Below are 144,179 nucleotides of genomic sequence, written 5' to 3' on the forward strand. Positions count from 1 at the left end.
TCTATAGAACGAGGTATTAATTCAAATTTCCAATTCTCAATTACTCCTTGACGTCACCATTTAAGCTTCATCCTAACCACTTGATCAAAGTTATGTCTTCCAAGAGTGTGCTACCAACTTGTCCACTTTCTCAAATTTGTAGCTTTATTGACCTCAAAGTAATCAAAGATTCCTTGAAATAAAGAAAACTGGCTGCTAAAGTTATAATCCTTTAAAGATCCTTTCTTGATCACGCTTAGAAACATTCGGTGATCCTACCAAACACCAATACAACGGCGTGATCTTGTGATCCCGAAATGTCCTAAAATTTCCAAGTACATTGTTGTACTGCAATCATTTATTTTCTCAATAATTCCTCTGATTATAGGGAACATAATTTCTCAACTCTTTGCAGACCAATGGCAGCCCAAGAATAGTTTCTAGGACTCTACTAGTCGTTCCTCAATTAACAACAAAATTGGGGAGATACCAAACTCAAGCAGTACTCAATTTAATATTTGTGTTGCCATTATAAGTTTCCCCATCAGTCCACTACTTGGGAAACACTTGAGAGGTGTCTACCATACTATAAAGTTGCATCTTCTTTCCGTAGAGCGTCAATGGGGAACTACTGCAGTCGGGCCATCACTCGTGAGTAAGGAGGGGAAATCAAGTGAAACTATGAACACCACTCGTCCAAATGACTATATAGGGCTCATTCACTCTAATTTTCACCTTGATCCGTCAAATACTTTATATTTTTCCATACGTGCAACAATATATGTAGTACAATAGCAACCTCAATCCATCAATAAAATTTATTCTATAACACTAGCATGCTAGTATATAACCCTTCTTCTACTTTTGTCTCTAGCTTACCTTTTTCATGTACCAATTCATCCAAACAACTTTACTAACTCCTTAGTGCTCAAACACCAATTCTCCACCCAATACCTATCCAATTTTCTTACTTACTATCTTTAGAGCATTTGTGGTCGGGTGGCATCATGACGGCATTGGCAAATTAAATTTTGAACAACACTTTAAAGCACCACAAAGAGACAAACTAAATAATTTTGCAAGGAATCTCAAAGGTATCTTTACCCTTCAAATCCAATGATAATTCTTTGAACAACTCGAAAGTAGCCTCAATGAAAAATATTTTCAAATGAAATGAGGCAAGAAGGTGTCATCCAAAAAAGAGTAAAATAAAATAGAAAGACCGAAAACATATTTTTGCCAAAACAGTTTTAAATGTTCAAGATAACCGAGCGTTTTGCTTTACCAACTTCGACACTTGAAACATTTGAAAAGGGTTGCTAGTTTGTAAAAACAATTTCAAAAGTACTTCAGAACCTAGAGCTCTGATACCAAGTTTTCTACAGCATCCCATGGGTGGAATCCCACCAGCGTTGCAATCCCGAGCCAATGAGAAACCAACATGTCAAGAATGACATCCCGATAACCCATTAACCTGAAACCGCAAGGCTTGTTGTGTTTAGGTTGTTCGTTTACAAAACATTTTCCCTTGAGCAAATCACTATAGCAACCCAACAACATATTTTCAAAAGCAGAACTTAAAATGGGCTATGAACTTTGGGCTTACAATCGGAGCCCAACTTTGGAAAACAGTTCACTAAGTAACTTTAAGTTTGAGAGACGTGCCCATAGGGTTACAGGCCTCTCGAATTTTTGATAAGCGAGTAGGAAATAAATAAATATAATAAATAAAATAAATGAATAAGTGACTTCAAAGTCCGATAAAGGTCTAAAACCTTAATTTGATAAAGTCAAAGAGAAATATGCTAAGCCGGACCATGTGCCTCCTCTACACGCTCCCCGACCACATACTCGAAACCTGCACACTGTTGTAGGAGCTTTCATCCCCGCTTGCCCAATAAGGGTCGACCCTACCGTGCTAGGTTTGAAAATAATAATAATGAAACATATTTACTACATAATACTGTGCACGTTTATCGAAGATACTTTAAAAGGCGGCAACCACAAACATTTATTTTCTTTTATAAAACATATGCAGTATGCTAAATCGACATGAGCTCAGAGATACTTGCCTGCAGAATTTCCAACTCATCTGTGACCGAAACCCTGGATTCCTGTACCCAGAAAACTAGGTCAACTGTCGATTACAGCCAAATCCTTCAATATATTCCAGTCACTCTCCTAACATGCTATGGGCAGCGGGAGTATCCATACTAGCCCAATGCCATATGACATCACTATCGATTCCCTATGTACACTACTAAGGTGGCATGAGTTCGACACAACATATGGTCATATCGCCCCTTCAGAGGTTCACGGTTTCGACACAATAGGAAGCATCGCTCCTCTCACTCTTAGGTCACAATAATCATATCATATCTCATCATAACAAGCAATGTCTAGCCTCGAATTTCATTTGATTTCAATAATAAATAGTTTAATGAAATAAAAATCATTGAGGCAGCGACTATGGCATCCATAAACACTTTTTCAAGCAACAAAATATATATATAAGTATATACACACACACAAAACCACTAACAAGATAGGGGCGGCTCACCCTACCTGGAATTGGAGTGCTCGTTAACATTTGGATTCGTTCCCGACTTTCAATCTTTTGTCCAAATCCAAGCGCACAAGCTCGAGTCCTTTAGCAAAAACTAAATCCGATAAACTACCAATTCATAAATCACTTGCTTAGTTTCGTTACATATCACTGACTCAACCTTAACCAGTGGGCAACTTTGCCTCACTTTTATTCTCCATTACTGTTTGATGCATTGTTTGGATTAATGTATGATATATGGTGTTTTCTCACTTTGATAAAAAAGTCAAGTCCTTTTCACTTAAGTATTTCAAGATAGTAAATTGTTAGCAACATATTCCGCGGGAAAGTGTGAGAACCATTGCTACGTGTGCTATTAATGGTGTAAGATACAAAGAAATGAACGACATTATTAAGCGTCACATTCTGCATGAGCACACCATGTGTAATGTGCGTACCTGCATGCATCTCCACCTTTAACCACTTGCTGGTCTTCTTGGCACTTGACCCCTTAAGACTTAAGCATTAAGCATATACTTTGATTCAGAAGTTGGGTAGAAAATGGCAATAAATCAGTCATTTTTGACAGAATACAATAGGCTAGAAACAACAATTAACCATTCCCAAATAGCACAATTGACATACTATGTGCTGATTTGGGATACGGTGACCATACTTATCCACAAGTTTATTATGTGTAGATCAGGTTGACTTATTTAACCCACTTTATTTCGCATTTTTAGGTTAAGAAGCAAATGAGAATTACCATTCCCGATGATTTCGTTTTCAAATGTCATTCTGGGATATGGTAACCTCAAAGTACTCCACTTGTGATTTACTTGATTCATCGCAATCAAACATTTTAATTTCACTTTATGACATAAAGGTCACCAATTACACTACCAATTTCCACTCTCAAATTCATTAGTTTCATTATTACCAACTTCTTTAAAGAGCTCACCTAATTTGCTAATCATTGTCCACCTTGCAATACAACATATCCAAATTGATAACAGATATGCCTCTTTAGTTAAACAAAAACCAATTTCTCTATTTGAAATAAGTCATTTCACGCCTGTTCATTCTTGCCAAGTTCCAACATAATCACAGAGCATCCAAGCGGTACAACCAAACTTTTATTTCATAAGTTCAAATAAACCACAATTTCATATCAGTATGTACAGTCCATGGCAAAACAGATTCAATGTCCAATTCTTCTTTTGTAGACTGAGATTCGATTCGCCATAGCTGCATTCCACCACGAACAAACTTTTGAATTCCCAACAGATTTCAAATTAAGCAATCAGGTTAGGGTTCCAATCCAAATCAAAGCAGAGGCCTCAACCAAGAAAAAGGGTGATGAAATCCATCTTACCAGACGAAACAATAGGTCGGTGGCGCTCGTGACGGCGCTAAGTAGCTCACGCGCCAGCGGCGGTGCGTGCGGTGGTTCTGATCAGAGACAGAGGTCAGGAGTTTGGGGTTTTAGTAGACCATGAAGCGCTGATTCCATCCTTTGAGGCAGTGTAGCTCGATTTAACGCAGAAAAGAGGACTCGATCTCAGCAGAAGCTGAGACACCAGCGAAGATATGTACGACGTTCTCCGACGTCTGCATGCTACAGGGATTCAAGGTCTGGATGTTCGGTGAGTTCTAAGTCAAGAGGTGATGGCAGCATGGCAGAGATGGGTTTGATTAGTGGGGGTGACAAGGTGCAGTGGCCGGAGATGGGGTTTTCCCGGCACTCGTAGAGGGAAGAGAGAAAGGGAGAGTTCAGGGAGAGAGGAGTGCGAGAGGTCGGGGAGGAGGAGAGAGTTCAGGGAGAGAGAGAGTTCGGCTAAGGTTTTCTAGTTGCCAATTTTTCTGTTTATACGTATGAGTGTGGGATGACGATTTCACCCTTACAACAAATTACGCAATTCTCCAAGCTGATTACTTTCGGGTTTCAAGCTTGTAACCTTTGATCGTTTTTCGTTGACAACACCCTTTTTAAATTCTCGACTTCGCCTTAAGTTCAAAACTCGATTTGCTTAAAAATCCAATTCGTCTTCCTTCAGATAAATTTCTAGGCCCAAAAGAAAATTTTAATGCCCAAATTGTGATCTTGACGTCAAGATAATTTCCGAAAACAAATCCTTCACTTAAATCACCTTTCGAAAAGTCTTATTGGTGAAAAATTATCTCCAAAAATTAAAAAAAAAAAAAAAAATTCGGGGCCTCACACTTCAAAGAAATCTTCTTGGGTATGATCCAAATACATGTCATTGCCGTATGGTTTTAGTATACACTAATCCCCTCCCCTGTACTTGGCTCACTTTAAGATTGGGTTAATTAGCTTCCTAATGTCTTATATATGCTCTTGCTTCTGCAGGTAGCTGAGAGCTTGGAGCCAGTGAGAATAAAATTAATTGTAGTTCAATAAATAGGGAAAGCATTTCTCGCCTGATAATTTCTCTGGATCTATGATGCTTTGCAATTTTGAATATAAGTAGCAACTAAACAATTTCGATAACTTATATTTCTCTGTCTGATTCAGTGTGTCTTTCACTCTTTCTGGGTTTTCCCATTTGTTTTTATTCACTGATGTCGTGATTTTGGGAATATACTTGAGACCTTCAATATCTATGTATGTTTGTTTCGAAAGAAACCTAGAAATTGAAATGCACAATTGACCAGGAAACGGATTTAACAATTTTGCGTTTAATGTAAATGTTGGCATGCGACTACCTCTGATTGTGAACATAGCAGCCTGCCTATTAGTTTTTCTTACCAATACCTTTCTTTTTTGTCAACCATACAAGTACAAGATTTATTGACAAAGGAGGAAAAAAAAAAAGTTAACTATTCCACTTATTGGCTGCTGCCAAATCTAAGGTGTTTGATTTTTTTTTTTTTTTTTTTTTTCTTTTTGTTCTTTCATTTTCTGCAACCACAATGTGTTTTTCTTATTCAATTTCTGTGGAATTACAGGAATTTCTTGGTTTATGGCAAGGGTGAGCCGAGTTTCCGCTTTTTTGGCTCTATTATGTGCATTAGTCCAACTGCTGCAACGACATTTAAATCTGTTTTTCAGGGTCTCCTACTTTCTTCTGACAGGTAAAACTCCAGCAACAAGTTTAGCTAGGCTAACCATTTTTTTAATAGACTTCAACTGATCAAATATCACTTCCACCAGCCTAGGCCAATCATTTTGAACACTCTAATGTGATAAAAAAAAAATGTATGAAAAGCCTTCTCCTCTACTTTATGCTGTACATCTTCCATGAATTGAACTTGATGCATTATAATTTTGGAAGTGGGCAACTTTGCCTCACTTTTATTCTCCATTACTGTTTGATGCATTGTTTGGATTAATGTATGATATATGGTGTTTTCTCACTTTGATAAAAAAAATCAAGTCCTTTTCACTTAAGTATTTTTCAAGATAGTAAATTGTTAGCAACATATTCCGCGAGAAAGTGTGAGAACCATTGCTACTGTGTGCTATTAATGGTGTAAGATACAAAGAAATGAACGACATTATTAAGCGTCACATTCTGCATGAGCACACCATGTGTAATGTGCGTACCTGCATGCATTTCCACCTTTAACCACTTGCTGGTCTTCTTGGCACTTGACCCCTTAAGACTTAAGCATTAAGCATATACTTTGATTCAGAAGTTGGGTAGAAAATGGCAATAAATCAGTCATTTTTGACAGAATACAATAGGCTAGAAACAGCAATTCCACCATTAAAAATTACGTGCAAGGTGAAAAAACGAGTCCATTGAAATCAAGCAGTAAGAATCTGCAAATGTAGATAGGAAACAAACTCTGCTGTTATTAAATTAACTCAACTGAAGGTTGATTCATAAAGATTACAATTTTCATTGAAAATTCAACCGGACCTGAAAGTTGCAACAAGTAAAAAGGGATTCAAATACAAAGAGACATTATGATATCTTAAAATTCATAAGCAAAAAGATAGAGGCATCAAGCTTCTGCAGAACTACGTCTTAGGCGATAGAAGGAAAACCTCCAAAACCATCGAGAGGCATATCAGTTCAGAAATCCAACCATTTTTTTAAGTATTCACAGGTGGTTGGGGAAATAATGCCATCTGGGGTACATTGATTAATACGCGGACAGACTCCGCATGGAATGGAAGCCATGGATGCTAAGTTTGGTTCCCCTCTCTTGCAGCACTTATAACAATCTTTCCTAGCTTTAGCACCGACAAAGTCCCCCGTATCAGTGCTCTCCACCTTCTGGACCTCATTGTCCAAAACCAAAGCCCCAAGAACCTGTTTCAATTCCTGTGCGGATAAGTTAACAGTTAGTAACTTCTTCATCGTAATTGCGTGTGAAATTTCCTCCAAGGTAGCAATCTTCTGATCATGAATGACCTTCACAACCCCACGTTTTACAACCTTTATAAACTCAGTATCAAACTGTCCATTATCATACCAAGCACCACCAGTTATCTCCTTCGAGGGCTCAAACTCTGTAGCCATGTAATGTTTCCTCGTCTTGTTTTCAAAATTTTTAACCTCTTTTATCAGTTGTTTGGCTTGAAGTGTTTTGATGGCCTTGGTAAATAAATTGTTCTGGAGTCCTGTTTCTCGCCTCAAGTCTTGTACAGACATGCCCATATCTGCCTTGCTGCGGATGGCATCATAGAGTTTGCTTTCATGCTCTGTCAAAGACCCGGATTGCAAGTCCGAGCGCTTCCGTTTAAGGGCTGAAGGCTCTTGTGATCTGCTCATTCCTATCAAGAGGAATAGAAACAACAAGGACTTTTATTAACAACGATTCAAATAATTGAATGTTGAAGATAAATACAGGAAATATGTATCGTAAGAATATTAACAATAGTAGAATATAACATTAAGCAAAATTAGAATGGAAGCATAAATGCTTGCACAAAGCACAGAATGACAATTTCATCATATATCAATATAAGAATAAAGTTACCAAAAGGCCATGTAAAAGCAGCATTGGCATCACTTGTTACAAGTGCAATTCCAAGAGGCAACCACTGAATTTTTAAAAGACTATATACGTGTCTTGATTGAATGGGAATGTTCCAACTGTATTATACTATGCAAGTTAAAATTTCCAAGTAACCCTAAGAGAAATACAAAATATCGGATAGTATGACGCGTCCTTCTACTTCACATTTCTAAGTCCAGCTCCTCACATTTCTGAAGCTATTGAAAAACATCCAAAGAATTGATAAGATGACTATATCAGACTGAGCTAGCTAAATTCCTAAGCTGAAGCATGCCTTAGCATCAATGCAGATTTCAACGAGGAAACTCAACTTGCCCTGTACAGAATTACTACAAAGATTGCATAAAACAGAGTAACTGCAGCATATTCATTCAGACCAGATAAATAAGTCTAAAGGCTTCTTGACATTTATTTAAAGATTAACAACAAATATAGCGAAAGAGTGATTAAAACTTTGCCTTCAGATGGATGTTCGAATCCAGAACCCACAATGGCTCGAAGCAGCTCCGGTTTCAACAGGAAGTCTCTGAAACCCGAACTATGGATGCCGACATAGGCCCCATATCAATTCGTACAACATATTGGAAAGTAACATTTATGATCTCAATAAGAGGGGAAAAGAAAATACATGGAATCAGAACATTGAAGTAAATAGATTTATGCACTCGGCATCAAAAGTACAAGTACATGAAATCCCTCTAGGCAGTTAACAGGCACAAACAAATTTCTAATCTAAACACTTTCCCAATGGTGGAACAAAGATAGGGGCCAGGGCAGGTGACCAAAAAAGCACGGTCGCCTGATGCACTCTTTCTCCAAAACCCTTAACAAGAATTGAACTCCCCATCTGCTTGATTTAGTGTACCGAATCTAAAAAATCAGGTCTTAAGATGACATTAATGTGGAGACGAAAGGGGGAAAGAAAAACTTATCTTCTTAGGATTCAGAGTACTAGCCTTCTTGCACGCGCTTACGCGCGTGTGGAAGGGCGATGCTCGCTTGTGCAATCAATTTATCATGATTATTTTATATCGTCCATCTTTGCTTCTGCGATTGCTTTGAAACAATATATCAACAGCCAATACTAATCAGTTTGCCCCGAAATGAATGCACAAAACCATAGCAAAGTCAACCAATTTGTAATTGAATGCTGATTCTCATCAACAAGAAGAAAATAACAGCATTTCGCCATAGCATTTAATCTCAAGTTACCTCAATTTCTTAATTAGCAACCAAAACAGAATGCATAAAACTTTTTGCTGCAAATATATACATACGTGCTGCCCTACACATTCATTGAGTCCTACTATCAATTCAAAGGCTTAACATTTCGCCTCATTATCTATACTCACTTGAATATCACTTTCTATACTCCTTACTACTATACATACGAAGGCCTGTTGCCAATGCAAAATCTCAACATTCAACCTCACACTATCTCTCAATTTCTTAGCTAACAAAACAGAAAGCCTTAAACTTTTCGACTGTGGCTTAAGAACACTCAAGCTCGTGTAATGCAGGTCATCTACCAAAGAATTTCAAAAATCATCTTTGGAAAAAGGCAGACTTAAGAACATAAACATAACTCGGAAAGCTTGATATTTCAGAGAGGTGCATCTCTCTGCAATGGCTATGACCCCCACATCAGTGGCACTTAAACACCTATTAGAAAGTAGAGATTGGTTTTGAAAATATCAACTGATGCACTTCCTTTGCTTCATATACAAACATCCAAACCCACATCAAGGCAGATACAATAAATACCAGAAAAGAAAACAATCACCACAACCCAATTAACACCACCAATTGAAAACATCAAATTGGCTCAAATGCAGCAAAGGCTTCAACTTTAAGCAATTAAATGCAAGAAAACGATCTGGGTATGAGCCAAAAAAGTGAGAGAGCCATTCCATTCACCTTCGTGGGCTAGCTCAATTTCCAGAGGCTGAGATACAAAATTTCCAAACCCTCAAACTCCAACTTGTTAAACTGAAAGATCTAAGCACACAGCTTTTGGGCCGGCGGTGACGGTATCGACAGAGCCAATTGCGGCGGATAAGGAGAGATTGTGAGGCGGCGAACGGTTTGAGAGAGACGAGGGAAGAAGGCGGACGAGAGAGGGTTGGTTTGGGAAGATGTAAAGTCTGATGCCAAACCTTGCTTTCTGCATTTACGTTTCTAACCCTTCTTGCTGTATTCCACCTCAGCCGAACCATGGGCAATACCGGAACTTCAAAAAATTTGACCAAATAAACAGTAATCAGCCCCTCGCTTTAGTAATTAAGGGCGCGTTTGTTTGCCCAGATAAGTGGCTTGATAGGATTAAAAATTAGGGGCCGTGACCACTTACCCAATTTCAACTTAAAAATTGTCCACTTATTCCACTAAGAGTCAACTTAAAAATTGTCCACTTATTCCACTAAGAGTTTTTTTACCTCATTTACCCAATCTAACATCTATTGACAGTATTTCCCTCATTTTAATTAATGAATTACAATTATCTATCTCTCTCTCAGACTCTCTCTCTCTCCCCCCACCGATTTCTCTCCTCCATCCCCCGAATCCGGCAACGCCGTCATTCCGCCATCCTCGTCGTGCCAAATAAAAGTGTCGCCTCCTCCAAGCAAATCGATCCCCAACTTGGATCTGTGAACCCAGTCCAGATCGGATCAGTCCGATCCGATGCGATCCAGGCCGCCACAGATTCGACGTCGCCCGACAAAACTCGAACCTGCACCTTCAAGCCATTCCGCCGATGAGTACAGCGAGGCATCTGTGAAACCGAGTCCAGATCGGATCAGTCCGATCCGATTCAATCAAGGCCTACGACGTCGCCCGGCCACCCTCGATCCTGCACCTCCGATGCGCTTCGGCTCCGCCTCGTTCCAATCGAACTAGGTGAGCGGCAGTTCTTGTTGCGTTCAGGACCGACTTGAGCTCCACGGAGGAGGAGTTTTCAGTGACCCAATTGAGAAAAGCGTTGTTTGGTAAATAACCAAATAGGGATTTTGATTGTTTTCAACGAATTCAAAGGTTTTGAGGCTAATTGGGTACTGGGTAGAAGATGATGTGGATGGAATTGAACTGAAGTTGACCAAAGTAGAAGATGATGATGAACGATGGAGATGGTCAGTGGAGATGGTATCTGTAATGTATTCATTTTGGTTCACTTGAGGGCAAATAATATGATTATTGGAGGGTAATAATATGATTATTGGGGCAATAATATGATTATTAGGAGGCAATAATATGATTATTGGGAGTCAATAATATGATTATAAATTGATCAATTGTGCCTGTAGTGTATTCATTTTGGTTTTGGGAGTTCATACAATTCACTGGACGGCAATAATATGATTTTTGGGAGGCAATAATATGATTTTTGGGAGGCAATAATATGGTTATTGGGTATTATTAGGGACCGATCGCCGGATTCCGGTCACCGGTCGCGGGATTCCGATCACCGGTCGCCGGATTCCGGTCACCGATCGCCGGATTCCGGTCACCGGAGTCCGCGGCCAGCCACTAGTCACCGGAGTCCGGCAAGGTATCCAACGACTTCTCTCTCTAAGTGAGAAAGAAGGAGAGGGCAAAAAAGTCCCAAAAATAAATAAAAACAATTAATTGGGTAATAGGGAAATAATCTCTTAGAGTGTTTTGGGTAAATGGGGTTAAAAAACTCTTAGTGGAGCAAGTGGGCAATTTTTAAGCTGAAATTGGGTAAATGATCATTTCCCCTAAAAATTATCTGTCTAGCTGTTTGGCATTGTTTGGCAATCTGGATTTCTATGGATTGGAAATTTCAATTCCTATCAGAGTAGGACATATAATCCTGTTGAATAGGTGGGATAAGAAGTGGATAAAAATTTTGAGAGACATTGACCCTATCGCGAAACAGATACGCGCCAAGCCGCCGACAACAACCACCGGCCTTCCATCTTCATCCCATCCTCGGCGGCCAATACCATTCAATTCTGGTCATATCCGGCAAAACCCAGCCATCTCCGTCCAAGTTCGCCGACATCTTCCTCTTCAGCTAAGTTCCGCCAATCTCCGGGCAATTTTCGGTCCTCTCTTACCTCCATTACATCTGTATTCTTCGTCTCCTGCCATCTCCGGTCCCTGATACGAAGCTTAAGCTCATACTGCAATTCATATCTACGTCGTCAATGGAAAATTTAGGGGAATTCTCTCTCTCTCTCTCTCGTCTCTGAGCTCTCAACGTTCTTTCTATATTTTTTTTGTTTTCAATTTTTTTTTCTTTCTGAAAAGGAGAGAGTTCCAATCCAATTCAAAATCTGATGAAACAAACAAAGTATAAGGTTAAGAATTTATTCACCAATCCAATCTTATTCCAATCCAATCCAATTATCTATCCTAGTCCATTCCTATCTTGGTTGCCAAACGTGGCCTAAGAATTATCTATCCTAGTCCATTCCTATCTTCCTATCTATCCTAGCTCCGCCGCCACTGGCTTCAGCAATCGTCTTTTAACCTTCAGACCTAATCTCATTGGTTACCTAGTAACCACAGTGATGCCAATAGAAGGTTACCACTCACTGTATCAAAATAATCCTATAGAGCATGTCTTTAGAAAGCATTGTAAAAGCACGTGAGGCAAATCACCTCATAAACATTTCTGGATTCTTAGGTTTGAACACAATATAAATGAAGAAAACAAGTCAACCAAACCATAAGGGTACCAAATATTACATACTAAAAAAAAAATACTAACTTCAATAAAAACACATACCAAATAAGGCAAGACGATGCAGAGAATATTATAGAAACTAACTTTTTGGTGGATTCACCATTGGGCTCGGCAGAGCGGAGTTGGGGTGTTTTGTTCTTCCTCATCGTAGTCACCGAACTCTTCTTCGTACCATCATTGTCTCTGATTTTACCCATCCTATACATAACAACCTAATTTGAGTTTCCACCCTTAAAAGTTGTCTGATAATTATGAACCAACATAGGATAATAAAAAAGATTCTAAGGTCTCTTCCCATGAGATTTCACTCCAAGAAGACTGCCATTGAGGAATCAAAAGATCTAAATACGTACAAGCTTCAAGTGTTGATTGGTAATTTGAACACATACTAAATGGAGATTCCTGGTGAGATGAAAATAAAGAGCATGGCCCTTAAAGATGTGAACAACGTTGAAGATGATGTCTTGAAAGATGAGGGTAATGCAAATGAAATAGCCCTTTTGATAAGGCAATTCAGAAAATTCCTTAAGAGCAAGAAAGTTAGAGGAAATGAGTACAAGAGTGATTCACAAAGAACATATCAAAATTTTTCAAGTGATAAATCGACAAAGTTTCAAAGATCAATTAAGAAAAGGATGAAAAATAGTCCAAAGTGCTTTGCTTGTGATGGAAATGGTCATATTGCTTCTAAGTGTGCAAATACTCTTAAAAACGTGAAGACAGGTCAAAACAAGGCCATGAATGCTTCCTGGAGTGATAGTGAATCAGAAGATGACCTTACATTGGACAACGAATCTAGACCTATTGCACTTATTGGGTTGGTGAATACAATAGATGAGTCGGATGATGAACTAGATATAGAAGAAGTATTGCATCAATATATTGTACTGCCTGAGGCCTCAAAAGAATTGAAGCAAAGGAATCATGTTCTGGTAAAGCAATTAGAAGGGTTGAAGCTGGAAATGAGTAGGACTGAAACTGATTTTCAATCAGAACTTGAAGCTGGTTACAAAATCCGAAAATCTCTTGTTGAACAGGTTCAGTCTATCCAACTAAGCTATCAAGCAAAATCTGATAAAATTGTTGAACTCCAAGATGATAAAGATTGTTTGACTCTTTTACTTGAGCAACTTGAACCTAAGTCACTGAATGTTAACATGAGTGAAGAAAAACTTAATGACATTTTGTCTATGGGAAAGAAATTTGGTGACAAAAGTGGTCTGGGATACAGTGTTGCAAGTTCATCAAAGACTAATCACAACTAAGTTTGTAAAAGCTACTGCTCGTCGTAGTATTGAAATTCCTCATCATGTGCTCGCTAATTCCAAACCAAGTTTGAAGAGATTTCTTCCTCGGTGTCATTTTTGTGGCATTTTAGGACGTATCAGACCTAGATGCAATAAACTTCGTATGAGAAGAGCTCATTTCGGAAGGAGTTCCACAAGCACATATAGCAAATCTCTCAAGGAGAAACTTCATGAATAGATAAAAGAGGTTGACAAAATCTCAAAGTTGATTTCAAGACTAGTCTCAAGACCTATCACCAAGCAGATTTGGCAAAGGAAAGAAAATCTTATGTGTCTTTTTGCTCGCTGTCAGTTTAGTGTTGATTCTAACGAGGACACAGATCCAAAGTGTCTAGTTTCCTTGACAGCTCTATATGCAAAAAATTTCAACACGTGGTATCTTGATAGTGGTTGCTCAAGACATATGACTGGGGACAGGAGTTGGTTTATCTCATTTTCAGATGAAACATCTAGTGGTATTGTCACATTTGGTGATGGTAAAAAGGTCAAAATTATAGGAAGAGGGACTGTATCTGCTCCAGGAATATCCTGTCTGAAAAATGTCACGTTGGTTGAGGATTTGAAGGTGAATCTTATAAGTATTAGTCAATTATGTGACGACATTGGTAATGTCTGGTTTGACAAATCCGAGTGCAATGTGAAAGACTTGCTTGGGAAAGAAGCCTTTTGTGGTAAATGGTCTAAGGACAACTGCTACTGTATTCAAGCAGATATTCCAACTCTGCTGTTTGCAACAAGGCAACAGATGATACTCTAGCTTTCATTGTGGCATAAGAGACTGGGTCATATTAATTTTCATGGTCTTGTCAAAGTCTCTAAGCATGAAGCAGTAAGCGGTCTCCCTAAGTTGAGTGGAAAAATTGAAGTAGCATGTGAGGGATGTCAACTTGGAAAGCAGACAAGGTGTCCTCATAAACCAAGAAACTCATTTCAACCTCTCGGCCTCTTGAGCTATTGCACATGGATTTAGTAGGGCCTATTTAGACTGAAAGCTTGGGTGGTAGAAAGTATGTGTTAGTTGTTGTTGATGACTTTTCAAGATTTACATGGGTGGCCTTTCTTCATGAAAAAAGACTGAAACTTTTGTGCAATTCAGAAACTTATGTGTTAGGATTGAAACTGAGAACTCTTCCTATGTTAGGACTGAAAAATAGGGTCAATCCTTCGTTGCAAAAATTGGAAGATTGAGAACTGATCATGGAACTGAGTTTGAGAAGAAAAGTTTGCTGAGTTCTGCAATGAGAGAGGCATAAGGCACGAGTTTTCAGCTCCAATCACAATTAAGCAAAATAGTGTTGTTGAAAGAAAGAACAGAGTTTTCCTATATATGGAAAGAGTAATGCTGAAAAATGCAAGGATTGCAAGATATTTTTAGGTAGAGAAGCTGTGAGTACAACATGTTATACCAACAATAGGACTTACTTCAGATCAGGCACTGATACCACTTCATATGAGTTGTGGAAATGTAAGAAGCCTAATGTTCACCATCTGAGAGTGTTTGGAATTCCATGCTATATCTGCAAGGATAGAGAAAAACTTGCTAAGTTTGACTCAAGAAGTGATTTGGGAGTCTTTCTGGGCTATTCCACCACCATCAAGGCATATCGTGTCTTCAACAAAAGAACTGAAACAGTGATGGAATCTATCAATGTAGTTGTTGATAATTCTAATATTGTGAGTACTATTCAACTTGTTTATGATGAAGAAGCTTCCAGTTCATCTCAGGCTTCACAAATTGAGCCTAAGACAGACTTTCTAGATGATGAATTTTGTGTTCTCTCGTCATCGCCTCCTCGGAGAACAGTTTTAAGGCAAGTTCAAAAAGACCACATGCTCTTTGATGTTATTGGAGATGTTAATGCACCAAGGAAAACCAGAAATCAAATTGTTTCTGAAGTCTCTTACTTGTGCTATGTCTCGCAGATTGAACCTAAGAATGCAAAAGAAGCTCTAGTGGTTGATGATTGGATTGTTACAATGCAGGAAGAGCTTAGTCAGTTTGAAAGAAATGATGTTTTGTATCTGGTTCCTCGTCCGAATAATGCAAATGTTATTGGAACAAAGTGGGTGTTCAATAACAAAGCTGATGAGACTGGACTCATAACCAGAAATAAGGCAAGACTTGTGGCTCAGGGCTACTCACAAGTGGAAGGGTTTGATTTTGGAGAAACTTTTGCTCCAGTGGCTAGATTGGAATGAGTGAGGCTTTACTTGCTGTGGCATTTCATCGCAAGTTCAAACTCTATCAAATGGATGTTAAGAGTGCGTTTCTCAATGGTGTTTTACAAGAAGAAGTTTATGTGGAACAACCTGTAGGATTCAAAGACCCTCACAATCTTGATCATGTGTATCGTCTACAAAAAGCTCTCTATGGGCTGAAGCAAGCTCCTCGATCTTGGTATGATAGACTTTCATCTTGCAAAAAGATATACAAGAGGTACTGCAGACAAGACCATGTTTGTTAAGAAAATTAGCAAGGATGTGGTGATTGCTTAGGTCTATGTTGATATTGTCTTTGGCTCAACTTCAGAGAAACTTGTAGAGAGTTCAATGATGTAATGAAGCAAGAGTTTGAGATGAGCTTATGCAGTGAACAAACCTTCTTCCTTGGGCCACAAGTGAAACAAATGTCAGATGGCATTTTTGTGTCTCAAGCAAAGTATGCAAAGTTTTGTGTTGGAAACTTCTAGCTCAGCAATCACTCCAACGGCTTCACGTGAAAAACTGAAAGAGTGTGGATCTCTATTTTTCAAACAATTGCTAGACCCTTACTGTTATTTCTAGCTACTGGAATATCAGAACCCTTGTCCTTGAGTTCTTGTGCATCTGCAGTTCTGCACTGTGTAAAGTTTGTGAAGATGTTTCTGCAGTGATGTATGGACCTTTAAATTTGCAGATATTGAGGTGGATAGGAGAGGGTCTGGAGAGCAGTCACTTCCCTTCGAAAAATGAGGAAGAAGTTGTTTGTGCAGTTAGTCTGATCTTTAGTTCTATTAATAACAAAGAATTACAGAACAACTTATTGGCTATATTGCTTTCTTCTAGCTTTGAAACTATTGAGAAATTTGTTGATAAAGATAGTAGCCATTGCCTGAGACAAAATTATGCTACCTATACCAAAGTGATCAATGATGAACTTGCTAAACATTTTTCTCATACTAAGTCTGCATCAACTCCTTTGAGGTATTGTTCTTCTTCAGCTATCTCAATTGTTGCTACTCTTCTTCCTTTTGTGGCATTAGTTATGTGTGTCACTGCTTGTGGTGTGATGGAGACTATAAAAAAAGCACACATTGATGGAATTGTTGAGAAAGCTAAGAAGAAGCAACTTGATGCTATTTTGGGATTAGTTGCTGATGCTTTGGAATTCTTAGGCAGGGACACAAAATTGATCAAGGCAAATTTTACATATGAGTGTGTGATAGTAGCAAGGGGTTTTCAAAAAAGAACAATGTGTTGTCTTCAAGTGGTCTATAGCTCTTCAAGTTTCAAAGGATATGTGGTACTGACATCAGCCATCTTGCATGGCAGATTTGCAAAGAATGGAGCAGCTGCAACAATGTTTTTAAATTTGTACTGGAACTGGTTCCACTTCTTTGCTGGAGTGCCTGTTGATATAGATGTAAACCATGACTGGAAAGAGAGCTTCCTTAATGATCCAACTGGGAGATTTGATCAGTTCAAAGCATTGGTCAGAGGTGTCCAGATTTTGACTCAGAATGTAAAACTTGAGGACAAGTTTATGTTAAGGGGGCTGCATTGTTATGAAAATAGGCTTAAATAAGCATTCCTATTCCGACTAGGAGAACTCATTATGTGTCATGTGCTGTACACGTGTGCAGTGGGTTAATTAGTCGTTAATTAGGTTAATTTGGGTTAAGTCGTTAATTAGCTGGGTTGTTATTGTAGCCAATACATGGGAGCCACATGTCCGTGGTAGGTAGCTCATCCTTGGGTTATATAAACCAGAACTCTGTACTTCTTTCATCATCAATCAATATATTGAGTTATTTCCTTTCTTCTTCTTTAATTCTCTTAGTTTTCTCTGTGCAATCATACCATGGTTAGGGCTCCTCCCCTAACAGATTTGAAGTGTGGAGCACGAATCGAAGGTTTGAATTTCTGGGTACTATTTGGAAATCGGGTTTTACTGTTTGAGCTTAGTTTCGGGTATTTTCATGTGTTTTCTGACCTTGTGGCAGTTGAGAAAGATGTTTGAATGGCTGAGACGAAGCTGCTACCAAAATTTGGTGGCCGGCGCATGAACAGTGAATGCCGCGTGTAAACAGTGATTTCCGATGCGTGAACAGTGATTTAATTTCTGTTTTTAGCTAGATTAATTTCTTGTGAGCTTTAGATTTTATAAATGTGATTTTGGTGAAGATTGGAGGTGTTTTGATTCGATTATGAATTTCTGAAAATTTAGAGTTTTGGTTATTGATTTTCGAGAATCTTACCGTCGGATTTTTTCTCGAATTTGCTTTAGAATTTGTAAATCGAAGAATAGAAATTATTGATGAAGTTTGGATGGGATCCAAAATGGGTTGAAGGAGTGAAGGTTAAAGGAAACGTGCAGAGATTTAATTTCTAATTACCGTAAAGTTTATTTTCCGTCATATAATTATTTGTTTACGAGCGATATTTTTGTACAGGACGTGAGGAACCTCCGTGAGAGGAAAATAACAACCGACGGTAGGATTAGCCGTATACTGTGAGTGGACTTTTGTTTTAAATAATGATGCATGCAATTATTTTCCCGAAATGATGATTCTTTGATTTATTTATTTATCATTTTATTTATCGAGCATAATATTTTGCTTTGGATTATAATTTTGGCATTGTTTTCCATATGAATTTTGGATACGAATTTATTATGCTCGGATTTGGAGTTATGATTTATTTTCGGGAATATGATTTAATTTTCGGAGATTAATTATGACTTATTTTAATTATGTTTCGGAAACGGATTTTGAGCCTTCGATAGTTTATCTCCGATATATGATTTTAATTGAAATCATGATTTATGTGATTCTCGACGAATTATTTTCCGAAGTGATTTCCAGAATTTAATATTATATTTTTATTCGTTGATTTTGAGATTTTGAAATATTATCGGAGATGGGATTTTCAATGGAATTATAGTTATCGATTATCTCTCGGCTATTTGTTATGAATTTGAGAATATTTTGGCGTATGGGGCCACGTCATTGGATTATACTTGTTTTTCTTGTGAGATATTGGGGAAGCTTTATGGATTTACTGGTTTTCGATTATTTTCTTCACCATTCTGGGGTCGTTCTATAGTGTCTCCTCCTCACTTACTTTGTGTTTGTGAGTGGCAGTCGAGGTGATTTATTCTCCTCCTCACGTGAGTGGTAGTCGAGGTTATTAGTTCTCCTCCTCACACAATCTATGTGTGAGTGGCAGTCGAGGGTAGAGCCTAAGGGGCTCCTTTACCCGTATGGTGATATTTCTTTCCCATATTCTATTATTACTTGACTAGCGGGGCTAGTCCGATTTCTCTTAACCAGCGGGGCTGGGTATGTTTTCACGAGATTTTGAGTTTAAAGAAATATGTTTTTTAAACGTTGCATGCATCGAGGTTTTATAAGTTTAAATATGTGGGAAAGTATTCAAATTTGCTTCATTTAAATTATCTTGATTATTTATTTTTGTCCACTCACACTAACGTGTTTTTCAATACTTTTCCCCTGGGCCCTTCGGTTTCAAATGTCCAGTTTGCAGGCTAGATTAGTTGAGGTCGGGCGTACATGGAGTTGAGGCATAGCTGTCATTGCTTCCGCATTGTAGGATTTAACAATCCTTTACCCTCTTTACTTTTTTTTATTCTATTACATCTTTTGTTTTAGAATTGCTCTGATAACCATGGAATTAATGTTATTAAGTTGAGAGTTGTGTAATGTGAATTGGAAGATGTTGTGATTTGGGGAGCAGGGTGGCTCCAGGAGTATAAGGATGGATGGTTTAGAAGTGTAAATGTCTTTCTACAAGTTTTGGGTAGTCCATTTTTAGGGGAAGTTCCGTCAAATTTTTGATAGAATTTCTTCTAAGGTGGGTCCCGCAGGGCCACTTCGGATTTCAGGGTGAAATCCGGATCGGGTCCTGTTATATTGGCTACTATGGACTGTTAGCTTGCCAAATGTAAGGTGTTTGATTTTTTATTTTTTCCTTTTGTTCTCTCATCTTCTGCAAACGCAATGTGTTTTTCTTTTTCAATTTCAGTGGAATTATAGGAATTTCTTGGTTCATGGCAGGGTGAGCCGAGTTTCGGCCTTTTTGGCTATGTTATGTGCATTAGTATAACTGCTGCAACGACATTTAAATCTGTCTTTCAAGGTCTCCTACTTTCTTCTAACGGGTAAAACTCCCGCAATAGGTTTAGCTAAGCTAACCATTTTTTTAATAGACCTCAATTGATCAAATATCACTTCCACCAACCTAGGCCAACCATTTTGAACACCCTAATGTGATAAAAAAAAAATGTATGAAAAGCCTTCTTCTCCACTTTATGTTGTACATCTTCCATAGTTCTTCCATAGTTTGAACTTGATGCATTATAATTTTGGAAGCAGGCAACTTTGCCCCTCTTTTATTCTCCATTACTGTTTGATTCACAGTTTGGATTAATGTATAATATATGGTGCTTTCTCACTTTGATAAAAAAAATCAAGTCCTTTTCACTTTATTAATAGCGTCACATTCTGCATGAGCACACCATGTGTAACGTGCATACCTGCATGCATTTCCACCTTTCACCACTTGCTGGTCTTCTTGGCACTTGACACCTTAAGACTTAAGCATTAAGCATATACTTTGATTCAGAAGTTGGGTAGAAAATGGCAATTAATCAGTCATTTTTGACAGAATACAATAGGTTAGAAACAGCAATTCGACCTTTAAAAATTTGGTGGAAGGTGAAAAAACGAGTCCGTTGAAATCAAGCAGTAAGAATCTGCAAATGTAGATAGGAAACAAACTCTGCTATTATTAAATTAACTTAACAGAGCGATGCTGGTGGTGGGGAGGTAGTTTGGGTAACGGAGCGGAGCAGCTGCTGATTTGGGCTGAAAGGATTGGATGCCTCTTGGGTTTGGTCAATTGGGCTTGGGAGCTACCTGTGGGCCCAATCTGGGCAGTAGATTGGGTCAGGGCTCACTTTGTGGGCTCTGCCCTGACTGTTTTTTTCCTCATTGTTTTTACTATTTTTTTGTTTTTTAGTTGTTTTGCGCTTTTTGCCAGCAATAAGTCCCTATTTGTGTTGCATAGGGCTAGTCGGGTTGTTTGTCTGTTTGTGAACTCAAAGTGCCTTGTCTGCTCTAGGTCAGCAGCGAGCTCTTTGCTTTGCCAAATGATCGCTACCTCCTAGTGGCAGGGTGAAGCTAAGTGTTGCCGGCTTTACCCTCCGGCGGCAACATAATAGGAAAGCTGTGCAATTGGTAATTATGCTATGTTGTAATCGGGTTACATATCGAGTTATCTTCCCGTTATGTCACTGCTATGTTAAAGCAAATAGAATAGCCAGTAGAGCACTCTCTGCTAGTTGGTGCTTGTTAGAATACAAGTATTATGTAGAGATTCCTGATATTATTTTGGGACTTACTCTAGGTACTTATTGTAATCAGGGGTTTGGCTTAATGTCCCCCCTTGTATTCAGCAGTTTCATTAATCAAGGCTTGAGGGCAGCTGACAGGACCCGCCCCGGATTTCACCTTGAAATCCGAAGTGGCCATGCGGGGCCCACCTTAGAAGAAATTCTACCAAAAATTTGGCGGAACTCCCTCTAAAAGTGGACTACCCAAAAACCTGTAGAAGACATTTACACTTCTAAAATAATCCACCACAAACTTCTGGAACCACCATGCTCCCTAAATCATAACACCTCCCAATTTCACAAACAATTCTGAACTTAAAAATAGTAATCTCAAGGGTTATCAGAGCAATCTATTTCTTAGGCGTACAAGAAGGTAGAATACAAGATAAAGGACCGATACTTTTATAATGCGGAAGCTATGACAGCTATGCCTCAACCCCATGTACGCTCGACCTCAAGCTAAACTGGCCTGCAAACTGGGCATTTGAAACCGAAGGGCCCAGGGGAAAACATTTAAAAAAAACCGTTAGAGTGAGTGGACGAAAAATAAGTAATTTCGAATGAATAAGTAAAACGTAATGCTTTCCCAAGTTATTCTCTAAAATCTCGCATGCAGTAACAATCTTGAAAAATACTTTTAATCATCATCTTTACTGCAATCTTAATCGCGTAGAAATAAAACATCTTGAAATCTCTTAAAATCTCATCCTCAATCCTTATAAAAACATCCTTTTCAAGAGGCTTGCTTGATGACTAGAAAGGACTGATGTCTAGTCATCTCATACCATCTGGGAGGGACTGCCACCCAGATGACGCATCGGAAGGGACTGCCAACCGGAATAGGAGGCGGTGGTAGAAGGGACTGCCAACTAACCACAGGTAGTAGACGGGACTGCCGACTAACTACCTCATGTCATCTGGAAGGGACTGCCACCCAGATGACGCATCGGAAGGGACTACCAATCGGAATAGGAGGCGGTGGATAGAAGGGACTGCCAACTAACCATCTCATGCCATCTGGGAGGGACTGCCACCCAGATGACGCATCGGAAGGGACTGCCAACCGGAATATAGTCTGGAAGGGACTGCCAACCAAATTATTACCTAGAAGGGACTGCCAACTAGGTAATATGCGCATGCGCCGTAAATAGCCTCCTCAATAAACTGAATAGCCTCCTCAATAAACTGGAAACAACCTCTTTCAGTTACTTGCTTTCGGAAAGAAACTCGCTGTTACTTCAATAAAACATTAATAATTCACCAAAAGCATAACTCGGGATTATCTCGCTAACTCAAATCTCAATATCTCAATAAATCCTCAAAAGCATAAGTCAAATACTCTGTAAATCAATAAATGCTTTCGGAAAGAAATCTCAATCTAACTTCAAGGCTGATAAGTGCGGAGCTCAAAACTCAATAAATCTCGATAATTCAACCATGCTCAAATATTTGCTGAATCCTTCGTACTCGTATATCATCATATAAACTGATATTCGAAATCAATAATTCTCATAATATTTTCTTAATCAATCACTTCCCGAAAATCGTTTCCCAACTCAATAACCCATAAATAAATAGCTTGAAAAATCTATTAAAAGCCCTCGGGAAGGAAAAATCACTAAAAATCCCGTAACTCATAGAGCATAATAAATCTCAAGAAAACAAGCTCATAAAATCATAATACTCAATCATTCAAATGATAAATTAAACCTCCATTGGAAAATAATAATATACTGCATGCACATTTAATTTAAAATAAATGTCCACTCACAGTACTATTTAGGCGATCACGTATACGAATTCCTTCATCCAGCAATAGCTCGATATATCGCCCTGTACACAATTATAATTCGTGAATAACGATTCGGCAATTAAAATACGATTCCAATGTCCTATTCTCATAAATTAACATTTCCATTTCTTCTCCAATTTAACCCAAACTTCACCATTAACACCAAAACTTTATCATTTGCACCAATTCTTTAATTGAAGGTTTCTAGGGCAAAATTGAGAGAAATCCGATAGTGGAATTCTCATAAATCAATAACCAAACTATTGAACTTCGGAAATTCCGATTAATATCCAAACCTCCTCCAATTTCCACCAAACACCTATCCATAAATTCGTAACAATATAAACTACTCAATAGACCAAAACAACTCACCAGGAACGACCGGACGCGCCCTCACGTGCCGCCACAGACGACTGCACGTGGGCCCCACGCGCCGCCGGTCAACCACCATATCTGGCTACCAAATTTTACCAGCATAATCAACTCAACATTCTAAGCGTCTTTCATAACTGCTACAAATCCAAAAAACGACTAGAAGTACCTCAACAATTAAGGAGAAGTTTGAACCCGAATTGTGAATAGTAACCCAGAATTTCAAACCTTCGATTCGACCTCCACACTGCAAATCGTGGCTCAAGGCTAGGGGCAAAATGATCTATGGCAAAAACCGAACCTTCGACGCCGGTATGGTGACCGGAGATGGCCGGAAATCGACGAAAATCCCAAACTGCTACAGTAAACTTCACGGCACAAAATCGAGCTCCTCCGGCCAAATCTCTACAAAACACCACCACATATGCAACAAGGGGGAGGAGGCGAGCCTGGGGATGCCCAGATTTCGTCGTGGATCGGCCGGAGATGGGAGAAATCGGAGGAAGAAGAAACCGGACCGAAGAGGAAGAAAGGGTCGGGGGAGAGGAGAGAGAAAAGCCGGTAGGTTTCCAAAAATGGAAACTTACCACAGTAACTCGGCTATTTATAGAAAATTACCATGAACAGTAACTTTACATTTTCGCTTATAACTTTCGAATACGAACTCCGATTTTTACGTACCACATATGCACGCGCTCGGTTTAACGTCCTCTACAACTTTCATGAAGAATATTTTCTCAAATTTTTGACCCGAACAAAAATTCAACTTTTAGGGCCCCCTAAAATGTCGAAACGGAGCTAAAAAGTAAATGTAAATGTCGTTTACCCATCGAAAGACTCGTAAACTGGTAAATTTACGTCCCGAACCTTACAGCAGCTGCACCAGCCCTTTATTCAAAAAAAAAAAATTAACTTAACTGAAGGTTGATTCATAAAGATTACAATTTTCATTGAAAATTCAATTGGACCTGAAAGTTGCAACAAGTAAAAAGAGATTCATATACAAAGAGACATTATGATATCTTAAAATTCATAAGCAAAAAGATAGAGGCATCAAGCTTCTGCAGAACTACGTCTTAGGCGATAGAAGGAAAACCTCCCAAACCATTGAGAGGCATATCAGTTCAGAAATCCAACCATTATTTGAAGTATTTACAGGTGGTTGGGGAAATAATGCCATCTGGGGTACATTGATTAATATGCGGACAGGCTCCGCATGGAATGGAAGCCATGGATGCTAAGTTTGGTTCCCCTCTTGCAGCACTTATAACAATCTTTCCTAGCTTTAGCACCGACAAAGTCCCCCGTAACAGTGCTCTCCACCTTCAGGACCTCATTGTCCAAAACCAAAGCCTCAAGAAATTGCTTCAATTCCTGTGCGGCTAAGTTAACAGTTTGAAACTTCTTCATCCTAATTGCGTGTGAAATTTCCTCCAAGGTAGCAATCTTCTGATCATGAATGACCTTCACCAACTCACTTTTTACCGGAAATTCTAGTGTTCCTCATACCCACATTTACAAAAGTGACAACAAATTTGTTGTCAGAGTGGTAATGTTGAGTCCTATTTTGTGTAATCTTAGTTCTAATAATAGTAATTACACCTCTTACGACATTGTTACAAACTTTTGAACAAATTCGTTGTCAATATTGTAATTTTTGTTTAACTATATGTAAATAGTGTAAATGAATATGGTAACTTTTGTTCTCAATGTTGTGATTTTGGTTCAAATAATTGTAATTTTTTGTTCAAATAGTTGTAAATGAGTGTATGAGATACCCACAAGTACCATAGCTTGTCTCACTTTTTACAACCTTTATAAACTCGGTATCAAACTGTCCATTATCATACCAAGCACCACCAGTTATCTCCTTCGAGGGCTCAAACTCTGTAGCCATGTAATGTTTCCTCGTCTTGTTTTCAAAATTTTTAGCCTCTTTTATCAGTTGTTTGCAAGGCCGGCCCTGAGGGCTGCCACCTGAGGCAGCCGCCTCAGGCCACCGGCTCCCGGGGGCCTCCTGAGCTTCTGTACATATGTTAGACATAGTATATATATAAACAGTTTCCTCCTACTAATAGCAAATTGTGCGTTGCTCCAGCGGTGGTGTAGTCAGTCCGTGTCTTTCCCCACCAAGGTTCGAATCTCCTTTTTGTTTCACTTCTATTTTTGACCTTTTCAGGTTTCTTATTGTTTGTTTTTTTTGTCCCCAATTACTTGAGCTATTTTTTCTTGGACCCGCTGGCCCAGCCATAAAAAAGAAATTATATTTAACTAGTTTTGTAATTCAGAAATTTATGTAGAGAAATAAATTCATATACTTTGGTTTTGCTATTAAAATTTAATTTACTCTTTCAAAAATACATGATTTTATATTGTTATTTGGCATATGTATATATATATATATATATATATATATATATATATATATATATATATATATATATATATATATATATATATATAGACACACACACGGAGGCCACATTTTAATTCTTCGCCTCAGGCCGTTAGAATCTCAGGACCGGCCCTGGTTGTTTGGCTTGAAGTGATTTGATGGCCTTGGTAAATAAATTGTTCTGGAGTCCTGTTTCTCACCTCAAGTCTTGTACAGACATGCCCATATCTGTCATGCTGCGGATGGCATCATAGAGTCTGCTTTCATGCTCTGTCAAAGACCCGGATTGCGAGTCCGAGCGCTTCCGTTTAAGGGCTGAAGGCTCTTGTGATCTGCTCATTCCTATCGAGAGGAATAGAAACAACAAGGACTTTATTAACAATGATTCAAATAATTGCACAAAGCACAGAATGACAATTTCATCATATATCATTATGAGAATAAAGTTACCAAAAGGCCATGTAAAAGCAGCATTGACATCACTTGTTACAAGTGCAATTGCAAGAGGCAACCACTGAATTTTTAAAAGACTATATACGTGTCTTGATTCAATGGGAATGTTCCATCTGTATTATACGATGCAAGTTAAAACTTCCAGGTAATCCTAAGAGAAATACAAAATATCGGATAAAGTATGACGCGTCCTTCGACTTTTCACATTTCTAACTCCAGCTCTTCACATTTCTGAAGCTATCGAAAAACATCCAAAGAATTGATAAGATGACTATATCAGACTGAGCTAGCTAAATTCCTAAATTGAAGCATGCCTTAGCATCAATGCAGATTTCAATGAGGAAACTCAACTTGCCCTGTACAGAATTACTACAAAGATTGCATAAAACAGAGTAACTGCAGCATATTCATTCACACCAGATAAATAAGTCTAAATGTGAAATTGCTTAAGTAATATTCTTTCTGATGTGCTCTATAATGATGGAAAATTATATATAACTTTTAGCATTATTCACCTTTTCGATAAAGAAGAAGAAAGAAAATAACCAATTCGCTGAAGTAGAGAAAAGAAATATATTCGATAGTGTAGGCTAGAATTTCTGTACTTTTAATTAGTAAAATTTCAGGATGTTCTCTAGTTGCCTATTGTAATCAGAGGTTTTGGCTCAATGTCCCCCCCTTGTATTCGACAGTTTCATTAATCAAGGCTTGAGGGCAGCAGCACCGCCCTTTCTTCAAAAAAAAAAAAAAAAATTAGTAGCTAGCTAATGTAAAAGGTTGACTTATTTTTACTAGAGGGACGGGCATATATGTTTGACCCACCTGTTCATAAAATTTATTTACTCTACACGATTTGCTTATGCGCAGTTTTGGACTGAGCTTTAATTTAAAGCTTAATTTGGTCGGAGAGCGTGTGGGAGGGTCTAATGTCGAATGTTTGAAGTGGTTGGTCTATTCTAACCTTTGACACGACAAGATCATACTACTTTGACACAAGCAAATTCAATTCAATTTATTTTTGTGAGCTACGTATCTTATGGTGATGACTGATGACTGAAATTTATAAGATCAACAAAATAGATGACTGAAGTTTAGAGTCTCAATGGTCTGGACAAACTTATCTGCAAACTAAACTATTTGTAATAATCGTTGGTAGATACTTTTACGATTCGAGAAATGGTTACATGCAATTTCCTTATGTACCTAGTTAGCATGTCTCAAAGTAGCTTTTTTTAAAAGAGGATCAAATTAAGGGTTTCACTCCTGCCCCCATGGTGACTCGAACCCATCACTTCGTACATAGGTAGTGGGTGCTCTAACCACTGAGCTAACACCACTTCGTCTATTAGACACTGTATTTCACTAACACATATAAAAGTCAATATTAAATGCATTGAAAGACTAATAACATTCTTTCCATGTCTCCCCTTCTAATTTTCCATCAACCAAAGCCTTAGCATAATTTCAAATATTTAATTAACTTCCTTAAGAGTTAAGGCTTATTAATTTGCTTAATATATATATGATTTGCAGGTGGGTCGTATTGGCTATAGTTTAAGATCTTGTAGTTGTCGATTTATACTGGAAGGCAGTCAGGCAACTATAGTCGAGTCATACATAAACCCGAACTATTTGCTTAATCAAAAGACCAATAACGAGTCTTTTTAGACCAAATTAGCATAACACAAAGGGCCAAGGTCCCTCTTCTAGAAATCTATTGGTCAAACTATATTTAGGTCAAATTGACAGCAACTACCTCTCTAGTTTTTGATATTTTGAAATTCAATAACAAAAATCTGAGTATCATCTGATGTAGCATGAGTTGCAAAGAGCTAGGCATGCTATGACTTTTTCCAAATTTCTTACACATTAACATTACCGAGAAATTAACCCATAAAATGGTACGTAGTAAATAGCGTTTGAATTTTTGTGTGCCCCAAAATGCATTCCATTGCATGAAAAAACAAAACAAAAACAAAAACAAAAAAATGGAACAAGCTCTACTACTTTAGACTGCATTATTATTCTTGTATATATGAGAATTGTTATTAACACTTTCCTGGAAGTGTTTAATAGTAGTTTTTCCTTCACTTGTAAACCCTAAACGTACGTTTTGCACGACCCCTTAAGCTTAATATATACTTTCTCCAATAGTTGAATGCTACTTGGACCACGTTTAACGTATGAAACAAGGTTGAAAGCCATGCATTGATGCATATATGTTGGTGAGTATAAATGCCCATATGTGTAAGTGATCTAACTCACCTCATCTTCACATATCCTTCAATCGTCCTTTTACATCTTAATCTTTGCTAGCTAGCTCTTTTAAGTTTTATAGTACAATTTCATCATCATGGGTGTTCTTAATGTTATTGGAGTTACAGCAGTTCTACTGCTATTTTTCCTAAGCATGCACTTGTCCGAGGCTGGCAGGATGTTGCATGACGAGGAAGAAACTCGACGACGAACAAACTTTTCGTTTTAACGGAGTCGAAGCAGAAGGGTATTCCCCCTCCCGATGGTCCTAATGGGCACACCGGCAAGCCTGGTCCTACGACTTCTACTAGTGGTCATGCTGCTTCAACCATTAACCAAAGAAACTTTGCAGGCCACACTACTATAGAAAACTCGACGACGAACAAACTTTTCGTTTTAACGGAGTCGAAGCAGAAGGGTATTCCCCCTCCCGATGGTCCTAATGGGCACACCGGCAAGCCTGGTCCTACGACTTCTACTAGTGGTCATGCTGCTTCAACCATTAACCAAAGAAACTTTGCAGGCCACACTACTATAGAAAACTCGACGACGAACAAACTTTTCGTTTTAACGGAGTCGAAGCAGAAGGGTATTCCCCCTCCCGATGGTTCTAATGGGCACACCAACAAGCCTGGTCCTACGACTCCTACTAGTGGTCATGCTGCTTAACCATTAACCAAAGAAACTTTGCAGGCCTCCTCCATATGCGTACCCTAACTTCAGTCCAGTGCTAACCGGCATGGTCATGAATCATAAATAAGTCAATTGGCAAATGGTAATAAACTAGTACCTCAGCAGATACTAGCTAGTATAGTAATTTATTGTCATATATCTACTATAACAATAATGTTATAGTATAACGTCAAATAATGTTATATTATCAATTCATTGTTGTAATTATAATCTAGCTACACAATGTACATGAATAAAATGAATACGTGAATTATTTTGAGCAGCATACTTTATTAATTAGTCTGTTTTATGTTTTGCATTATGCACTTTGATGAAGTTATCACATAGGATTAATTACGGCTCTTGCAATCAAATCTATATATCTTTAACAACGTATGTTGCTAACTGGATCATAAAGAGGGATGGAAATCCCTACAAAGGATTGCCTTATCAATTTTGGAAAGGGTCTAGTAGCACGTTTAGTAATCCAAGACTTATATATATATATATATATATATATATGGTGCGACAATTGTCACCCTACCATTTACTTATCTCACCCAACATATGTTTGGATTAATAGCCGGTGAGTTGTGACATATTGATGAGTTATAATTCCAACATTGTAAAGGTTATGAGTTTGATTCTCACTAGCATATGTAAGGGTGGAGTGGGCTAATGGTTTAAAAAAAAATGTTTGCATTAATAAATGACTATATATATTGCTCTAATGGAAAATGACAAACAAGGACAAGAGCTAATTAAACACAACGGTCAATATTTACACATTAAAAAAGAAAAATAAATTCTATCCAGAAAAGAAAGAAAAAATAAATAAATCAGATAAATACTTAATTAATAGAAAATGAGAGAGTTTCATCTTCTCAACAAACCCTAGAAAAAAAACCAAATCTAAATTTTGCCCAATTTCTTCCGTCTCTTTGTTTGTTTCCCACACAGATCTTTAATGCTAGACAAAATCAATTCAAATTGAAGCAAATTACTATACTTAATATTATTGATTAATTGATAAATAAACATTATGATAGATGTAAACTAGTGGATTTTGAGACATTCAAAGAGGTAGAAATTAGGTCCAAATATCTCATCACTTTGGGTGTGGTATTGAGACATTAGATTCAACTTTGGAGCTGATAATGCTATAAAACTAAATCGTACGTCCTTTTTGTAACACCCACATATATATTATAAGAACAAAAATCTGCACCGTCATCCTCTTCTTCATTGCACTCAGTTTGCCCTATAAATCATTTGTTTAAGTTAAATATCGATGGACAATGAAATTGCCAGAGATAAGGGAAAAATCGAAAAAATGGTTAAGATTTTATTTATTTTTCCTTTTTATTGGATGAATGAGGGTATATTGGAAAATGAAAATGTGTGAGATAAGCAAACTCAATATTGAAAAGAAAATGTTGGGTGAACTGAGCAAATTGTAGGGCGGTACTAGCACTTTGACCACCTTGATCTGTTACCACTACAACAACGTACTCTTAGGGTAATTGTTACGTCTCGTACCTTAATTTACCTGTTTACTGGTCATTTGGACGGTAAACAATAGTTCGATTCACTTTTAAACTTCGTTTCAGTCATTTAGTGGGACCAAAAGTTGACTTTTTTTTTTGCTCAATTTTTTAGGAAACTTCTTTCACGAAAGTTGTAGAGAACATTAAAAAGATTTCGTGGACACGTGGTGCGCTTAAATAGGAGTCCCTATGAAGAAGTTATGGTCAACAAATGAAAGATACTATTTTGAGAAAGGGGGTATAAAAGTGAACTTACTGGATTGGGTAAGTCAGTTTCACCCTCGGCCCAAAGTAGAAACCCTAGAATTCTCTCCAGCTGACCCGAAAACCCGATTGACCCGAAACCTTGACCCGCAAACGAAAGTTACTATTTTGAGAAAGGGTAGCACCACCGGTGCAGTTCAAACCGCGTCGTCGTTCTCTTAAAGTCTATTGCGGAGATCGGAGGCGATTTGGCCTGAAAAAGGGGAATCAAAGCAAAAAGCAATCAGGGGTTACCGTGCGGGTCGACTTGGCCGAAACTCTGTTCTTCGGCCACCTCCGGCGACCATACCAGTTGTGTTTTGAAGCTCTTGAGACTAACATCAATCCCTCCATGTGGCTTGAACCGATCGATTTGAAGTGAGGAGGGAGAATCGAGCTTCGGAAGTTTTTGGGGGAAAAATCGGACCATTTTCTTTCGAGGTAAATTTCGACCAATTTACTTTGTGGTAGTTATGGAAGTTGTTGGGTTTGTTGTTGTGAATATTTTGGCATAGGTATTGTGACTCAATTCGAGGAGCTTCTGGTGGCGCATGCCCCTCTTCTATCTAGACCTCTATTTTACCCCATTAGGTAGAGGATAATGTTACGAGCATTTGGATGCAATTTAGTAGGAATTCGTCGAACTTGAGGGTCGATAGGAATTTCTGAAGTTTCAAATATTCGGGTATGAATTCGTGATAGTCCGACTGTTGGATCATCATGATTTTTCATTAGACTGTTAGAATTAGCGAGTTGACGAGATTCTGGAAGTTTGAGCTGAATCCGATGTGATTTTGATTTTTTAGGAATTAAGATGAAATATTAAATTAGAGTTTTGTTTGATTTCTTAATTAGCAAATTATTATTATATTTTGATGAGGGTGGCGGATGTGAATGATGATTAATATGTTGGAATTGTGTTAAATTATAGTTTATGTCTTTCATTGAATATTTGGATTGTACGTATGCTATTCGCAAATTATGTTTCCCTTGCTTATATTTATAATCATTTATGGTTGTTATGATTATTGGTGGTAGTAGATGTAGTTGCGGCTCTAGGAGAGAGGAGATGTACTGGAGGCCTAAATTTGATTGTAATGATTTGAGATTTGTATACTATGATTGTGTGTTATGATATATATAGATATATATATATATATAGATATATATATATATATATATATATATATATATATATAGATATAATATTTCAGTCAAATTGATGATCTTTAAGGTATCTAACTCTCTTAAACTAATGGACGAACTAAATCTGTCCAACCTGAACCGTACTAGCTTTAAGACAGTTATCAATGCCTTAACGACCATCAATTTGGCTGAAATTTTGCAGAGATGAGTTATACATTAGTACCTAAAAACTGAACGGTCGAGATGTGATGCGACCGAAAAGTGACCCTAAAATCTAAAAGCGCACTTTAATTTCAGAGCGAGACCTCGCTTTGGATAGGATCTGTGTGTGTGTGTGTGTGTGTGTGTGTGCGCGCGTGTGTGTGTATTATGATTGATCTCTGAGGGGTTGTGATGTGTATTATGTTATTAGATACACTAGGAGAGAGAGAGGATGGACTAGTGGTCTCGATTACTGGCACCAGAAGAGAGGGGATGAACTGGTGACAAAGATTGTTTTTGTGACACCAAAAGAGAGGGGATGTACTGGTGGTCATGATTGTTATTGTGACACCAGGAGAGAGGGGATGAACTGGTGGCCGTGATGATTATTGATCTGAGGCACATATGTTCGAGTATGATTTACGATTTGAGATATGTATATTAATTGTGATCTGAGAGGCTGTGACCCCTGTTGTATTTGAGTGGGTGGGTGGGTGGTTGCAGTTGTGGAGAGAAGGTAGGCTACAGGGGTTGAAAAATGATTTGTGTGATTAGAAGTGTTCAGTTGTTTCTACAGGGTTGGGTAGTCTATTTTAAGGGAAGTTCTACTGAATTACAGTATAATTTCTTCTAAGGTGGGCCCCGCAGGACTATTTCGAATTTTGTGGTGAAATTTGGGGTCGGTTCTGTCAGTAATTTAGGAAAGATCTTCGCTAAGGTAATTCACATAAGTAAAATAGGTCATGTTCGAGTAATTGAGTTCTTAATTAGTGTATTAATTTCATGCATGACATATGTGTACGTACAGAAAGATTATCTATATTTTATTAGGTTTCACCAATCAAGATTTCCATGAAGACACTCGTTAGCAAACACCTTTGGTTTTGAATCTGAATAATGTGATATATGGCTAGTCATGTCAACCCAATATATATAAAGGAAATAGCTTTCAAATTCACCACAAAAGTTGACAAAACTATGCTGGATTAATAACTCTATTATTTTGTCATATATATCTTACAAGTGATGCATGCATGTACATTATACAAAACATGGATCATGCCCTAAAAGAAACAACGAATTTCTCTGTACTTGTGAATCAGGTGCTCATAAACAGTTTTTACAACTTATGGAAAAAAATGACCGAAACTTGCTGGAACCATGTTGAGGAAGGAACCGGGATCTCCAGGGAACGTTAATTAGTGCCCGGATTACTGCCATCAGAGGGTACAGTCCCCTTCTGCAATCTCTGTCGGATAATTGAAGGAATGTAGATGCCCCGGTTAGAAACGTAGTGCGCTCCTTGATCGGTAGTACCCTCGTAGTTTAGTCCCCTCTGCACCATTTGTTTCATAATCGAAGGGATCGGGGGAGGATTGACAGTACCCTTTTGCAGAACATCTGTGTTTAAGACCCTGCAGGCCTCATTTGAGTCCATGTTCATAAGAACAACCACCACTGCGGCCACCACGACCATTCTCATGAAGAGCTTCATTTCATCTACTAATGGGGAAAAAATCAGTCTGGGGAACAAAATCAGTTTGCTTTTCTTTTCTTTTTTCTGCTTTGGTGTTGTGTTTCTGTAGTTCTGTGTGTATGCAAGAAAATATGAAAAATTGAAGGAATGGAGTGAATGACAGACCCCATCTCTCTCTGCCTATCTTTCTCTCATATCAATCTGGTCTTTGATTCTCATCTGGTTATAAAACAACTACCAGCAACTTCCATTCTCCATCACGAAGTTGTTATATCCGTTTTGGAGCTTCAAGAATCCTCTTGAGTAGTCCTTTAAACACTTGCAGAATCCTACATCTACAAAGAATCATCATAATCTCATATGAGATTTGTTATTGTCGAATACTTTCTATTTTCTGGGTTTTTGTTCTTATAAATTGAATTCAAATGAGTTTTGTTCTTACCGTGAGATCTTTCATGAATTTGAGGGTATTTTATGTTTAAAGAAAGAATGGCTATTTTGTGTTTAAAGAAAGATGGTTGCAACTCTTTTCATTGAGAAAGTTGTCAGTTTTAGTTACAGAGAAGGGGAGAGAGAAGAAGGGAAGGGAAGAAGAAGAAGAGGACACGATATGGTGCTTTAAGTCCACCAATGTCATTTTGTAAACTCTTTATTATTAACCGTTGGATTGGTTGATCCTGATGTGGCAGCCTAATAACAAATTATAGCAGATCATAGCAAAAAGCAATTATAGTAGAGAAGCCAAGTCCTTTAAGAAAATGGGCATTCAAAGTACCTCCATGATCAAATTTAATTTTGATCAAGAATTAAAAGACATTTGATGGCTACAAGAATTAAAATATCCGTAGTCACAAAATCAGATAAATAACGTTGCCTATTAAATTCCCAAGTCCTTAACATGCGAAGATTCGTTACCTAAATATATATGGCTTGATATTATCTTGCCTATATTTATGAACTTGAGGCTGATTCAGACAGACTCAAAAATAGGCCTCATCAACGGGCCAGGCTGGGCTTTATTGTAAATCGAAGGATCCAAGCCCGTCCATATAAAGCGGGCTTTTTCGGGCCGAGCCTTGCGGGCTTTATTTACAAATAAAATTTTAAAGATACTACGTTTCAAAAAAATAAATAATAATAATAATCTTTAAAGATACTAATTTTTTTATAAACCTATATTTATATATCATACACTCCAAAGAGCAACATCTATCAATTCAAAGAAAATGGAAAAACCGACAATTTGATGTGATTATTACAATAAATTATGAATGTGGTAAAAAATTTAGCCAATTTCACCATATTTTTGAATCCGTTCGAATTGGTCAACCGTTGTCATTTGTATGTCTTCTTGGTTGAACAACGGTGTGACGACTGTGAAACGTGCTTATTTTTTTACATCACGTCTGTAAATATCCCATTGATGGATGTGCGTGTACATAAGATACAAAGACATTGGCCTATACCAATTTGCCTCCTAAAGTTGTATGACTTATACATTGTATTTAAATTGTTGAGGTTCATTCTAAAGCAACCATGAAGTGAAAAATGAATTTAGAGAAACCAACCGCTCGATGGAGAGATTCTAATGTTTTATAGTGGTTGTAAAAAATCCAGCCAATTTGGTTCTTGTTTCGAATTCGATCAACTAGGTCAAACTTAGTTACTCTTATAAACCTATATTTATATATCATACACTCCAAAGAGCAACCCCTATCAATTCAAAGAAAATGGAAAAACCGACCGTTGGATGAAATTATTATAATAAATTATGAATGTGGTAAAAAATTTAGTCAATTTCACCATATTTTCGAATCCGATCGAATTGGTTAACCGTCGTCAATATATGTGCACATATTCTATATAGAAGTATGAGAACTTCCACACACATATATAAACACACACACACACACACACACACACACACACATATATATATATATATATGTAAGAATATGTATGTGTGTGTGTGATTGAAGAACAAATACAAAACCAGAATCAATCAAACCATGCAAGAAAATATTAATTTTTGGAGATGAAGTCCATGTCTCCAGTACGTCATTTGGTTATTATATAGTTTAGGGAGATTGGAAGAATGGTAGTCGAGATCAAGAGAGGGAGATACACACACACACACACACACACACACACACACACACACACACACATACATACATACATACATACTAGGGCTAGCATTTTGTGCCAAGAAAAACCGTACCAACCGCATCCGTGCCGAACCAAAGAAATTGGTGGCCAACATTGCGGTAACCGAACTCTTGGTATGGTACAACCGTACCGACTCCACATACACGGTACGGTAATGGTTTGAATTTTCATATATACACGGTATACCGTACTGTACCGAACTCATGTATAATACAACAATACTCATTTTTTTAGTTTTTATTCTTCTCTCTTCTTCTTTCTGACTCTCTTCTCTTTTTTCTTTCTTCTTTCTTGAGTTCTTCTTTCAGGACTCTCTTTTTTTAGGTTTTGTTTTTTTCTGCTCTCTTCTTATCTTCTTCTTCTCTCTGACTCTCTTCTCTTTCTTCTTTCTTCTTTCTGGACTCTTTTTTTAGTTTTTTTTTTTCTGCTCTCTTCTTGTCTTCTTCTTCTTTTTAGTTTCTTCTTCTTTCTGACTCTCTTCTCTTTCTTTTCCCGGCCCGTCTCTTCTCTTTCTTCTTTCCTCTTTCTTCTTTCTGGACTCTCTTTTTTCAGTTTTTTTTTTTTATCTGCTCTCTTCTTCTTCTTCTCCCCCATTCATCTGCTTCGGGATGGTGCCGAACCGTATCGAACTGACCGATTAAATCGGTATACCGACTTCTTGGTATACCGGATTTTGTGGCCGGTAGTGGTATAGTTTTTTGCATACCAATATAAGTTGGTACAGTACATGGTATTGACCCATAAGCTCCGGTACCGAACCGAAGCCAGCCCTACATACAGGGCCCTTCTAGTGAGAGATCCTTTTTTTTGGTCTTTTCTAGGAATAGAGCATTAGACCAACTTTCCGATCATATTTTTGCATCTCAACCGTTCAGTTTTTAGGTCCTAATGTGTAGATCACTTCTGTAAATTTTCAACCAAATTGATTATCGTTAAGGCATTCAAAATGGCGATTTAAGATTATAAGTATGAATGGTTCAAGTTTGACAGATTTATAGAAGTGATTTACACATTAGGACCTAAAAACTGAACGATTGAGATGCCGAAATGTGATCGAAAAGTTGGTCTAATGCCCTATCCCTAGAAAAACAAAAAAATGGATTATATATATATATATATGATACACACATATATAATAGTTTACGGGCTTTTACCAGCCGGGCCTAGAGGGCTTTTGGCGGGCCAGGTTGGGTTTTTGCGGGCTTTTTGACGGGTCATCCCTCTACTCACCGAGGTGGGCTTTTGCGGGCTTTTTGACGGGTCGGGCTTTTGGCCCTGCCGGCCGGTGGGCCTCCATCGGCCCACTTGATCCGCAGACTTTTTGATGAGGCCTAATCCGAAGGCCCCTCAAACCTGCTGGCCACAAATTGGTGGGAGTTGAAATTCGAACTCTAAACATGGGGGTTCCATACTAGGCAGCTCGACCAACCTTACCACACCAAGTGGTTATTTTAATATAAATTTTAATCACAAAAACTTAAATAAAATAAATTTTAAAAACTGAATAACAATTTAAGGATGTTTACCGATTGTTTATTAATTACACGAGTACAAGGCTAAGGCTAGTATTAATAACTAGCGTGAGAAAAATTCTTGCGTACGGCAGCCGCACCACGTGGCCGTGCGGCTGCCCAATCATAACCCACAAAATTTTTACTTCATTCCGAAAATGTCCCTGATTTTTAAAGGTGAAATATCCAAAATACCCCCCTGTTAAGGGTTTGATAAGTCACCTCCATGGAGGACGTTGCCGGGACGTTGCCGGGTTAAAGACCCGAAAACCCATATAGCCCTGGTAGCATTAGTTTTGGAAAATGGGTGATGGAAAATTGGAAACGAGTGGGGGGGTCTGCTGTGGTTCCAAATCAAACACATTGCTCCTAGTCATGACACTCCATTCAAACTATCCAATCATCCATCCTTAGCTTTCAGCCTTTCACCACCAGAAAAAAACAGAAAAACAAGTCAAGAAAGCGCCTTATTCCTTGAGCTTGCAACAATGGAGGTCTGCAGAGCCACTGCTTTCTCATGGACCCATACCATCTCCACCTCCCTTCACGTTTCTCTGCCCCCCTCTGTAAGTAACCCACTTCTCCTTTTTCCTACTTTCTCACTTGTTTGCTCACACATTGCTCCCTTTGTTTTTCCCCTTGATTTTAACTTTTACTTTGATTCTTTTTTGGGTGTTTAGAAGTGGGAGACCAAGAGACTCACTGTTTGGTGTGCCTCTGACCAAACCCAGAAGGTGTGCTCTTCATCTCTTTTCACAAGTGGTACATTTTCTGATGATTCTGTCACACTATTTGCAATGCATGGTTGATTCATTTTGGGAATTCAGCTGTACTAGACTACATGTAATTGGTTTGCATCAGCTTACATTTTGCAATATCATTTTGCCCTTTCCATTTGGATAAATTTAGTGGTGCAATTTATAGGCAATTGGGTATGTGTCGAACGAGTTCATAATAATAATAATGGGGTTTCTAGGATGGCTTTTGTTTGTTGGAGATTTCATTGACTCTTTGCAGGTTGTCATAGGCAAATCAGATGACTGTATCAGTAACAGGAGCTACGGGTTTTATCGGTAGAAGATTGGTGCAAAGGCTGCATGCAGGTCATACCTAACACCTATTGTCTTTGAAACTAAAACTTATATTACATGTATTTGGTTGTTGCACTAACTTGAACTTTATTCTGTTCCAAAACTGGAATGCAGATAATCATAGTGTGCACGTCTTGACACGGTCTAGATCAAAGGCTGAGTTAATTTTTCCGGGTAAGAAGGTATGCCTATTTATATTTATTTGAATCCAATTTTGCAAACTCTTGGAATAACTACTCATTAGAGATAGATTAATAGTTTGGAAGTATGCTGAATTGGTCTTGCCCCTCCCAAGAAACCACAAAAAGCCATGGAAGAATACCTTTTTTCCCCCTCTAAAATTGTTATAAACAGTTACAGATGTTCTAAATGTTCTAGTCCAACCCTCATATAGTGTTGTAAATACTACTTAATTAAGTTGAAGATTCCTGATTAATTTGCATCATATATGATGGTTTTTGAATTTTCGGATCACTGACCGAAGGCTATGGCAACTTATAGAAGTTACGATTATGTTTTCCTTCCAGTACTCATTGAGCCTACTATTAATATGTTTCCTTCCAAACAGATAAGTGTTGTTGCTTCATGCTTGACAGGACATCTTTGGTCCTTTTTCCCATTAGTGTGAGTATAGAGCTTGGTTGTTCCTTAAGTTACTGGTTCTGGTAATTTCTGATAAGTCCTCGTTAGGTTCATTTTTGTGGGTGCACATGTTAGGGTCAGTGCTCAGAGTCGAAATGCGCTTGATATGAGGAGTTGCTTACTAATAGCTTGAGGGTTTAGGCTTGGAAGGATCATAGACAAGTAACACAAACAATTTTCAATTGCAATTGGAATGTTGCTAAATCTACCACACTATTATATAAGTACACGAATTAAAATTAACCCCAAAGTTAACTTCCAGAAAACTCTTGGTTTCTTTGTTAAATGTCACTGCTTTTATTTTTCTGGTAATATGAATCTAGTCTTGTCTGTAGCTTCATTTTAGATTATTTGGTTTCATACATGAATGTTTCCTTGCTATTTGTAGTCAAGGACTTTCCAGGAATCGTAATTGCAGAGGAGCCAGAGTGGAAAGATAGCATTCAAGGTTCAACTGGTGTTGTAAATTTGGCTGGAATGCCCATTAGTACAAGATGGACTTCTGAGGTCTACTACCTTTACCTTTCTTTTGGTTATCCTACCTGTCTTTTTACAGTAAGCAGTGATAATATGAAAAGAAGTTCTAGATGACTCTTGCTTTGTTACATTACATACCCTTTGTGTGGCTGTTACTGTTATGTTCTGCATAGAAATTTTGAATCTAAAGCACTCCTAAATCATCTGAAATATGATTAAAGCCAATGAAACTAATAAGTAAACCTTTTATCTTTAATAACTAAGATGTGTATATCTATACATATGACAGCTGTATATTTAGTTTGATGAATTGATGGAATCTTACTAGCTAATGGCTTAAGGTTGCAGGGGTGTGATTCAAACAATCTTTTAATAGCAGAACTAAACATGATAAATATGCTTTCCTAGAAGCCAGTTAAAGTGACTAACTTCTTATTGGACTGTAGATAAAGAAAGAGATCAAGCAGAGCAGGGTTAGAGTCACCTCTAAGGTAAGCAGTTATCTAATGATCTCTTCATAGTGCTATTAAACCAGTATTTCTTATATACACATATTCCTTTTTAAAATATTATTACTGATGCAAAAAATTGATGTGGCCTTTCAATTAATTGTGAAGGTCATAGATTTAATAAATGATTTACCAGATGCGGTCCGACCTTCAGTCTTGGTTAGCGCAACAGCCGTCGGTTACTATGGTCCGTTTTCTGATTTTTTAAGCTATTAAAGAATCGTTTTCCATGTAGTACTAATGATATTGTTGCTGTGATAGTATTCACTTGCAAAAAAATTCAGATTTATATAAAATTTATTTTCTGCTTTGGATTATAGATTCTAATGGAGTTGGAGCATCCTTAATTGTTTAGGATCATCATCTCTCACTACATCTTTGATAAGGTTTTAGTACGAGTACTGCACTTGTCACAAATTTTTGTGAGAAATTATAACTAAGTTCTTTTTAAGCTGTTTTTACTAAAAAATATATTTTTTAGTGATACCTGCTGATCTCACACCCAGTTAAAGCTTGATTAGCAAGTATTAATAGCTAGTGAGTTGAGGTGATACCCAGTCTCTCCCTCTCACTGGCATATGATTTTCCAGTGCATAAAATGGTCAATCCAGATTTCAAGAACCTCTTTATAGTTTGCATTCAAAACCCCAATATCTTTCTTCATTATTTTTTATTTTTTATGCTCAGGTACTAGTGAGACACGCGTATTTGATGAACAGAGTCCATCAGGAAATGATTACTTGGCTGAGGTAAGCAACTGAGTAGTTTGTAGAATGTATATTTTATACATAATCAGGGTTCTGAAAAGCATTTTGGAAGTAAATATGACATTGTGACTTCTAAGACATGATTAAGACTATTAGTAAGTATAATGCTTAAGTACTAGTTTTCTGATAATGCTGTATGTATAATCCGCTTGGTCAACAGCACAGCCAATGTAGACAAGTTAAAGTTAGTTGTTATTATGGCTCGTGGTCCACTTTGGGATTGTCCTGCTACAAGTGATCAATTCTACCATGGAATACGGATAATTATTATCTCTAGGTTTTCACCTTAGGTCATGACTAATGCCCTCACTAGAGTTAGATTTCCAAATCAGGATTCACTAGCTTCATGGCCTGTGCTTTTCATGTAAAAACAGTGCTTCATAGATCTGATGGAATTATGGAGAAGCCACCTTCGATGAGAAAGGGATTTTACTCTTAGTTAGTTGAGAAGGAGAGAACACAGCGGAGTCAAGTTGTTTTGATACTGTAGGAGCAGTAATTCTCATTGAACATGTGTGCAAGTTATATTCAAGCTGGAAAATTCTTTAGGATCAGTAAGTCAAAAGCAATTTCACCCTGCATTCTGACTGTGTTGTTCTAAATGTTGTAGGCCAGCTCTCATCAAGTGTGGTATATACTACCTAATTAAGTTGAAGATTCCTGATTAATTTGCATCATAGATGATGATTTTTGAATTTTAGAGAAGGCTATTGCAACTTAGAGAAGTTTCGATTATGTTTCCCTTCCAGAACTCAGTCATTGAGCCTACTATTGATGTGTTTCCCTTCACCCAACTCTTGTTAGAGTAGTAGAATCAACTTTCAAACAGTGAATATATATACAGTATAATAACATGCTGCTATATCATATACTAACAAGCAAGATTTTCAGGTTTGCAGAGAATGGGAAGGAACTGCTCTCAAAGTAAATAAGGATGTTCGGTTAGCGCTCATTCGTATTGGTGTTGTTCTTGGTAAAGATGGAGGAGCTTTAGGTATGGCTAGTACGGTTGTATTCTCATGAACTAAACTAGTTCACTTTAACTATATATCCAATTTGGTTTAGGCTTGCATTACCTGTAAATAACCTTATAAAATTAATGCATAACGATCTCTAACATTCATTTTTTTTTTCCGGCACCTTGGTATCACTGTAAATCTTGTGAGAGTAACTGTACATATCTAGAATTTAATGTAATAATACTTCAGCTGCCTTACGCATACTTACACCTTTGAGTTTCTGCAGCTAAAATGATCCCTCTCTTCATGGTTTTTGCTGGGGGACCCTTGGGCTCTGGAAAACAATGGTATGGTACTCTAGGGTAATGTGTCACAGTTTTTTGCTACTAACACCTTTGAATTGGCAATTTGAAAGTAAATTATTCCCTTGGTCAGCTTTTAAAAGAATACAAAAACAAGAGAGCATTTAATGATGCTAATCTGACAATAGGACATGGAAAATTTCTTTTTTGCCACTAATACCTTCGGATTGGCATTTTGAAAGTGAAAGATTTTCTCTATTTTAGCTTTAAAATAAAAAATATAAGCATTTAAATATCCTATCAGACAATAAAGTAGATAAAGTATACTCCAGATATTTATTATCTATTGAGGGTATCTGTATTTGGTTGAAGGTACTTTGTATGCTTAAGAGAAGATCAATTGATGGGCATTTCCATGAAAACTGATCTTGTTTGTTTGGTAGGTTTTCCTGGATTCATCTGGATGATATAGTGAACCTGATATATGAAGCTCTCTCTAATCCATCTTATAAAGGTAATGACTTCACTATGTATTATTGATTTATTAGTATATCACCTATTGGTGTTGAAGATGGTTTTTCTGGCTAATGCTCCCTTCTGATTTGATATAACATTTGCTAGCACATGGAGATGAATACACTAGTAATAGCTCTTGATCTAGTGATTTTAATGTTTCTTTCACAATACTATATTCACTTCTCAAAGCTACTATCATTATCTGAACATGTTTTTTGAGGTAGACGTTACATTGTTTTCTTCACTAGGATATCAACTGCAATGATGATCACCTCTCAACAATGTGATGAGATTGGTTTCATAAACTTTACAACATACTGAACTAGGTTTCTTAAATGTTAACACCAGGAGTTATCAATGGAACTGCACCCAACCCTGTTCGATTCACAGAAATGTGTCAACATTTGGGAAATGTCTTGGGTAGGCCTTCATGGCTGCCTGTGCCTGATTTCGCCTTGAAAGCAGTCCTTGGAGAAGGCGCTTCAGTGGTGAGCATTTGTTGAATTTTTTTTTCAACTTTTTTCTGATTACATATTGCTAAGAAACTTAAGGTCGTTTCAGGTGCTGGATGGGCAAAGGGTACTACCACTTAAAGCGAAAGAGTTGGGTTTTTCTTTCAAATATTCTTATATCAAAGATGCATTAAAAGCGATTATGACATGAAGTCATAAACAGTAAAAGTGTGGCAGAGGAAACAAATTGCTTGTTCATTTTTTTTTTAGGATAAAGGCATCCCTACACTTTCAAAATCACATGTTGAGGATGAATTCCGAGTCATTCATATCATTACAGACAATTGTTATAATATTTTTTTGGTGAGAAAACAACTGATATTGTGTCACAGAAGAACTATATGATTCTTTGCTCTTTAGATTGTGGGAGAGATTTGGCAAACCATCTTTAGTATGACCTCAGAACATACTTGCAAGAATACTACCGGACTGTCTGATAACTAGTCTAATAGATCACCACCTTCTGCCAAGCATGTGCACTTGAAAAGCTTGAGCATCAAGTTTCAACCAACAATTAAAGCAGACTTGCTAGAGATTTCAAATTAGCTTCCGCCTGCCTGTTATCAAAGTGCAAGATTTGCATTTGGAGTTTGTAATACTTATGCAAGGATGCAAACAAAATTGGTGCGATTGCAAAAGTACACGATGAGTAAGTCTGAGAAATCATAAGAAGCAGTGTACTTCCAGTACCAAGACCATTCATTTCAACTATCCTGATGGTGAAAGCAAATACCATTCCCCTGAAATGGTGCTCATTTAAGTTATCAACCCTAGAAGCGCCATTTTTCAAACCTATACTGCTGAGGGTCATTAACCATCTGCCTTCACAGGGTTTTTGCCTTTCCGTGATCTCTTCCGCTTCTTTCTACTCCTCATACTGGTATCTTCATCATTCTTTTCCTGCATGAAATTTGAGGATCTCAAAGATATGTCAAGCAATAGAAACATATTATACTATTATTTTTTCTCCACAAGATCTAAAAATTGTCGAGACATATATCAGTTTCTCAAGACAATTGAATGCATCAAACCTCCTTTGAACTTAATACATATATCACTCCAAAGATAAACATAAACATCAAATAATTGCCCTCATGTTATTTGCAAGCTTACCTTCCTTGAATCTGGTCTTTTCAAAGTCTTTTTCGGCTTACATGAAAGGGGGTTTGGACCCTGCAAATTTGCAAGAAAAAGAATACATAAGCATCGGAATATTGATCTTAAGCAACCGTTTTCAAACAGCAGTAGCATGCCACATGAGTCTTCTTCTTTCTTTTTTTCTTAGCACGAAAACTAATGTCGATCAAAATTTGGAAAGAGTACATGAATATATGCCTTAAAAGTGAGAGACATAGAAATCGACAAATTACTTCTATGTAATCAGACTCGTGAGAATCTGCTAACAGACTTTTTAAAGACCAGTTATCTTCTAGGATACAGTTATCTTACTTCAAGTACAAAAATACTAGAAGAGTTTTCAAAATCCATATAAGCACATACAATGCCTTTTCTTCAAACATCTTGCCTCATATTAAGTGCAGTTAATCAAGTTGATCTGAGGTAGGAACTGTAAAATCGTACATGGGACTAGATATGAGCAGACATGTTGAGGAACACACAAGATATTATAAGTAAGCAAAAAGAAATGGGCCTGGGATACCTACCTTCGCCCTCTTTCTCTTAAACTGAACTTTATCTTTCACACCCAATTCTTTCCTAGTAGTGCGCTTCTTTTCAAGAACCTGCACTTCCAAGTTCTGATCTCCACAACCAACATCTTCATCAGAGGAATCCTTTTCCAACAGATTCTTTGCCCTCTTTTCCAACATCTTATATTCCAAGTCAGTCATATGCAAACGTTGTTCTTCAGAAGTTTTGACGAACTGGCGCTGGGCAGCAGATGGCGCCTCAAGCAAAAGAGCAGTTCTCAGAGCGTATACAACAGGGACACCTGGAATCTGCACGGAATCAAAAGTCCATCAAGACACGGTTGCATGAAGAAAAGGCAACTTACGAGGGTAAACAAGAGGTCAATGCTTGTATGCAGTGGGAAAAGTAGACAACAGCAACAATAGCAATATACATAAACAACAGAAAGAGACTATACCTTGAGAATGCTCTTACGAAGATCAGCCTGCTGAGTAGCAACAAAGAAGTGCTCGGAATTATCTTTGCCAATAACATCCATGATGCAATCATCAGCACTCATGGCTTCCTCATGATCACACCTAAAAAAGAGTACAAATCCCAACTAAGAAATAATGAAATAATCTCTATTACAATAAAAGATACAGGATAGTTATATATATATATACCTTGCAGTAATGAGGCTGTTAGCAGCTTCAAGAGACTCGGAATGGGAGGGACCGAGGCTCGAACCGTGCATCTTCAACTCAGCAACAGCACATTTGGTAGTGAATAGCGTGACAGGGGCACCAACGATATGAGAAAGGGCCTTGTCAGCAGGGGTGATGCGATGGGTGACAAGGTGATGCACAAAAGTGACATCACAGAGCACCTTATACGGCTGTCTGAACCCATAACAAGCTGTGTAGAACCGCACAATCTTCCTGTGACGCTTCTGCTTCTTCACTCTCATTTTGTGTCCTCCTACTCCAGAAATAATAGTCCTTTCAGTATAAGTAACAAACCATAACTAAGACAGTAGCCAACTGAGGGATGGCAACTGCACTACAAGGGTTACTAGAAGGGAACCAACATCACTCATGTTGCTGGAAAACACAGTTGTTCACTTAACTAATTCAATTTGCGATTATACCCAATACACCCAACCCAGAAATCACATATACCCAATTGGAATTTGAAATAAGAAACTGAAAAGTCAAAGATTGAACGATGGAAACCTACCTCAACTTGAACAACAGTCTCTTCTCTTCTCTTGCGCGAACTGATTTCTATCTCAAGTGTGTGATCCCTCTGTTTGGGCGAGTAGGAAGACAAGGAGAAAAACAGCGGGACTTTAGGTTCGATGAAATTAGGTTATATCTTCTAAAAAAAAAAAAAAATTCTGTTTGTTAGAAAGTCTAATATACCCCGTTGTATCCAATTTATTTACAAGATACGATACGTATCCAAACTTGGGTATCAGATCGATTCACAGACACGCGTACTGGTTACGATGCGATACGAAACGATACGATACGATGCGATGCGATACGAAACGATGCGATACGATACGTGGGATACGTTTTTTTTTTACTCAATTTGAAGGGAGAAGACGGTCCTATCAATTTGAAGGGATCCAACATCAGAGAAGCCCTGACGTTTTGCTTCTGCTGCAAAAAGCAAGGTCATTCTATGCACTAACTTGCCCTGGAATCTAGGCCTCCAACCCTCTTCAGTGTATGTATTGTGTGTTGGTACTTCAACTTATTCATCATTCTTTTTCTAATTTTCTTCTTTTTATTGTAAAAAACTTAATTAAGGCAGCAAATGTGGCTTCTTACGGTCTCAGTCTCAATCTCAGTCTCAGTAAGTCGACGGACTACCCCATGTGTTCTTAATTTCCTTGTTTGGTTACATTAGAAAATGCAAGTTAATGGATCATGCTCCATTCCAAATGCATTTTCTGCCATGTGAAGTTTAATCGACTCGTGTAGAATTTCAATATTGGGGTCTGTCTGTCACACTTTCCCTTGTTTTTGTGTTTTTGATATATGGATGTGCATTGGTCTATGACTTTTGTGACAATGAAGAAACTGCGCGCTTTCAGTGCTCATGCATGGAAGCTCCAAACTCTTATATTTGAATGGCCCCATGCCATCCAGCCATCCAGAGGAAAAAGATGAGCTCGATCAGTGTTGAGCATCAAAACTTGATCATGTTCGAGTCAGCAGAGATTGACAACATTCAGGCATCAGATGTTGTCTTGCAATTGAGTCATCATCAGTTGGAGCCTTGGAGCCTCATTCTAGCTTTCAATTGCTTCTTCTACTTTTGGTAATCCTCTTCTTCATTCCCCTGCCTCTTATTACGTTAATCCAATGATATTTATTGTAAATTAATTCACTTTATTGACCAAAAAAAGACTAGTAAATCTCACTATCTCAGTAAAGCTGATCCTCCGGATGAACAAACTTGGGCAAACAGAGTACATAGTTTACCCATATATTCATCCTTTTGTTGAACCAATTGTTCATGTGCCTGCTCACGTGTACGGCAGAGATTTTTATGCCTGCTCACGTGTACGGCAGAGATTTTTATGTCATCCCACTTTTTTCCACAAACATAATGCTTTTCCTATTTGTGCTGGGTTGTAATATTATTCTTTCCTAGTTTCTTTAGCAAACACACTTGTCTCAGCTTGACTAGCTAGGAATCCGTTTGGATCTGGGAAAAAAATAATCTATATAACGAGGTCTTGGCCTATGTGGTCTTCACAATTTATTCTCAAAGCACTTTGTGTGTGAAACTTTTGTTGTTACTTGGCTAATTGAGATTAATCAAGACGTACGAGATTTTCAAATATGTCGCAAGAAGGCAACAAGTGGACGATGGCTGGAGATAAGAAGAAAGACAATTCGTATGAAGATCGTTCCTCTGAAGGCCGTTCGTGTCCACCAGCTCCAAAAAAGAGCCAACCTTCTCCGAGATACAATGACTCTTTTGGCGGACAAAATTTGAACACAAATTTCAACCAAGAAGATCAAAGGAGTAGTTAGAGGATATGGTACTAGCTAGGAAATAACAATTTTGATTTGTTGTGCTTTGATTTTTGATCACTTTATTTTTACATGTTTCTCTAGCTATATATCTTATATATATGTAATGACTTATATAAGTGTTAAAATTTATATTTGAAGAGCAATTAATCAAGTTCAACAACGGATTTTTCATCAAGCCTTACTAATTAAGAACTCTGTACGGTTGTTTGAACAACGAATTACATGCATTTGCGTGTTTAGTGATTGAAGAATTCATTGTATCTTAACAAACAAATTTTCTGTTAGAATGCATAAGTTAGTTTTAACAATGCTGATTTTAGTTTTGAGAAACCTATGTTACAATTTGCACTTGTCAATCATGCATAGAAGAGCGCTAAAGCTAAGAAAAGAATATTCAGAAGCTTATTTCTTTCCCATTTTCTTTGGATCATGGGGGGATTAATTTCTTTCCTATTTTCAGTTGGCTTCTGGAGCAGCTCCTTTGAGCATGAAAATCACTTGTCAATCATGCCAGTACTTATGGTAAAAGAGAGCATGAATTCCATCAAGTCCAGGAGCTTTTAACGCACCAATTTGGAAAATAGCAGTAGAAACTTCTTCTGTAATCAGAGCCATGAGCATTACATTATCTTGATGAGAAATCGTAGGCTTTAAATTATTAAGAAAATAAGTAACTACTAAAGAAGTAGGATGAGTAGTAGGAGTAAAACGCTTTATGAAACTAGGTCTAAAAAGGAAATTGATCTTAGTAGAATCAGTAATGATCAGACCATTGTCATCTTTAAGAAAAATGACTCCTTTCTTCTTTTTTCTAGTACTGGAAGTAAGAGTTATTTTTGTCACCAAAGTTAATCCAGTTAGTTCTTACTCTTTGAAGCCAGAACAGCTCTTCAGCGGAAGCTAAATCATTTAGTTGTTTCGTAATATTGGATTCTTGAAACAAATGTTCTATATTATAATCAGAAGAGTAAGGCAGTTGCTCAGCTTGTAAATTACCTAGAATTCTTTTTTATGGAAGATATTGCCAAAATTAGTTCTATTCCATTGCTTCAACAGAAATTGAAAGCAATTGGTAAAGAAACAAACTGTTGAAAGGCAGTACCGGTATGGATCCGGCTCCTCTAAAGTGAGGAGTGCGTGAATTTACTTCAATTTCATAAAATCTGAACGCTCTACATAATCTAACGGTCATAAGATTTGACACATCACAGATTGAGATTTTAGTCTAAACAATGTCTAACTTGCCGTTAACTAAAAAAAAAAAAAAAAACCAAGGGCTTTGACGTGATGGTTTCTCCCGTGCATCACTGCTGCGTTTGCTATTTCTCTATGTCTCTGTGCTTCCATGGAAACTCATCCATAAATAGTTGAAGAATAAATTTCTGGAAACCATTGATGTGCAGGTTTTGGTAATGTACACAATTATAGAATCATAATGATAAACACGATCTAGGTATTGATAACTTTGAGTCTCTCCTTAATCAAGAAGAATAGTACTATTTGTTATTGCATCCAATTGTACCCCAAAGTTAAATTCATAAGTACTTTCCGTCTCTTTGCGGCGTTTGCCGACTTCTTCAATTTGCCATTGAAAGTTAATTGAGAAGCAGGTATTATACCGATCTCATTTGGTATTGCTTGAAACACTTCTGTTTGTTTCAAACTTTCGATGAATTGGCAAGCAGCAAATTCAACTATGAAGCAATAAGAAAGAGAAAATGCAGCAGGAGAAAACTTCTCTTTTCATGGAAACTCAATCTGGAACCTTACAAGCCATAGAAGTGGTGCTTTAAAGCGTAGCAGAGTTTCCATGGAAGAAAGAGAAAACGCAGCAGGAGAAACATCACGTCAAATCCCCAAACTTTTTTTTTTTTTCCATAGGGTTAACGGCAAGTTAGACATTGTTTAGACTAAAATCTCAATCTGTGATGTGTCAAATCTTATTACCGTTAGATTATGTGGAGCGTTCAGATTTTATGAAATTGAAGTAAATTCACGCACTCCTCACTTTAGAGGAGCCGGATCCTACCGGTATAGTGATTAGATAAAGCATTTTGAACAACATTAGAAAAGTCAAGGTGTTGTAACCACATTGCTTCCAATTTAAAAAGTCTGGAACAAGAATTAATAGAAACATGAAAAGAAAGAACTATGGGAGCATGATTAGAATGGAAAATAGGCATATTAGTGACAATTAATGAAGTAACTACTCTATCCAACTTTTCGTAAATTCAAGTAGGATGATCTTGATAATTGCACCAAGTGTATTTACCACAAGCAGCAGCAATTTTAGGCCAACTAATAGTCAGCACGTGGTGGGGGCCATTGTCTTGACTTTGCATGTGAGAGATTCTTTTCCCGAATCATCTCTGATTTCACCAAAATATTGGAAAAATCTCGATATTTCACGAAATTTTGGGAAATTCCGCAAATATCGACCGAAATGTAGCTGGTATATCACGATAATTTTGGACCCTCCCAAAAACAAAAATATTGGCGATATTTTGCCAATATTTTCAAAATTTTAGTCCTGATTTATGGTTGATCTCAAAACAAAAAAAAATCAAAATGTCCAAATTCTTAGACAATCCCGTCATGTTAATCTTGTACCTAGGCCTCCTCTTCATCTTTATCCATTTCTCAATCTGCAATTTTCTCATATATCAAGTCTTAAATGGTATGAATTGTTCTGGATGCCCTACAGTACGATTGTAATCGTATGAATCATTAATACAATTTCATCTTTACTTCAAAAAAAAAAAAAATGGTATGAATTACTTTTGTATTAGACCAAAAGAAAAAAAGAGTTAATTTGATTTAAGTCCAAAACTCACACCCCATATTGGATGTAGTCCGGATGAATTTTTTTATTAATCGCGGTCTTATGACTCACCTGCCACGTTGGATTTGTTTCATTTTCTATCTTGCTGATTCAACACCTAAATTTTCGATTCCTAACATACCCTTATTTAATATATTCTACAATAAACAGTAAAAATCAATAAATTAATTATAATTTTAAATTATTGCAATCTTGTTAATGTAAAATTAGCAAATTTAATATGTTGACTTTAATTAACATTATTAGATCCTTGATTGAATTCAAAAGAGGAATCTTTATATATTAAGACATTATTTTTCCTTGCTATTGCCTATTACATATTGTTTCCTTCTCCTTCTCCTTCTTCTTCTTCTTCTTCTTCTTTTCTACCGAATCATCTATTTTTTCCTCTCCTTCTTCCATACATTTCTTCTTTCCAACACATACTTCTGATTTTTTTTTGTTTATTTCTTTTTCTCTCATATATGTAGTTTTTGTATGGTTTCTCCATTCTTAATTCGTTTTTAGGTCTTACTAACGTGATTTCTTCAATTCGCAGCTACCTTTATCATAAACTTGGTATGAAGTTTTTGTTTATGTTTGATATAGAATCGATTATGGTGTTATAGGTAATATTTGCCACAGAATTTGATCAGACATTTTTATTCCACATTTACATGCCTCATTTATAGGTAAGATTTCACAAGTTTAAAAAATTTACAAGTTTTTCTATATCTCTATATCTAAGGATCTCTCATTATCTCTCACTTTCTCTTTCATACCTTTTATCTTTTAATTAGGTATAGGTTTTTATGTACATATTTGTACCTTTTGATTAGATTAGTAATATATTCTATGTTTCTTTTTCCTGCTTCGTATGTTTAGGTAGGTCAAATCTCTACTATACAACTTTAAATACCTAGAGGATCCTCTCCTAACCTCCTAATCTGCCTAACCTACCTAAGCTTTTAACTAGGTAGTGACACGTGGATATAACGAATCCAACGGTCCACACAAGCTTTCTTTTTCTATCTTTCTTGTCTCTCTGTTCGTCTCTTCCTTCACAGGCCTTTCTTCCCCCTCGATCTGTTCTTCTTATTTTGGGTTTTGTTTGATTTCGGTGATTTCTTGAATATGTAGAGTAGGGAATTTGACCACGTTGATTTCTGATATGGGTCTTGCAGATACTGGCAGTCAAAAAATAGAGAACCAGCAGAATCTATCAACCTGAATATAAAAGAGACAGAGTTCTTGCAGCAATAGAAGTGAAAACAACTCTGCAGAAATCAAGTTGGATATTTCAAGAACTCCTCCATTTATTAATAGTCCTCTATCATCGCATCAAACCCAATAATTATAAGCAGATCCTTCTTTCCTACATCTACTACTACAATGATAAGGCCTTCTGCAACTTTTTCATCAAAACCCATCATCAAGTCCAATGCTCTCAGAGGATTGACCAGATGGCCAAAGAAAAAAGCTTGAGCAACATGTCCTGTGGCATTGATGATCAGTCTGGGTATTGGCCATGGTTTGAACAACAACAATTCAATTGATGATCAACATTCAACCCCAATTCTGTGCCAACCAATTCCATCCCATCAATTGAATCCCAACCAATCCCAGAAAGAAATTTATTAACCACGAAAACGGCCCATAAAGATGAGTCAAGAACTTAATAAAGACCAACAAAAAAAAAAATTGAACCGAAGTGGAACTGGAGTTGAAGTAAAATGGATACTAAGTCCCTTTCAATCCTCCTCCAGATTGATGGAGTCCTTGAACTTTCCCTATAAAATTTGCTTCAATTCGGTCATCTGTGCAAGAACAGGAGAGAGAAAAAAACTTAATACAAATCAATCATAAGTCCCTTTCAATCCTCCTCCAGATTGATGGAGTCCTTGAACTTTCCCTATAAAATTTGCTTCAATTCGGTCATCTGTGCAAGAACAGATTTCTTCTCTTCATGGAGTTTCCCTAAAATTTTGCTAGTTACCTCTTTCATTTCTTGTATCTGTTCTCCACTTCTTCTTTCTGAACATGGGCAAAGACTTCGCCAATCTGGAACAGCACCACTTCCTCATCTGTGAGAATCAATTCATTCCATGCATCCTCCAAGTGATCATTTGATTCCTTTGCAACTTTGATCTCGTCCTCTAGCTCGTGAAGCCGGTTATTCAATCTCCCAAATTTGTTGATGTTCTGCTGGTCCTCCCATGTCACCTCCGTTTCGGATCCTCCACTTTGTTGGGTCTTCGATTCAATTCAAGAGGTTGAAGAAACACACAGGCTTGTGGAGGACTGTAGTTGATTAAGGTGAAGAAGGAGGGAGGGAGAGAGAGAGAGAGCAGGCAAAGTGGATGAGAAATTTCAGCCGTCAGATTAAGCTGCAAAAGATAGAAGGGGAAATGATCATTTACCCAATTTTAGCTTAAAAATTGCCCACTTACCCAAACACTCTAAGAGATTGCCCACTTACCCAAACACTCTAAGAGATTATTTCCCTAATACCCAATTAAGTATTTTTTAATTCATTTTTATTTATTTTTGGGACAATTTTGCCTCTCCTTTTTTGTCACTTAGAGAAATAAGTCATTGAAGACCTTGCTTAACTCCGGTGACTGGTGACCGGACTCCAGCGACCGATAACCGGAATCCGGCGACCGGTCACCGGAATCCGGAATCCGGCTACCGGACTGGCGACCGGTAACCATATTATTGCCCCCCAGTAACCATATTATTACACCCTAGTAATCATATTATTGCCCCCTAATACTCATATTATTGCCTCCAATAATCATATTATTGCCCTCCAGTGAATTGCATAAACTCCCAAAACCAAAATGAATCACTACATGAACAATTGATCAATTTATATGCATATTATTGCCCCCCAATACTCATATTATTGCCTCCCAATAATCATATTATTGCCCCCCAATAATCTTATTATTATCTTCCAATAATCGTTTTAGTGCCCACTAATGATCTTATTATTGCCCAACCAAATCATAATAAACAAAACAATAACTTCTAGCAACAACCCATATTGTCAAATGACCTCGTAATTTGACATTGTGTATATAACCACTTCCAACCAAAATGTTAAAATCGTATACTAATTTAATTATGATTTAAAAATTGGGTGAATCTCATATACAGCAAAACAATAACAAGGACGTCAGTCCCTTTTAAAAGTGAACGTAGCAGTAGGACTTACGCAACCTATCTTGAATACAACCACAAGGACCTATCAGAGCACAACGCGTAGACAACTCAACCAACTGAAGCAACGAAATCCTTGACTTGCGAAATGAGCTGGTTGGATTCCGGCACCCAGAAAATGCTCTGGGCACCCACTTCTTCTTCTCCTCCCATCTTTGACTTCGACGGTTGCAGATCTCCCTTCTCCGACTTCGATGAGTGAGGCCCGAGACCCGTAGCAGAAGCAGTGGAGGGAATTGCGAAGAGCAGCATAAGCAGAGCAGTGGTCTACACCAACCTGTTATCGGCCTCGCCGCCGACGATAGCCTCACCGACGTTCTGCATCTAGACTTAGTTAAACTCCAGTATCTCCGACCGGAGCTTCAGGCGTGATTCCTGAGTTCGACGTCGCACCGGAGGTGAAGAGAGAGCTTCAGCAGTGATCTGGAGTTCGAGGCCGCACCGCCGGTGGAGAGAGAGAGCTTCAGGCATGATCCGGAGTTCGACGCCGCACCGCCGCACTGGAGAGAGAGAGCTTCAGGCATGATCCGGAGTTCGACGCCGCACCACTGCACCGGAGAGAGAAAGCTCTAATCTGAAGTTTGATGCCGCACCGGAGGTGCGGATCGAGAGAGAGAGAGAGAGAGAAATCGGTGAGGGGGGGGAGGAGAGAGAAAATGGATCGAAGAGGGGGAGGGGGAGGGAGAGAGAGAGACTGAGAGGAGAGAGTGAAAATTTAATAATAGGGGCAAAATTGTCAAAAGATGTTAGATTGGGTAAGTGGGGTAAAAAACTCTTAGTGGAGTAAGTGGGCAATTTTTAAGCTGAAATTGGGTAAGTGGTCACGGCCCCAAATAACGACAATACAAGATAGGAGCCGTTGGATCTATTTTGGACACGTGGCGGTTTAGGATGAAAAGCTTAGGAAGGTTAGGAGAGAATTTAGCTTAGGAGAGGATCCTCTCCCATTATATAGATACAATTGAAGTAATAATGTTTAAATTTTTGTTCTAAAGTTTTTCATCCTGTAATATAGGTATATAAGTATTCGATACCTACGTCTTAGGTATATTGATTTCATAGGAATGCATTTAATCTTATATGTCTAAAAATTATTCATTGATGAATTCTAAATTTAGGAATTTGAATTTGAAATTTAAAATTGAGCTAAAATTGTGATTTAATTAGTGAATTTGGAATTATTTACCTTATTTGGTTCTAAGGGTAAAATGGACTATTAAAAAAAGCAAATGGACCGCAATTAACAAGAAAAGATGCGCGGACTACATCCAACTTTTATATAACAAAAAGGACTTGGATCGAAAAACCTCTTAAATATACTTATCTTCAATGTTTCTGTTTCAAAAAAAAAAAAATTTCTTTAACATATCTTTTTTTTTTTCTTTCAGCTATATTTCTATTTTTGTTGTTATATTTCAGTTTTATTTACTCCATATACATTATGAATGAAACTATCATCCTCAACTTCCCCACCCTCATCATCCAAGCAAATAACTTTCGAGCGAATGAATGAAGGAAAAAAAATTACAAGTGAATGAATTTTTATTTTATTTGAACAAGCGAATGAAAGAACAAAAAAAGTTTTGCAATTGAATGAGGATAAAAGTTACCCTCATTCATTTAATGGATAACTGTTTTCAGTCACTCAATTGCAAATTTTTGTTCATTCTTTCGTTCGCTCGTTCAAATAAAAAGAATGTCATTCACTTGTAAATATCTTTTTCCTTCATTCATTCGCACAAAAGTTTATTTACTTGAATGATGAGGGTGTGGAAGCTGAGGATGATAGAGTGGGTGTTGGTGACATCAAGTATATAGAGCTAAAGCTAAAGCAAGAGGTAACGGATATGCTTGATACTGTCAACTGCCGGTGTCAAGAAATTGAAGGTTTTTTCATCTCAGCAAGAGCCAAGGTGAGTTCCCCATAAACTCTGCGCATTACTGGTGGTTCCTCCGTCATAGATAATTTTAGGGTATTTGGAAGGGAATATGAGAAGGAGCAAGTGATTAAATGGTTATTCAAGAGTCAAAAAGAGGATGTTGGTGTGATTCCACTTGTCAGTATGTCTGGCATTGGCAAAACCACAGTAGCTCAATTTGTTTACAATGATCCATTAGTTGTTTCTAGGTTTGTACTAAGAATGTGGGCGCATGTGTCTAAAGATTATGATAAATATTGAAAATAATCAAGTTTGAGTATTTAAGAATCGGGGCCACACATGTGGCGGGTTCCTTTGTAACTTTGTTGGCCGGAGTAATGAAAAGTGTTCACGTTTCTTCTAAAAAAAAAGAAAGTTGATTTTTAACCTTATTTTCCACAATCATTAAAAAAAAAAAACATATGGTGAGTGAAAATGTCTTAATTATCCCTTAATGAATTCATAATCACTCTATTTTTAACATCTCATTTTTTTTTCTCTTTTCTTTCGGCTATATCTTTCTACTTCTATTGTTATATATGTCATTTTGATTTACTCTCTATACATTGCAAATAAAACTATCATCCTCAGCTTCCACACCCTCATCATTCAAGTAAATAAACTTTTGTGCGAATGAATGAAGGAAAAAGATATTTACAAGTGAATGACATTCTTTTTATTTGAACGTGAACAAAAATTTGCAATTGAATGACTGAAAACAGTTATCCACTAAATGAATGAGGGTAACTTTTATCCTTCATTCAATTGCGAAACTTTTTATATCAAACATAATTGATATAACACCATAACACCCTATGGCAAATATTACCTATAACACCATAATCGATTCTATATCAAACATAAACAAAAACTTCTTACCAAGTTTATGATAAAGGTAGCTGCGAATTGAAGAAATCACGTTAGTAAGACCTAAAAACGAATTAAGAAGGGAGAAACCATACAAAAACTACATATATGAGAGAAAAAGAAATAAACAAAAAAAAAAAAAATCAGAAATATGTGTTGGAAAGAAGAAATGTATGCATAACAAACATGCATTCCACCAAACTATCCTAATCCTAAAGGGTCAGCCAAATCATCAAATGACTCTATGTTCAGTGCTCGATATAGTATCTTACTACTAGCATATTCAAGGTAATAGTCACAATAACAGTTTTCAATGGAATATCTTTGACGCCGAATAAGTTCTTTGAACACTTCACAAGAACCGAACCAGTTAGGGCAACATTCTGGTGATGAAAGTATCACTCGGTACACTAGAAATCTCTTGACAAAGCATAACCAGTGAGTATGAACACTTGTATCGAATCTTTCTAGGTCTTGCATTAAGTCTTGCGGACTCAAGATTACCGCATGTCTTGTATGAATTATAGCAAACATACTTTTTCCACCTAAAAGTATGTCTGCATAAATAGGGTTATGCAGCTCATTCATCAAATGTCCTTCATACTTGGACACACAAGTCCCATCCTTCAAAGAATAAACTTGAAGACGTCCACCAGTATGAGGATCCACGAGTGTTGCTCTTATCAATTTATTCTTTATGACGTTCATGTCTATTGGTGCTTTCAATACTTGTAACTTGCGTAATTCGTCAACGGAGCCGCTTCCACTTCCAAAAACCTTATCTTGTTTAAAGAGCGCATTTTTAGGCACATCCCCAACTTCAATAACGTCATATTTATATAGATGAGGCATCGAACCACATATGTAGACTATGGATGGAAGATGTTTTTTATGGTCCATAGGATAGAACTGATGAAAATATGCAGTAGCAGTCGTGTCAACATCTTTTAGAGTAGGTATGCCTCCAATACGTATGAATTACTTCATTTGATCTCGGACAAACTCAACCATTTCCTTGCACCGCTTTCCATCTCCATAGAGCATTTGATGATTTGTACAAACTTATCTTCAATTTCGCTCTCTAAAATCTTATAAATCCTCTTGTTATTTGGGTCTTTTGCTATATGGTTTACAGTACACTGTGAATCCACTCCAACTAGTAGCTCAGTTAAAAGCTGAATCCACAAAATTGTGGTTCCATGCCACAAACCAATAATATACTCGTTGGACTACTGCAGTGGAAACTAATATTGAAAATTTTTCTCTTGTTCTCGTTCTTGAGATGACATTTTCTCAAACTCAGCTACCAAAACATCAGAGCCATCAAGACGAAGAAATGCTGTGAGAGAGGTCGAGGTCGGCAAGAGGGGAGTGAGATTATGAACCAACCATCCTCCTCAGCTTCCCACATTTATCATCCAAACAAATAAACTTTCGAACGAATGTTAGAAGGAAAAAGTATTTACAAGCGAATGACATTCTTTTTATTTGAACGAGCGAATGAAATAACAAAAAAAAAAAAAATTTGAATTGAATAAAGGATAAAAATTGCCCTCATTCATTCGGTGGTAAGTTTTTCAGTCATTCAATTGCAAATTTTTGTTCGTTTTTTAATGGTGGCTTCTGCAAGACCATTTTGGGTGTGAACATGGGGAACTAGATGTTCAACATCAATCCCAATAGAGATGCAATAATCATCAAAAGTTTTTTATGTAAACTTTCTAGTATTATCAAGACTTATTGATTTAATCGGATGATCCAGGTGGTGAGCCCGTAGACGAATGATCTGTGCTAAGAGTTTAGCATAAGTAGCGTTTCTAGTGGACAAAAGCACAACATGTCACCAACGAGTCGATGCGTCAACCAACACCATAAAATATCTAAATAGTTTGCAAGGTGGTTGAATAGGTCCACAAATATCCCCTTGGATTCTTTGTAAAAATGAAATAAGCTCCTTGGTATCCTTTGGCATGGATAGGATGGTTTGGATCCCAATTTGGCTAAGAAGCAGTCCTTGCAAAACTAGCCATGTGACTTAGAAGCAACCAATGAGAATTTTGGTTGGGCCGAGGTGACAGAAGTGGTTTTTGGAAGAAAAATGGGAGACAATGGCGCCACTATAGGCATCATCATTAAGGACGGCGACTGTCCTACATTGTCCGGGAATCAATTTTTGATTCGTACTTCGTTTCGCTCGAATGAAAGGATGTTTGTGTGAAGTCTTTAATAGACAAATCATCATATCACGACCAGGATGACCTAACATGTCGTGTCAAAGCCAATATGTGTCTGAATCCACGAGATCTTCTCTTACGACTTTATTGGATTCAATGGCTAGAATAGTGGTGACATAAAGTCCACTAGACAGACACATAAGTTTATTTAAGATGCGCATTTGTCCGCAACAATTTGAGGCGATGCAAAGGAACTTAGTTCCATTCTCACTAGCGTTTCTGCATGAGATCCGTTGGCGCAAATAACATAGAGTTGATATGAATGAACTCAAATTTTTATTAATATAGCCAACGAGTACATCAAAGTTTATGAATCATCAAAATCTAATCCAAATAACTAGCTGATGCAAACAATGGTCGTTACTTAACTTCTTTTGGTAGCTCCAAATTAGGCATGACCAGGGAAGAAAGAAGAGATGTTGGTGGAGCGATGCTCTCTTAAGTACCTCTAATCTCAACTACTTTCCTAGACATCACGCCTACTTTGGGTGAGCCTATTCAAAGAAAAGTTAAAACCAAAGGCATCTACTAAAACATATGGCAATTGCCTTATTACATCATCTCGGAAAAATGAAGACTTAAACAAAATCGGCGATCTATTGATCCTGGCCAGATTTGAAGTCTTCAACCCTGAACTCGAGGTCATCATCTTAATCTTCTAGTTTCACGTACATTGTGAGCTTCTCTTGCTTCACAATACACTTTGTAAGAGGTAACAATACTCTCAGAGGCTCTACAAATGTGCGCCCAATGACCGGATGGCTCCACATCTAGAAAACACAGCTCTATGCTCAAGCTCCCTTAATTGAGGCGCTTTAAAAACATGATTAGGACGGCTCTTAGGGTTGGTAGCGCCACCAACATGGCCGTGGGCATTGCCAATCTCTCTCTTCCCACGTTGACCTCCTCAGTTTCATGTCCACTTATTTTGGCAGTTACCTTCCAGAGCAGAGCGATTATATAGACCAGAACGTCCAGAAGTATCCCTATGTTTAAGGTTTCGCTTGCAGCGTCCTACCTTAAGGGCGCCATTATAATTGAACTCCGGAATAGCTTTTGTTCCCCCGAGTTTTGAATTATTGTTCTTCACAAGGATGTTGTCATGCTTTTCAGCAACGGACATAGCAGTGATAAGCTAATGAAACCTCGTGATCTGTTTAGCATTGTATTCAAGCCTATATTGCTTTGATTAACTAGCTAGGATTTCATTATCCTTGTTTTTCTTATTGGGAGGTTTTGGTTTTTGATCCCCCTCCTTTGTATTCTTTTTTCCTTTAATCTCATGGCGTGATGGAGAGGATTCCTCCTCTTCTAAAAAAAAAAAGCCTATATTGCTTTGATACCAATAGTGTAGAAACGGGAAAGGTTGAGAGGATTTTCTTAATTAAATCCTAATTTGTGAGCTCTACTCCACAGAATCCCAACATTGACTTGATGCGTAGAGCCTCTGAATTATATTCAAAAACAGTCTTGAAGTGCGAGAAGCGTAGATCATTCCACTTCACCTTCAAGTCCGGGAGCATGGTATCTTGAATATTGCCAAAAACGCTCTTCAAGCGCAACCCATAAAGCCCTAGGGTCTTTGACCGACATATATTCCCATTAGAGAGACTCCTCCATATGGTGCCTCATCAATATGAGCGCTTGGGCACTCTTGGTCGGAGTTGGTGAAACAACAGGTTTGAATCTGATGCTCCAATCGTTGGCAGAATTTCATTGGCAGTGAGGTGATTCTCGACGTCATTCACCCATCAGTGATATCCAACTCCATTTGAATTCAGTTTAGCGAAGTCGAGTTTTTGCATGTTTGCATTCGACATCCTAAAAAAGAAAGGAGCATGAATTAGTTTCGGAGTCTTAAATACTTCCACGACAACTAATATTTCCAAGAAATGTGGAGTAAATGGTCGTTAATTCTCAATGCTCATGAAACTCTTGTTCGTAGCTAGTACGAACCTCCACAGTTTGGCTCTTATCGAATCCCACGTTTTAAGAAAGGTGGGAGGTAGAAGAAGGGATTTTGGAAGTCCCCGAAGAAAAGAAGAAGAAATTGAAAGTACGGAAAGTAGCAACTTTAATCTTTAAACTTGGTGCTTTCTTGATGCTTGATTTTCTCCAAGGTGGTGAGCAAGGAGGATGGCAGTGTGAAGGGAGGTGATGGCGCAGCACAGGGGTGCAGACAAGGTTGTCCTAGGTGGTTTTAGTCCTTAACAGAAAGAAGAGGAGAAGTTTTTGGCTTTTTGATTTAGGGTTAGGGCTCATGCTGATAACGTGTTTAAGAATAAAGGATGCCAAGTAATTGTGTCTTTCATTGATAATAGGAGCCTCTATAAATAGAGGATACAAGTACAATTCTTTTGAGTATAAGAAATCCTATTCTAATTAAGACTACGAATCTAGAGTAATCTTCTCCTATTACAACAATGGAAAGTAATCCTAGTTTAGTAAGAGGCACAGATAAATCGAATATCCTTCAACAGATTTCATTGTGTCAGTTATTGGTATAACTAAAGATATTGAAACCTTAGGGTAACAAAGTTCTTCTGATTTGTGAAGGATTTAAATCATAAATGCAATTAGCATAGGTTTAATGTGTTTGTCCAATTCACGACATCAAGTGTTTAACTGATTGTTCAATAGTTTTATAACAATGGTTATTTCCAACTCCAAGTAATTGAAACTTAGCAATATGAACTCTTTGATTAGTGGAGCTGGCCGGCTAAGAACCCTGTTCAACATAGAGTTTATAAGCTGATCAACAAGTGGTGTGTGCATAAGACCTGTAAATTAGTGTTTGAGGTTAAGATGGCATAAGCGGCAATGTCCATGACATTGCTCTTCTAGGAGTCTCAAGGTACAACAGAGGGGACATATGGTGCTGAGATGTCCACGACATAGTGTCTGCAAGGGGGAAGGAGCTGTGCAAGGGTGTTGCATATTGTGCCCGCAAGCTGTTGAAGCTGTCTTGAGTGGATAACTGAGACCTTCAAGAATTCAACTCTTTTATCACTTAGGGGTTGAGACTAGTGGTAGTACTGTTCGTGAAGCTCTAAATATAATCCGTCTTTCTTGCTCTGGTAATATTTTTTTCCTTTTCAGATATGCTCACAGTTTTGCTAATATGAGTTTTCCTTACAACTTTCTTCAGTGATTAATCACAGAAGACCAAGATTTCTTAAATATATTGCTGCTGACACTAGTTCGAGATACCAAATTGGTGGTCCATTTGCACCTCTATGTGACAAAAACACCATGTCATCCCTAAATCCTCCCCCCAGGTTGTAAACTTGGTTAAATCTCTATGTAATTCTGGTTTTAACTGAACAGGGTATTGAATTATAGACACATTATATGATGGTTCTTGGATTTCAGGATCAATAAAGGTGCACAGAGGAATGGTTGGGTTGTCACCTGGGGTTTATTAATCATTATGAATTTATACATACAAAAGTAGTTCTACTACATTCGTAAAATCAACTCTTTCAACAATATTATCAACTTTAGTGCAAAGTACTGTCTGATTCTTCAGCCCAGTTGTTATTGATTTATGTTTGGGGTTGGGAACTTTTTAATAGGGAATCATTTGCCTCCGATCTGTTTAAACCTTAAAATGTAACTCAATAATATTTGACCAAAATTGTCTTGGCAAGTCTATCGATCTATTGACCTAGATATTTCAGTTCCACAAGCCATTATTGAATTTTTCCTTGGTATGCATGCAGGTACTTTTTCATTTCCTCCACATATATATTTAAACTGATTACTGGTCTATTCTTCTTCAAGTTCTTGAGCTGAGAATGGCAAGAGAAGGTCATGCAATCGATCAAGATTGATCTTGGGAAAAGTATTTGTGTGTGGCGTGGAGAAATCATAATAAATAATGAGGTTAGCAGGACAAACACCATCTTATGTTGCATGCACTGATACTGAGAGGTTAATAGGTGATGCCGCATTGAGAGACCCCACCAAATAAATCGATGCTGGGATCATGTTCCCACATCTGTGTCCATATATAAAATACATTGTCTTTCAATTGTTATTCAAATGTTCAATTATTAATTGTTCTACGGCTGCCATGTTTTCTTTCCCAAACCTTTTTACATCTTTAGCAATGTGTTATGCGGCTGTCAATGTTTAGCAATGTGTTTCATTGTGTGAAAATTTTATAGTTTGCAGAGCTTGACCTTTTGTACCTTTCAAATCAGCAAATTGATAGGCAGAGTTGCTAGGATTTTCTTTCTGGTGTGAGCAGTGCCTTAGTTCTGGATACCAGAAGATTTTTCCAGGGAAGGTCATATATGAAACCAAGTTTAAAATCCTACAATGGTTTCATTATCTGATAAAAACAAAGTGAGTTCCCATTATGGTCACTTTTAGTGGTTACTAATCAATAGTTTAATACTAGGTAACTTAAGAAAAGTCAGGCTAATAGTAGAACTACTGGTAATCACTTCATACATTTTCAGATTTTGTTTTGTTATACGGCATCCTCTTTGTGATCCATTTGATCATTTTTGTCATACGGAATGATTCTCAATATCCTTTTGGATCAAATAATTGAGACTCGATCCATTCTGAGTTCAGTGATTTGGACACCTAACTGAAAGATCATGAACTTTGTCTAGACTTATGTATTGTATTGTAGCCTTTTATGTGCCAATTATTTTTTCCTTATAAAACAGTTCTGTGAATACAGCCTTTCACTCGTCTAAATGGGAGGTTGTATGTAGACCTATAAGGGATTGGTATCAAGGTTACTATGCAGATCGATAATGGTCTATCAAATCAAGTTTAAGCAGAAGTATCAGAAGAATGAGTCAATTCTGAAATGTACCTACTCACTTGGTTGTTCAAACACTTGGAGGAGTATAGTCTTTGGGCTCCAGTGCCTTCTTCAAAAGGGTGTGTTATGGAGATTTAAAGATGAAGATGCATCATGGATCCAGAAGTGAAGGATTTTGGTGATGATATGGGATGGAATATTGGTCTCCTTCCCTCTCTTCTTGAAGAAGAGTTAGTAAGATTTATGAACAGATTGCATACTGAATTTGAAGGATGTGGTACTTTAGAATTATATGGGATTGGTTTGCAAATCATCAGTTCTCTGTGAAAACTGCAAATTATCCCTTCCATCTTGATTCTTGCTGGAAATTTTATTTGGAAGCTGCTTAAATGCCTATTCCTCCTAGACTCAAGACTTTCTCTTGGCCCTCGGGAGTCTGCTTAGGTGAGAAAAAATTACATTAGTGATCCACCTAAAACTCTAATCCATTTCCTCAGCAATTATCCCAGAGAAACCTGGATTTTGAATAGCATCATATGTCGTAGAAAAATTCGAAGAGTTATGCATTTGAACTGGGATGGCTGGTAGCTGCTAATGCTGATCGGTGCAATAGAAAATGTTATGGTCAATTAGTAGGGTGCACATTTGGAAGTGGAGTTGCAAGGGTATTTCTGAAAAAAAATAATAATAATAAAAATTCCAAATTCGCTTTAATCCTGACCATTATCATTGCCAATGATTCATTGGTGATGCTACTGAATGGTTCAAAGCTCAGCAAGTCACTTCTGACCAGAATGTCTTGTCCATTCTCACTCTCAAATAGTCTAAGCCTCAAGCTGCAAAATGTGTTGCTGGTGGTGGTGCTATTATTAACTGTGATTGGATTGGTGGATTCAAAACATGCATATATTTGGGTTGGTCAAGTCACTGAGAGTGAAGCTGTAGGATTTTTGCTGGCTATGAAAATGGATACTAATCTTCATATTTGCAGGCTAGCTGTTGAGTGTGGTTCTGAGATCCTGGTGAATAACTGAATATGATGAAGAAGGGTATTGATGACCTTCATCCTCCCAAAGCAATGATCAACAGCTATGTGCATTTCAAGTTCCTCAGTTTAAGATTGTTCATATCTTTACGAAGAATTTAATATGGTTGCTCACCCCCTCTATGCAGCCTTGAATCTGAGCTTGGAGTTAGGAGCAACCTATCCCACATATCATTCCTGCCATTCTTGATGATTTGAATTTTATAGCAGCCTCCTCCACAAGTCATTCCTACCTCTCTGGAGCCATATGATCAGATGATCTCTCCTCTTTCTCAATTTATTTTATCCCTTTTAGGCCTCATATAGATATGTTTTTAATTCCAAGACATGAATTTCTTTCTGAGCAAAGTATGAAGGTTCAGTGTGATGATTGACTTAATAAATGTATAGGTTTAATTTCTTTGCCATAATTGGCTGTTCTGTTCTTAGGTTTTGAGAAAATGGAAAAGTAATGCTTTGTGAAGAAATCGAGGGGCACTAGTCAAAAAGAGACCACTCAGAGTCAGATGTAATGCAGTCTGTCTTGATAACTAACGTAATAGTTTGAGAGTAGATTTTTACTGAGGCAGGGTGCACGCTTAGAAGTGGAGTAGTGAAAAATTGGTTTTGAAGCTCTTTGTGTAGAATTGCCTTTAATGGAACTTGTAATTGCTTACACAGCTAAGCAATCCTAATACAAGGATTTGGAGGCTTTTTATTCCCTTCTGTGTGGGAAATGACAGAAGGGAAATGGAAATGGTTAGAATATATTAACCATCAATGAGATGATACCAGACCTTTTGGAAAGTGGAATATTTGGGCAGTGAAACTTCTGCAAATGACTTGAACATTCCAAATAAAGAAACATGCATTGCCAACATTAGTTCCATTTTTTATTTTCATTCACTATCTGATTGTTTATCCTCCTATCTGCTCCAACTGTAAATAGTTCAGGGTACATATTTCTGCACCCTCATTTCCATTGCTAGCTGGTCCTGCTTCATCATTTGTTTTGTTTAATTTCTTATTTTTGTGCCGTCAAAAGAAGCCATTACACATAGTACACCAAACAAGCATTTTGAGGATGTGGTTCTAGGTTTTGGTACGACTGTTAGGAACGAGTTTGATGGTGACTTGAATGATGAAGACGAAGATGACACAGTTCTTGGTGGTGGCAGCGATGACATCGGTGTCGGCTAGTCAGAGCACCTCATTCTCTCCAAGTCCGGCTAAGCGAGGCCGAAACGATGAGTATTGTTTCTAATAGCCTGGGGGATTTGACGCAGCAAGAGAGGGTTCCGGTCAATTGGGGAAGAAGATTGGGTGCTCGGCCAAATCAAATTTTTTTTTTTTTTAAAGTAACGGGACAGAAGGAAAGAAAAAAAAGTTTTGAATGTCTATTGGAGGGCAATAGACGTTTATTGGGGGGCATTAGACTTTTTTAAATTGATATAATCAAAGACATTTTATTTGTTTAATTTTAGGAAGATTAGTTCTCATTCCGGCTACCGAAAGTTCTATTGAAGGGCAATAGACGTCTATTGGAGGGCAATAAAGGTTTATTTACCCTCTATTGAGGGGCAATAGACGTCTATTGCCCCCAATAGAGAGCAATAGACGTCCCCCAATAGACGTCTATTGCTCCCCATTGCCCTCCAATAGACGTCTATTGGAGGGCAATAAAGGTTTATTTACCCTCTATTGAGGGGCAATAGACGTCTATTGCCCCCAATAGAGAGCAATAGACGTCCCCCAATAGACGTCTATTGCTCCCCATTGCCCTCCAATAGACGTCTATTGGGGGGCAATGGGGAGCAATAAACGTCTATTGGGGGGCAATGGGGAGCAATAGACGTCTATTGAGGCAATAAACCTTTCCGGCAACCTATGAAATCTCTGACGACCTCTTTAGAGATCTCCGGCGAGGTTTTCAGAAAAATCCGGCGGGCGGCGGCCTGTGACCTGTGACGGGTGATCGGAATCCGGCGACCGGTAACCAGATTCCGGCAACCGGTGACGGGCTCTGGCAAAATCTCCTATGGTTTCTCTCTCTTCCATTTTCTCTCTCGAGAGATAAGTAACTAAGGTATGAGGGTATTAAAAAAAAAAAAAAAAAACTTAATGGGATATTAGGGAAGACTTCGTTAGAGTGTTTTGGGTAAGAGTTTGGGTAGGAGGGAATTAAAACTTAATGGGATAAGTGAGAAAAATTTATCTGATACGCTAAACCTAAACGCTAGCATGAACCCACAGTGGCCGCCGCCGCCGCCGCCGCAGCCTCCCTATGTGTTCCTCAGTTCCGGAGGTTACGCTATGGGCAATCTCTACACTGCTCTGGTTGAAGAGGGCATACCTACAATTCGAGATAATGAAACGCTGGAGTTGGGATCTGGGCTGAGCTCAGAAGAGAAGGAAAAAATGTTTGAGAAGACGCTGCTTCCACAACTCTGCACATCAATTGAAGAATCGAAGCTTGTGATTGTCATCATTTCAATAAATTATCTGAATTCGAGCTGGTGCTTGGAGCAGGTTGCCAAGGCTGTTGAATGCAACAAACTAATACTCCCTGTTTTCGATGATGTGGATCCAATTGAACTCCGACTTCAAGAGGGATCAGTTGCGGAAGCTTTCTTCAAGCACGAAGAAACCTTTAAAGACAACCCAGACAAGGTGCGAAAATGGAGAGAAGCTATAAATCGCGTACCCATATCGGTTGGAGTTGCGGAAGCTTTTTTCAACAACAAAGAAGCCTTTAAAGACAACCCAGATAAGGCGCGAAAATGGAGAGAAGCTATATATCAAGGACCCATATCGGTAGGATGGTCTTTACAGTCTAGGTGACTCTCTCTCTCTCTCTGAATTCGTCTGTGAGTTTGTTCCACATTTGCCCTAGTGTGAATTTGTGTTATCTTATATACTTAGCTTATTCATTTATTTATCTAACTGTAGGGATGAATCCCAAGCTATTGTTGGAACAGTTTTTGAAGAATTATATGGTTTTCCTGCACCTCCACTGGGATTATTATTTCTCTATTGCTCCCTCTTCCCAGAGGGTTACGAATTCAGGAAACATGAGTTGGTTCAATTGTGGATAGCTCAAGGTTTTGATATGAGAGAGCATCGCGGAGAGACAATGGAAGATGCTGGCATTAAGCATTTCAACACTTTGGAGAGTCAAGGCTTTTTTGTGCGCTCCGGAAGAGCTGATTTAAAAGTAGAATATGATGAGGTGATCACTGTGCCCTTTTATGTCACCCCCAGCTTCTTCTACAAAGTAAATCCTTCTAAGCTTTCACTTTTGGAAAACAATTGCTCCAGTGCTAAATATTGCAGAGTTGTGGATGGCAAGTTTGATGAAGCATCAGAATCAAGCACACAACATATGTCTTTGATTTATCAAGGCATTGATGAGATGGCTTTTGGTGTTATTCAGAAATTTAAGAATCTGCGCACCTTACTTCTTCTCGCTGGTTGTCAGTCTTCCATCAAATGTGTTCCTGCTGATTTTTTTTTGAGCTTAAAGTTTTTGAGTACACTGAATTTGAGTGGAACGCTCATTTCTAGATTGCCTGGTTCTATTGGAGATGTCAAGCCTTTACGATATATTGATCTCTCACGTACGCCTCTTTCCAGGTTGCCGGACTCTATCTGTTCTCTTGACCAGTTACAAACCTTGAAACTCAGAGGTTGTAATGACTTGTTTGATTTACCAGAAGACATGCACAAGCTAACTGCTCTACGACATCTCGATTTCAATATCGGTCAACAGTTGAGTGACATGCCTCCACACTTGGGAAGATTGAATCATATTCAAACCTTGTCAGTATTTCTTGTTGGTACTCGTGATGGGCACCGCATCCAAGAGCTGAAGAATTTAAATGATCTTACAGGATTGCTTTGCATTTTACAACTTGAAAATGTGTTGAGTATGAGAGATGCTAGGGAAGCAAATCTGGCTAGCAAAAAACACCTGCAGAGGTTGGATCTCGAATGGATTTCTCTATTTGCTGAAAATACAAAGCTGCAAGAGGACATCATTGATTCTCTTCGACCCCCTTCCACTCTCGAAGAATTAAATATATTATCTTATAGTGGGTCAAAACTTCCATCTTGGTTGAGCCATCGGTCATTTGCTGACCTTATTGTGATTACCCTCGACAATTGTGCATACTGTGAACTTTTTCCATCTCTTGGTCAGTTACCAGCGCTGAAGTTTCTTTCTGTTGTAAGGATGGATGCCGTCAAAGAAATTGATCAGACATTTTTCAGAAGTGCCCATGAACCAGTTGATCAAGCAATCCAAGCATTTCCAAAACTCGAGATACTAGAAGTTGACACCATGCCTAATTTGAAAGAGTGGAAGGAAGTAAAAGAAGGTGATTTGCCATCACTTCTTCAACTCAAAATGGAGTGCTGTCCACAACTAGTCACTCTTCCATCATTTTTACACCTCAAATCCTTGAAGTATTTAAAGCTGTTTAAATGCCCAAAGCTTGTGCTATCGGACCACAGTAAACTACCAACTTCACTAGAGTCTTTGTTAATAGGAGATAGCTGTGAACTGAAAAGTTGGTGCCGCAAGGAGGGAGATCAAGAATTGCAGCTGGAAAGATAACTCATGTGCCTATAATCTGGTTTGTTGGATTAAGATGTGAGTAATACTGACTCTGAAATTTTGAATGCTTTTCATTTACTAGGAAAAAGGTTCTCTTTTGCTTTCATATTAGAATTTTCTGCTTTCATATGTTTTTCCTTTTGAAATTTACTCAAAAAGGTTAGTTTTGCTAACCTTATCTTCAAAAGCTAGGCTCATTTTATCTGTTCATGCAGCCTAGCCTACTTTCAGTTTCGCTGTTGTAATGCTGATATAACTATTGGCCAGTGAAATGATGTTTACTTTTTACCCTTCTTTTCAATTAATAGAGATCTTTTCAAACAAATCAGCATTATTAGCTGTACTTTCTCAGCTTTTTTAAAATTTTCGTTGGATAACAATCAAAGCTCTTTGGTCTTATCTCTTCCGATTTATTTTTAGTATTGCAAATTGTAATTAGGTTCTGGAATTCCCTATGACTTAATGTCCCTATTTATATTCTCAATCTTGTTATTTAGTTTTTCTAATTTCAGTTTTCAATTCGAATGTTTCTTTCAGTGAACACGAAATGTGTATGTGAATTTGAGTTTGTTTCTCTTCAATTTTCTGGTTTGGAAACTAGATTTGTTGTGTAATTTTATTTTCTTCTTTAATGCTGGGTTGTTCTATGTGGATGGTTGTAACTTGTATTCTTATTTTATTAACGTTTTAGAAGTTGATTCAATCTCATTTAAACTTGTGTGTGCTTTTTCTCAATTGCATATTTGCATGTGTTATGTCTATGAATCTGGGAGTTATTGTTTGGATAATTGTATATCAATAACTTGAAGGAATTTGATGTTTCATTTGTTTGGATCGTTATTGTTCTATGTGGATCTTCTATTCTGATCTCAATTGGGCTTTGGAAGTTTCTGCTTCTTCTTTTTTCGGCCGAAAAAGAAGCTTTTGCTTTTCTAGCCAATAATTAGGGCTTTTAGAAGGGTATTCAAATTTATTTGAACTCATATATGCTTCTTCTTAATCACATATGCTATGTTCTTGGATCTGAAAGTTCTAGTTTATTTGACATTTTCTGATGTTCAATGCTGATTGTATTTGAACTGTTACATATTTCGTAACACTGTTAGTCCTTAGCTTTTGAACATTGTTCATTTGCCATTTCTGATGTTTGATTCTAATTTTGTTTATTTTTCATACTTTGATGTTCCATTCTTAGCAAAGATAAATATCTCAACCATTTTGAACAGAGGAATAGGAAACACAATTGGAATCAAATATCAGAAATGACAACATTCTAAAGTTGCCGAGGAACAGTGATGTCAACAATAACTTGCATATCCAAACACATGACACAAACAATTGATATGGAAATTGTAAGGTTTCAAATAAATTAGAATCAAGTTCCAAACCCTCCCAGAAAATATGTTGTTTTGTTTGTTTCCATGTCAAACCCATATAAGTCATCAGTCATGAATCTCAACTGCAGGAAAAGTGATCTTGTTCCCCAATGGATGCAAAACTATAAAATGTCGAACATGTGTGCAGAGTGGTTGCTTTGTTATTTTTGAGTTATGAAATACTCATTCGTTGCAACTTGACTGTATGACCTTTGAGGAAAATGCAACATTGATGAGTGTCCTTGGCAACATGTGAAGGAGTATTGTAACAAGGATATGTATGGACATGTATTGTAACAAGGATATGTATGGACATGTAAACAGATAATTATGATAGGTCTTGGTATGAAAAATCCCACTGCATCTTCTTGTTATCCTATCAGATTTACGTGCAAGTTTGAATATATAGATTGTTAGTGGTTATTTATGTGCAACATGGTATTTTATTCACTTATAGGTATTTTATTGTTGCAGCCATAACACTTTTGAAGAGAATGAAGGGATAAAAGCAGCAAAGAAGCATGGAACCAGGCGAAGCATTATGATATTTTTAGTTTTTTACGGAAAGTACTTTAATACATTGAGACAATTTACCATGAATGAATTGTTAGTAAGTATTCAAGTGCCTGGAATGATATTATGAGGAATGTTAACTATTTGTCAGTATTACAGTGGTATAAGACTTTCCTAGTTCAAAAATAAATAGTGGTGGTACAAGTTCCCTTGATTTGCTTTATTTTCTGAATAGTTGGTGGCATTTCTTTTTGTATTCGTCCAGCGATACAACCTTGGTAGGCTTTTGCTGGTATGTGATTATGTTTCTGAATGCATTTGTAGTCCTGTAACAGCCATTCATATATTTTAGGAAAAAGGGAGCAAGATTGCCCCTTAAGAAACAATTATTACTCGGTTGCTTTACCGTCTCCAAGTTCTCTCAATCTCTTTGTTTGTGGTCTTCTGTGGGTCACCAAATAAAATGAGAGGTTTGACTGATGGGGTTTTGATTGATTCTTTGAGCATAAAGGTAGAGTCGAAGGTTGGCGGACTCGGCCTTCTGAACCATCTTAAATTTGGGAATTGGAATTGGCGTCTTGTTATTGCTTCTCTTGCTTGGGGAGCATTTCAGAGATGTAGATGAATTGGAAAAATGCCCACAGCCACTTACAGGGCCCTTGTTGGTATGCTGTTTTCTGTTCTGTTGGTATATGCTGGTTTCCACCAATTTCGGCAAAATCATTGAAATTAGGCACTGCCTCCACCAAGCAGAAACTTATGTCTTCACCATTTGGGTATGGAACTAGGTAATAGACCAGCGAGATGCCATGGGTTTGCTCTTTTTTAACTTAAATTTATACGTAATATAGTAACAATCATAAGTTAAAATACATTAACTAAAGATGTCATGAATTTATATACAAAAGCTGGTGTTCTAACGGGACGTGCATGTAGACACATTTCAAAAATGTAAATTCTAAGCAGACTGCAGACAGAATACAATGTCTCACTCTCAGAGGCAACATGCTTGCTCTTCATTTGCTTCCCTGATATCATTCATGTTATCCCAAAGCTCAGATGAAGCTTCAGAGCTCTCATCCTCAGAATCTTCTTCTTCACTTGCTTCCATGATAGCATTCATGTTATCCTGAAGCTCATAAGAAGCTTCAGCCAGTGCCTCATCTTCAGTGCCCTCATCCTCAGAATGTCCTTCCGTGCTGGAACCTAAAATAGAATTTTCCATTGTAACCACCCAAAGCCTCAGCCTTGGGAGCTTCTTTAGGCTCTATTACAGTGGCAGCCACATTCACATCAGAATTCTTGCTTGCCGGGCTCTCAGTAGGAGTCGAACTCAGAGTCGATGAAATGGGCTCAACAGTTTTCACAGCACTCGAGGGTTCATTTATTTCTTGTGGGCAACGCAGATTGAACAGCAGTAACATTATCAGAATCTTTGGCAACTACCAAATCTTGTGCTCCTTCACAATGAGGTTCTACAGTAAGCAACCACAATGAGATTCAAAGAAACGGGAGTGCCAACAGTATTTTCATTTTTCATTTTTCATTTTACATTCGCTATCTGATTGTTTATCCTCCTATCTGCTGTAACTGTAAGAAGTTCAAGGTGCATATTTCTTCACCCTCATTTGCATTGCCCCTTGGTCCTGCTTCATCATTTGTTTTGTTCACATCTTGATCTGTGACTGACTGGGATTACTTCTTGTTTTCTGTGTTTGGTTGGTCATTAGAGCCCTTGAGGTTTCTTGTCTTTTGGCACTTTTGCTAAACCTTCTGATGGGGTTGGAGTTGAATACAGGAGATCATGTATTGATCTTAAATGTAGTATTGTAGGATGCAACAGTAGATTTGTTTCCTTGGTTCCATTGCTTAATGTCTTTATTCATTTCCTAATGTTATAAATCACTTCAACTTGACAAATTCAAAGATAAAAATTGATATATTTCGATTGCACTACAGCAATTCAATATCTTCAAATGATAGAGCACCTTTCTGTTACATTGTATTTTCAGTAGGTTGTCTAGTTATCAAACCACTAAGGCTGAATTTAAGAACATATGTCTATGAGATGGCGAAGGGGCTTTGTATCATCAAGGAGGGAGTCAAGAGTTCCATTTAGCATGAGGAACACCTGAAATGATACAAGTTCTTGAATAGCATCATTTCAACTGAATTTATATTTTCAAGTAGTTGAATAATGCATTCAAGGGTCCTGAAATCATCAATCAATATTTTGCTCTATCATTCCCACTTGATAATTGCACCAGTAGAATTAAAATTTGAGGTAATGCATATGTCAGTTTGATGGGATCCTCTATATTTGAGTGGATTGTTGGCGGAGTCAAAGTCTGCTACTTCAGTGAATTTGGTGCTGAATATGAGTGACCCTTGGCTCAATGGTTTAAAAGCTGCAGACATTTCATGACCCTCCTTTCAGAAGTTTGATCTGAACCACACATACAGAGAGGGCAACATGGTCGCAGACGGTCAACCTTCACAAAAAAAAAAAAAAAAAAAACATGGTCGCAGACGGTCAACCTTGATAAACACAGCTTCGATGTTGATCTTGGAGCAGCCCCCTCTTTACAAAATACCCTTCTTGCTACAAATATTGCTTTGTTGGGATGTTGCCCCCAGTTTACCAAAAAAAAAAAAAAAAGAGGCACTGTAAAATCGTTGCACAACTATGTGCAAAACACTAGAAAAGTGCTAGTACTTGATATCTTAGGTTGAAATTTCCAAAAAATATTATAATCATAATAAAAAAAATTATCCAATTTGTTTTACAATTAAGCCATCTACGTGGATAAAAAAATTTGTAATAGATTTTGATTGTACCAACTCTCAAGAAAATAGTCTATCACCAGGCAACAGGAGCTTCGAAAAAATGAAATGCATATTCTCATAAACTATCCAAAAAGTTACATAGCCGGGAATAGAAAAACAGAACAACTACTATCATCTTTTACTAGCATCATCCGCATAACTACATACCATTATAAATGATTATGACCTACAAGAACATTTCAAGGATTAGCTGACATTTCTAAAGCTGCAAGTCCAACCACTTTTCGGAAGGCTTCCGTTTTCTTTTCAAGCGTGTTGCTCCAGGGTCCTCTGCAGAGATATATCAAATGTTAGATAACAGCTTGTGTTAAACTGATGTAAGGAAACAGTATTTTAAAATATAATTACAAGCTCAACCTCTAACGGAATTATCTTGTGTTTGAAAAGAAACATATTAATCAAAGGAAAAGTGCAAAAAATAAAGATACCAAGAAGATAGTAATCAACTGTTTCAAACTCAACAAACGAGTTTTCAACTCTGACTTTAGTACAAATTAAAAGATAGTGCACAACCAATTCAAGTGTAGTAGTGGATTGACGATGTATTATAAAAGGGTGAAGACCTAATGCCAATTATTACAGTTTAGTTTTAGAGCATAGGAAACTAGATGTTATTCTCTGGGAATTACAAATTCAAGGCAACAATTGAACAAACACACCCTCACAGAGACAAAAATATGCGTGCAACATCTAATATTACCTTCAAGCGGACTTGATGCATGATTCATTGCACGTCCATTTGGTCTGCCCTCTTCTGAAAGAGGGGATCCAGAATTATTACTTTCCACCAACTTTGATGAACTTTCTAAGCACTTGTCTTGTTGCTCCGGAGCATCAGGCAAAGGAATTGCTGGCAAGAAGCATAGCTCTTCCTGTGACATATCTGAATCACTGAAAGCTGAATCCTTGTCCACTGTCACGATATCAACTTCATCATCTTCATTAACATTAGATTCTTTGGCCTGCATATATACAAACTTATATTAAAGAACTGCAAATCAGCAAAAGAATCTGCCCAGATTTAATCTTCTCTCACCTTTTCAGTTTCAGGTATCAGATCAAATTCATCTTCTCGTTCTATGTACTCCTCATTTTCCTCGAGCTCCTTAAAATCAGGAGCAAATGCACTCCAGTTCTCAGTGTAATCTTTAGCCCAAATATAAACCAAGCCCGTCAAGGAAACAGAGACAACAATGGGATGAACAGGATGCCACACTAAATCGATCAAGGCTTCCTTTGGCCCTTCAAGAATTTTCACAAGATGCCCAGCCCTGTCCCATATGTAAATCTTGTGTTCTCCTTTGCTTGCAGAACCACCAATTACCCACTCACCATCACCACTGAAACAAGGTGCTTTCCAATGCATCTTTGTGATGGTATCTTGAAACTCACGGAATAGTGTTAAGCATTTTGATCCAACAACTTTCAACTTCTCAGCATCATCTAGTCCATCAAGAGCAGTTAAGCCATTTAGGGCTTTGAGTCCATCTTTCAAGGGCAGAAGGTTCTCGTAAATCCTTATTGTTCTATCATTTGAATTTGTAAGCAGATACTGACCATTCCTGCTGAATACTATATTCTTAATCACGGAACCTCCAGAAGTAGGAACCATGGCAAGCACTTGGACACTTTTATAATCTATTAGAAGTATTTCTCCTTTGGAGTTCCCTGCATAAACCAGATCCCCATACTTATTAAAGCAAGCAGCAGTAGGAGAAAAGGGGGGAGTTCCATCAGAGATTTTATTCCGAGATGGAGGGGCAAGTACTGGGTTAGAGTCCGGAATGGAAACCGGAAGCATAGTTGCACTTCCTGTATTCAAGTCAACAATCATGGGAGCAGATGAGAGAGGGCACGCCAGGCAGAGAGATGGAGTAGAGGAACCAGGATGTAACCGAGCTTGTAGAGGGGTTTGTTGCAGTATCGTTCTTGTTATCTTCTCACCACTGACAACATCCCATAGTGTCAACGATTTGTCAGCTGCAGACACAAGAACGCGATGACCATACTTTGACCAACATACACTAGTTATGGCAGCAACACAGTCTTTATCACGGAGCTCCTTAGCAATGCCCCTGGTCTCAAAATCCCATATTATGCAATTACCATCAGAGCACCCAGCTGGCCAAGAATATCAAAACCACAAATCAACTGTGAGCAAAAGATTACTTGGACCATCTCCAGTAAATATTGGAAGACAAAACATGCCAGGATCAATATAAATGAAAACAAAAAGTAATAAGTTTTAGGTTTCCTGCAAAAGAATCCTATATGTATTTATAATTGAAAAAGACATCAAGCCCTAACAAATTGCTTGAATCATAGCCTATTTACATATTCATCTCCAGCACAATAACCAGATTGATGAACCTCCAGGACATAGTGCCTCTTAATCAGCTCATTATGCACCCCACACATTGAGATATTGACCAAGAAATTCGCGAGTCAGACATGACAACTACACCCGCATATGTAGAAGGTGTCAACTATAAAAGATTCCCAGTTAACAAGGTGTATGACGTGACGGATATATTCTAACTCAAAAGTTCAGCTGAATTTAATAATTACTTTTGAATCATATAGAATCCATAAAACCAAACACATACGAACCAACAAATATCGATTAGACTGATAAGCAGTTAAAGAAAGCTATTTTGGACAACGAAAGGCCTATCGACAGGCAGTCTAACCATACTTGTAACTGTAATAGTCATGCAATTGCAAATCGATGAACATTGCCTTAAGCTTATGTAGTGCTTGTCCACGATAAATGGAACCGCAGCAAAAGATATACATGGTATCGATAGATCATTAAACTGGGATAACTCGCAAATCTAATCTGTCACATAATTAAAAGCCCTGAGCGTAAAAGTAGAATGGAGGAAGATGAGAGGAACATACCAGCAAGAAGAGTACCACGGCGATTGAAGGCAATGCATTTCATAACCCCATGTTCCAAATACTCCTCTATCACTTCTGGGAAATCTCCTTGCAGTGGGTCTTGGGTACCAAATACACATAAATTCCAACTAATTAGACAATTTCAAGAGAATAAGAGGCAAAATAGCATGGGGAAGTTGGAGCTTACCGATTATTGAAGCGTTCATCCTTGTCGTATCTGGGTATCTCTCTCTCTCTCTCTCTCTCGTCAAGCTAGAGCAAAACCATTGATGAATGACATCATGAACCAACTCAACCTAAGAAACCCCCAACCCACTCACGCTACAATGCCTAAGCACCCACTAACCAAAACCAATTCAGAAAACGAATTGGAACCAATCTTACTGCTTTCACGAAACCAATAAAACAGAAATTGAAACCCAATGAGTCGTCGTAACCCAGAAATCAAACAAAAATCGGACCTTTCGACGAATCTGTAACCCAGACAGACAACCTGCACCGATGGCTCTCAGAAAAAAATCAAGCACAAGTTTGAAATTTCGGGGTAATAAGAGCGGAGACTGAGAGAGAGAAAGCAGAGGTTTTGGAGGGGTATTCTATTCTATTCTATTTCCTTTGCAATTTCTAATCCCTTTTTCATTCTATTTGTCTGTTTTACTTTTTTATGAAATTACGTTAATACCCTTATTCTGACTTACAAACCGACCTAGAGTGACCCTGATCAGTTTGCCAGTAATGTTGGGTCTATAGTGGAATTGGATTCCATTTCTTCAAAGGATTAGAATTTGTGTCCTTAAATATAATTAAGAAAGAAAACATACCATTTTGTTGGTCACCAGTTTTTTCTTTTCCTTACCTCAGTGGGATTGCTCCTCTATATAAAGGAAACAAGGCTAGTCCATATAACTTATTTGAAACTCGAAAGCTATCTACTAAGCAACTCTGTATCATAAGTACCATGGTTTCTGCACTGATTTTATTGATTCCCACCGTCATAGTCCTCTGTGTCATAATTGGTGTACTTGAAGAGAAAATCAGAGTCGCCAGACCTGGATTCGCCCCCGCCATAGATATCACCGTGAGTATACTCATGATACTAGTCATTTTTCTTGTCCGCACCATTGCGCTTGGTACCATTTCCATTGTTGAACCCTCGCTCGATTACAGGATCGTAAAAGGCCTTGGATATGGATTTTATATCCCAATGTTACCCTGCGTATATGACATAATAAGCACCGTTGGCTCATGCTGTTCAAGAACAATGGTTAAACTGATGCACAATGCGAATTTTCTTATGGTGACCATAGGTGCCAAGAGCCCTGAAGGGTATGCGATTTTCAGTTATCAAATGGACCAAGAAAAGGCGTTTTGCAGAGGCGAGTGTGCTATTTGCTTGATGGAGTACGAGATAAAAGACAATTGTGCATTGTTAGATATATGTGGACATACGTTTCACCACAAATGCTTATATGAGAATTTGGCTATGTCTACCCGTTGTCCGCTTTGTCGTCAAAGTATCAAAGATGGTAAGGAACTCCATGTAGCTGCTAGTCAATAACTTTAGGGTTCTTGAAGCGAGCAACCAACATAACATCCTCCCCTCCGACTCATAAATGTCATCATCTAGAAGCAGATCCACTGGCGACAACACACCCTTATCATGAATTGCAAGGGAGGTAGGAAGAGAAGGAAGTGAAGAGTACATGGGATAAGTAGGGCTCCTATTATCAATGAAAGATGCACCAATTCTCTTTACATTCTTCTTTGAATCTCATATTCTAAAACAGAATTTTGGTTCAGTCGCAGCAGGGTCCTCTTCAACTGCAAGAAAACAGAAACCCGTCTCACCTCTTAAATTTCTTTTCTTTTTGTTTCTTTTTTTTGGAAAATGGGACCTGACTGTTAAAATAATATGACTATTAGAATTCAACATTAGTCTATGACTAGTGTTATTTGAGAAAACTGTTGTCATATATACCACTACATACTTTTTTCCAACAAGCGGAAAATATCTGAGCATCTTACACTAACTAAAATCTACGGTGAAATTAATTGTGCCGAGATTTTTGTTTTCAGTAATCATACTGTAACAGTTGCCAACAGTAAGAAAATTGGATTCAAAGGAATCTGAATAGACTTTTTTTTTTGAAAGGAAGGGGAAGAACCCCTAAAACACTAATAATCAAACGATAGAAACAACAGACCTCGGAGGGGACATTAGGCCTGTACTCCGGTTTACAACTAAAGCTTTAGCAATATCTTCCACAAGAACATCCTGAATAATAGCAGGACTCTCATCAACCCAATACTCATCAACAAAGGAATAACTAGCAACATGCGCTAACCTATTGGCTACGCTGTTAGCTTCTCTGAAAATGTGAAGCAATTGAAAAGAATTGAAAGTTTGAATATAATCCTTACAATCGTCCACAATGCGACCAATTTCTGAAAAATCGTCATTTGTCCGTGCAATAGCCGCTGCAAGCACCGAGCAATCACACTCAACAACCACATCAGTCCAACCTTGGTGTATAGCGATGAGAAGCCCTGCTCTCAGTGCCTCAGCCTCCATCTGCAACGCAGAAGACACATGAGAGAAAGGCCGAGCTAGCGCAGCCATACAAGTTCCCATCTCATCCCTAACCACCACACCAATTCCACCTTTACCTCTATCCACCTGAAAAGCCCCATCTATATTGATCTTGAGGCGTCCAGTAGGTGGAAACCTCCAGTAGACTCTTGGCCGCTTTTCCTTTCGTCGAGAAGTGGTATGAACTTTCTGGTAGTCCCCAAGCCAACGAACCGCCCAGCACACCGAACTCCAGCTATGGAAAACACCATCCTGCCACAATACACAATTTCTGTTCTTCCAAATTACCCAAAGAAGCACAAAGAAAAGCTCTCTTTGTTGTGCGGTGAACTTGTCCGGCATATCAAAAATCCAATCCATTAAAGAATGAGCGGGATGACTATAAGAATGCAGTGTTAAAGGCGAACAAACCCACAAGGGCACCACCAACTTGCAATTCTTGAAAACATGAAGGTCATCCTCAATAACCTTATGACAGAAAACACACCTACTATCTGGCAAAGGAACACGACGTTGTAGTAAGTTCCTCATAGTTGGAACAACGCCTTTCAACAGACGCCAAACAAAGATGCGGACCTTGGGAGGGACATTGCTTTGCCAGAGGATCTTCCAGTACTTCCCAAGGTTGTTTGCAGTAGAAGATGACGCTGCCAACACACTCCCCGACATTGCTGTATTCCGCGCAGCATGATAGCAGCTTTTGACAGTAAAACACCCTCTCCGGTCGAAATGCCAAACATATCGATCATGAGGACCCCTAAGTGAGATAGGAATCCTAGTAATAATCTCTGCCTCCTCAGGAGAAAACAGTTCAGTGACGATATCCTCCATCCATTCCTTGGCTTCCAAATCAATCAGGTCACTCACTAGCCAATCCTCTGTACCTTCCATTGGGAGAGAGAAAGGTCTAAACGTATAGGGTAGGGGCAACCACGGATCAGTCCATAATCTGATTGTATCCCCCCGACCCACTTGAAAACGCAAACCATTTCTCAACAGCTCTCTTCCTGCCAAAATACTCCTCCAAGTATAAGACATTCCACATTGTAGTTCTGCACTGAGAAAATCCAAATTCGGATGATATTTAGCCTTGAATAATCGTGCAATAAGCTTTATACAGCACATTATAGCAAATTCAAAGATCAGAAAGCCAAAGTGGTAGGTTAACTTTGCAACACTTGTGAATATATATACCAAGCCAAGATCAACGAATTACTGTTAATATATTCCAATCAATACCTTTGTGTGGCCGAAAATGCGTCAACAAATTTGCATAATGAAAAATGTTACAGCACCCTTTTCAATTATACAGCTCGCATACTAAAACGAACTATATATGACCACACTCTGAAAAGAGAACACAAAAAGAAAAATGGAAGGAAAAAGCCACACAGAAAACAAGAAGGAAATCCATTGAACCGTAAGTCACTAAGTGAAGAAAGAAAACGACAAACAGGACCAGCGATGGCAATGAGGATAGAAATCTGTACCTTGAGCTGTTGCCTTGTTAAGAGGAACAGGTGCCACAAGCCTTTCAGGTTCCTTATAATCAAGAGGAGGTGCAAAGTCCACCTCACAGTCTCTCTCAATTATACTTATTGCATTAGAAGGCTTTGATTCAATGATATCTATATAATACTTCTTGTTGTTGTATGCTACCATAATACCATCTCCAATGGTCAAGCAGGAAAAATTCCTTAGTGTTGTCTCCAAGCTGTACGACAAAAATTAAATCGATATGTCAAATCACAGACATAGCAGGATATTCAAAAGATACAAATAATTAACATGTAAAAAATAAAAAATAAAAACAGACACATGTATAGCCTGTGCTGATGAAAAAAACAAATTATTTTGGTTTGGCTGAGATGTGGAGGATAATTTTGGCAACAATAGAAGGTATAATTGGATAGGAAGAAAAGGTGGCTGAGTTTTTAAAGAGCAAGTAACTGAAACACCTACCAAAAAGAGGGCAGAGAAGAAGAAAAACAAACAATACCAGCAGTTTTCTCTTCTTTACTTCTTTTTCTGTTTCTGGTAGGAAACAAACTTTCATATAAAGAACAAAAGAAATGATGCCACAGAAGGGACAAAAAGTCCCTATAAGAACAAGAGAACTCTACAGAAGAGACCAAGGCACAACAGCATTCCAATCATAAGATATTGCATGACATAATGATCCCTAAACTCAGAAGGTACTGGTGCCCAAGGGATGCTCAAAAACTAACTCATCCCACTAAAGATCTACCTCTTTCATAACTTGCTCCCTCAAAAATTCTTGTATTCCCCTCCACCCATGCTAACCATCAGATTGTTAATCACAGCACATCTCCCTAGCACCACTAAGATTCTACCAAAGAACATATAGGTTTTATTCAATACTAGGCAAGACAAGAACTGGATTGTACCAGCTCACTTGGGTCTCACAAAAAAATATTCTCTGAACTTTCAGCATCCGGTTTGCACATGGCTCACCAATGATGAAAGAGGCAGCAAGAAAGTCATCTCCTCAGAACCATATTACAACTTGACAAATTAAAATAGGGTGACTGAAAAGGGAAAAAGTCCATTAACTTTGAATAAGATGTTTATGAGAAAGCTCCCGAAGACTCCCTCAATAATCTTCCATCCTGCCTATTAGGAACCAATTTAAACTTTTGCAAAGATGTTTATGAGAAAGCTCCCGAAGACTCCCTCAATAATCTTCCATCCTGCCTATTAGGAACCAATTTAAACTTTTGCAAAGCAGCCAATACTCTGCGAACTCCCCCACCTCCTCATCATTTAGTTTCTACGAAACCCAAAGTTCCAACTGAAGAGAGAAAAAGGATATGCACACAACCTTGCAGTAGAGATATCATGTCTGCATAAACGGGGAAAGACTACAAAAAGCTCTTTAATTCTCACTCACTCCATTTCCCCCTCCAACCGATAATAAACAAAAGAAGAAATACCTTGGGAGGTACATATCGACATGCAACTCATATTCACTTATCACGACAGCACCAGAAAGCGCCTCACTTTCCTGATGAATCCTCCCACATTGTCCTAGTAAAAGCTTCAATTCTCCTTGACCAATTTCGGACACCAAATTCCCCATTTTCCTTCACTCATGAAACCAATTCCCATCTTACCAACGAACTCTTCTTCCTTCCAACAGCCTTCCACCAAAAATTCCTTGTGAAATATTAACTGGAACCTAAATTACCGCCATAGTAGCACATCTACCCAGAACCGAACCCTTCTTTCTTCCTCCAAACAAACCGAACCTTTCACCCAGCTAAGTTAAATGATTAGCTGGATTAACCCAGGTCACATTACAATCTTTAAACACCCTTTTCCAGACAGCTGAAGCAATCAGATGATGTAAAAACAAATGGTTTGCACTCTCTGCATTTCTGTGCATAATACAACGGTGAGGAGAGAAACAAGCAACGGGTCTTCTCCATTGAACCAATTCACAAGTATTTACCTTCCCATTTGCAATAATCAAATCTGGGGATAGAGAAAGTATCTATAACAAATTCAAATCTGGAATTGGACAAAGAGACTGGGAAGACAGGAGCATTTGATGCAAACCTCTCTTCAGGACAAGAACTAGAACTTTTAGCTCAAAAAGGTATACTGACATTAATCTTTTCAGTGGTCTTGGGATCAAGGAAGGACTTCACAGTGCTCCACAACATTCTAAAACCAGAACCAGCATTGGTGATAAACATACGATTCAAAGTCTGCAATGAAAACAAGAAAACTCACAGTTGTGTTGTCCACAAAAATAATATAGACCAAAAGATGTTCGTACAGTACCTCAGGATAGTTGTTGCTATCAATCGTCTGAAGGCAAGTGATAAGTTCCAATCTCACTGAAGGCAAATGAATCATTCATCTGAAAATTTAGCAATTTCACTGGTAATCGATTTTCCAATCTCATGTTGAAAGGGAAAAGACTGAAGCAATAGTAAATTCCCTTGTCTATATAACCTCAAGCATTGTTTACAGATGTGTAAAAAGATATAAAGGCTGACCTCTCCACTTGAGGCTCCTGTTTGAGCAGTGCTTCATGTTCCTCATTGGCATCAACAACTAGTGCATGCAGCTGGATGTCTCCTATATATGGTACTCATGGATCTGCACATAGCATAGGAGTCCTTCTCGTCATGTACGAATAAACAGATAAAAGGGTGGGTGCATGAGTGATGGGTATCTCATCCAAACATCAGAGTTTGAGTTTGGAGAGTAAAGTTTACAGAAATGGTTAAATTCTACCTAATCAATAGAACATTCCTGCTTTGCTAAACTTGATCACAAATTTTGTTTTAGGATGATTAAATTTCTCATATTTAAAAATCCCAAAAGAAGATGCAAGAGCGAGAAAGAAAGACACACACCCATTTCAATCTATGATAAAATGCAGTGAAACTTCACCAATTTCCGAGAGCAGAGCCTCAAACTCGTCCTTGCTCGCATTATCGCTATCCTCATACATCTCAACCTGAAAACAGTAACATCCAATTTCCAGACCTGGAATTCACAATCCTGAGAAGCGAAATTGCAGAGAGATTGAGAAGAGTGATGATACTTACGAGTCTCTGTTTCTTCAAACTGGAGTACTGGACCAAACCTTACCTCCTCCTCGATATCATGCACATGCCTTTCTCCTTCTCCCTTAAAAGCCCCTATCGTAACAACTCCAATCACAGTTTCATCTTCCCTGTCGTATGCGAGAGTTGACTTGGTCAATTTCATCTTCCGCAGAGGCCTTGTGCCTTCTTCAAGTCTTTTAACTTGAAATGAATGGAGCGGGGTGTTTGGTAGTTCGGTATAGCTTTTCCAAGTATAGTAATGCCAAAATAGAAGTCCATGTGAGAGCACCAAACCAAGAAATGAACCGAAGAATCTCAATATTAAACGATATCTTAAGATCGAGTTCAAACAATCCAAAAAACAGAGGCACAGGATTTCTTTCTATCATTCTCTGGTCATCTCTCCTTTTTTATCTCCGTCATGGCTATGAACCAGTTGCTGCTCAGGAACTCATGGACTCGCCGCCTGGTTTCCACTCTCAGTCCTCCTCGCTCTCACTTCATCACTCTCGCTCATTCTTACCGTGGATACTGCTCTGACTCTTCTTCTGGGATTAATAGTGACAACTCTGAGCTTGAAGAGTTATGGAGTTCAAAGCAGGGTTTAGTTCGGTGCTCCGCAAATCACGTCCCTCTGTCTCCAATAGGATTCTTGGAGCGAGCTGCAAAGGCCTACAGGGACAGGACCTCTGTAATCGATGGCTCTCTGAAATACACTTGGGCTCAAACCCATCAACGGTGCCTTAAATTAGCTTCCGCTCTCACCCAGTTGGGGATTTCTCGCGGTGATGTGGTGAGTGATTACTTCTTCATCTCCATTACTTGTTTCATAATGTTATGTTTTCAAGATAGATCTTCAAACCCCAGTTGAAATATGTTTGAATGTTCAATTGGTTCCTATCAGGTTGCAACTTTGGCACCAAATGTCCCAGCTATGTATGAGCTTCATTTTGCAGCTCCAATGGCTGGGGCAGTTCTTTGTACACTAAATTCTCGGCTTGATTCAGCTATGATATCTGTTCTTCTTTCTCATTCTGAAGCTAAAATCGTCTTTGTCGATCACCAATTACTTGGAATTGTTAATGGAGCACTTGAATTACTTGCCGAAAAAGCTGTTTCAAAACCGCCCATTCTAGTTTTAATTGCTGATTCTGATGGGTCATCATCTCCAAACAGCTCTACTACTTCAGAAACTAAACCGCCTTATGAGTATGAAAGTCTTTTAGAGAGTGGAAATAGCGGATTTGAGATTAGGAGACCAAAAAGTGAATGGGATCCTATCAGTGTGAATTACACCTCCGGCACAACATCAAGGCCAAAAGGGGTTGTCTATAGTCACCGCGGGGCGTATCTCAATTCACTGGCCACAGTTTTGCTTCACGGTATAGGCTCAATGCCGGTTTATCTATGGACTGTACCTATGTTTCATTGCAATGGATGGTGCCTCATTTGGGGTTTGGCTGCTCAGGGTGGTACTAACATATGCCTCAGAAAAGTCACTCCAAAAGGCATATTCGACAACATTGCTCTACACAAGGTGACACACATGGGAGGGGCACCAACTGTGCTGAATATGATTGTTAATTCACCTGTGAGTGACCAAAGGCCACTTCCTCACAAGGTGGAAGTAATGACCGGAGGCTCACCTCCTCCGCCGCAGATCCTTTTCAAGATGGAAGAGATGGGTTTTGGGGTTAACCACTTGTATGGTCTCACAGAAACTTATGGTCCAGGGACATATTGCTCATGGAAACCTGAGTGGGACTCTCTGCCTTCAGATCAGAAATCGAAGCTTAAAGCTCGACAAGGGGTGCAGCATGTTGGTTTAGAAGAGGTTGACATAAAAGATCCCGTCACTATGGATAGTGTACCGCCTGATGGTAAGACAATGGGTGAAATTATGTTCAGGGGAAACACTGTGATGAGTGGTTATCTTAAAGACTTAAAGGCAACAGAGGAAGCTTTTAAGGGTGGATGGTTTAGAAGTGGGGATTTAGCTGTGAAACATCCTGATAACTATATCGAAGTCAAGGACCGGTTGAAGGATGTGATTATATCTGGGGGAGAGAACATAAGCACAGTTGAGGTTGAAACAGTTTTGTATAGCCATCCAGCAGTTCTTGAGGCTGCAGTTGTTGCAAGGCCTGATAATCATTGGGGACAAACTCCTTGTGCATTTGTGAAATTGAAGGACGGTTTTGATGTGAATGCACAAGAACTAATTGAGTTCTGCCGCAATCATATGCCTCATTACATGGCACCCCGGACAGTCATTTTCGATGATATACCAAAGACTTCAACAGGAAAGATACAAAAATTCATTCTCAGAGAAAAAGCAAAAGTCTTGGGCAGCCTCTATTGAGAGAGCTATATATAACAAGTCTTATTGAGGTTTTGTAGCTATGAACAAAGTACAACTAAATAAGCTACTACTCCATTTATGTTGAAGTTACACATCAAACAAAGATGCATTAGTACATTATGGATGGTTTTTTTGGGTGCTTGAAACTCATGTAGTGGCGTGTGCAGGATGCCGTTCCAGATCGAAGCGGATAATGTATGGATAAATAATTGAACTGCAGTATAGGTAATTTCCAATCTTGATCCCACTTGGAATGAGTGATAACCTGGATCAAAATAGTGGACAATAGGTTCCCATTCCAAATTAACAGCCATTACACCAGAATATTTCTCCATATGGGGTCTTCCTGCTGTATACTTCTCCATGATTGCAGCCATTTTTGAATAAAAGGGAACCTAAGTGCAAGATTCCAAGAATCTGTATTCTCCTGCCAATTCGGCAAAAAAAAAAATGTCAGTGAACTATGAATACGATGCTTCCTTGTTTCATTCATAACAGAACAACAATCGAAGCGATCCTTTAGGGTCGGTGTTATTTGCACTCCAAATTAGTATGCAAGAAGCTTTCACAATTCAAATTAGAATTCACAATCCTAACAATGCAAGAAGCTTGTACAATTCAAAGTAGGATTCACAATCCTAACAATCTCACTCTCTCATTCTCATTCAACCAAAATTGCAGAGAGGTTGAGTAGAGTGATACTTACGAGTCTCTCTGTGTTGAGATATACTGAATTGGTGCCAATGAAATCTTTTCTTTTCTTCACCCTTTGTAACATTGATTATGTACGTCTTTCAGATATGAAATCCCCGCTTGTTCAATAAGTTTGTTCATTTTCAACATATATTTTAAGGGTGTGTTTGGATGAGAAAATTATGAAATCCGTATGAATTTATAAATAATGGAATCTTTAACTCCATCAATCAAAAATTCCATTGATTGCAATTTCTATTGTTTGGTTGTATCTATTTGTCTCTATGTATCTTATTATGTCAAGATTGGAGGTGTTAGTTGACAAGCATAAGAACAAAACAAGCTGAAATTCGAATCAACATCAAACAACAAAATTCAAGCAAATGTCTGTTGTCTGAAATCACCATAAACAACAGATGAAACAGGGTAACCATAGTCCTTATGTTAATCAGACAACAAAAAGACTTAAGAAAGTTCACGCCTTTACATATTCAAAATGCATATTTTTGTCATTTTAGTCAAAAAGAAACAATAGAACTTTATGAATATATGTTGTTCATAATTGAGCCACACAACAGAAAGACCGAAGAAAGTTCCCACCTCTACATATTCAGATGACTTATTTATGTCGTTTTAATGAAAAAGAAACATAGAACATAATAAACATATGTCGTCCACAATAGATTCACACAACAGAAAATAGCCAAGATTGTTCAAATCTCCATATATTCACACCACAGATTTCTTTCGTCTTAATTCAATACATACAATAGAGTTTTATGAAAAGATGTTGTGTAGAATCCTTTATAACAACATATAATTGTCGTTTTGTTACATCCACAGAAAGTCATAATTGCCAATATCTCGACATAATCAGACAACAGATTATTGGCCGGCCTATGTTGCTTGAGTGAAATATAAATCACGGGTAATATCTGTCGTCTGAAGACCTAAGAGATATCAGGCTACTAGACTACAGAAATTTTTTGAATCAGACAACAGTCCTCAGCTGTAGTCTGATGAGTTTATTGACATAGTGTCTCTTCTTTATGTTATTAGTTCTATGACCTGTATTTTTCTTGTTTTGTTTTAATACGTATGCGAAATTGCTTAAGTAATATTCTTTCTGATGTGCTCTATAATGATGGAAAATTATATATAACTTTTAGCATTATTCACCTTTTTGATAAAGAAGAAGAAGAAAATAACCAATTTGCTAAAGTAGAGAAAAGAAATATATTCGATAGTGTCAGGGTCGGCCCTACTGCTAGGCAGGCTTGGCGACAGCCCAGGGCACCAGAGTAAATGGGGCACCAATTGTAAAGCCCAATGTATATTAGTATATATATGTGTGCTATGAGGCCATCTTTGAAAAGAAAAAACTGATCACAGAAAATGAAAAAGTCAAGGAATTTAATTATAATTAAAGTTGGGATCTCATAGTCGCATCTACTATTTCGTTGTAAAATCTTTCTAGCTTTTTTCCATAAAACAAGAAGACATACAATCAGTTGGCTTTTTTTTTTTTTGTCATTTTTGTTGCAATCTACAGAAATTAAAGTTTATGTCTTCTACTTTTCTAGACTCCCAGTACATAATGAGAAAGAGAAAGAGATTGTACTTTTTTCGTTAATGAGTTTTGTTAACCTTAATACTATAATTTTGCTCAATTTTGCAGTAAAAGTTTATTTTTGTTACAGAAATTTGTAGTAGAGTCTGATACTTCAATTGAAATATATTTTATTATTTTCTAAGAAGAAATTACATTTATTTAAGTGTAGCTATGTTAACCTCAATACATTTTAGAAACAGGAATTTTCATAGAATCTTGTTACACTCTTGACAAACTTAGAAACAACAATTTTTTACAAGACTTATTCGAGTTTGTTAATAAAAAAATAGACCTAAAAATAATTCTCGCTCGCGGTCTTGAAAGACTCAGGGGCCGGCCCTGGATAATGTAGGCTAGAATTTCTGCACTTTTAATTAGCAGCTAGCTAATGTAAAAGGTTCACTTATTTTTACTAGAGGGACGGGCATATATGTTTGACCCACCTGTTCATAAAATTTATTTACTCTACACGATTTGCTTATGCGCAGTTTTGGACTGAGCTTTAATTTAAAGCTTAATTTGGTCGGAGAGCGTGTGTGTGTGTGTGGGGGGGTTGGGGTAGGTGTCTAATGTCCGATGTTTGAAGTGGTTGGTCTATTCTAACCTTTGACACGACCAGATCCATACTACTTTGACACAAGCAAATTCAATTCAATTTATTTTTGTGAGCTACGTATCTTATGGTGATGACTGATGACTGAAAAAAAAAAAAATAGATGACTGAAGTTTAGAGTCTCATTGGTCTGGACAAACTTATCTGCAAACTAAACTATTTGTAATAATCGTTGGTAGATACTTTTACGATTGGAATGCTAGTCACATGCTTTTTCCTTATATAGCTAGCTAGCCTGTCTCAAAGTAGTAAAACTACTATTAGACATTGTATTTCACTAAGACATATAAAATATTTCACTAAGACATATAAAATTCAATATTAAATGCATTGAAAGACAAATAACATTCTTTCCATGTCTCCCCTTCTAATTAACAAATGCTACAATTCAATCAACCAAAGCCTTCGCATAATTTCAAATATTTAACTTCCTTAAGAGTTAAGGCTTATTAATTTGCTTACTATATATATGATTTGCAGGTGGGTCGTATTGGCTATAGTTTAAGATCTTGTAGTTGTCGATTTAGAGCATCTTTAGCAATGCTAGTCATTTTAAAGTTAAATTTTAGTTAAAGTAGCTAAAAAGTCATTTTAGCTAGCCACTTTAGAATTACGTCTGCATCAATACTCTCTATTTTAGCTAGTTTTGAATTTATATTATTTTTTAAATGAATATTAAATAGTTTAAATGTATTTATAAATTACATAAAATAACTTAAAATGAATGTTTTAAATTATAGAAAGCCTTATCCCGCTCTCTATATTTAGGAGCGAGATAGCTAAAAGTTATAATAGAGAACCACTTAGGAGTCTGGTGCAGCTGCTAAAATAGATAAAAAGTTAAACATGCTCTCCAAAATAGCTAAGGAGCCACAATAGAGAGTCTGCTAAAGATGCTATTATACTGGAAGGCAGTCAGGCAACTATATATAGTCGAGGCATACATAAAACCCGAACTATTTGCTTAATCAAAAGACCAATAACAGGTCTTTTTAGACGAAATTAGCATAACACAAAGGGCCAAGGTCGTTCTTCTAGAAATTTATTGGTCAAACTATATTTAGGTCAAATTGACAGCAACTACCCCTCTAGTTTTTGATATTTTGATATTCAATAACAAAAATCTGAGTATCATCTGATATAGCATGAGTCGTAAAGAGCTAGGCATGCTATGACTTTTTCCAAATTTCTTACACATTAACATTACCGAGAAATTAACCCATAAAATGGTACGTAGTATATAGCGTTTGAATTTTTGTGTGCCCCAAAATGCATTCCATTGCATGGGAAAACAAACAAAAACAAAAACGAAAAAATGGAACAAGCTCTACAACTTTAGACTGCATTATTATTCTTGTATATATGAGAATTGTTATTAACACTTTCCTGGAAGTGTTTAATAGTAGTTTTTCCTTCTCATGTAAACCCTAAACGTACGTTTTGCACGACCCCTTAAGCTTAATACTTTCTCCAATAGTTGAATGCTACTTAGACCACGTTTAACGTATGAAACAAGGTTGAAAGCCATGCATTGATGCATATATGTTGGTGAGTATAAATACCCATATGTGTAAGTGATCCAACTCACCTCATCTCCACATATCCTTCAATCGCCCTTTTACATCTTAATCTTTGCTAGCGAGCTCTTCTAAGTTTTATAGTACAATTTCATCATCATGGGTGTTCTTAATGTTATTGGAGTTACAGCAGTTCTACTGCTATTTTTCATAAGCATGCACTTGTCCGAGGCTGGCAGGATGTTGCATAACGAGGAAGAAAACTCGACGACGAACAAACTTTTTGTTTTAATGGAGTCGAAGCAGAACGCTGTTCATCCCCCTCCCGATGGTCCTAATCCGCGCACCAACATGCCTAGTCCTACGACTCCTCCTAGTGGTCATGCTGCTTCAACCATTAACCAAAGAAACTTTGCAGGCCACACTACTATAGAAAACTCGACGACGAACAAACTTTTCGTTTTAATGGAGTCGAAGCAGAAGGCTGTTCATCCCCCTCCCGATGGTCATAATGAGCACACCGGCAAGCCTGGTCCTGCGACTCCTACTAGTGGTCACGCTGCTTCAACCATTAACCAAAGAAACTTTGCAGGCCACACTACTATAGAAAACTCGATGACGAACAAACTTTTCGTTTTAATGGAGTCGAAGCAGAAGGCTGTTCATCCCCCTCCCGATGGTCATAATGAGCACACCGGCCAGCCTGGTCCTGCAACTCCTACTAGTGGTCACGCTGCTTCAACCATTAACCAAAGAAACTTTGCAGGCCACCCTACTATAGAAAACTCGACGACGAACAAACTTTTCGTTTTAACGGAGTCGAAGCAGAAGGCTGTTCATCCCCCTCCCGATGGTCCTAATCCGCACACCAACATGCCTAGTCCTACGACTCCTCCTAGTGGTCATGCTGCTTAACCATTAACCAAAGAAACTTTGCAGACCTCCTCCATATGCGTACCCTAACTTCAGTCCAGCGCTAACCGGCATGGTCATGAATCATAAATAAGTCAATTGGCAAATGGTAATAAACTAGTACCACAGCAGATACTAGTATAGTAATTTATTTTTATATATAGACTATAACAATAATGTTATAGTATAACTGTATAACGTCAAATAATGTTATATTATCAATTCATTGTTGTAATTATAATCTAGCTACACAATGTACATGAATACATGAACATTATTAATTAGTCTGTTTTATGTTTTGCATTATGCACTTTGATGAAGTTATCACATAGGATTAATTACGGCTCTTGCAATCAAATCTATATGTTGCTAACTGGATCATAAAGATGGATCGAAATTGTAGGGAAGGATTGCCTTATCAATTTTGGAAAGGGTCTAGTAGCACGTTTAGAAATCCAAGATTTGTATATATATATATATATATATATATATATATATATATATATATATATATATATATATATATATATATATATATAAGGTGTGGCAATTGTCACCTTAAGATTTATGTCATCCTACATATGTTTGGATTAATAGCCGGTGAGCTGTGACCTGTTGGTAAGTTATAATTCCAATATTATAAAAGACATGAGTTCAATTCTCACTTGCATATGTAAGGGTGGGGTGCATGGGCTAATAGTTTTTTTTTAAAAAATGTTTAGATTAATAAATGACTATATTGCTCTAATGGAAAATGACAAACAAGGACAAGAGCTGATTCAACACAATGGTCAATATTTACACATTAAAAAAGAAAAATAAATTATATCCAGAAAACAAAGAAAAAATAAATAAATCAGATAAATACTTAATTAATAGAAAATGAGAGAGTTTCGATCATCTTCTCAACAAACCCTAGAAAAAAAAAACCAATTGCCCAATTTCTTCAGTCTCTTTGTTTGCTTCCCACGCAGATCTTTAATGCTAGACAAAATCAATTCAAATTGAAGCAAATTACTATACTTAATATTATTGATTAATTGATAAATAAAAATTATGATTGATGTAAACTAGTGGATTTTGAGACATTCAAAGAGGTAGAAATTAGGTCCAAATATCTCATCACTTTAGGTGTGGTATTGAGACATTACATTCAACTTTGGAGCTGATAATATAAAACTAGAATGGTACGTCCTCTTTGTAACACCCACATATATATTATAAGAACAAAAATCTGCACCATCATCCTCTTCTTCATTGCACTCAGTTTACCCTATAAATCCTTTGTTTAAGTTAAATATCGATGGACAATGAAATTACAAGAGATAAGGGAAAAATCGAAAAAAATCTTAACCATTATTTATTTATTTATTTTTGGATGATTGAGGCTATATTGGAAAATGAAAATGTGTGAGATAAGCAAACTCAATATTGAAAAAAAAAATGTTGGGTGAACTGAGCAAGTAGGGTAAACTGAGCAAATTGTAGGGTGGTAGTAGCACTTTGACCACCTTGATCTGTTACCACAACAACAACGTACTGTTGGGGTAATTGTTACGTCTCGTACCCGTTTATTGGTCATTTGAACGGTAAACAATAATTTGATTCACTTTTAAACTTCGGTCATTTAGTGGGACCAAAAGTTGACTTTTTCTTTGGCTCAGTTTTCGAGGAAACTTCTTTCACGAAAGTTGTGGAGAACATTAAACCGAGTTCGTGGACACGTGACACGCTTAAATCGGAGTCCCTATGAAGAAGTTATGGTCAGCAAATGAAAGTTACTATTTTGAGAAAGGGGGTATAAAAGCGTACTTACAGGATTGGGTAAGTCAGTTTCACCCTTGGCCCAAAGTAGAGACCATAGAATTCTCTCCAGCCGACTTGGAAACCCAACTGACCCAAAACCTTGACCCGCAAACGAAAGTTACTATTTTGAGAAAGGGTAGCGCCACCAGTGCCGTTCGAACCGAGTCGTCGTTCTCTTGAAGTCTATCGTGGAGATCGAAGGCGATTTGGCCTGAAAAAGGAGAATCGAAGCAAAAAACAATAAAGGGTTACCGTGCAGGTCGACTTGGGCAGAACCCTGTTTTCCGGCTACCTCCGGCAGCGATACTAGTGTGTTTTTGAAGCTCTTGAGACACACATCAATCCCTCCAGGTAGCTTGAACCGATTTGAAGCGAGGAGGGAGAATCGAGATTTGGAAATTTTTGGGGGGAAAATCGGACAGTTCTCTTTCGAGGTAAATTTCGACCAATTTACTTTGTGGTAGTTATGGAAGTTGTTGGGTTTGTTGTTGTGAACATTTTGGCATAGGTATTGTGACTCAATTCGAGGCGATTCTGGTGGCGCGTGCTGCCTCTTCTAGACCTCCAATTTAGCCAATTATGTAGAGGATATTGTTACAAGCATTTGGATGCAATTTAGTAGGAATTCGTCGAACTTGTCGATAGGAATTTCTGAAGTTTCAAAAATTCGGATATGAATTCATGATGAAGTTTCGGAAATTCGGATATGAATTCGGGATAATCCGACTGTTGGATCATCATGATTTTTCATTAGACGTTTAGAATTAGCAAGACGATGAGATTATGAAAGTTTGAACCGAATCCGATGTGATTTTGGTTTTTCAAGAATTAAGATGAAATATTAAATTAGAATTTTGTTTGATATCTTAATTAGCAAATTATTATTATATTTTGATGAGAGTGGCGGATGTGAATGATGATTAATGCTATTCCCAAATTATGTTTCCCTTGCTTATATTTATAATGATTTATGGTTGTTATGATCATTGGTGGTAGTAGATGTAGTTGCAGCTCTAGGAGAGAGGAGATGTACTAAAGACCTAAATCTGATTGTCATGATTTGAGGTTTGTATTCGCATATAATGCCTTAACGATAATCAATTTGGCTGAAATTTTGCAGAGATGATCTATACATTAGTACTTAACAACTGAACGGTCGAGATGTGGATATGCGATCAAAAAGTGACCCTAAACTCTAAAAGCGCACTTTAATTTCAGAGTGAGGTCTCGCTCTGGATAGGATTTGATATATAATATTTATCAAGAGCAATGCCTCACTCTGAAATTAAAGTGAGATGTTAGAGTTTAGGGTCACTTTTCGGTCTCATATCCACATCTCGACCGTTCAGTTTTTAGGTACTAATGTATAGATTATCTCTGCAAATTTTCAACCAAATTGATGATCTTTAAGGTATCTAACTCGCTTAAACCAATAGACGAACTGAATCCGTCCAACCTGAACCGTACTAGCTTTAAGGCAGTTATCAATGCCTTAACGACAATCAATTTGGCTGAAATTTTGCATAGATGATCTATACATTAGTACCTAAAAACTGAACGGTCAAGATGTGGATATGCATTAAGTGACCCTAAACTCTAAAAGTGCACTTTAATTTCAGAGCGAGACCTCACTCTGGATAGGATCTGATATATAATATTTATCGAGAGTGAGGCCTCGCTCTGAAATTAAAGTGAGATATTAGAGTTTAGGGTCACTTTTCGGTCTCATATCCACATCTCGACTGTTCAATTTTTAGGTACTAATGTATAAATTATCTCTGCAAATTTTCAGCCAAATTGATGATCTTTAAGGTATCTAACTCGCTTAAACCAATGGACGAACTGAATCTTTCCAACCTGAACCGTACTAGCTTGAAGGCAGTTATCAATGCCTTAACGACAATCAATTTGGCTGAAATTTGGCAGAGATGATCTATACATTAGTACCTAAAAACTGAACAGTTGAAATGTGAATATGCGACCGAAAAGTGACCCTAAACTCTAAAAACGCACTTTAATTTCAGAGAGAGACCTCGCTCTGGATAGGATATGCATATATATATATATATATATATATATATATATATATATATATATATATATATATATTATGATTGATCTCTGAGGGGTTGTGATGTGTATTATGTTATTAGAGACACTAAGAGAGAGAGGATGGACTAGTGGTCTTGATCAGTGGCACCAGAAGAAAGGAGATGAACTGGTGACGGAGATTGTTTTTGTGAAACCAAAAGAAACCAAAAGAGATGGGATATACTGGTGGTCATGATTGTTATTGTGACAACAGGAGAGAGGGGATGAACTGGTGGCCGTGATGATAATTAATCATTTGAGATATGTATATTGATTGTGATCTGAGAGGCTGTAACCCCCTGTTGTATTTGAGTGGGTGGGTGGTTGTGGTTGTGGAGAGCAGGAAGGCTCCAGGGATTGAAAAATGATTTGTATGACTAGAAGTGTTTAGTTATTTCTGCAGGGGTAGTCAATTTTAGAGGAAGTTCTACTGAATTACAGTATAATTTCTTTTAAGATGGGGCCTGCGGTATTTTAGAAATCCAGAGTCGGTCCTGTTAGCAGTTTAGGTAAAATCTTCGCTAAGGTAATTCGCTTGAGTAAAATATATAGGTCATGTTCGAGTAATTGAGTTCTTAATTAGTGTATTAATTTCATGCATGACATATGTGTACGTACAGTAAAATTATCCATATTTTATAAGGTTTCACCAATCAAGATTTCCATGAAGACACTCGTTAGCAAGCACCTTTGGTTTTGAATCTGAATAATGTGATATACGGCTAGTCATGTCAACCCAATATATATAAAGGAAATAGCTTTCAAATTCACCAGAAAAGTTGACAAAACTATGCTGGATTAATAACTCTATTATTTTGTCATATATATCTTACAAGTGATGCATGCATGTACGTTATACAAAACATGGATCATGCCCTAAAAGAAACAATGAATTTCTCTGTACTTGGTGTAAATTGTATACTAATCAGGTGCTCATAAACAGTTTTTACAACTGAAGGAAAAAATGACCGAAACTTGCTGGAACCATGTTGAGGAAGGAACCGGGATCTTCAGGGAACGTTAATTAGTGCCCGGATTACCGCCATCAGAGGGTGCAGTCCCCTTCTGCAATCTCTGTCGGATAATTGAAGGAATGTAGATGCCCCGGTTAGAAACGTAGTGCGCTCCTTGATCGGCAGTACCCTTGTAGTTTAGTCCCCTCTGCACCATTTGTTTCATAATCGAAGGGATCGGGGGAGGATTGACAGTACCCTTTTGCAGAACATCTGTGTTTAAGACCCTGCAGGCCTCATTTGAGTCCATGTTCATAAGAACAACCACCACTGCGGCCACCACGACCATTCTCATGAAGAGCTTCATTTCGTCTACTATTGGGGAAAAAATCAGTCTGGGGAACAAAATCAGTTTGCTTTCCTTTTCTTTTTTCTGCTTTGGTGTTGTGTTTCTGTAGTTCTGTGTGTATGCAAGAAAATATGAAAAATTGAAGGAATGGAGTGAATGAATAAGAGAAGGAGGGTAGAGGAGTTTTTATAGGCAACAAAATGGACCAATATTTGTATGACTGACTATGGCTTGAAATTTTCAAATACTTGTGTAGCTATTCGCTGTATTGACCATTGACGATTTTGTTTTAAAAAGGTCAAATTGAATGGGTCACTGGTGACACGTACCGCAAGAAACTGGGATTATTCAAACTTTATCTTGAGCTTGAAGATCACATACTCGACGCCGTTGGCGTTCATTTGTTTCACTTTCGTATCCTATGGTTTCTTTTTCCTCAAGTCTCTTGCCCGCATAAAATTATCATGCACGGCAATTTCATACCCGGTTTCTTTTGCCTCAATTAAGCCTCTAGCTGGCATAAAATTATCCAATAATGGTATGTGAACCACTTTTTGAGGTATTGCTTAGAAAATAAAGTTACTATAGTCCGAGTGAAAAAGTTGAGAATGTATAGATGATCAAGCAGCTATAGTTTAAGATTGACTTGCTCTATATTATATTATCTTGACCATCACTTGCTGGGTAGTTTTGGAATGAGCTTTAGGATTCTGGTGGCTAAAAGCGTGTAGGAGGCTCGATCTTGAACGTTGAATGTTTTGAAGTGGTTGGTGCATGCTAAGCTTATACTCGACAAGAGCAATACTACTTTGACAAAAACAAATTATGAATTACATGTATAATATGGTGATGACTGAAATCTGGAGTCTCATTTGACTTGTCACATTGACCAGCGATCAGGACCGTTTCTTATTATGACTTCTCTATCTGATCAACCTGCAGCCATAGCTTAGACGATTTCATGTGACATAACTGAACGTTTTTTATATAATCGCTTGTCAAAAAATATACAGCTATTTTTGATATAATCCTACTTATTTCATTTACTTATAGTCTTTGCGAAGTAATTAAATTTCATTGCGCATGACATTCATTTTCTTTAACTTGGGATCAAGGTTAACCACTTTCAGCTTGTGATTCTTTTCGTTATGATGGAACTAGGTGTAGGCTCTTTGATAGGTTTCCGGTTGCATATTTTGGCTTGTGCTCGGAAAAAGAAATAGTAAGATGTTTTTTCTCCTTTTTCGGAGTAAGTGGTACCTTTTGTCCTCTATCAAATTAAGTTTTGTCTTAATTATCAAGTTTACTACATGCAAGATTTTAACCGTACGTGTTAAGAAATTTACTTCCCTCGTGCCTTGGGGGACGGGGAGTGATTAAGAGAGTTGAGAGTATTTACAAGACGTTATCTCATCACATATAGGGTGAAACAAATGAATGAGTTCCATATATATAAAAAATAAATGAATTATTGTTATAGTTACAACTTTTGCAGGGCAGCCATGGCTGCAATAATTTTTTTTGGCAGTTGACATGGTTGTTTCGAAGCCAAAAATACAAATGCAAAAATGAATTCACAGTTGAAGCAGTCCCCGTTGTGGGTCTCATTCCGATTTTAGCAATGACCTGTACTTCGACCGGGGACGTTGGAGCAGGGATTGCCTCCGCCCCCTGGGGTTGAACCCTTTTGGAGGGACTCGAACACAAGTCGCAGACCATTGTTCTTAGCCCATTGCTCTGCTTTCAGGTGCCTCATTTCTCCAAGTTGCACACAAGAAAACAACACTATACAAATCAAAAGAACCGAGAACAAGCCTCTGTTCATTGACGACCTCATTATCTTGTTTCGGGATCGAAAGCAATGGAATCAATGTATGTTTTTGTTGCAGGTTTTTCTAACGGTCTCTCTCTGCTCTTTCTCCTTTATCAGTTTGGTTGTACAGAAATGGACTAGGAAATGAATAATGTGTGAGTTTGGTGGAGGGTGGGAGCTACTTATATAGGGCTCTCTGCACTTTTAATTGGATATGTCTTTGACTTGTTGCGCCTAGCAGATCCACTGCCTCTGAGTTTGACATTGACCGAGTTGTGGTTTGAAGGTTGAACCGAGTTTGGAACTAATCAAATACACGCTAGCAAACTTGGGCGCCAAAAACGGTTCTTATATTGGTTATATTGGTTCGGTTCAGACGTTCAGTTCAGTTCCTTCAGGGTCAAAAAATTTGAATCACGAGCCATACAGAAGAATTGAACCGCTAAAAGTAAAACATATACATTTGCTAGTTGATTGTGACCAAGCCCTGAGGAACCAGTATAACAAACAAAGTGTCAAATTCAAACAATATTTTATGCATAAAACAGGTTTTAATATGATGAAACATTTCCCTTTTTTCTTAATTGATGAATGAACTCCTTGACTTTCTGAGAAGATCCCTTAGCCTAGATTAATATTTTTCAGTCCATTTTTTCTTTCCCCATGACCAACGTAATTCCCAGCCTCTCCCAAATAAAACCTGCTTATTCATTAGAATCATAGAATGGGTAAGAAAAATATACAAGGGGACACTCAAAGATTGAAACCAAAAAGAAATACATAGTTATCTTGCTAGTTAAGAATACACAGTTATATGTATCTTGCTAACCAGAATGGGTAAGAAAAAAAATATAAGAGGGCACTCAAATAACATAACAGGTATTGCATATTTTATGAAACAACTTCACTGAATATCATTAGTACCATAAACACACTAACCAGTTAGTAAACACAATTTTACATGGATGATTTTGAAAGAGAGGCCACCAGCTTCTCCTTTAACTGCTCGGCATCACCACCTTGAGTAGGAATGGAGAATGTATGAATAACTGTGTCATCACCTGTTACAGAAACATTAGTATCTTGAGCTACAATGTTATGTTCCTTAAGTGTTCTGATGACGTCAGAAACTGGGTGAGAATCCAGTGGGCACTTCATCCTCACAACAGCATCCTCGTGCTGTTCCTGGAAATCAATCTCTGGAACCGGGAACTGCATTTGGCTGCTGTTTCCCATCTGCTTCTCAGTTTCCATGACCCTGATCTTCATCTGGAGATCGTTGATGTAGGTAATGGCATCACCAAGGAGAGAGGCTTTATCCACCTTCGATATGTTAGGAACAACAGCTCTAAGGGCGTAAAACCGCTGGTTAAGCTTCTCACGACTCTGCCACTCTGCTTCCACATGATTCAATGGTTCTTCTCTTCCATTGGCAGGCTTTCTCCCTCTCTTTCTAGGTTTCCTTTCATCAATTTGTGCTAATGACTTGTCTTTAGGCAGCTCTGAACTTGAAACGCCAGCTGTAGAACTGAAATTCCCAGACATAATTTGGCTCAAGTGCGAAAACAGTTTAACTTCATTATCCTCAGTTCGACATCCGTTTGAAGTGCCTATTGCTTGTAAGTCAAAAGATTCTGAAGGAAATGAAGAGTCAGTCTCTACCTTTGGGCAAAAGGCAATATTAATCGGTTGTGATTTTGGACCACCGAGACTTAGCTCTTTGGATATACCTTTGCTTGAACAGAGCTAGATTCCCCAAATACACTTCTGACCACATCCACAATATTCTGTTCTTCCGGAATTGATTTGACTGAACCAAGCTCCACAACTCCTGATTTCATAGGTACAAACACCACTGTTTGGAACCCTACCAATCTAGCTAAAAATGATCTCGACTGGTAATGATGTAAGCAACTAGCAACATTTGAAACCCAAATTGATTTACAAGACTTGTACGACTGCCCAGGACCATACGGTGAATCAAGTTGAAATTTAAAGTACATTGAAGTCAGGTAAAACATTTCCACATCTGACAACCGATCCAACCTCCTCGCATAGTTATCCTCACCCGGACCAATGAAACATGAGTGGAGCTTCCCAAGCACCCACTTCCTCACCTCCTCATTCTGCTTCTGCACTCCCTCCAAGTTGCTATCTCTACTAGAACTCTCGTCTCCAACCCCACCACCCTTGGTGTCTCTGCAATGTCCATCACCCCAAATCAAGGCAGCCCCACCAGATTGCAATCCCACAACCTGCCAGAAGACAGCGTAATCCCAACTGGACCCTTGGACAAGCTGGGACAGCCCCTGCTGCACTCCCAACTGTCCAGGAGGCCTAGCCAAGTCGGACAACAAGTTCTCCGAAGCCAATGAGATCAACACCTGGCACGCTTCGGTGCCTAGTACTGACTCCACTATGACCTTTTCTTCCTCATTCACCCCAAGCTTCCCACCCATCTTAATTTCTCCCAACACAAACCCAATATCCTAAAACTATAACACTCCAATACCTATCTTGCTTGCCCTTGAACAACAAAACACAACTCAAAAATCTAAATCCAATCCACCCAGTACAGAAATTCACAACCTTTCTATAAAATTACAAACTATAATTAACAAATTCCACATATCTCAGAGATTCAAGTCTACACAAAAATCAGATCTTTGACAAGACAACCCTCACAAATTTTACGAGAGCTTCATATAAACCTATAAAAACCTCTCAAAATCACATATACTAAACTGAAACTCAAAAAATTTGAGAAGTTTAGGCTTACCCAGTTAGCAGATCATTGAAAATCGACACTTCACAAACAAAACTCTACTTTGCAGCTCAAAGCTTAAAGCTTTTGGTAGCACAAACTTGGATTAGAAACTCAGAAATCCAGGGTAGGAATAAAAGCCTGTATCTAAATTACCTATTAAAATTGATAACAACCTGTGGCTAAACTTAAGCTTCTACATTGATCTTTCGTTTCGACCAACATTAGAAGTATAGAAGAACTAGCACCAGAGTGTGTGGGCTTCTATATTTTTATTTTATTTTATTATATCTATCCAAAATTTTAGCAGCAGCAGCCAGGTGTCCCTTCCCTATGTTACTTTGATTTTGGTAAAACCCGAATAACAGAAAATGGGGCATGGGCTGTTCGGACTATCCACCCGGCCCATCTCATTATTCAAGACCGGAAGTCCGAAACAAAAAGCCCAGGGCCACTAGGAAAGGAGAAAAACGAAAATGAAAATGGAAATTGTTTTAATGCAAAATTGACTTCTTATTGTCAACGAAGAAACCTGATCATTTCTTCATAGTCAACGCAAACAGTAAACATCTTATACAAATTTTAATCTTTTTCCAGGAAACAGATTTTGCTTCTTCCATAAGTTTTGTTGTCCATCTCACTCAAAAGTAATTACATGGAAATTGTGTTATCTTGTGATCAAGTGGTTGAGACTTGAGATTGCTCCACTGAAGTTGTCAACTTGCAAATTTATATCTACATTTTTTGGTAATTATCGCATGTTAGAATAATGACCGTATAAACTTAAATAAAAAATAAAAATAAAAAACTTGACACTGGAGTAACACACACGTCCATAACTACTAGAGTTACAAGCTCAACACTGAAGAACAAGAAAAGGAAGGAAAGTTGGTAGCTCTGTGTGAGCAATATTATCTTTCCGGTATGTCGCCAAAATTGTAAAGCAATTAGAGTAGCCAGTCGTGCACTCTTTGCTAAATGGTGCGTGTTAGAATACACATGATTAGTTGAGATTCCTGATATTATTTCGGGACCTTCTCTTCAGACTTATTATTATATGGGGTTTAGGCTCTATGTCCCCCCCCCTGTATTCTATGGTTTTATTATTGGTTATGGCTAAAAGGCAGCCGTTATAGCATATTCACTCCCATTGTTGATTAACATACTTTTACTTAATAAATTTATAATCCAACAGTCCATATCTTATATTAGCATTTAAAGATCATCTCTGTAAAAAATCAATCGAATCAGAAATCGTTTAATTATCTAATTGAACCAAACAAATGGATGGTTCTAACAACACTTGCTACTATTATGATGAACCGTCCATGTATTTCATAGAAATAAATAACTAAAAGGTCTTCAATTTGATTGATTTTTTACAGAGCTAATCTTTGTATTACGTTATACAACATGAATGGTTGGATTATAAATTTATTAAGTAAAAGTATGTTAATCGATAATGAGGGTGAATATGCTAGTTCACCCTAGGAGTGAACCTAAGAATTGTCCTTTTTACATGGATGAATGAATGAATCAAGATATTCATAGCTAATTGTTATATATAATGTGGACCAAATGATAACATGCACCCAGAGAATTTAAGATGGTGAGTACTTGATCGAGCTTGTTCCGGTCTTGAGAGCTTCATTTTCAACTAGCAATGGCCGGGTTTGGGGACGTTGGTGCGTGGGTTGCCACCACACGGCACAGCCCCTTTATCCTGCGGGTCTAAAAGTGGCGAAGATGTCACAGCCGCCTTCGCCTTGGATTTCACACCAAAAGTAGTAGTGCTCATCTGTTTCATCATCCTGCCACTGCTGCTGCCATGTCCTAAAGGCCGACCGGCTGCCGCTGCAAGAATGACCAACAAGGAAACCATCACTAGCATAACCATCAAGAGGGTTATTTTATTCTTCAAGTTACACATTATTTTGATGAGCTGGCAAAACAGAAATGATCGGTTTTTGAAATAACACAGGAGGGGTTGGGGAATCGGAACTTAGGCCGGGACGGCTAGCTAGAGAGAAATGGTGGGTTTTAGTAGATCCCTGCTTGTTGCTCACGCTTCTTAGATGAGGAAATCTGTGTCACACCGTAAATGGATAGATTTAAATAGACCTACAAACGAGTACAAGAAAATAACTAGGAAATTAAAGCGCCAAAATGGATGTTGAAAAAAGCGCATGTCGGCAGTCTGTCACAAGTTGACAAATTATATATAAATATTTGCAAGCGGGCTATATCTGTCATTCTCTACATCATCAACACCCAGCAAAAACGAAGTGTGCGATTTCCATGTAATTTTCCAGAAAACGGAGGAAGAGGTCTCTACTCACTGTTGCCGGACTTAATTTATGCGTATATTGACAAATTATATATAAATATTTGCAGGTGGGCTATATCTGGACTAGCTATGAAATTATGAACTAGCTTCATGGAAAGTACAGTATGAATTCATGGTCCTGTGGAACTTACAACGACGGGACGAATTGGATAATTGAAACTTATAAAAGTCAATGAAACTTATAGTCCACTTATAATTAATTACGCAAATATAAGTCAATTGTATATCTGAATTTTAGCTATTAGCTAGATTAATGAAGTTTATACATGAGAGCAACTCCAACAGATTCCCCATATTTTGATTTTTTTCTACTTTAGGGAAAAATAAGCCTCTTTTGCTCCAACAGATTCCCTATAACTATCCCTATTTTAGGGAAAGTGAGGAAAGAGAAAATCAAATTCCCTATATTTACAGCAAACTCTAAAATTTTAAGGAAGAATATGGAGATTTTAGAGATTGTTGTAAAATAGAGAATCTGTTGGACTTGGAGAAGAAAAAGAGGCTAGAGATTTGACTTTTGCTTCCCTATAATACAGAAATTATAGGGAAGCTGTTGGAGTTGCTCTAATGGAGCTAAAAAACGACGCGTTAATACGTATCTATAAAGTCAATTATCGGGGAATTTTGGATTTTTTTACCTCCATTTTGATTGCTACACACTGTTCAGTTAAATTGTCATCAGAAAAGAACAGAAAGCTCTCCAACTAAAGAAGGCGGCGTCGGTTATTTGTTCTTTAAGGACGACATACCTTTATTGCATGCGAAAATGTCTCTAGCTAGCTACTAACGCAAGTGAACGTAAACGTGTGCCAGCTGATCCTCAGTAGTAGGTAAAGCCATTTCTCTCTTAATTGATATGTCAAGCATGCAGGTTCCCGAAAAAAAGATGGCAAAAGATGATGGGACACTTTTGGGTACTTAATTAAGACAGGGAACACGGATGGCTTGTCCATCAAGTTTTGTGAATGGGAAATTATTTTTAGTGTGGAAATACAAAAATGTATGTGCGCCACAAATGCTGTTCCGTGGAAAAGATATCAGCGCCGCAATTTCATGTCGAGAGTTTGCGAAGCTGAATGTGAAGGTTCCCATGCAAATTCCGATCAATGGTCACGTGATACGTAGAACGCAAAGCCAAGGCCGGCTAAACAACTAAAGTGCCGATAGAGTCTCAGCTTTCTGCAATAATTAATAGAATAATGGTAGGTAAACAATCTTTTTCGATACCACATGCATCCCACCTTATATGGCAGTTGATATGAAACATCCACGTTATTTATAAACCCTCACCCTTATAAACTCACAAACAATGTCCCATTTTTTTCATGCGAGATGTATATATTCTTAACACGCCCCCGCACGTGTGACAAATTTTCAAGCCACATACACACGTGGGATAACCTGACTCTGATACCATGATAAAGTTATGGGGTTCACATCCAAGATCAGTTGACAATGGATTGAGTGACTCAAACTCTTATAAACCCATAAATAAAGTCCCCATTTTTTCCATGTGAGATTATAATCTCAACAGTTTTTCTACGTGTTCTTCAAATTATTTGCTAAAGCTTTAATTTCACTTTTTGCATACTACATGCATGTAGTTAAGCGCCGTGCACGTACACCAATAACGGGTCACTCCTACCTAGCTTTCTTGGGAAAATTTGAAAATATATGGAGTTATAATCGAGAGAACTGCAAAATATTACAATTAGAGTAGAGATTCAAGCCAATAGAATTAACCATTGAGAAACCATAAAAAGATAAACTACTACAAAGAAAGGTACCTATGTAACCCATTTGGAATTTCTTGCATGCATGCATTATGCATACAAAATAAAATTTTCAGACCATAGCTACAAATTAAAGGTACATACTTACAGATAGATATTATACATGGATGAATAGAATGAGTACTGAATATATTCCTAGCTGTATGAAGCTAGTCTGGACTCTGGAGGAATTGAAAAGGCACATAATTGAATATAGACAAGATGTTGAGCTGGATCTTCATCTTCTTCTTGAAAGCGCGCTTCATTATATGCTAGCAATGGCGGTTTCCGGGTTTGGGGAGATTAGTGCATCGGTTGCCGCCATGAGGTGGCACATCGCCTCTATCTTGCTGTTTTAAGAGAGGTAAAGCCACGGCTGCCGCATTCGTGTTCGCACTGAAACTAACACTAATAGTGATCTGTTTCTTCATAATCATGCCGTTGCCATTTTCCAAGGGCCGACCAGCTGCAGCTACAAGACTAACAGGACCTTTGGCTGCAGAAATAATCAACAAGAAATAAAGCACTAAAAACATAACTCTAGTATTCATGTTGCTCATCAAATGACTAATTTTTTGCAGAAAGTGTATGGTGGTTAAGAGGACATTAGAAGGGGGTAGAGCTACTTGGTTCTTACGTTTTGGTGAGCAAGTGTTTATATATACGTGGTGGAAGTGAATTTACGACGTGGGAAATTTAACCTAGCTAGGTAGAAATTCCTAGGGTAAAGAGCAGCGAAACAACACAGACACGCGGAGACCTAATTAAATTGTACGTCAATTGTATGACAAATATGCGGCTGTGTTTCTCTTTATACGCGGGTATCAGTTCACGACTTTCACATACATAAACATGCAATTTGCCATAGAATTTCTTTGAAGTGCCATATCCATGGTGATAAGCTAAGCTAGAAACCTTATCTTCTTTCATTAGTCGGAAGCTCTCTACCATGATTTTGACTTTGAGAGTGTTAAGTGTATATACATTACAAATGTTAACTTTTAAGAGTAATTTTGATCAAAATTAACAAAGGTTTATTTGCCCACCCCAACTCAGTGTTTCATCTTCTGTCAAATTTTTCAAAAGGGGGCAGCTAGTTTTTCCTGTCCTTGACATTCAGCATATGATACTTTGTGATTATCATTTGATGAACTATACTATTCGGACAAGATCCCTCGAAGATCTTCGTTGTGATTCATAAAAGGTATATGCTTGGCGTTCAGGCCGGAGCACTTGCTAGGGTCCATTAGTTTGCTTTCTAGCTAGCTATATCTGTAGCTTCTTGGTGGTTGCAATTTTCCTTTTGAACCGTGATAGAATTGGTAGCAAGTTGATGAAGTACTTATGTGTGGAAGCTTGGGACTAATTTCCAAATTCCTATCTCACTTTGCTTACACCTGATTTTTTCCAAATTAAATTGAAGAATGTCGCGTATTTATTAGAGATCGATGAAGAAAAGAATCGAACTGCGATGAAGGAGGAACACAAACAAGAGCTCGATCTTGATCCATGGTGATAATCACAACACATACGTCTCTTCTCCAGAAAATATCGCACATCTTCTCTGAGTCGAAATCGCAGAGCATCTCTCTCTAGAAATCACATAGCTCCTCTCTCTCTCTAAAATGGCAAAGCTTCTCTCTCTAAAATCAGGGAGCTTCTCTCTCTAAATGAGGTTCTGTTACGATTTGAAGCCTTAACAGTTACAAAAGGGCAAAACGGTTCAAAAATTTGAAGAAAACAAGCCCACAGAGTTGGGGTTAAAAAATATAGCTTGTTGTTTAAGTAGTCAATCTCTTAGAGTATTTGGGTAAATGGGGTGAATGATCATTTCGTTGTATACTTTTTTGGAAAAATGTCCATTTATGCAAATTTGAGCTACACTAACCCCATTTACCCAAACATCTTAGGCCCCGTTTGGTTGGTAAGAATGTCAAAATAGAAAAATGATTTATTTTCCTTTGCAGACCGATATGGAATGAAATAGGTTTTGGTATTTCCATGTGGGTGTTTGGAACATTACTGAAAATTAAATTATGAAATTTATTTTCCATTCCTATTGTAGTGTTTTTTTTTTTTTTTGAATCAAGCCCACAGGGGGAAATAGTATATTCATCACAAGCCAGAATACGAGTCTAAATTTACCAGTTTACGAGTCTTTCGATGGGTAAACAACATTTACATTTACTGTTTGGCTATGTTTTGACATTTTAGAGGGCCCTAAAAGTTGACCTTTTGTTCTGGTCAAAATTTGAGAAAATGCTCTTCATGAAAGTTGTAGAGGACGTTAAACCGAGCGCGTGCATATGTGGTATGTAAAAATCGGAGTTCGTATGCGAAAGTTATAAGCCAAAATGTAAAGTTACTGTTTATGGTAAATTAATATATATTCGAAAATTTACTGTGGTAGATCAGTTCTACCACTCTCTCTCTCTCTCCTCTCCGTTTCTCTCTCCCCGAGCTCTCTCTCTCTCTCCTCTGCACCTCCGGCCACCAAGGCCGGCCCTGAGGGCTGCCGACTGAGGCGGCTGCCTCAGGCCACCGGCCTCCGGCAGGCCTCCGTCAGTTTTTTTTTTTTATATCTAAATATAGATTTCAACAAAGGTTATATATTTTTCTTCGCACAAGTTGCATGATGGGCCGTTGTAGTTCAGTTGGTAGGTAATCTAGTGGCTTGCATTTATGAGCCACCCACCCAGGTTCGATTTTTGAGCTTGTTCAATTCACTTTGCTTTTTTTATTTTTATTCTTTTTCCTGGTTTACCTTACTACTCTTTTATTTATTTATTTTTTTGGTTTCTTTTGGTATAATCACCTTTAATTCCTTTTCTTTGTTGCTAATGTATATGAGTTTAATTTATTTTACCCCTTATAATTTAAGAAAACAAATATAGATGTAACAAAATACTATATGAAAATTAAATTTTATTATTGAATAAAACAAATTTGGTTGATCGAACACTATTCATGAGGCCACATTTTATTTATTCGCCTCAGACCTCTACAATGTCAGGACCGGCCCTGCCGGCCACCTTTCGATTCCGGCCACCTGGGAGCGAACCGCGACCACCGTTGGCTTCCTCTCCTCCTCCTGGACACGCCTGCGGTGGTAGCTCGTCGAGTCTTGGCCGGAAAACGGCGAACCAAGGCCGAGAAGTTTACTGTAGCATGTGACCGTTGACCTCAATTTCGGCCACCTCCGGCGACAAAGCCAGGCTTTTTAGAAGCGCATTGAGGCGTACTTGAAGCTCCCCAAATATCTTGAAGTGATTTGCAACGTGGAGGAAGAAAGCATAATTAGAAAATTTTACTCTACTTCGGTTTGCTTAATTGTTCTGCCGCTTAAAGGTATTTTCTGACTTGACCACAGTTATGAAAGATGCTTAGAATGTTGAGTTGATGATGTTGGTAAAATTTGGTAGCCAGATGTGGTGGTTGACCGGCGGCGAGTGAGGGCACGTCCGGCCGTTCCTGATGAGTTGTTTTGGTCTATTGAGTAGTATATATTGTTACGAATTTATGGATAGGTGTTTGGTGGAAGTTGGAGGTGGTTTGGATATTAATCAGAATTTCCGAAGTTCAATAGTTTGGTAATGGATTTATGAGAATTCCACTATCAGATTTCTCTTAGCTTTGCCCTAGAAACCTTCAATTAAAGAATTGGTGCAAATGATAAAGTTTTGGTTTAATCAGAGAAGAAATAGAAATGTTAATTTATGAGGATTTGATGTGGGAATCGTATTTAATTTCCAGATTGTTATTCACGAATTATAATTGTATACAGGGCGATATACCGAGCTATTGCTCGATGAAGGAACTCGTATGCGTGATCGCCTAAATAGTACTGTGAGTGGACATTTGTTTTAAATTAAATGTGCATGCAGTATATTATTATTTTCCGATTGAGGTTTAATTTATTATTTGAATTATTGAGTATTATGATTTTCTGAGCTTCATTTCTTGAGATTTATTATGCTCTATGAGTTACGGGATTTTTAGTGGATTTCCTTCCCGAGGGATTTCAATAGATTTTTCAAGCTAATTATTTATGAGTTATTGAGTTGGGAAATGATTTTCGGGAAGTGACTGATTCAGAAAATATTATGAGAATTATTGATTTCGAATATCAGTTTTTATGATGATATACGAGTACGAAGGATTTAGCAAATATTTGAGCATGATTGAATTATCGAGATTTATTGAGTTTTGAGCTCCTCACTTATCAGCCTTGAGTTAGATTGACATTTCTTTCCGAAAGCATTTATTGATTTACAGAGTATTTGATTTATGCTTTCGAGGATTTATTGAGATATTGAGGTTTGAGTTAGCGAGACAATCCTGAGTTATGCTTTCGATGAATTTTTAATGTTTTATTGAAGTAACAGCGAGTTTCTTTCCGAAAGCAAGTAATTGAAAAAGGTTGTTTCCAGTTTATTGAGGAGACTATCTTCTGCGCATGCGTATATTACCTAGTTGGCAGTCCCTTCTAGGTAATAGTCTGGTTGGCAGTCCCTTCCAGATGACATGAGGTAGTTAGTTGACAGTCCCTTCTAACTACCAGTGGCTAGTTGGCAGTCCCTTCTACCCACCGCCTCCTATTCCGGTTGGCAGTCCCTTCCGATGCGTCACCTGGTTGACAGTCCCTTCCAGATGACATGAGGTAGTTAGTTGGCAGTCCCTTCTAACTACCTGTGGCTAGTTGGCAGTCTCTTCTACCCACCTCCTCCTGTGGCTAGTTGGCAGTCCCTTCCGATGCGTCATCTAGGCGGTAATCCCTCCTAGATGGCATGAGATGACTAGACAGCAGTCCTTTCTAGTCATCAAATGAGCCTCTTGAAAATGATGTTTTATAAGGATTGAGGATGAGATTTTAAGAGATTGCAAGATGTTATATTTTTACGTGATTAAGATCGCAGTATTTTCAAGATTGTTACTGCATGCGAGGTTTTAGAGAATAACTTGGGAAAGCATTAAGTTTTATATATTCATTTGAAATTACTTATTTTTTGTCCACTCACTCTAACGGTTTTTTAAATGTTTTCCCCTGGGCCCTTCGATTTTAAATGCCCAGTTTGCAGACCAGTTTAGCTTGAGGTCGAGTGTACATGGGGTTGAGGCATAGCTGTCATAGCTTCCGCATTATAAAGTATCGGTCATTTATCTTGTATTCTATTCTTTTGTACACATGTACATTAGATTGCTCTGATAACCTATGAGATTAATATTCTTAAGTTCAGAATTGTTTGTGAAAGGGGAGATGTTGTGTTTTAGGGAGCATGGTGGCTCCAGGAGAATAAGTATGGATGATTTAGAAGTGTAAATATTTTTCTACAGGTTTTGGGTTGTCCATTTTTAGGGGAAGTTCTGTCAAATTTTTGGTAGAATTTCTTCTAAGGTGGGCCCCACAGGGCCTCTTCGGATTTCAGGGTGAAATCTTAGGCGGGTCTTGTCAACATATCCTGCCGCTGTCATTTAAGGACATAGACAGACAAGGAGGTAGTGGTAGTACCCACAATAGTACGTAGAAATAGACCCACTCATTATACGTTTCAGACCGTAGAGATAGCGGAGATCCTCCTTTGGTATTACGTCGGAGGCGCTAGAGATCTAGGTTCCTAATACAAGGAAATTTATTGAATTTAGACAAAACTAAAAACTTAGAGTTGGGCCAAGGGCCTAAACCCTAGCCCAATTAAGAAGCTACTAGACCAGGGTCAAACCCCAGCCCATAAACTCAAAGCCCAAAGAGGATATCCATCAGCAAAGGTCCACTCAAGGCCCAAGCCTGGTCCGGTCCAGTCCACCTGCCAGCCAAACTCCATCTCCGTCGCACATACCAGCCAGCCAAGCTCCGTCCGCCGTACTCTGCCACGATTAGCACCGTTCCGATCCGTGCCCCACGATCCACCTCCTGCGACCCAAAACCGCACGGGACACGCCAGCACGACCTGCACCGCATGATCTGCGCCTCCACAAGCATTCCGTCGACAACCCAAAACCGCACGAGCCATGTCGCTTCGAGCCACTTCGCCTCAGAGAAAAAACTGAACCCCAAGCCACCGCCAAACAGCCAGATCAGTGACGCCGACATCAGGGTTCGATCGCCAGATCTGCGAGCACAACCACCACCTCTGACTCCATCCCAGCCGGACCATCCACAAGCCCCGAGCAAACCCTCCATCAGATGCCGTCCTATGAGCAATAGCCCATCCAATACCTGTCCGGCAGCCAACCTCGTGACGACGGCGCGGCCAAAGGCCAGCCAGTGTGCCCAGGCGCCACCGGATGAGGATGATTGCCCAGATCAAAAACCAGCCTTTAGGGTTTCCTTGAGAGAGAGAAAAAATTTCCTATTGTAGTGTTTGGTAAGTCATAAGAATGAAATATAAAATTATAATTTTCAATAATACCCTTTTACTAATTAAAGTACAAATATAACATTAACTTATAAGGAATGTTTGCGAGAGAATATAAATTTTTTAGAGGGATAATTTTGTCTTTGATGGTGGGAATGGAATTAGAATACCCCCCCCCCCCCCTTACTAGGTAATTCAATTTAGGCTTTATGATGGAGTCAATTTCCAGTCAAATCTCATTTTTTTTATTTAGTTTCCAATCTCTAATTACAACCAAATTAACGACACCTCTACATGAAAAATGAAATTAATTCCCATTCCATACCATGATTTCTAGCCATCCAAACGGGGCCTTACAGGATTGCCCACTTACCCAACAATTTTTTTTTTTTTCCGTAATACCCAATTAAGTTATTTTTTGTTTATTTTTAGGACAATTTTTCCCTCTCTCCCTTTATCACTGTGAGAGAGAGAGAGAGAGAGAGAGACTTCGCTGGCCTCCAAGCATCGATCGTGGGACTTCAGTCATAGATCACGGGCCGACGAAATCCGATCCTAAGAGTCCGGCATCTGATTTTATTGCCTCCCAATAATACCCAATAAAATTTTTATTGCCCCCCAATAAAAATTTATTGGATTTTATTGAGGGGCAATAAAAGTCTCTGGCGACCTCTTTTGGAACCTCCGGACTGGTCATCGGAGGCCGGCGTTCGTTTTTATTGTCCCCCCCCCCTCCCCCCAATAATACCTAATAATTTTTTTTTTTATTGGGAGATAATAAAAATCTCCGGCAACCTCCAGCCTGTGACGGGAGTCCGGCAAAGTCTCCAATGACTTTTTAATTATTTGAAGGGCAAACCTGTCTTTTTACATTTAGATTGGGTAAATGGGCACAAAAAATCTTTTAGTGGAGTAAGTGGACATTTATTGGGCTGAAATTGGATAAATGGTCAAGAGCCCTAATTTTTTAATATAAAAGTTTAAAATTCAAAATTAATCTTAAACTTGACCTTTTTAATTAAAAAAATAAAATAAAATTTTTTTTTTAATGTTTTGGCGTTTTTTTTTTTCAATTGAAAAATTTAGGAATAATATGTATTCACAAATAATTCTGCTGAGTTAAAAAAAAAAGACTAATTTTTCCGATTCTTTATGAATAATTCGGAAAACTGGTGTTTTTTTTAAAAAAATTCGTTAGTTTGCGAATTAACTAACTAACAGTGAAAATCACTCCATAATTCATAAGGCAAAATGTAATTAATCTATGGTTTACGTCGTTGGTGATGTTTGGTAGTTGACATTATTAATTATTAATATGTATTGCATTGCATACACAAATGTCAACGAACTATATCCACATGCCTCCTCAGTTTGATTTTTGGTGCCTTTTGTTAATTAGCTTAGTTCTGCTTTAATTCCATTTTTCTTTCTTGTGAAGCAAGCTCCCAGCAAAACGATAGGCCGATGGCAATATGGATATGTACATGTAAGAGAGAACTTAGGTACTGGTTGTTCTGATTTGGCTAAAATAAGTGGTTTATGGATGGACCTGACAGAGTTCAATTGTTATGGAACTAATTACAAGGCGCGAGAGAGAAGTCAGAAATTGCCAGTACACAGGCTAGCAACAGTGTTGTGAATGTAAAGTGTATCCCATGTTAGAGAAACTTTGCATGCCTAGAGTTTATAAGAATTTCTACACCTCGAGCTTTGTTGATAGGTTTGTAACAAAGTGGAATTCGAAGGTTCTACTGCAATGACCAGCGACTAGTCACCCAATTGAAACAATTACGACTTGTATGCTTCTTTTATATTTGTGTTGATTATTTTTCAATGAAAAGATGTCAGACATTAGATAGATTCAGCAAGCAGTACAAAAACGAAACACCCTTAAGGGATTGACAGAATGAATCGGTCCATAGAGAACCCTAAAACCTATTCTGAAAACTAGAATAAGACCCAGGATACCCTTATTACACTCCACCTTTTAGAAAGTCCACGCATCATTATTTCAAATAAAAACCTAAAAACTCTTAAGCAAGTAAATTAAAAGAGAAAAATTCAGCTACTGTCCCCAAACTATTCTGCCAAGGCCAATTTGATACCCGAACTCTCAAAAGTATCAATGTGATACCCAAAGACCTAAATTGGCATCAACGTGATACTTCCGTCCAAAATTTCTGACGATGCCGTCTGTTTGCTGACGTGGCAAGCACGTGGGTAAAAAAAAAAAAAGTGAAATGACCAATTTACCCTTTTTTTTAAATTTTTTTTTTTTTCCTTTTCTTTTCATTTCTTTTTCTTCTTTCTTCTTCTTCTTCTTCTTCTGGGATTTTCTTCTTCTTCTTCTTCTTAGGGTTTCGTGGCGCCAAGCAGCTTGGGGCTGAAACTCCCAATCGAACCCGATACCGGTCGAAGAACCTGCTGGTGCCGAGATGATCAACGACCCGTCGGCGTAAATTGGAGCCGCCGAGTTGTTGAGCGAGACGAGGCGGTCAGCTGGAAGGTACCGTGAGAGAGAGGCCGTCGAGCAAGGTAGCGATCTTGGCGCCGAACGGGAGGGACTTGAGTGACCGAACAGGGAAAGCGATGGGAGGAGGTGGTTGGTGGAGCTGGGTTCGCCGGGATTTGGTGTGCAGCGAACCGGTGCCTTCTCTTGAATCCGTTTCTTTTCTTCGGCTTGGGTTTTGTTGGGCTGTTCGATTTTTCCTCAAATTGCAGGCGTTGCTTACTCATTTGGGTCTTGGTACAACGTCTCTCTCTCTCTCTCTGCAATTTTGGGCATGTTAATTTGTGATTTGTTTAGTTAGTTTCTCTATTTAAACTCAGATGGTTGAAGATGTTAGAGTTGACAACATGATTGAAGATGGTGGAGTAAAGATGGTTGAATTTGATCATAGGAATGAAGACAAAGCTTCGGGATTGAGTAGGGGTGAAGATGATGAACTGGAGAAGGGTGAAGATGATCAAGATTATGATTTTTAAACTCTTGATTTGGACTCAAGATTGATTCATGAATCATTTTGCAATTTCTTCCAAAATGTTCTCTCACTTAATTGCTACTCAGCCCTTTTCATTTCTTTTGGTTGTTGTTCCTATCATGTAACATTGTCGTTAATCCACAGGAGTGCGAGGGAGATGGATTTGTAGCAAGAATTGGAGAGGATCTCGGTGGCGTTAGTGATGGTTTGGGCAGAGGAGAAGGAGAGGAGAGAGAAGAAGAAGAAGAAGAGTGAGGTTAAAGAAGAAGAAGAAGCCTTTTTTTTTTTAATTTCTTGGGAGAGAGTCACCATCGTCGTCGGACTGGTCTTGGGCTAGAAGAAAATCCTAGACGAAGAAGAAGAAATGAAAAGAAAAGAAAAAAAAATGAAAATTAACAAAAAAAAAAGGGTAAAAAGTCATTTTTGCCCACGTGCTTGCCACGTCAGCAAACAGACGGCGCCGTCAGAAATTTTAGACAGAAGTATCACGTTGATGCCAATTTAGGTTTTTAGGTATCACATTGATACTTTTGAGAGTTCAGGTATCAAATTGGCCTTGGCAGCATAGTTTGGGGATGTGGGCGGAAATTTTCTCAAATTAAAATGATCCTCAGAGCAACTGATTTTTGCAACCTAAGAAAAATTAAGCAATAATGGAAGTAAAGGGTGAGTCCTCACCCTCCACCTCCAATTCTAGAACAACCCAAACCCTAGAAAGTAGAGACAAGCCCATAATCCCAAGGTAAGCCCAGATGGCCCAAAAGCTGAGATCTGCTATGGGCACCCCATAGCCCCCTTTACAGGATTCCAGGCCGCCACCGCCCCCAGTGTGCACCGCTGTCATTCGGCTTCTCAGGCCACTAACGAGGAAGCCACCACGATCATCCTTGTCCGCCGACTTGCAAGGCCAGACAACTCCTCCAGCAAAAGTGTAGCGACCCGATTACCTTTAACTGCACCCGGAACTCTTGGCTTCGTGACCACGCAACCCGGACAGAACGGTGCTGTCAACAGCCTCCCTACAATACGATCAAGATTACGATCATCACCAGCAGATCGATCCGCCCGTGACTTAACCAACTGCGGCCAAAGTTCCATGACTTCCTTAGCCTGTGAAACCGCAGCCAGACCAACTCAGTGAAATGCCCATCCGGCAAAGGCCAAACTACCCAAACCGGATCCAATGTCTGTCATCCACCGTGAGAAATAGCAGGTGAAGCCCACTCTTCCCCAGCAGCAATGGCGAGATCCATAGGTTTTGAAATTTTGTTGAGAATAGAACGTCAACGAGAAACCCTAGCAGAGCGACTAGGTCAAATATGTTGAATTCATATTTTGTCTTATTGTTTGAGTTGTTGTATGATTCTTACTATAAATTAATTTGTGAAATCTATCATGACATATTTTATTTGACTGATTTTGTGGAGATAGACTTTACATAGGAACATTTAGAATGAACTAGGTACCAAGCCCGCGTGATGTTGCGGGTATGTTTGTTATATGTTTGAATTTTATCATTCATATGACTGAGCTTAATGAAATAGCAATTACAAACATTAGATACATTATATAACAGAAAATGATATTGTTTTACAAGTTCGAAAAAAAGATATGCTATCCGAAAGAGTTTTTTATGTGCAGATTGCAAAAACTAGTTGGTCTTACCAAAAATAGTCTATGTTTTCAGTTCAAACCAACTATTTTGCATTAATTATCGCATATATCCTCAGTTTGTTTGATTATATCTGATGCATCTTGTCACGCCCCAAATTTTGAATAAAGAAAATTCAAATCCGAAACGTGAGAACAAACACAAGAAAACACACATAGAAATTTTTTTCATTTAAACTAAGCAACAAACAAACTGACCTCACAATGTCAATACCGACTCGTTCTTTAGAGTCACATATTACATTACAGATAGTTTACAAATCAAACTGAATGATAATTCAATAAGTAAACACACCCACCACAACTCAGTACCCAGCAAAAGACTTATATTAGAAGCACCCTTCTACACCCATGCTACCGAACGTACACCTCAGCTTTGACGACGATCACTCGATAATCAAACCTGCACAATAAACCCTACACCATAGAATAGTGCACCGAGATTGAACAAAACAAACCCTGTAAGCCTTTCAGCCCGTATGAGTAAACTCAAATAAAGTGACTCACGTCACGCATGCTAATAATTTCTCAACTCGTGAGATAAATTAAAGCAACAACATTTAATTCCACAAAACGCAAACAAACATACAAAACCATCCTTCATTTGTCTCAATTAAAGTAGTTGTCACCTCAGTGACGTTTCAAATCATTTTCAATCTCGACAACACAACCACGAAATCACACTTCCTTCCTCTCAACATAAAGCATTTATCACCACAATGACGTGATAAAACATTTCTTGACTCTCTACGAGTCTTAACCACAACTGTACTCACATCATTAAAGTAAATAAAACCAGTAATCCCTGCATAGACAATTAGTTCAGGAGATCACTAAAAGCACACAATTCAAATCATAGCAACTCCTGCATATAACTTAGTTCAGGAGATTACATTAAAACAAACAATACAAAAGGCAGTAATCCCTGCATATAACTTAGTTCAGGAGATTACTTAAAATTCAACAATTAGAAAGAAAAGGAAAATCAATGAAGAAGTTAAACAACTCACATTAAAGTCAATGATCACCCATCAATCTCCAAACTAAAGTCGATAGTCGATGATCACCCATCAACTTTCGACTAGAGTAGATGATCACCCATCAACTCCCAATAAACACCAGATCCAAGAATCAGAAAACGGTCACCCACAGTGACTCCAGACCCGAAGATCAGAAAACGGTCACCCACAGTGACTCCAGATCCGAAGATCAGCAAACGGTCACCCACAGTGACTCCAGATCCGAAGATCAGAAAACATTTACAAAGAATCCCACATGACTCAAAATGTTACCCCAACTCAATTACTCTTTCAACACGACAAATCAACAATCCCCTGATATAACGAATTTTCTACAAAGAGTAAACGCACAAAACCACATTCTGAATAATTCACAGTTCGTACGCACATCACAATGTCACGCCATCCATATATATATATATATATATATATATCACGTAAATATATATATACGTAGTCATTCACGCAGGAATGACCACTAATACCAACTATAGTTTTATAAATTATTCCTCTCGAAAATCATTTTATATCAAAACATTGTTTTAACCTACCCATGAACCGTTGTCGATCAAGTTCATATATTTTAAAACAAATAATTTATTTTGAAAATGATTTAACAATTAAACAAGTAATTCCGTGTAATAAATAAATCCGTTCGTAAATGAACCACGTGAGATTTACTCACCTCTAACTCCAGCTGCATCTTCACACAAATACCAAGACAAGCACAAAATCATCCAAACTCCGCTCACGCAATTCCATCAATCACCTCGCAAGCCGAAGGATTCGAAAAACTCTAGTTTCAAAAACTCCAAAATTCGATCACCACAGATCAAATCGTTGCAAGCCTTCTTGGGTGTAGCTTCTACTTCCTCTGGGCTAGAAAAGCCCTCAAAGAACTTGAGCTATAGTGGCCGGAGCTGGGAGAACCAAGGCCGGAGATTTGAGGCGATTTGCAGCTCCACCGAGCAACTTCTCGTCCTTGTAGCGTCGTGTACAAGTCTACCCACACCGTGAAACTTCACGGAGACGAAGTTGGGACTGAGGCGAAGAGAAAGAGACAAACGGCGCACCGATTAGTGACCGGACGGCGAAGAACGAAGCCGCCGAAGTCGGCTGGGCGAAACTGAGGTCGGGGGAGAAAGTTTCCCAAAATGGAAACTCATATTTTTCTGATATTTTCGGATTTTTTTTCCTATTTAACCAAAATGGAAACTTTTTCCAACGGCCATAACTTCTTCATATGAACTCCGATTTTCGCGTTCCACATGTCCACGAACTCGTATCGACGCGCTCTACAACTTCCGTGAAGGAAGTTCTCATAGAATCTAAACGTATAAAAAGTCAAACTTCGTAACCCCCTAAAACGTGCACTTCGAATAATTATTCGTCCGAAAATAATTCTACTCCACCCTCGAACCACGAAATCGTACAAACGAACACTTTATTAATCCCAGGAAACATTGAGGAATTAATAACAAATTTCCAAGGTCTTACACATCTTTTGTGTGGGTTCGAGTCACCATGGGGGCAGGAGTGAAACCCTTTGATCCTCTTTATAAAAAGAGAAAAAAAAAAGAAAAAAAAAAACACCAGCTCATTTGTCATCTCATTTGCATGGCTACCACAGAAAATCAGAAATAAGCCTAGTCCAATATCATAAGTAGAGTAATAGTGAATAAATGATGACATAGTTGATGCAATGTGTGATTTCTGAAGCTACAGATAGCATATATATGATTTAGGACTAAATACTGTTTAGTCCTTGAGCTTTTGACCATAAAACACTTCAGTCCCTGACCTTCTAATTTCACACGTTTAATCCCTGTACTTCAAAATTTCAGACCAATAGGTCCATGCCGTCTAAAAGTCGACGCGAAATGTCTATTATGCCCTCAGTTTTTTTTAATTAATTAATTATTTTATTTTTTTTGGAAAAGGAAATTTTTTTCCCTTTCTTTCTTTCTGTTTGAAAAAAAAAGAATAAAATAAAGAAAAAGAATAAATAAAAAAAAAGAGAAAGGAATAAATTTATTTTAAAAAAAAAAGAACTGAGGGCATAATAGACATTTCGCCACGACTTTTAGACAGCAAGGACCTATTGGTCTGAAATTTTAAATTTAGACAGCAATGACCTATTGGTCTGAAATTTTAAAGTACAGGGACTAAACGTGTGAAATTAGAAGGTCAGTGACTGAAGTGTTTTATGGTCAAAAGCTCAAGGACTAAACAGTATTTAGTACTATGATTTATAATCAGATCAAACAATAAAAACAGAGATTTTATGTCAATTATGCATGTAAAGAACAAAATAACTTGGTTATATAATTAATCATGATTATTGTATTAACTTGATGCAATGTGCGTCAAGAACCTACTTTATTGTATTAACTTCTAAATAGATACAGAAGCTAGATTGGATTCAGATTTGTACTAACAGATAAAGAAACACTGTTTAGATTGGTATATGTTTCATCCAATCTAGCTATTAAATTGTATCAACTCACAAATATGAAACTAGTGATTAATTTCTCACATATACTAGAATGCAATATACATGTTATCATTCTATTGGAGTGAAGGATCAAATGTATATACAAATAACTTATTTGAAATGCCAGATTGACATATAAGAATGAATGTGCATTAAGAATTTGATGAGCTCTATCTACATTAAGAATTTAATGCAAGGTATTAAGAATTTGATGCAACCAATATTGTAGTTCATATATGCATATATGGTTATATACATATACATGCATTGAAGTACCAATACATGTACAAAGGTAATACGTGTGTGCTTATGTGTGAAGTTTATGTTTCAAACTTACTATTTGGATGAAACATTCAAGAAACAAGGCGCTCTGTTGGTCTCTTATTTGGTTAATCCTCAATAAATTGAAGTGTCAACTTGACGTACCTAAGACACAATAATATCTTAAGAGACTAAGCTTATTGGAAAGAAGAACAATCTAACCACAATTCAAATATAAAATTCTTCTTAGATTGTAAGAGAAGGAGAAAAGAAATTCACCTCCATCCCACGGTACGTCGTCACCGGGCCTGCAATTCAACTGATCAATTGCATAGAGCCATTTATCGAATCGTTGCAATTGATGTTCGATCCTGCTGCAACCTCTTGAAATCACTCATCAGTCTCTTCCTTGCAGGAGTCGACATCCTCACCGCCTACATATATGGCCAGAAAAAATAAAAACTCAGAGATAGTCCAATACAATTCAGTACATTTGTGCATAAAACAAAACATGCATGCACCTAAAGAGAGACGATTGATGACTTCTAGCAACATAATTGAAATAGAAAAGAACCCAGTTTAAGCTTAACCTATAATGAACCAATACATACATATATATATATGAAAAACCTAGAACAATTTTGGCTCCATCAAAGACTTCATGACTGGTAATAGAAAAGAAATTTTGTATGAACAGTATATCCCACCCCTTCAAACTGGAGGTTTTGAAGTCGACAATAGCCATTTGTATTCATGAATCTTGACAACCTGAAGTCAAGATTACATGAACCATAAAAAAACTCCCACTGAGAATGATCTCTGCAAGAGAAGTGAAGACAATCAATCAAATTAGTAAAGTGGTTTGATCAAATACATTATGTGAAAACAACAAAGTTTTATGTAAATATGGCCTGATAGAGGGTAGAGAGCACTTGCCTATTTTACTTTGCATTGTTCTGTACCAAGGTCCTACATAGATGAAGAAAACAATAATCAAGAAATCAATTATACCCAAATTTAGAAAGAAATCCTTTGAAATAATCTCAAATAGCTGAAGCTAATATAAAATCAAGATAGCAAAAGTACCAGCTGACCAGAAAATAACAGAGATTAAGGTCTAACCCAAAATATAACACAATTCAAACACCAAAACAAACACCCAAAGAAAGAAAAACAACAATTCAGCTCAGCATACCTCAATGAGTTTGTTTCGATACTTGATCCTCATTGAAAATACTGAAGGTCCAAAATCAATAACAATCTCAGCAACCCCTGCATCACCCAAACCCCTAATCAAAAACCCAACAAATACCCCTTAAATCGAAGATATAACCCAATTACTATAACGTAAGTTGGAAGTCAAAAAAAAAAAAAAAACAATAGTATAACAATAATCTAAAAATCTTATTCAATAGAATTTGTAAGCAGTAAGCCAACAATCAAGAAAAAATAAAAAACAATTCCTACGAAAAAAATCCAACCCAAAGGATGAATAGAATACAGTTAACCATATATCAAAACATAACTCGACGTCCTTGTATGTCTCGAAATTCATCTATTATTGAGTCGATGGTAAATTTTTCTGCAATTTCTTTCTCAATGTACATTAGTAACGAGTCTGCAAGGAAGTCATTCTCCATTCGGTTACGAAGCCTTGTTTTGACTATACGCATAGCAGAAAATGATCGCTCTGTAGTTGCTGTAAACACTGGAAGAGTAAGCACAAGCACAATCACTCTATAAACAAGTGGATACCTTGATGATCTTTTAGTTCTTACTAACCACTGAAATAAATCAGAAATAGTTGAAATACTTTTGAACTCTTGATCTTTAACCACATCATACTCAAAAAATTCAAGTTGTTTCTTGAGTTACAACTTCTCATGATCTGCAAAGTCATGTGGATAGAATTTTTCTACCAACTGACATATGGCATCAATCTTGAAACACTTGCTTATTTCAGTAGGATCCAAAGGTGAACTAAGAGTAAGTAGCTCTATAGCATGCTCATTAAACCGGTAATTTAATTCTTGCAATTGAGAATCTATGGCAGCATAAAATATATCTACCTAGTAATAATGTTGAACTGTCCAGTCATCTTGTTAGTGACGAGCTCGATCTCCTCTTCCAACATAACGAGCATTCATATCTGGGATACATATGTTACATGCCTCACAAAAGAATTTATCTTAGAAAATAAAGTATCTCATCCATCATCTCTCAACTTTTGAATGAATGCTTTAGTAGATGACACAAGACTCATGGCATTCAAAATGTCTTGAGATTGACTTTGCAAAGCTAGACAAAGTTCATTAGTATTCTCTATAATTTCTTCCATGAGATGTAAGATGAAGACAAATTGATACGATGTCATTGACTCATAAGCTGAATCTGCATCTCCTGCTTGAGGACTCTTCCCTTCCTCAATTATGTTCATAAGAACCTGACAAGTTGGGCTAAATCTTTGTCTCAAACTAGAAATAGATCTGAAGTGCAAACTCCAACGAGTATCTCTAGCACGCTGCAAGGTTCCAATTTGGTTAAGTCCTCTTCCGGTCTCGAGTTCATCAATTGAAGTCAAATATGCAATCTCTTCTGCTTGAGCACTTTGAAATTCATCATTATGCTTGCATGATGCACCGAGAATATTGACAATAAAAGTCAATTTAGTAAAAAAAATTTGAATACGAATAACGTCTCTCGATGCTGCTACTAAAGCCAATTGCAATCTATGTGCTAAACAATGAACATAGTAAGCATACAGACAATCCTTCAAAATCAAAGCTTGTAGCCCATTCCACTCACCTCGCATATTACTTGCACCATCGTATCCTTGGTCTCGAATATTTTGGATATCTAAATTGTGATTTGATAAGACTGAATATATTGCCTTTTGCAATGTCGATGCCTTGGTGTCTGAGACATGAACAAGTCCAAAAAAACTCTCCCGAATAAAACCATCTTTGTCAACAAATCTCAATACTATAGCCATTTGCTCTTTCTTTGACTCATCACGAGCTTCATCAACAATTATGCAAAATTTTGAACCATCAATTTCTTCCTGAATGGCCTTTTTTACTCTTACTAAAAATGCTTGTAACATTTGTTTTTGAATCTTTGGCGACGTGTAAGAAGCATTTCTTGGAGCATTTTGTAATATAACTTCAGCAACTTTTTCATTATACGAAGCCAACAATTCTAAGAGTTTCACAAAATTACCAGGAATGATTGAATCAACGCTTTTATCATGACCTCTAAAAGCACAACCTTGAAATGCAAGCCATTGAACTGCTTCAATTGAAGTTTTGACTCATAGATGGTTGTCTACAATTTGTTTTGAAGTATAATTTTTAACAGCATTCTGTATATGCTGGGGTTGCTTCATCAAGTCGACACAGGTTCTTACAGCATTCTTATGAAAATAGTCAGAATATTTACCCATATGACTCAAAAAAGCACAACCCTTTCCATCTCTTACTTTCTTCCAACTTTGAAATTCCTGAATAGTGAAAGCTTTGTGGCCAGAATGACCGGTGGGCTATTAAAAAAAATACACGGAAGACAAAAAGCTTTATCTTCTGTCAGGGAATATTCTAACCATAAAGAAAATAGTGTAAACCACAAAGATTGAAAGCTACGGTTGTGCTTTCCTTTTGGTGGATATGATGAAAGTAAAGGCTGGTATGGACCAAGTTTAATATAAGCACGTCGGACTTCATCTTGCAGATTATGATGATATTCCCAAATTTGTGGACATTTTCCTGGATCACGTTCTAGTGAATCAATCTGAATTTCATTGATTTCAGTTCTTGGAAATTTAGCACGATTTTCAACCTCTTGAGTCTCAACATCAGATTGTGGTAAGGTAGCACTAGATTCGGAGTTTTCAGGCATTTTTTTTTTAGTAAACCATTTATCAAGTGTCTTTTGTGTGAATGACTTTTTCATCTACAAATAAAAAAAAATGCATATTAACAATGGGTATACAAATAAAATCAATCGAACAGAAGCATAAAAAAATGAAAAAAAATATAATACAGCGCCAAAAAAAAAAAGTAGAAGAAGGGTGTCGCACCTTTCACAATTCGATTGCTGCAGATTAGAGAGAGAAAATAGGTGACGGATTAGAAAGAGGATTTTTTTTCAATGACAGTAGAAAGAGGGATTGCAAGCCTCAACTTATAGAGATAGCTATCAAAATCCTAATCATACAAGAATACTTATTTATTACTATATTGACTTTCTTCTCTTATTTTATTAGTTCTTTATAAGCTAATATTATTGTTTTTATTTGTTTAAATATAAACCTGACAATCATGTAGGTGGGTTTAGAGAGTGGGAGGGTTAGTAACTTAGTATATTATATATTTATGTATCATTGAATTGGGGGAGGTCCAGTTGCCAAAACACATACATAAAGTCTTAGTTTAATTAATAATAATATATAGTTATATGTATCTGCTGAAAAGCTTGGGGGGGTCGCCTTCAGACCGAATGACGGGTCCGCCCCTGGGTGCACTGTTTTTCTCCTACAAAGCTCAATCACCACATGCAGAGAACATGAGACCCAGAACCAATTCTCTGCAACTCCTTCCCTCCCATTCTTTCTGCAAAGCATATAACCTCTCTCTCTCTCTCTCTCTCTCTCTCTCTCTCTCTCTCTCTCTCTCTCTCTCAATCTTTTCCCTCTATCTGTTTCTGCAGCAAGGAAACGAAGACACGCGAGAATCAGGCGGTGCCTCAGCAGATCAACAGGTGTTAGTGGCATTTGAGTAAAACACCGAACAGAACCGGGCAAAAACGTCCGGCCACTATTCATTTTCTTTGTCCTCATCAGGTTTGGGTTTTAGCTAGTCACTTTAGAAATACGTCTGTATCAGTGCTCTCTATTTTAGCTGGTTTTGAATTTATATAATTTTTTAAATGAAGATTAAATAGTTTAAATATATTTATAAATTACATAAAATAACTTAAAAGAAATGTTTTAAATTATAGAGAGCCTCATCTCGCTCTCTATATTTAGTAGCGAGATAGCTAAAAGTTATAATAGAGAGCCCCTTAGGAGTTTGGTGCAGCTGTTAAAATAAATAAATAAAACTAAACATGCTCTCCAAAATAACTAAGAAGCCAAAATAGAGAGTCTGCTAAAGATGCTCTTGACTACTTTGGCTAAAATTTGACTCAAAAATGGCTAGCATTGCTAAAGATGTTCTAAAAGTCGTAAAATAACTTTTTAGCTACTTTGGCTAAAATTTAACTCTAAAATGGCTAGCATTGCTAAAGATGCTCTTAGTATAGTTAGAATGACATTAATCATACATAGAATTAAATTTTGAGGCAACCAAGAATTAAGTTATTCTTTCTCAAAACATTCATAATGGCCTATACACAAACAAACACATGCGCGTATTTTAAAACAACCGCTGCCGAAACCAACCCGCCAAACATCAAGAAGCAACCAAGATTTTTGCACATGCGCTTTTTTCTTGCTCATGCTCTTCAGAGATGTCGCACCCAACACCGCTACCGAAACCAACCCGCCAAACATCAAGAAGCAACGTTCCAAGAAAACTGCCCCCCGAGCAATAGCATCACCCAAGAAAACTAGTTATATAACTATCAAAGAATCAACTAAAATTAAGTTGCTAAAAATATAATTTTTTACAATATATGTGTATCAAACATGCATCCATTACATATAATATATTAAGAGAAAAACTTTGGCATGCGCAGCAACTCTTCCTCATAATGCATCTTCCACTAGCTAAGCTTTAAGATTCCTACTCCTAGTCAGAAAGAAGGCTTAATGTGAGAAAAATAAGAGGTTTGTATTACTTAAATAAGATTATCAATGTACTACCTCAAGCCTCATTTGGCATTACATGCAAAAAAAGCCTTCCAATTAATCAGCTCGATCTTGACCATGGTCTTGCAATGCTGCAATAATTTCCTTTTCGTTTTAGATATTATATTTTTATGCAGCTTTTATCTCTTTCGTCAAAGTGGAAAGAATCGCATCTTTTTGGAATATGAGAGTTTATCATTATTGAGTGAAAAGCAATCGGAAAGTTCGTTCAAATTCATATTTTTCATGGACTTGATGATCGAGGGAAATTATTACATGGTCATGGATCATAGTACACGTGGTGGTTCGGGGTGATATTGTTGGGCCATGTGACTCGTAGTGATTTCTGATTGGTCTCTTAAATTAATTTTTTTTTTTTTTTTTTACTCCCTGCATGGTCTCCACCACATTCAAGTGATATTATTAGTTGAAACCACCACATGACAGTTCCACGTGGTACTCCGAAACCACCTAATAATTCTCCGATGATCGAACTAAAGGTTCACAACACATTTTTTCCAGTTTACTTTTTCTAAGTTCAAATCAATCTATGATATTTGAAGCAAAAGGTTCGTGGTTATCGATGTAGTGGAAGGGGAGGTGATCGATTACTAGTGGGTTTATATTAAGTCTATAATGCAGAGAATAGTGCGAGTAGAAAAGAAGTAGTATCTACTTGTATTAAAGGCACTATTGGAGATTGATTTAAACTGCATTTTACATTCGATCGATCACAAATCTATATATAGTTGCACTGCTTTCAATGATAGCTAAGATACAAGTACCTTTTTAAGTTCGGACCGTTAGATATGGAATCCAAAATATCGAATACGTACGTGTTGTGCACAACGAGAGATATTTCCCGCACAATTTTCAGAATTAATATAATGGATGTTTTTACAGTAGAGGTCTCAAGTCAAATTGTTTATTTCTGCACATTATAGAATACATATATAGCAAAGGGATTAGGGGCTATAGGTTTTATATTTTGCTCTAAAAGGTTTAACGTGACTCTCAAGGCAAAGTAGCCAGCATGCACATTTGTTTTAGTTTAAAAATTTCTGTCGCATGCCTACGTGTGACTGTGTGAGCCTACATATTACCTTAATTTATGGCATAAAATGAAAGCTTATCTATTGGTGATTATAATTAAAATCCATATGTATGCTGTCATGCAATATATAATGAATTTCAATGGCAAGGTCTCAAGGAGGTTATATATATGAATGAATCTAGCTGATCCAGAATATATCAACTATATAAAGTGGCAGGTTTGTGCTGTGTAGTGATATATATGAACATAATATTTGTACAAAAAGTGAGATTTAATATTCGCTAGGAGAATGAATAGTAATCAACCTCCCATTTATTAGGTGGCTAGAACTTGCAAACCTTAACCTATAGCTACAATTGCTAAAACGATTTCGTTGGAACATTGGTTTTTTGTATAGCGTAACAGTTCGCTTGGAAATCATGAGTAACCTCCAATACATATTATAGGAACACTGCTTTCAATGATTGCTAAGGTAACCCAAAATACAGATCGATATTCAATCCAAAACATAATACCTAAGTTTGAATGTAATGACTAGCTTCCATGTGTAATATTCTGTTCAATATATAATTTTTTACTATTGGTTCATATATTCTGCAGATTACAGAGTACATATTATGCATTTCTCATTTCATTTTAAAAGTTCATTGCATATAGTTTATTTTCAAGAATATGTTTAAAAGTATGCGTACGTACGCCACCAAATGTCAGGTACTAAAATATGTTTAGATTATGGCATAAGCCTAAGCTATCCAAGCCGCAAATTATGAAACCCTACATGATTATAATGGAATTAATAATAATTAACCAAAGGTATATAAAAGGCTCTTTTTAGCTTGATTCTTAGGTCAGTTGAATCATGATTTAAAAAACATAGAACATTAATTATTCCACTATCCAGAAGAACTGGAAAAGTAAAGATTAGCTGAGGAGATCTGGGCATCTGACATTCTGTAAAGCGTATATTTTTTGCACTACCTTTTTTCTTCATAGGGTTTCACCAAATCACTAACCGGAAAATTAATGATGCTTGGGTACAGCTAATTAACAGCGGGCATATACTATGGTAAAAGATTTGATTAACCGTAGAATATATATATATATATACAGTCCGTCTCCGCTACGGACGTCCGTACCTTTTCTTAGGTACGGATTTCCCGTTTTCCCCTACTTTCCGGTCACATTTTCACATCTTAACCGTTCAGTTTTTAGGTCATAATGTATATCACCTCTGCAAAATTTCAGCCAATTTGGTGATCGTTAAGGCATCCAAAACTGCAAATACGAACAGTTCCGGTTCAACAGATTCGGTCCGTTCGTGTAAATTGCAATTTTGGATGCCTTAACCATCACCAAATTGGCTGAAAATTTGCAGAGGTGATCTACACATTAGGACCTAAAAACTGAACGGTTAAAATGTAAAAATGTGGCCGAAAAGTGGTCGAAAACAGGAAATATGTACCGAAATTTCGGTGCGGATGTCCGCACCTGAGAAATATCCTATATATATATATATATACACACACACTTTAGAACTGAGATATATGTTTTTTTTTTTTTTTTTTTATCAAACAAAGATAACTTTTATTACAAAGAAACAATTACAACAAGGCCTCTCATGGAAAATGATAACATACAACAAAGGCCCAAGAAACCCAAACAAATAGAAGAGAGACAGACACAATGGGCCCAGACTCATGGCTGACCCAAACTCGTGGTCAGCCAAACTGCAACCAGCAACCATCAACGAGATGGACAGAGCAACCGCGCCGCTGCAGAGCGGCCGCAACCAGCAACAAAATCCACCCCCATGATCAATGAAGAGACCCAAGATGATTCTGATGTACCCAGCCACCAAATTTTCAGATGACAACACTCACATCAGCTCCAACACGTCGAACAACTTCTGCTAAAAAGCAACCGTAGAGACCGGTTGAAATGAAAAGGTGAGATCCCTCGAGGGACCAAAGAGACAGGCATCGAAAGGGTACACAATCTCTTGTTGCATCACCAAGTGCACTTGTGGGCAGACTCCACTTTGAACAAAGCTGCTTCCAGGAGCAAATTAAGAAACAGACTTACAGGCCACAGCAAAAGGATTGAACAACCACCAGTTAGAGAGGAAGAAGAAAGATGGATATGGTGAGTCGGGAACAAGAGGAAAAGACTAGGAAAGAAACTGAGAGAGAAAACAAACGACCGAAAGGGAAATACAGGGAAAGAAAAAGAGAGACACAGTGCCCCAGATCGGAGACTAACTCGGGGCAAAAGCGCCCATGGCGGGCGGGGATAAGCACCACCGACACTCAAGGTTTCTAGAGAGAAAACCCACACTGAAGATCGATTCTTAACGTACTAAAATTTAACTTCATAAGATTCCAAAAACAGCAAATGAATCAGATACATATATAGTTAGCTAGGCACACAGATAAGACATATTTGTTTATGTAGATATCTATATTCGCATGCATGCAGCTACAGTCGTTGCAGAAATAGATTGAAGCTGCTCGCTAGTATTCTGCACTGTTTATTTATGAATCTCGCAGGGGCCGCTGTGGCCACCCACTGGGTTGTTAGTGCATGAAGAGGACGAGGAAGGCGGAGCTGGTCCTTTTTGCAGCGGAACTTTGGATTTCACACTCTTCTCCTCCTTTAAGGCCCTATAAGCTAAGACAGGTTTTGTGTTGGCACTCATCAGAATCAACAACAAAATAAGGACCATGCTCATGCAAGAAATCTTGGAGAAACTTGTTGCTCTGATAGTTGCCATTGATGAATAGGAAATAGGGATTGGATGGTAAAGAAGGCTAGGGTAGTAACTGGGAATTAGGTATTTTAATCAAGTCGTATAGACGTTTTGAAGCTTAGAGAGATCGAACCAAGCTAGTTAGTTCAAAGCAAGAGTACTGGTTAACCCAACTCTAGTGATGCTATTTATAGATGGAAAAACTCATATAAAAATTTATTTCTTAAAATTAACTAGCTAGGACTATGTGGAAAACCACTATATGCTAACTAGCTAGCTAGCTAGGAACTTTCCTGTGTCTAAGTAAGTGCCCTATATGAAAATTCATCAAAAACCCATCATGAGATTAGGGTTTGCGCCATTTTTGATGAAGGGGGATATATTTGAGTATTTGACCCTCCTAATGTATTGGGAGACAAGCTATGGTACTTGTGGGTATCTCATACACTTATTTACAACTATTTGAACAAAAAATTACAATTATTTGAACCAAAATTACAACATTGAGAACAAAAATTACAACATTGACAACGAATTTGTTCAAAAGCTTGTAACAATGTCGAAAGAGGTGTAATTATCATTATTAGAACTAAGACTACACAAAATAGGACTCAACATTACCACTCTGACAACAAATTTGTTGTCACTTTTGTAAATGTGGGTATGAGATACCCACAAGTACACTAGAATTTTCCATGTATTGGAGATGCTTACATCTACGAATAATGATTGGCAGCAAGTGAGTAATTCATCTCTTATTTCCATTCCTCATTACTTTTTTATCGTTATCTCGTACAATTATTTACATATTTATTTATTGTAATATCCAAATAAACAATTGTGATTATAAGTTGGATGAACTCTATATGGTTTAAGATTCTTTTGTTCACATTATATAGAAAACCTGTAGTTCTACGCATGCCCATTTTATTTCTATTACTTAATGCGGAAAGTCGATGTGTTTATGCTTTTGGTTGTTCATCAACCCCCCCAATTTTAATCAATAATTTTTTATGTACAGACTCTCAATGCTTCTCTCTCTTTGTCTTTGCTTCTACATGTTAGATCTGTGGAACAATATCTCCGGTCTCCACCACACATTGTCGCAATTTGGCTCTTATCGATGATAAACAAATTAAGAAAATCTGGGACAGCAGCATGGAAAGTAAGTTTCTAAGAGATTTCTTTTCAATCTCTTACAGCAGCATGGAAAGTTTCTAAGAGATTTCTTTTCAATCTCTTACAGCAGCATGGAAAGTAAGTTTCTAAGAGATTTCTTTTCAGTCACTTACAGCAGCATGGAAAGTTTCTAAGAGATTTCTTTTCAATCTCTTAAAGAAAAGAAATGAAGCAACAAGCGACTAAGTCACAAAACAGACTATTGTGTTATCACTTAACTAGCCACGCGCACTTTTCCTCTTCGCCGGGAAATTACCAAAAATTGAGCATGATATGGAAAGGATAAAAGCATGGTTCAAGTTACCGAAGTTCCGAAGTTTATGAAGTCAAGATATAATGGAGAAGAGTCACTTTTCTACTTTTTCTTTCCATACTTGTTAAAAGGTTCTCTCAACCCAATCTGTGAATTGATGGCTACAATTTTTGCTTTCTTTCCTTGGCTATGAATGCCAAACAGTAAGTCACGGTATAAAAAATTACATAAACTTAAAGAGCAAAAAAAAAAAACAAATGACCACGTGCCATCTCTTTTTATCTTCTTCTTCTTCTGTGTCTCTATCTCTCTCTCTGCTCTTTCCGGCCTTCTCTTCGATGGCCACGACGACCACAACTACTTTGCGTATTTCCTCTCTAAATTACTCTATAATCATTTCGTCCTTTGCATGTCACCCAAATTTAAAAAGCTAGTTCTCACTTTCTGTCTTGAAGCTATTTCCCTCACACATGAACTTCCTCCTTACGTTATCTAAATTTATTTGCAGGTTGCCATTTTTCAACCTAAGGGCTCTGAATTTGGGGCTTATGCTGCAACATATCAAATTTGTTGCCCTCGTTACAAAATGGGATTTTATCTCGACATGCAAACTGATTTTCCATGCCGAGTTCAGTCACTGTGATTTCAATTCAGATCAGTATAGATCTGATATCCACTTGATTTATTTCTTTTGCTGGTTCAGTTAGTGGTTTGTTATTTGGCTGTTTCTTTATCTTTTGATTTTATTTTTCTGGGCATGAAAGAGGCATATTGGTGAGATACCATCTTTACCTTTTGTTTTGCATACTAGTGATTAGTTGTCCTAGCATATATATAAAGATATGAAACTTCAATTTTATAGGTGGCGGTTCACTATATATAAGAAACAGCTATTGAAATTTGAAAATATGGGAACTAGCAGTACAGCTATTGACAAGGTAATCCCTATATATATAATTTGTTTATGCTCGAAAGCACACTCAAAGCCTGCCGGAAAAGCAAGCCTCCTCTGGTTGAATCAGCTTAGTCGCCGATCAAAACAACGCTCGCCGCCTCTTGTCGAGCCTTCGCTCGTTGCTCACTGCCGCACACCAGCGTCCAATACCCGCTGCCCAAGATACGAATGCAGAAACCAAAACAGGAGTTCCAAACTTAGCACGAGGACCGATCTCACTTAAGACTGAGATCCTTGCTACCGGTAAACCTCACCGCAATGCCGGAAATGCACCCAAGCAGACAATGAACCAGAGTTCGCCGCTGCCCTGCTACCAAAACTCTAGGGTTTCGGTATGCTTAGCTCCGAAAGGTCAGGAGCGACTTTTTCATGTTCCTGTTTTGGTGATAGTAATCACCTTGTGTGTTCCAACAAAAGAAAAAAAAAACGAAGGGTGCAAAGTACTCATGAACAATAATAATATATCACAACGAAATTACAATAAGTGAAAAGCCTAAATGCAGACAAATTTAAAATAAAAATTAAATGTAAAAATTGTAACTACAGAATGGATGTATGTAATTCTCAACTAACAGAACTGATCAATATGTCAACAACTTTAGAAATCAGTCTTAGGAGTGCAGACCTCTTCGCATCCTAATATAGGATTGCAATAGAACTTGAATCCTAACTGCAGATCTTTGATCACGTTATGATTTATTCAATTTGTCAAACCATCCAAAGTAAAATCATCACACATAACACAAGATCTGTTGATGCAGTAAAACCCTCCAAAGAGGTAAACAATTGCGGGCACTATGCCGGTGAACAATCCACTATATGACTATGAAAGTACACAAAGATCTTACACAACTCATCTATTAGAACCAATCTAGTGGGCAGCAGTGTCTCCTCGTCTTTGCTACTTCCAAATCAGCGACCTTGTTCTTTGATAGAAAAAGTTTGAGATTTGATAATCCTTCAAGAGCTAAACAAGGAACAGCTCATGAAGAATTCTCAACAACAATTTTGGCTCAATTCTTTCTGAGGATGAAAGATCAGAAAGCTCTTTATAAACGTAGCACTAATATCTTTTCTGTTCTGGTGCACGAGCCCTAACAACGTGAAAAACACACACACACACACACACACATATATATATATATATATATATATATATATATATATAAGATATGAATGAACTAGGGTCTCCTAGGGTTTCTACTACGGAAAGGCTTTTCAAAAGAGGTTTTTATCCATGGATTAAAATCAGACGTTTGAAAGGAAAAGCCCATAAACCAAATGAAGAAAGTTTGAATGCTTTGGATAAAACCTTCCAAAAATTCTCATATCAGTACATTAGGATTGAAAAGATTTTTGCATCCTATAATAGGATTCAAAGGCAAGTTCAGTCCTAACCACTTTACAAGCATGCACATGTATGCAAGACATACCTGATTGATGAGAGTGGTACATGAAGCTTGAAGCATTCCATTCTTTCAAGGATCCAAGAGTAGAAAGCTAGTACAAGAAACATGACTCTTGGTTGTTGCGCTTAGGAAATGACAATCAAAATAAACATTGCACTAACAATCTCCCCCTTTGGCATTTCCTAGGCAAAACAACATAGGGTCTTTTCCCGTATACCCAAAAAACCTTGGTATTTTTCCCAACTGCCCAACACTTTGGTATTACACTGTTGTTGATAGACAAAGACTAACAGGGATGGTTTAAACAAACAAATGCCTTTTGTATCCTATGTTGACCTTTGGATTCTTCTACAGTTCTATTCAACAAAAGGAACAGTAATTAAAACGTCAAAACTAAAACAAGACTAGCCTTCAACATTGCCACATTTCGCCTAACGACTCCTTGTCTAAGCGGCTACTCACAGGGCGGTATCACTGCTGCTCGTCCTAATTTTTTCTGTTTTTAAAACTGATTCTTTTAGATGAACAATAAAGTTTTAGAACCTTGGGTTTCTATGGGATGCATGCATTTAAATAGTAAACTTAAGTAGTAAACTATGAATGACAATTATCGTGAACTAAAAACAAATAAACTGATGAAAACAATATTGGTTAAAGAAGTGGGTGAACAACCATCTGAATTTATTTATTCAAATATACATATAGTTAAAACATTCAGAGCCTCATTCTCAGGTAAACAGCAAAAGCTATTTAGGTATTCATAAGAATGAGAACAGGTACTTACTTGATGAAAGCACACTACTTCACACCTAGACAGGAAAGAAAGTATACTGCTACTATGGCTTTCTTGTTTGAGAGAATATATTTCTGTCTCAAGTTTCGAATGCCTTCTAAGAGAAGCTAAAGCTCCTTATATAGCTAGGGAGCTGAACACAAACTGGAATTCAAAATATAAAAATGTACAGAACAACTCCGTGACTCCTGCTTTTCTGAGTGCTCCTGCTGGTGGAGGTCGGTCAGGGAAAAACAAAAGGTGAGAAGTGAAGTGTTTTTCACTTGTCCTTTTCTTTTTGTGAAAAGGAAAAAGCAAAAGTAGCTTTAGCAAAGTCTAAAGTTCTACAGTTGCTATTTTGGTGCTGATTCTTCACCTGTAGCTTCACATGTTCTCGTCTGTTTCAGAATGGTGGCCAAAGACAAAGGAATTGTTGTCTGCCTGGGCCATGCGAGTTGTTGTTGCATTGTCCTCGACGTCTGTATCAACATACATTTTGTAGTGGTTGTTATTTTCAAGCTTTTCCACCCAGTGTATGCATGCCATCGTCGAGTCTATCTCTTTTCTGGTTAGAGATAGGAATAGGTCACTGCTGACTACGTCAGGATGATCGTAAGCAGTGATAATTGTTTTCTCTCCTGCTGCCAGGAAGGTATTGCTGATATCTTCAGCGATGATCTTTTTCATGTATTCCAGGGCCATGGCCTTCATCCAGGGAATGCTTGAATTTGGTTGACCATTGTACCCTACACAGGCTGGTTGAAGATATTTCCTTGGGATTATTCTTACATAATGATATGGAGAAATATATTCAACTTCACCGTTTGCCTTCTGGATCCATTCTGGAGGAGTGGATCGGAACTTCAGACGAAGTGTACAGTCATTCTTTCTGATGTTTTTGACTGTGTTGACAATGATGGGCGGCAAACCTTTCAGATCATCATTTGTTTTGCTCCACAAATTATGGACAAAACCATTTTCAACAAGCCAAACCTTATGTTCTTGGGGATGTTCACTCTGAACATTTACCAGGTATCTTCCAACATAAGGTCCTGAAACAATAAAGAGATTTGGAGGAACCAGGTTTTCTGAATTGTGCCTTCCTATCAGATTGTGGAATTCATGCCAATCTGATTCATTGAGTGCCATGATATGGATCCTAGCACTTTCTGGACTTTCAAGGAAGGAGATTTTCTCTTTTCTTACAGCACTCTGCTGTATATGAATTTCTTCAGTCTGTGGTCTGGCATTCTCATAAAGTTCTTCAGCTAGAGCAAAGAGTGCCGGGAATATTAGACCATTGCTTCTTTCCTGAAAGGCAAATAGGAGATTATCCAGGATTGCCTTCTGGTGATAAGCCAGTCTCCTGCCAGTTCTGAACATAGGAGTATCAAAAGTTCTTAATTCATAATTAAAAACATTTATAACTCCAGTTGGAGTTGGTCTGCTTTTTGGCAAAGCAGCAGCCATCAACGGTCTTGATGAGCCTTTACCGTTTGCCGTTTGAGACGGGCTAGCCAATCCTTTACCCTGGGATTGATCAGTTGAGGCTAGTCCTTTAGGACTTAGCAGAAACCTTTTAAGGACCTTTTCTCTGGTTTCCATAGGATCCTCTTCAGGTTCATGTTCTTTCCCAGTTCTTCTGCTTCTGGGATTACGACCTTCGTCGTCATCGTTTTGGCTGAACATTGCCATTTCTCTGGTCAATGCGTCTGGAAGATAGTTCTTGTTTCCTGCAATTAATTCAACAGTATAATCATATTGGTTAAGAAACAATTGCCAATTTGCTAATCTTCCTCTATCAGCAGCTTTGTCAAGTTTAAAATTTTTAAAATTCTTTACTCTAGCACAATCGGTGCGGACAGTAAAGGGTTTTCCAAGATAAGCTGGAGAATTTAAAATCCTTTTCTTGACAGCTAAAATTTCTTTTTCCCCTGTGGGATAATTCAGTTCTGCAGGGCTGAACTTGCCACTACAAAATTTGCAGATCTTTTCAATGTTAGTTCCAAGCGCTCTCGCCAGAACAACACCGGACCAGTAATTATCACTCGCATGTGTCTGGAGGATAATATCATCGTTCTCTTCTGGTTGTTGAAGAGGATGGAGGTTTTTGCAGAGATTTTTTATCTGCTTCATGATCTTTTCATCGTCTTCTGTGAAGTTCCATTTTCTTTTGAAACTTGTCTTAAGAGATAACATTGCTGTTAACCCTGAGATTTTAGGGATGAAATCTCTCCCATAATTTATGACACCAAGGAATCTCTCTAGACTCTTAGCATCAGGAATTCTGTCTGGGAACTTCCAGATCTTTTCAAGGATATGTGGTTGGAGCTTTATGACTCCATTCTTGATGTTTATCCCTAGGAAATCAACTTCATCAAGGATAAAGAAGATTTTCTTCTCGCCTAGGATAATTCCATGCTGAACTATCAGCTTTACTACCTCATAGAGGTGCTTCATGTGTTCTTCTCTGTTTTTGGAGAAGACCAGGATGTCATCTATGTAGACGACGCAGAACTCCGCCACATGCTTGAAGATGTTGTCCATATTTCTTTGGAAGATTGAGGGAGCTTTCTTGAGACCAAAAGGCATTACTAACCATTCGTAATGGCCTTGTACGTGGTGTTCCAAATGCAGTGAGAGGAATACTCTCAGGATGCATCTTGACCTGCCAGAAACCCGACTTTGCATCGAATTTTGAAAAGACTTTAGCTCCTCTGAGCTGGTTGATTAGAACTCTAACTTGAGCAATCTGATACCCGTCTTTGACAGTCTTCTTATTGACATCTCTGTAGTCAATAACCATTCTAGCTTTTCCTCGTAGATTTTCTGCATGATTTCTCACGTAGAATGCTGGAGCATGATGAGGGCTAGTGGAGGGTTGAATTAATCTCTTTTTCAGGAGATCTTCAATATCACTTCTGAATTCTTTTTGGTCTTCCTCTTTGTACTGAGGAATGGCTTTGACATGACAGATAGCATTCATGTCATGCAATCGCAATTCACAGACCACTGGGTCTTTTTCCCAACTTTTGAGGATTTGTATCCACATTCTGCTCGAGTAGTTTCTTGATTTTTTCAAGAGTGGGAATTTGCTGAGACTCAAGCTTATTCTGAAAGTGCTTGAGATTACGCTCATGGATGAAACTAGCTTCTTCATCTTCACTAGTTTCTTCTCCTTCTTCCTCTAAAGATTCTTCAACAAGCAATTCTTCTTGTTGTTTGATTTGGAGTCTGGGTTCAAATTTGGGCTTGTAGGGGGTAAGATCACCACTATTCTGTTGCGATCTCTGATACTAAGTAGTAAATCCGGGACCTACCACACTTTTTGCCTGTGTGAGTCTGTCTGCCTAGAACATCCGTTCTCCTTTCCTGAAGCCTATCGCTTCTTCATCCTGAATGAATCGTTGTTAGAGAATAAATCATTTCCCAACAAAAAATCAGATCCTTGGCCTTCAGATTGCCAAACATCTGGATGATAAATGTTCCTCCACCGATGGTGATATGAACATTTTTTACTACTTTCTTCATGGTGAGATGGCTCCCATCAAATGTAACACCAGTAGCAGATTTCTTCTTATCTTCTTTCCAGAGTTCATCTGGAATTGCAAATCTCTTTGCAACAGTAAATCCCGATCCATTATCTACAAAGGCATGTAGATGATATTTTCTGTGATCAGGGAACTTTAGTCCAATCTCTATGTAGTTGCTGTATCTACTTGTAGAGACGACTTTCGACTGATGAAGCTCATTTTCTTGAGCTTGTTCCTTCGGAATGAATGGTTTACATTCTTCTTTTGGAACAATTTCTGGTGTTTCAACCAGTTCAATTTCTTCATCGACTTTTTCTCCACCGATGATTTCTTCCTTTATCTATGAGGAAGATGGTTCCATGGTTTCCTGGAACAGAGTTTCAACTTCGTTCACCTTTTGCTCAGCGAAATACTCTTCATATTCTTGTTCAACCAACTGGCTGACAAGACCATTCTTGGTTTTTCTTCTTGCTTCGGCTATGAAGCATTCTTTGTGATAAGTCTTCTTAGACTCTTCACAAAACATAGGGAGACCATTCTTTTCGTGACAGAGGCAGTAGTCACAAACAAATGTACCAGGGTTCACCTGATAAGAAGACATGAATGATTCTGTCTTGCTTTCTTCCCAATTTTTGATTCTCAGGACATTCATTTGTCTGGATTCGAAGTACTCTACTTCAGAATCAATCTCAGACTCTTCTGATGAAGTTTCTTCTTCTTCGGACCAGGCAGAGTAGACTGACCTGTCGTCATCTTCATCATCAGAATAGGCTATTTCGTAGCCTTTCATGTTTGCTACCTCTACTATTTGCTCATATTCTTCAAAGAGAGCTTTAGTAGATCTTTTACCCTTTTCCGGGCATTCATTGGCATAGTGCCCTTCAACTTTACACAACCAACATCTGCAAGCTTTCTTGCTAGGTTGTTTATGCTGATGAGTATTCTTCTTTTTCTTGAAGAATTTCTTTTTTGGATCTTCATCCTGCTGCTTCTTGTAATTGGAACTTCTCTTGAATTTCCAATCCTTTTTCTGATTACTCTTTTTGAATTTTTTAGAGTAATATTTTTCTTTTTTCTTCTTTCTGTGGAATTTGGATTCATGACATCCCCAGTTTGTGGGCATATCCAGTATTCCATAACAGAAATTTTCAACTCCTTTGAGTTGCTTCTTGGCCATCTTAGCTCTAAGATTGGCTTTGCATTGCTCCTTCAGTAATTGCCGGATTCTGTCGGCAATTCCTCCAACTGAAAATCTTTCAATCGGCTTCTCAGCTATGCTTTCTCTCACAGCTGTTCTCCATGGTTTAGGGAGCTTTATGTGCAATAGATTAACTAGATCAGTATTCTCTAGTTCACCAATTGTACAGTATATTCCTGAAACTCATTCAGGTATTCTTCGAAATATCTCATGTCACAGATCTTGAGAGCATAGATATTCGACTTTGCCGTTTCTTTGGCTTTCTCACTCAGATTTGAGAGATCTCCACAGAACTGATCGTACAGGGGTACTGCAAAATCATACGGAGACTTTGAATTTTTTATTTCTTCAAGCCAGTCTCTTCCTCTGGCAGTTTCCTTAAAAGATAGGTAGTACCTTTTTGCCACTCCAGTGAGAGTAGTCTCATAGTACACCTGCAAATCTGGTGCTTCAAATTTACCAAGGGTGAGTGCAGAAGCCATCATCAGGCTATCTACCCATTGGTCAATGATTTTTCTTTTGTCTAGACTCTTGTCTAGATTCAACCAGATGCCGTAGTTCGTGATCGGAACTCTGGGCAGATTGTCCTCTGGGACAAATCTTTGGGAATTTCTTTCCCCTTTTTTACCCGTGGGGGCTTTCTGAACTGAGAGTTTTGTTTCCCTTGTTTCTCTTTTTATGAAAGTTCTGGAGCTTTCTCCATCTTCCATTTCAACATCTTGATAAGGAAAGACTTTTCTTGTCTTTCTGAATTTGAATTCTTTCATCTTTTCGATTAGTTTTTCTAATCGTTCAGGATTTTCGCAATTCTCAGCTTCTTCATAGAGATCATAGAGCCTCTCAGCTCTGAGCATGTTGACTGGTCTGTTCAGATCAACTTCTAGGTCTTCTTCTGATATTGGCTCTTCAATAGTGGGTTTTGTTCCACTGACACTAGCTTCTCTAGTGCTGTAGTTTCTTCTCAGAAGACTGCTGTTGATCCTGATGTTCTTAGGACAGACATCACTTTTTCTGTGATTGTCGAAGTTGAGGCTGATTTCTCCTGTTCTTCTACTCTCGTAGATCTTTGCTTTTGCTCTTTCTGGTTGCTTTTTTGGACCGGATAATTTCCATTCAAGAGGAAAAGTCACTTCATTCCAAGTAACTTTGTGGATCTGTTGTGAATGGTTCTTCTGGCTGGTGAGGAATCCAGTAGTGAGACCAGGGATGTTGGAAATCCGTGTCTTCAGCTCTACTGTGGTGCTCATCAGTTTATAGTACACTCGGTATACTATCGCCAATTCTTGCATATCTTCTTTCATAGATATGCCATCTGTCTTGACTCTCAGTCTGAGACAGTGGGCTGCATCCTTCAAGCTGGTGGTGAAGTTGGGGAAGCAGTTGAAATATGCTACTTGATTGCACAGTGATGCTTCTAGAGTTCCCAACAGACTAGCTTGGAAGTCTGTCAATATGTTGTCTTGTAGGACACATAGGACTGAACAGTTGATGCCTTCTCTTGCCAAAAGCTTTATGCTGACTTGGACTGCTCCAATGTGCATAAATTGATACTGATTTGCTTGTGCTCTGGCAATTTCAGCTGGAGTGATCATCAAGAGGTCTGTTTCTCCTGCTGTTGAGGGGGTTGTGAATTCAAGTATTTTGAAATGATGGTTGTCCATCAGGTCAAATGTTCCCCTTCTCTAGATCTGTTTGAAATCTAGCTTTGGAATTGAGGCGTTTTTTACCTCATGCTTGATTTCATTGTATTCAAATTCTTCAGAATTTAGGAGTTGTACTCCTTTCTTTTTTCCAAAGATGCTTAACATCTTCATTTCTCTTTTTTCCGGGTTTTCATACCGGATACTAGTCTGACTAGTAGATGGTTCCAGAAAAATCATGTTAGGAACACGATTTTGTGTCTGGTTTCTCTAATGGTTTGAATCCATTAGTTTTCTTTTTTATTGTAGGCGATTTCTTTTCCTTCAGTATAGAATCCAGCGTTTTTTGCTGTTCTTTGATTTTTCTACTAACACTTGTTAGTTTTTCTTCTTCCGTTTTTGGAACTTCCTTGATATAATCCAGTTTATTTTCCAATCTTTCCAATTGGTGGATTATAGCAGGTAATTTTTCTAGAGTCGACTGACATCTAGATACTTCTAGTAACAACTTCTGATATTTCTCATCATAAGATTTTAGTAGAGAATTTATTTTTTCTAATAACAATTCTGACATTGTCCCCATTAAGGAGGGGTTCTCCTTTGAGCTATTTCACAAGCTCTGATACCAGTGATGTGCGGATCTAACCAATGCTCAAATAATCAAGAGGTTTTTATTCCTCTTCCAAAACATCTAAGAGATTATCTATCTCCTCTTCTATTCTATAGATTCTAGTCTGTAGTCTATAACTAATATCCCAGTAATTGGGAGAATCTCTACTAAGGCTATCTCTATAGGCTTTCAATTTTCTCAATTTTTCTTTCTCTTTCTGCAATTCTTTGGTAGTAATTTTGCAAATAGCAACCAACTCAAGTCTGTCTACAATCGAAATTATGAATAGTAAATTGTACTGTTTACCTTTCGAATTTAGAGGATGACTGTCAACTTCATATATATATTCAAATATAAACTCTGATGGGCCCACCACGTTTCTTAAAACCTTTCATATAAACAATGCTATTGACAGCAAAACAACAACTAACTATTATCATGCACATGCAGATTCTGACAAACAAAGATATCTAAGAGATTGCAAAGGGTACTAATGGTAGGGATTTTGAAAAGATGGGTAGGTAGTAAAGAAAATGAGAAAAGTTTGTGTAAGGGGGAACAAAAATAATACACTGGGGTGTATGAGAAGTATTTTCCCGGATTTGGGGTGTATGAGCATTAACCCAACAACATATACATTTAATCATACACAATAGTTGATCCTATACTACCATGACCCAAGAAATATGAACTTCCAAGTTGTAATCTGCACACAAAAAACATAACACCCGTGAAGAACATGTATGGTTGAAGTAGTGTAAGTATAAGCATATGAAACATTAAGCTTCCAATCTCTCCCCCTTTTTGCCTGGAAAGGACAAAGGGACCAAAGCATATTGTACATAAGATTTCACTCCCCCTAAATTCAATACTCATGTATTGGTAGCAGCGGAAACAAACATTAATCAGGGGGCTAGGAATAAAATGTCAAACTGGTCCTGCAATAGAATTGAACCTTCAAACACACTCTTGAATATCAGTATGTTATGACAACTTTCAAAAGATCAAGAAGAATATGGTATATGTTTGAACCAAGGTAACCTGCACTTTGTAGCAGACACAATTAAGAAGAACCAAGCAGAGATGATGCATGAGACAGACCATTACCACACACAGAGCAATCAAGCAGAGCTTTTCCAAGATAACATCAACATGAACACTTCTCAAGAGCATCAACCAGCAAATTTGAAAGAGAGCAGGTCTCAGTAACGAAACACTATTTATTTCAACTAAAAGTGATATGCTGAAAAGTGAACCCAGATCATTAGAGGCTTTAGAGAGAGTATCACGAAGAGGCACAATATATATGTAAATGGAGACATGATCTATGAGGGCGCAGTGAGCGTTGAGCAACTAATATACTTTTTTTTTTTTGTTGCGACCCCCCTCTTTCCTTTTATTTATTTATTTATTTTTTAACAGAAAGTTCATGAGTCAAACCATCCCCGTTTCGACCTGAAACACACTAGCTTTACAAGGTAGGTGTCCCATCTACATTTGGAGATAGCCTGACTTGCCTAGACCACCACCGTTTGGACCTGAAACACTCTAGCTTTACAAGGCAGGTGTCCCATCTACATTTGGTGGTAGACTGGATGTCTCCTTAAAGAACAACTGGTGCCATTACAAGAGTGTTAACTCGGTCTGTATACCCCACTCAACATCTTAGGTGTGCAAGTGCAAGAGACAAAGCAAGGGTTCAGTTGCCATAAACACAAGAAGGGAGGGAAACAAATAGGGTTTAATTCTGGACCTTTAAACACTCAAAAAGCAAGAACAAATCACTACAGGAGAAGGCCAAGTGATGTAACTAAATCTTAGTTCATGAGTTGCTCTTGAGGTGATAATGTACTACAATGCACATGTTAGGATTGCAACAGAACACACATCCTAAACTTGGAATCCTAAATGCATAAATTGCACCAAATATGCAGATAATCAAGTAACTCGAAACTAAATGAGGACAACAATAATCAAATCTATACTACATGCAAGCACACAGCTGCTACAAGCACAAGTTAAAAACTGGGAACCAACTTAGATCACAAATTCTAATGAATCGCTTGAGATTGTCAATACATACTTAATCCAAAGGCATTGAAAGTTGGCATTCATTTAACATGAACTCAAGTGTAAGAGAACTTCTTTCAGCACCACTGAAAACACCACATGATATGTTCATATAATTAACCTTACCTGTCAACTTACCACATGATAGATCGGATGAATTTGATTCATAGATTTAGGAACACCATTGTGAAATTTTCCAAGGCATTGAGTTGTTGATGCCAAAGTTCCAGACCATTTTTTTTTGTTTTAAACTTCGGCAACCTAGCTTTCTTTGGAAATTGAGCATCCAAGCATTCATCCATTAATCCTGCAACTCAACACTCTCAACAGAAATACCCGTGAGGCATGGTATGGTATGATATAAAATCAAAGCATACACTCCAGTTTTTCC

General features: G+C 37.8%; 8 protein-coding genes and 3 pseudogenes across 22 annotated transcripts; 5 read left to right on the plus strand and 6 right to left on the minus strand.

Moving 5' to 3' along the window:
- Window positions 1–6,320: 6,320 nt before the first annotated feature.
- On the minus strand, window positions 6,321–9,659 carry LOC133739047 (uncharacterized). 3 transcript variants are annotated; one of them, XM_062166758.1, is made up of 3 exons: window positions 9,434–9,659; window positions 7,975–8,563; window positions 6,321–7,271 (listed from the first exon to the last, which is right to left on the minus strand). In XM_062166758.1, the coding sequence occupies exon 3, from the start codon at window positions 7,267–7,269 to the stop codon at window positions 6,568–6,570; it is 702 nt and encodes a 233-aa protein (XP_062022742.1). In that variant the 5' UTR covers window positions 7,270–7,271; window positions 7,975–8,563; window positions 9,434–9,659; the 3' UTR covers window positions 6,321–6,567. The 3 variants fall into 3 exon arrangements, with proteins under 3 accessions (XP_062022742.1, XP_062022740.1, XP_062022741.1); XM_062166756.1 differs by lacking the exon at window positions 7,975–8,563 and having other exon boundaries at window positions 9,434–9,658; XM_062166757.1 differs by lacking the exon at window positions 9,434–9,659 and having other exon boundaries at window positions 7,975–9,427.
- A 14,775-nt stretch (window positions 9,660–24,434) lies between these two features.
- Window positions 24,435–28,428, minus strand: LOC133737391 (uncharacterized; annotated as a pseudogene).
- A 9,271-nt stretch (window positions 28,429–37,699) lies between these two features.
- Window positions 37,700–43,514, plus strand: LOC133738922 (epimerase family protein SDR39U1 homolog, chloroplastic). 3 transcript variants are annotated; one of them, XM_062166600.1, is made up of 13 exons: window positions 37,700–37,946; window positions 38,061–38,114; window positions 38,417–38,483; window positions 38,586–38,645; window positions 39,502–39,620; window positions 40,037–40,081; window positions 40,208–40,286; window positions 40,787–40,848; window positions 41,758–41,860; window positions 42,112–42,172; window positions 42,571–42,641; window positions 42,992–43,131; window positions 43,205–43,514. In XM_062166600.1, exons 1-13 carry the CDS (start codon window positions 37,869–37,871, stop codon window positions 43,304–43,306), a joined length of 1,041 nt encoding a protein of 346 aa, XP_062022584.1. In that variant the 5' UTR covers window positions 37,700–37,868; the 3' UTR covers window positions 43,307–43,514. The 3 variants fall into 3 exon arrangements, with proteins under 3 accessions (XP_062022584.1, XP_062022583.1, XP_062022585.1); XM_062166599.1 differs by having other exon boundaries at window positions 37,702–37,946; window positions 38,408–38,483; XM_062166601.1 differs by having other exon boundaries at window positions 37,862–37,946; window positions 38,398–38,483.
- Window positions 43,515–43,688: 174 nt separating this feature from the next.
- LOC133738923 (rRNA-processing protein utp23) lies at window positions 43,689–46,154 on the minus strand. 2 transcript variants are annotated; one of them, XM_062166602.1, is made up of 6 exons: window positions 46,024–46,154; window positions 45,471–45,765; window positions 45,263–45,383; window positions 44,820–45,113; window positions 44,269–44,328; window positions 43,689–44,055 (listed from the first exon to the last, which is right to left on the minus strand). In XM_062166602.1, the coding sequence occupies exons 2-6, from the start codon at window positions 45,752–45,754 to the stop codon at window positions 43,966–43,968; spliced, it is 849 nt and encodes a 282-aa protein (XP_062022586.1). In that variant the 5' UTR covers window positions 45,755–45,765; window positions 46,024–46,154; the 3' UTR covers window positions 43,689–43,965. The 2 variants fall into 2 exon arrangements, with proteins under 2 accessions (XP_062022586.1, XP_062022587.1); XM_062166603.1 differs by having other exon boundaries at window positions 45,471–45,768; window positions 46,024–46,135.
- A 6,380-nt stretch (window positions 46,155–52,534) lies between these two features.
- On the minus strand, window positions 52,535–52,926 carry LOC133737392 (probable prefoldin subunit 4; annotated as a pseudogene).
- A 14,001-nt stretch (window positions 52,927–66,927) lies between these two features.
- Window positions 66,928–71,642, plus strand: LOC133738843 (putative disease resistance RPP13-like protein 1). Of its 2 annotated transcripts, none has more exons than XM_062166515.1 (3): window positions 66,928–67,550; window positions 67,663–69,364; window positions 71,179–71,642. In XM_062166515.1, exons 1-2 carry the CDS (start codon window positions 66,955–66,957, stop codon window positions 69,326–69,328), a joined length of 2,262 nt encoding a protein of 753 aa, XP_062022499.1. In that variant the 5' UTR covers window positions 66,928–66,954; the 3' UTR covers window positions 69,329–69,364; window positions 71,179–71,642. The 2 variants fall into 2 exon arrangements, with proteins under 2 accessions (XP_062022499.1, XP_062022500.1); XM_062166516.1 differs by lacking the exon at window positions 71,179–71,642 and adding an exon at window positions 70,524–71,149.
- A 2,453-nt stretch (window positions 71,643–74,095) lies between these two features.
- LOC133740745 (protein RBL) lies at window positions 74,096–84,348 on the minus strand. 8 transcript variants are annotated; one of them, XM_062168694.1, is made up of 12 exons: window positions 84,139–84,267; window positions 83,944–84,047; window positions 83,581–83,683; window positions 83,363–83,441; window positions 83,185–83,286; window positions 81,046–81,269; window positions 78,415–78,786; window positions 77,153–78,177; window positions 76,966–77,064; window positions 75,101–76,185; window positions 74,765–75,026; window positions 74,096–74,334 (listed from the first exon to the last, which is right to left on the minus strand). In XM_062168694.1, the coding sequence occupies exons 8-12, from the start codon at window positions 77,169–77,171 to the stop codon at window positions 74,264–74,266; spliced, it is 1,536 nt and encodes a 511-aa protein (XP_062024678.1). In that variant the 5' UTR covers window positions 77,172–78,177; window positions 78,415–78,786; window positions 81,046–81,269; window positions 83,185–83,286; window positions 83,363–83,441; window positions 83,581–83,683; window positions 83,944–84,047; window positions 84,139–84,267; the 3' UTR covers window positions 74,096–74,263. The 8 variants fall into 8 exon arrangements, with proteins under 8 accessions (XP_062024678.1, XP_062024679.1, XP_062024674.1 ...); XM_062168695.1 differs by lacking the exons at window positions 74,096–74,334; window positions 74,765–75,026; window positions 75,101–76,185; ... (1 more) ...; window positions 77,153–78,177; window positions 78,415–78,786 and adding an exon at window positions 79,133–80,612 and having other exon boundaries at window positions 84,139–84,348; XM_062168690.1 differs by lacking the exons at window positions 74,096–74,334; window positions 74,765–75,026; window positions 75,101–76,185; ... (1 more) ...; window positions 77,153–78,177; window positions 78,415–78,786 and adding an exon at window positions 79,133–80,607 and having other exon boundaries at window positions 84,139–84,335.
- LOC133737393 (uncharacterized) lies at window positions 77,924–78,523 on the plus strand. The gene has a single exon (XM_062164956.1). The coding sequence runs from the start codon at window positions 77,924–77,926 to the stop codon at window positions 78,521–78,523; it is 600 nt and encodes a 199-aa protein (XP_062020940.1).
- A 73-nt stretch (window positions 84,349–84,421) lies between the features above and the next one.
- On the plus strand, window positions 84,422–86,884 carry LOC133740747 (isovalerate--CoA ligase AAE2-like). Of its 2 annotated transcripts, XM_062168698.1 has the most exons (3): window positions 84,422–84,931; window positions 85,043–86,529; window positions 86,668–86,884. In XM_062168698.1, exons 1-2 carry the CDS (start codon window positions 84,560–84,562, stop codon window positions 86,498–86,500), a joined length of 1,830 nt encoding a protein of 609 aa, XP_062024682.1. In that variant the 5' UTR covers window positions 84,422–84,559; the 3' UTR covers window positions 86,501–86,529; window positions 86,668–86,884. The 2 variants fall into 2 exon arrangements, with proteins under 2 accessions (XP_062024682.1, XP_062024681.1); XM_062168697.1 differs by lacking the exon at window positions 86,668–86,884 and having other exon boundaries at window positions 85,043–86,617.
- A 4,210-nt stretch (window positions 86,885–91,094) lies between these two features.
- Window positions 91,095–91,850, plus strand: LOC133737394 (uncharacterized). Its single transcript, XM_062164957.1, has one exon. It carries the CDS (start codon window positions 91,095–91,097, stop codon window positions 91,848–91,850), a length of 756 nt encoding a protein of 251 aa, XP_062020941.1.
- A 7,749-nt stretch (window positions 91,851–99,599) lies between these two features.
- Window positions 99,600–101,898, minus strand: LOC133740095 (transcription factor bHLH3-like; annotated as a pseudogene).
- Window positions 101,899–144,179: the final 42,281 nt, after the last annotated feature.

This window comes from Rosa rugosa, chromosome 3, assembly GCF_958449725.1.
Source record: "Rosa rugosa chromosome 3, drRosRugo1.1, whole genome shotgun sequence".
In the NCBI taxonomy this organism is placed as follows: domain Eukaryota; kingdom Viridiplantae; phylum Streptophyta; class Magnoliopsida; order Rosales; family Rosaceae; genus Rosa; species Rosa rugosa.

Coding starts and splice junctions, on each gene's coding strand:
- LOC133739047 (XM_062166758.1), bottom strand. CDS start 7,269: ATGAGCAGATCACAAGAGCCTTCAGCCCTTAAACGGAAGCGCTCGGAC.
- LOC133738922 (XM_062166599.1), top strand. CDS start 37,869: ATGGAGGTCTGCAGAGCCACTGCTTTCTCATGGACCCATACCATCTCC. Junction 38,646..39,501: donor GGCTGAGTTAATTTTTCCGG/GTAAGAAGGTAT, acceptor TGCTATTTGTAG/TCAAGGACTTTCCAGGAATC. Junction 42,642..42,991: donor CTCTAATCCATCTTATAAAG/GTAATGACTTCA, acceptor TGTTAACACCAG/GAGTTATCAATGGAACTGCA.
- LOC133738923 (XM_062166602.1), bottom strand. CDS start 45,754: ATGAGAGTGAAGAAGCAGAAGCGTCACAGGAAGATTGTGCGGTTCTAC. Junction 45,384..45,470: donor AACAGCCTCATTACTGCAAG/GTATATATATAT, acceptor ACTCTTTTTTAG/GTGTGATCATGAGGAAGCCA. Junction 44,329..44,819: donor TTAAGAGAAAGAGGGCGAAG/GTAGGTATCCCA, acceptor GCAAATTTGCAG/GGTCCAAACCCCCTTTCATG.
- LOC133738843 (XM_062166515.1), top strand. CDS start 66,955: ATGAACCCACAGTGGCCGCCGCCGCCGCCGCCGCAGCCTCCCTATGTG. Junction 67,551..67,662: donor GGATGGTCTTTACAGTCTAG/GTGACTCTCTCT, acceptor ATCTAACTGTAG/GGATGAATCCCAAGCTATTG.
- LOC133737393 (XM_062164956.1), top strand. CDS start 77,924: ATGGTTTCTGCACTGATTTTATTGATTCCCACCGTCATAGTCCTCTGT.
- LOC133740745 (XM_062168688.1), bottom strand. CDS start 82,655: ATGGGGAATTTGGTGTCCGAAATTGGTCAAGGAGAATTGAAGCTTTTA. Junction 81,270..82,509: donor GTCGATATGTACCTCCCAAG/GTATTTCTTCTT, acceptor TTTGTCGTACAG/CTTGGAGACAACACTAAGGA. Junction 80,608..81,045: donor TAACAAGGCAACAGCTCAAG/GTACAGATTTCT, acceptor TTCTCAGTGCAG/AACTACAATGTGGAATGTCT.
- LOC133740747 (XM_062168698.1), top strand. CDS start 84,560: ATGGCTATGAACCAGTTGCTGCTCAGGAACTCATGGACTCGCCGCCTG. Junction 84,932..85,042: donor GGATTTCTCGCGGTGATGTG/GTGAGTGATTAC, acceptor GGTTCCTATCAG/GTTGCAACTTTGGCACCAAA.
- LOC133737394 (XM_062164957.1), top strand. CDS start 91,095: ATGGGTGTTCTTAATGTTATTGGAGTTACAGCAGTTCTACTGCTATTT.